Source organism: Thermobia domestica, chromosome 9, assembly GCF_964235325.1.
Source record: "Thermobia domestica chromosome 9, izTheDome1.hap1.1, whole genome shotgun sequence".
In the NCBI taxonomy this organism is placed as follows: domain Eukaryota; kingdom Metazoa; phylum Arthropoda; class Insecta; order Zygentoma; family Lepismatidae; genus Thermobia; species Thermobia domestica.
The window spans coordinates 168,005,972-168,150,150 of record NC_137462.1 but is presented as its reverse complement, the minus strand read 5'-3'; the positions used below and the strand labels follow the sequence as shown (position 1 = coordinate 168,150,150).

Here is a 144,179-nt window from a genome sequence, read left to right as displayed (position 1 = left end):
TATAAGCTCCCACTGGCATAAAACCCGTGTCTCCCCTCATACAATCAAGTGTTGTTCCCTCTAAAACATATAAACAAGTACACATTGATTCAAAAATATGTCTGCTAAGAGAACTGATTCCCTCCCTATGTCCACATTTCAAATGCATAAAAATAATAAATATTCTTACATTAATGATGAACTAATCACAGGAACAAAAAATATATCACCAGCAAGGTTTCATACAAAAACAATCACAACAAGTAATATCACACAAATGATATCAATCAGCCAAGAATCACCAACTCAAAACAGAGATCAAATCCGAACGGAATACTTGTTCAATAATAAAATGTTCGTTTCTCTTCCTATCAATTTTATAAACCCATCTTCCCGCCAAAACAAGTTTGGGCAACTCAGTTCACCCCTCCGTCCCTTCCGTTGCAACATGGGATCCGTCAAGGGTATCTTTCTTTTTCCAGCGGTGTTAACCAATAAAAGAAAAAATGTTTTTAAGTTTCGTTTCAATACAATCTTTACAAAACCTCGAGGAAAACAAATTCATGTAACAACCTAACTGTTACGTAAAAGGGGGAGAATACATAAAGCTTTTCAAAGTTCAATGTCAACTTTGGTTTTTATTTTCTTTTTTTCTGTAAGGGAGTAAAAAATTTCTTGAAGGACATTCACATTCCTAGAATGCAATCTTCAGAAAGCTCTCTAAAAGTAGACAATAATCCCTAACAGTTTCTTTTTTTTAACAGTAACTAAATTGCACAATTGTGTTCCAAAACTCTTTTTTTGAGGGGGACTCTGGTATCTATGTGAAGGTCACACTCTCTAATTAAATCTGATGGTTGTATCTAACGGTGAATCCTAATTTTTTCACGGCTCCTTTCGGGTGAAGGACAATATCTCCTCATAAATACCAACACAGAATCACAAGTGTATCCTACAACAAAGATGGGTAAATCTTCAAAGAATTCGTATATAGCCAATAATAAAGCTCTACTTGGCCTTGCATCAAGTCGTAGACTGCTTCAGGCTTCATTTCTGAGAATTCAAGTGTCAAGGATTTTTCCAACATCGTTTCACATATTGGCAATAATAAATGATGAAAGAACATACCAAAACACATCAATAAAGTTTTATTTTTTCAAGATAACCTTCAGTCAAATTGTATTTTCTACGAATTTTAACTTTCACAGCCATAAATTGTCATTGAACACATATTTTCAACGCAATAAATAACATTAAATACACTCATAAATGGCGGACATAGCTCTAATTAACCAATAAACACCATTAACTCGACGCCAAATGTCTAAAAAAACTGGAAAAACTACTACGATACCTACGTCCATTCACTACTGAGGTCGAGGTTTAAGTCGCGGTCGCTACCTCGTTGCCTAGGTCGCGATGGATGAAGGTCGCACATAGCGATGAGGTCACACCCTCGCTGTAAGTTCTCAGTTTGAGGAGAAACATTACTGTGACGCGTATGAAAATTATTGCATAAAAATCACTGCAAAACGACATTTTGATATTGAAAGGACCAAATAGTTTATAAATAGGGATGGTCGCGAGACGAGACATGAGAAATGCTAAAGTCTTGTCTCTTGTTTCGCAAAAATATTTGAATCTCATATCTTATCCATCTCTATCAGTAACACAAATTTCAGTATTCAATAACACGAAAGACTTAGGTTTTTTCAATTTTCTATGAAGAAATGCCCTCTTTCAGCACTCAGGCGAGAAATCATTTCCCAGTAATTTTTTTTTAAAAAAAAAAGAAAAGCGGGTATGTCTTCAAGTTTCGAGATGGAGGGGGTATTAACTTCAGCAAATGAAGTTCCGTCACTGCAATTCCATTATTCGACGTTTCCTTTTTATAGGTACATGCCTATCTTTAGAGATATTTCTTTACCTTATATCAGAAACGAATTTAGAAGAAACACTTTTTTATTAATCTCGGAATTGGGAGGTGAGCGTGGAGTTTTTAAGCGTAGATACGATAAACAGTAGCTTCTTTTTTCGTTTAGAAATTCCATAATTTACGTTCTTCAGCCCAAAAGCCCCCTACCTGTAACCGCCACTGCCTTATATAATAATAAGCTACAGTATAATTCTCAAATAAATATGAATAACTTATCTGACATTCCCATTTCAGTTGGTATTTTCTTCCATTCTCTATTTTTGGCGAAAGAAACGATACGTAAAGCTTCCCTTTAATACACAAGATACACCTTTTTTCTGTTCTCATCAATATAAACTTCATCCTGAAAGTTTCACTGATGTTTCTCCACTTTATTGCTTCTTGTTTCTATTACCCTCCTCACTAAAATTTACTACTAATTCTCGATCCAGATTTCGTTCCTCATTTGCTTGTTATATTATTATATCCGCAACCAGCACACTGACTACTAATTTTTTGTAACGATTTATACAATAATAATATGTAACATGTCTTCCTTACAGCACCTAAGAACAGTAACTAAGATGCAAATGCAAATATAAGGATCATTTATAGAAAGGTGAAAGGACCGTTACTAACTGTAAGATACGTGGTAGACACACCTGAAATATGTAAACAAATCCTTATCTCTGGTTGGTCGAACGCCTGTCCACGTTATTTAAAGGGAGCTTCTAGAAATATTTATATTTTTTATTAATTCCATACAAGTTGGTTTTCCTTACGGCTTTCCAACAACTATTTGCTTCCAATAACTATTTTCTTAGTTTTAATCGTACAGAAAATCTTACAGTTAGACATGATACAGAAAATTATTGACAGGGACATGTTTCCCCGTCCCCCTCTCTATTGACGCCCGTGCACACATATAATAGCGATAACTGGAAATGCTATTGTCATCCATTACTTTGCATTTTTCTCCCGGAAACGACTTACATTTTGGTGACTGTTTTTATTAGTCGAAATGCTTATGGTAATGATAGCAACGTTGCACAACATTTTTGCGCAATTTCCAATTTTGTTGCCTGCTCATTAAGGCTTTATCTATCAACAGATAAGGGCAGTGAAAGTTTGCGCAATTTCAGTGCACCCCTGCATACAAGATCACCGCTGTCGGCCGAGTCGTCACTGAGGCTGATCTATATGGTGTAATATGACACCAGATTTCTATGAACATCCACTGGATTTGTTCAACGTCCACTATTTCAGGGTTGTCATTTGCGAGCCTGGTACATGTTGATAGTTCTTGCAAAGGTTTCCTTCGGTGGGATTTTCAGAACCTATGCGTTGGAGAAGCATTTTGCGGCCATCAGTGACAGCGACCACATTTGCTTTATCATGCAATAATTGAGGTACGTTGATGTGTGAAGGTGTGTCTGGTATGCATAGTATTCTAAATATCCTTTCTTTTTCGTGCTACATCCGACACATTTAGTGTGAACTCTTCTTATTAATTTTGAAAGTAGTACAATGGACACACTAAAAAGGACGTTTCCTGAAAAAAAAAGAAAGAAAGAATTAACTAAATCAGATACAAATAATTGTTTCGGCAATGTTTGAAAAACTGCCTACAAGAAATCGTTTGGAACGATGTATACTCGATTGCTTACACAAACAGGAGTAAATGCTCGAGGGAAAATGAGAGAACTGTAGACGCGTCGCGATTTTATTGTGTAAGTCATATGCAACAGTTCCCTCAAAACAGCTAATAACATAGGCCCTTATGCAGAGTCGTTCTGACGCATGATTAGTGCCATACTAAAGAGTTCCACTAACATGTGTTTCCTGTAGTCGTCTTTAGTATGACGCTAATCATACGTCAAAACGGCTCTGCGTAAGGCCCATACTATTTCAAATTAAACAGCAAAACGAGGGCGCCTAATCTGTGCACATTATCCAATGTAGTGACAGACATTTAATGGATACTTATATCTCTCGAATTACTGATTTATATATATATATATATATATATATATATATATATATATATATATATATATATATATATATATATATATAGCTGAATTGATGGTTTTATCAGGTATCGAGTTTAAAGCACAGAAAGGATTTGCGTCATGTTCCAAAACTCTGGGGCCTGATTACCGAGGCAAGAACCCAATTTGACCACCACTGTGCTCAGGAGACCCGGAATTTTCCAACCCCATCACCAAGCCCGGAATTTTCCAACCTGCATCTAACAGCTCCATACTTAAAAAAGAAATAGAAGGGACCTGAGCAAAGAATTTCGGAACCCCACTTACCGCTGTGCACAGAGGACTCAGATCTTTCCAACGCCACCACGTGCATTCAACAACTGCATGTTTAATAGGCGAATAGAAGGGTTCAGAACCCAAAACTTTTGGACCCTATTTCTGGGGTCAGAGCCCGGGTCCGTTTTCTGATATTACCGATGTGCTAAAGGAACCCGGACATTTCCAACACTACTACTCGAGCCAAACAATTCCATGTTTATTAAGCGAATAGAAGGAACCCGAACCCAAAACTTCAGGACTCCACTTCTGAGGCCTTGGGGCCAAGGGTCTGATTTCTGATATCACCGCTGAGTAACCCAATTTCAGAACATCTCATCAACTTTTTTGGAATGTATTTTGTTTTTAATTATTTACGATTTGTTAATGCCTATCTTCAGCTAATTTATTCCATTTATTGTGTTCAGGTATTTAATCTAAGAACTTATTCTGCTGATTTAGAGATTAAGATAGTTAAAAAAAGAGATTTCCCGAAAATTTTGTAAAGTGAACAAGAGACGTTTTAGAATTGAGCAACTCAATTATTATTTGTAGTCGTCGTGAAACAATTTTCATGAATAAAGGTGGTTTTATTCAATACTTCGTCATCAAATAAATAACACTATCGTAAACATCATCTTTTAACAAAACAAAATAAAATATACCATAAACAGCACAAAACATTATAGCAGTTCTGCCAGTATGTTGCATGATGATCCTCCAGAAAAAAATAAATAAAATAAAATAAAGTCATTTATTTGAATATCTAATTTTGAAAACGAAATAATTCAAAACAAAATACAATATGGATTCAGTCAGTTTAATTTAATTCATAAATAGAGAAGTATTTTAAGGCTAGCCCTATATAAAATTGACTAGTTCCGTTAGTTCTGACACAAGAATGGTTTTGAGCTTGGTAAGCTCCTGAAACGGGGAATAACGATTGTTTAAGGATACTTTCACATATACGAACTTGTTTAAAAGTTATGCATAGTTAAATCTTAAAATAAATTGAGAAAACATAATAATTTCACTTTAACGTACCATATTTGAAGACAGCTATAGTGTATGACAAGTGGAAGTAATAAATAATATTTTTCTTTAGTATACTCTCTGTGAAATAAAGTAGAACGAAGTTTATATCGTAAAATGTCAAGAAGATACGACGTTTGAAAATTTAAAAGAATCAATTCTCTCGGCAGCATGTTGAGTGGTACATTTCTGTTTTCCCAAGTGGGACCTTTAGGGACTTCGTGTATGTTGTTTCGGACAACATTGTGAATATCTGCACCAATTTTCGGCTTGCTATTGTATAATTCCGGTTGAAAACTAATGAACCCAGCTAGTTACAAACTAAATGATTTCTACTGAAAGCTTACGTGCTCTAAGTCTGTGTGTTACGCAAAATGACGAAATTCTGAGTCATATTTTTCACTAATGGATTATGTATGAATGATTTCATTATTTCGAATAAAGGATTATTTCGACAATAGAATACGACTATACGATATAAAACATGTTTACGTATATATTTTTTTCAGTATGATCTTATCTGTGCCTTACATGAAAGAATTCTGTTGCATGCATGATCTTGTTTTCAAAAAGGACTGTAAAACATTTTTTTTTTAATTATAGATTTAAGCTGGAAAACCCGAGTTTCAAACATATCTACGGTTCAACGAAGTAAATATTCGGGGTTAAATATAAACTACCTATAATTAATTATGTATGCCACTTATAACTTGTAATATACAGTATATTCCACTTAGTTGCTGAATTCTATAGCTAATAATCGTTGGTTGCTGTTCGTCATTTGAAAAGATTACATTTTTATTGTAACAAACGACTGAGTTCTTTTTATTGTTTCGCCTGTATTATTGTGCAACACCAATACTTGTTTTCATTTAATAATTTACCAGAAGTGAATGTGAAACTTAAATTAGTTTCTATGGAAATGGATTGTATGTACAATGTGTTTTCTGATTTGAAATTTGTAATTTCAACACTTGATATGAAGGATAATAATAATAACTGTAAATTATGGACTACGTGTTTCGAGAAAGTAGATCCATTGAGCTTGTTCAAAATAATGAAGCATTTTCTTGCTATACCAGCCATTAATGCATTTAGTATAAGGAAATCTTCATGGTCAACTGACACAAACAGAATGTCAACAAAACTTGTGGTTCAGATTAAAACGACCTGTCAAGATCATCGCAAAATGGTTCTGGAAAATACGAATTTTCTTACGCAGCGAAGAGCACAAAAATTTTTGTCTTATTTAGTTCGGTACAGTATATGTTTAGCTTGAAATAATGATACTGTTAGTAAAGATTATAGTTACGAGCAGTAATAGTGGTTATGACTGTTAGAAGCTTGTGACAATACCATAAACTTGTTCAAATCTTTCGTTTCAAACTTGTGCTCCAATAACAAAAATGTCGGGTTTTCCAGACTTGCCTTCAGTTCAATCTAGCACCTTGCTTTGATTACTTTATTGGTTTTAGAGTTTTTTAGAGTTTAGCGTTTATATCGATATTAACATAAATGTTATATCTACTACGAACTGAACCAAAGAACTCTAGGTTCGAAACTTCATCCAGGAAACCAATTAGACGCCACACATGCGAGTGAAGACAAAGTTAGGGATGTAAAGAATTTGATACAAGAAAGGGTCTCGCGTGGAACACAATGGACTACTACAAGGACTGTCTTACAGTTTGTAACCTGAATGCAGATGACAATATTGATTTCTATATTGAACAGGATTAACGTATGAAAGTGCGAAGAATGATGTTTATTAAACACCTGAAAGAACTTATATTACAAAATCTATTTTAGAATATTGTGTTACGGAGCTTCATGTAAAGGAAATTTTCTTAATAATTCTCATTTAAATATATACGTTAATTTGCCACACAAGAAAAATGCTAACCACATTAAACAACTTTTTTTTTTTTTTTTTTTTTTATGCGTTCCATACATTTTGTAACTTTGTTTTTGAAGAATTAAAGTTTTTGTGAAGTCATAGTTCAATACTTCTCTTTAGTGTCAAAACATACTAAATCCTCAAATATGGTTTGAAAACATGCTAAACGCCAAGTTTGTTGCCAAAACATGCTATGCACCAACTAAACCGTTTCATTACCCTAACTTCTATATCTTTGACAGGTTTAAAATTTTGCCAGCATAATTCTCTTTCTACAGTCTGTAAGTGGTTTTTTGATTCATTGCGATTGAGGTTCAATGTAAAAAGATATAGTATTTTGCCCTTTCTGAAAAATTCTACCAAACGGATTTAACACGTTTTGGCAATACACTTCTCATATTTGCATGCATATTTTGCCGTTTTTTAGTGCATACCGATCCGAAGTCTAATGATTAAGTATAGGATCAATCCTTTTTTTGATACGACTTATTTACATTTATGCATTTTTTAATTTTGGGAGGGATACATTGACATTCCTTAAATTTGGGCATTGTAATAAAACAAAGTTTGGTAAATGTATAGAACTCGTATATATGTTTGTAAATTTGATTGGTATAGTGAAATCAGGTAATACCTTGATTCAGGTAATCTCGTGATAATGTTTGTGAGCTTTGGTACGAGAAGAAACAAGCAAGGCTAGCTGTCAGTCTTATTTTTTTTCGGCAGATGCCACAAGGTTATAGGAAGTCGTGAACGTATTGGCGGCAGAGTGGAGCAACCCTTGGCATCCGGGTGAAGTGTTTTTCGAAAGGTCCGTAAAAAAGTTTTTTTTATAGGTGTTTTGCAAGATATTGAAAACATTGCCTGCAGAAACCTCAGATACATTGCAGAGAGTGGAAACGTGGCTTAGCAACTCATAGGTAAGTAAAAATGTTTGTTATTGGCTGTTAGCGCTTGATTGTATGTTGATCCCTTATTTTCGGTGACCAATTTCTAAATTTCAGTCACATATATTGCCTCTAACCTCGAAACTGAAAACGAAATATCAGCTTCTTAAAATGTTTAGAGGGCAGTAAACTGATTATATGATACAGATACGCATAATGCGTGATAATAATTTTGTTCGCAATTGTAGTAAATGGTCATACGAATGTAGTTTTCCTTTAAATAGTCATGTAATTTCAGATGAATGTGTCAGGAAAATAATGATCAGCTTCCAGGAACTTCCGGAGAACGTAAGAAACCAGTGGCAAAGCTAGTGTCCAAAGAGGTGAAAAGAAATAATGACTGCTTGCGTGGAACATGTGGTGGAAGTTACAGTAATGATGCGAAAAAGAGAAATGCAGCAAAATGGATCCCGCGTAATTTTTGAGATATCTGGTCCCATTGCAAATGTGTAAAAGTGAGTGACACTACACTTGTGTCTATGTGTAAGCTATACAACAAGGACAGCGATTCTGAGTAGAAGTTTCAATAAGTTTCAGGTAAACTAGTGATGTCACAGGATTACCAATATACTATCACGGGTTTACGTGACACCATGAGATTGAATGAATTTCACTTAGTTGTATACAAAGTTTGATGTACACTTAACTTTTCTTATAAGTTTCATTAAATCATGTTTCATGGATTCCAGAATGTTCAACTGTATTTCTGATTCATAAAATAGACAGTATCTTACATTACTTCCGGTCAATAAACAACTTTGTAAATTTATCACGAGTTTACCTGATATCACCATAAAGTCAAAAAATTCAAAATTTGCAGGTATTTGATCTATTAAATCCTCTTCGATGAAGCTATAGTGTATTATATGCTTAATAGATGAGTTCAGGGGTCAATTCTCTTTCATAGGACATAGGAGTATTGATTCTTCCCATTTAAATTTGACATTCAGAGGCTAGGGATGACCACATTTTTTTTTTTCGAAAAATGAATTTTTCGAAAACGAAATATTTTTCGAAAAAACGAAGAACGCAAATTTTTTCGAGAAACGAAAAACGAAAACTGCCGAGAAATGGAAAACAGATAATTTTCGTAAAACAAACTGAATTCATTTTATTTGTTAGTATTTCCAAACTATAGTATACTATGCATATGTATAGGAAGTCTTATAGAACGGCTATGTTCATCTGTCTGTCTATCCATCCGTTCGTCTGTCGGCTGGCATCAGAGCAAGAGCACTGTTGCCAACTCGCCAGTGTGAAATGTCGCTAGTTTAGTACTGTAAAGTCGCATAGAATTCGCTAAACGCCTCCTGCCAAGTCGCTAAAAAAAGTCGCTATATAATTTTACAAAGGAATTAAAATAGTTTAAATATTTTTCATGTATAATGGAAGACTCGAGTATTTTTTTTCTTTAAAAAAATGACCATCTTGACAAAACCACTACACTATGCGCTTTCAAGAATACAAAATTAATAAATATAGTACTTGAAATTTTGGATCACTTTTCCCCATTTCTTCTTATAGATTACGATTATATTTTTTGGAGGGGTTGGGAAATTCATGTTGCTTTCGTATTGGAACAATTCACCGAACTCACCCCACGAAATTTCTGTATAATTTATATTAAGAACAATTGCAGTTAAATTAATATATAAATCACACGCACTACACTGAACTAGAAAAGCACAACGTTCTCCAACGTCACTGTCACTGTACGCATTGTGCAATGGAAGAGGTTATCAGCTATTACGCAATTAGTTAGATATGGGAAATTGCCGGATTTCCGAACCGCAGTGAAGAAGGGCATAATCCTCATAGCAGCGATGAATCCAACGAAGTAAGTCGCTCATAGCAGTAATGCAACCGAGTGTGTAAAAGTAATTATTAGTATCAGAAACTGCAAAATTTTGAAAACTTTAATATAAATATAGAACAAAATATTTGAATTTCTAAATCTCGCTAGATTTGTCGCTAGGCGCTAAATAAAAATTTTTGTCGTTAGACACTTCCAAAAGTCGTTAGTTCTAGCGACAAAATCGCTAAATTGGCAACACTGAGCAAGAGCGGTAAGAAATAGCGAGAAGGATATATAGTTTTGCAACACGAATAGATTCATCTAATCCATTTGACTTTTATTTAATCCAGAAGTGGTAGAGATCTATCGCTTTCTGCTACGTTCTTGATCACCATAGAACACAAACGGTAATATTTCCATAACCAATTCAGTGTCCCAAGAATATATTCAATGTTCGCCCTTATTACACTTGCAGCTTAAGCTATGCATAAGTGTCGGAAGTCTTTATAATGGCTTTGTCCGTCTGTCTGTCGACAGGTGTCAGAGCAAAAACAAAAACAGATATTGAGAAGTCGTTTCTTGTGGTCGATTTAGAGCCCCTAAAATAGGTTCGATCTCCTCCATTAACCCTCCATTCAAACCGTAAGTGGTTCAAATACCCTTTTTTGGTTTCAATTTTTATCTCTATAGAACGAAAAGAGTAATAGATAGCGAGAAGCGATTTATTGCAAACAATTTAGCGTCTGAAGACAACATATAACTATCCACAACATTCAATCAAAACCAGAAATTGTTTATATTTACTATTATTTCCGGTTTCAATACTGAATTGCGAGATATCGAGATGTAGATTTTTGCAATCGATTCAGCTACCAAGAAATAGGTCTATCTTTTTCATTAATCCTCTATTCAGATCGGAAGTTGTTTAAAATAATCATTTTCGGTTTCAACATTGATCGATATAAAACAAAAATAGTAATAGATGACCACAAGTGTTTTTTTTTTTTCAATCGAATCGATACAGCGTCTTAAGAGTATATAAGCTATATATAATCTCAACCCCCAATACTTTTTGAAGCCGAAAGTGGCTGAATTTACGAGTATATTGGTTTCAATACTGATTTTTATAAAGCAAAAACTTGGAGAAATCGTGATGCGGTTTTTCGCGATCGACTAAGCGTTCTAAGAATGGGCTCTACCTTCTCCCTTGATCTCTATTCACACCAGAAGTGGTTCAAATTAACGATTACAAGTTTCAACATTTATCGCCACAGAACAAAATTGGTAACAGATAGCGACAAGTGGTTTACCTACAATCGAGTCGGGTCTCAAGAGGAAATACCATTACAATCCGCAACACTCCGCAAGGACAGAAATGGTTGAAGTTTATTACTATTTTTGATTTTATGGGTAATACTAATTTTCATAGAGCAAAATCGGTAAGAGGTATCGAGTTACATTTTTTACAAAATCAATCCAGCATCCCAAGAATAGATTCCACCTTAACACTTTATTTGAACCGAAAGTGTTCAAATTAACCATTTCCGTTTTTAACACTTGTCGCGATAAAACAAAAATTGAGGCCTATTCCGGAAGAAGGGCACATAGGCCTATGTGCACTTTTTCCGGAAATCATTGAAAACGAACCGCCATGTTATACTGTAGATGGTGTGAAAATTTCATCTCAATATCTTTATTTTTGGCAGACTGGCGATATTGTTTTTGTAAGCCTTTGCACTACTGTTTTGGCGCACAGCTGACTTCAGACCCTAGCAGCGGTAACTTCTTTCTTATTTGACTGTTTAAAAAAGAACCTCAGCAAGTTTCAGAACTAAGAACAGTAGTATTGTTGTCAGATGCTACAGGTGGACAAAACAGAAACACTACAATAAGAAAATGTTGTTCTTCGTTGGCTAAAGTTCATGAAGTGGAAACAATTTTTTTTTATATCCTGTGCGTGGACACTCGTTTAGCCAGTGCGACCACAACTTCGGGTTTATTCTAAACAAAATAAAAAACTGGAGCGAATCGGATCTGCTAAGCCATAGTTAGAAGCCATCTTTATCTGTCGACAGAATCCATCTCCTTTTGAACTGACAATGGATAAAGATTTGATTCAGGATTGGGACTCAGCTCTTGATCCTTTCTTTCGTTCCAACCCATCATCAAAAACTTCAAACTACACCATTATGTAATATGTAATGAAAAAGTACACTGTATCAGGCGTTCTGCTGTGTTTTATTACGTACATGCAACATGCCAATATCTTCTTATCTTTCAAAAACTAATATCGAAGAATTGAATGATATTGACCCTAAGCCTGCCCCTTTGTTGGAGTGAGTGAACAGAAATAGAAAGATGTTCGGTCTTTATTGAAGTTCTTGTCAGCTGAAGACAACAACTGGATTTAATATATATTGAATGAGTATAAACAGGACTAAATCATAATACATCTATTGCCATGGGTAATAGCTTATATTTGCTTTATTTAGAATAAACACATTATTGTGATGCATTAATAGTGTGCTATTTCTTCAACCAACAAGGATTTTCGGAAAAAGGGCACATAACATTTTATAAAATATGCTTATAAATATTTAAAATAGAATATTTTTTCATTTAATACAAGCTATTTATTAGGCAAACAGATCATTTATATTAAGAAAGCCTGTAACAGGTATTTGCAAGCTTATGTTATTGTTATATATTCTAATAAAATTTTTAAGGCTCTTTTTCTCCATTCACGAAAACGGTCTATGTGCCCTTCTTCCGGAATAGGCCTCAATTGTAATAGATAGCGACAAGCAATTTTCTGGAATCAATTCAGGGTTTTAAGAGAACATACCGTCATAACCTGCTTCACTCTTTTGTAATCGGAAATGCTTGAAATTTACTACTACTTTCCGTTCCAGTACTTATATTCATAGAGCAAAAACTATAAAAGATATCGAGGGTTTTTTCTGAAATCGATTTAGCGCCCTAAGAATAGATTTCATCTCCTCCCTTAACCCTCTATTCAAGCCGGAAGTGGTTCAAATTAACCATTCTTGCTTTCAATCTTTATTGCCATAGAACAAAAACGATAAGTGATAGCTAATAATGGCTTTTTGATACGGATTTAGCATCCGAGGAACAAATTCTATCTTTGATCTTATTAATCTATTCCAACCATAAGTTTTAGTTGTGCTACTTGTTGTACCCCAGAGTTTGGACCTCTTAAAAGTAGCTCTAAGTAGCAGTATTAGAACTCAACGCCACCCCCCATCAGAAGTCCGTCTTGGATCCGCCCCTGATCACAACTCCCAGTTTCAGTATTGATCACCATACAGCAAAAATAATAAGAGATAACGATATATGTTAGTATATATATCCAGGATTCGAAGATTGTTATCTTGTACGCTATCCCCCTATGTAAACCGAAAATAGTGAGAAACTACCATTTCCGGTTTCATAGTAAAGAAAAAACGATAGCCGGAAGCAGTTTTTGATATAGATTCTGTGCCACAATGGTAGTTTCCATCTCTAAGTTTAATGCAACCGAAAGTGATAAATACTTACTATATCTCTGGTTACAATATTTTTTTCTCATAGAACGAGAGAAGTACTAGGAAGCGTCAAACTTTTTTTTAAAATATATAATTTCATAATTCCAAGAAGAGATTTCAAGCCCTGCCCACTGGTCTAGTGGCTAGCGCGTATTTCTTTGATGCACAGAGTCCCTAGTGGGAAAACATTGAACGTGTTATGGTGGTTCGGATTCCTCTTTAAAATGTAGGTTCACGTCTTGTAAGTCTCGCTCGATACTGAAAAGGGACGCTGAACTTCAACAAATAACCAAATAAAAATATTTCATCTTAGTAGTATTCTTCTACTGAAGTTAGTAGCAGTAAAAACTAATACGAAAACGAAGACCCACCTCTTTAAAATTTGAATTCTCGTTTGATGAGATTGTTATAGTCAGATACTTAGTTTTTTGTCCTACCGTATATAAAACATCTTTAGAACAAATAGACAATTCAATAGTATTTTGTTAGTATTAAATTGCCTATTTTTGAAAGCAATCAAATTGTTTTTGATACTGACTTAGTTATAGAAAATAAGAGGAATGAATGGGGTATCTTAATGAGAAGTCTTTAAAATCAATTGTTAAAAGTATCACGATCGGTTTATACAGGATCCTTCTATTTGGTAATTTGTTACTTTTTTTTTTTTTTTTTTTTTTTTACATTATAAAATATATTGGGTTAACTGCTGTATCGCCGGACCAATTTTAGGACATTTACCGGGTCAATTGGAGAATTTATTTAAGTTTATGAGGAAGAGGAAGAGTAAGTTTATGAGGAAAGTCAGGTAAGGGGAATAGTGATTTATTTGCTGGTTGTTTTTGATGATGTAAGTGGCACTGTATGTGGAGGCGGATGGACTATTTCGCGGAGAGGTACACTTGTTTTACTATACGGATCCATAAATTGTAAAATGTACAGAAAAATTTGGGCAAATCTTTAATTTGCCCATTTCATGTCGAGAACAGAACCCAACCAACCCCTGCGGGGCTTCTAAGCCGTTCATACTACTACTACTACTACTACTACTACTACTACCAAGGATGTTATAAAATAGAGGATCTGCCCTTACGCATCTTCATCCTATGAAGTGAGTGAAGCCGAAAAACAATTGAACATCGTCTGAGCTGGTACGTCTGATTGGCTACTCTCGTTTCCGCCATGACTGTTGGCTCGAAACATTGCGATCTTAGTGGCGCGGAGTGGGCAGAGTAGGTGTGGCGAAGCTGTGACGTATGGCTTCACGATTTTGTTGTATGGGCAGATCCTCTATTTTATAACATCCTTGACTACTACCCCTACTCCTCCTCCTACTACTACTACTGCTACTCCTACTCCTACTACTACTTATAGTATGGATCCATATAGTAAAATTGCGCACCTAACAACATAATCTAACGTAACTTAATGTAATCCAACCAAATATAACCGAATGCAGTATATTTTACTCCAGTTTTTCGATTTTCAAATTGGTCCGGCGATACAGTAGTAATGCCAAATTATTGATAACACTTTAATAATCACTATTAGTAAATAATTACTTTTTAATATTCTGTAAAACATAAATTTTACATTGTTTACCTTTGTGAATTATTATTTCTAATTTATATCTCTCAAGAACCAAGAACCAAAGGTCTGTGCATCACAATATTTCGTGCTGAGCTCGCACGCGTACCAGACTCGTTAAAGTCGATAACCATATCAACTTTGGCCAATATCGGACGAGTTTGACGCGTTTTAATGAAATTTCTTGATTTTACTAAGTTCAAGTCCAAATTTTCTGGGCAGTATTAAAAAAAGTACTGCTACCAGCTAGTCAGAGCATCAATGCAACTGTGTACTGTCAGCAGTTGAGCCGTGTTCAAGAAAAAACTCACGACTCTGGAGGCAGCACTTTTGAATCGCAAAGGGATCCTCCTGTTACAGGATAACGCTAAGCCCCACGTGGCTAGGATGACCCGGGACACCATTCTACACTTTGGATGGGAAACAGTATTGCATCTGCCATACTCCCCGGACATTGCGTCGTCCGATTATCACCTGTTCCATTCTTTGGACAATCAGCTTAGAGAACGCCAGTTCAAATCCCTAGTAGACATGCAAAATGCACTTGATACCTTCTTCGCTTCACGACCCACCAAGTTCTACCGCAATGGAATACATGGCCTTCCAAAACGTTTGCAGAAGGTTGATGCTGATGGAGACTATTTTTGATCTTCCAGGTATGTCTTAGGTTACATACCGATGTTTGAAGGTGTTGGGTGAAAAAGCGAGAGATCTTTCTTGGTTACCTTTATAGTTACTAAGCTCGTCAAGATCTACCACCTTGCCAAGTTTGGTAAAAACTGGATGTGTTCCATCTTTCGCGCTTTAATGAAATTTCTTGATTTCACTGATTCCAAACCTAACATTGATAGCTAATAACTCAGGAACAAAAAGTCTGTACACCATAATATTTTATACTGAGCTTCCATGCATACAAAGCTTGTCAATATTTACGATCCTACCAACTTTCGTCAAGATCATTTGAGTCTAATCAAATGCGTCTTAGCAAAATTTCTTGATATCACTAATTTAAAACACAAATTTGATTGCAATAACTCTGGAACCAAAGTCCCAAACATCATAATATTTAACGTGTGTACTAAATACATCGCAGTCCATAACCATAATAATTTTGGTCGTGATTGGATGAGCTTCGTCAATAGTAGGCATTATACACTATCCTTTCAATAAATCCAAATCCAAGGGGGGACGGTAGCTCAGTGTTAGATTTGATCCCAGGTCAAGTAAGTTCGTGGCAGACAACATCGTGTCCGTGTGTTTTCCTGGGGTACTCCCATTTCCTCCCATATTATCATTCCACGAATTCCGAAAACTTTTCGAGAAACGAAAAATCATCGAAGAACAAAAAACGAATTTTTTTCGCTAAAACGAAAAACGAAAAATCTTTCGAAAAATGAAAAACGAATTTTTTTTCGAAAAACGAAAACGAACGAAAAATTTTTCAAAAAACGAAAAAAGAATTTTTTTTCGAAAAAACGATAAACGAAAATTCTTTCGAAAAATGAAAAAAATTGAGAAAAGAAAAATTTTTCGAAAAAAACAAAAAACGATTTTTTTCGAAAATGGTAAAAACGAAAAATGAAATTTCCGAAAATCGAAAAAAAGATTTTTCGAAAAAGGCCATCCCTATCAGAGGCGAGGAGTACATCGGCTCGCCTCTGAAATTTCGGAATTGTTATATATACAGGGTGATTCAATAAGAATGTACCAGGCCTATATCGCAACTAATACTGCCCGTAGAGTCTTCAAACAAAATATTGCATTACCAAATCGTATGTGTAGAATGCAATAAAAATAGTAGCGAGACCAATGGCGTCTCGTGAAGACCTTCAACGGGGGGCAACTTCAAAATTTGAAATGGAAAGTGGTATAACTGTTGGAACCGTTCGAAAGGACATTAAATGTCACGCAACTTTTAGAGGACAAACTTTGTCATATCCTTTCCCATTTAGCCGCTAGAGACGTTGTTGCAGATGTATCTGACTACCCTAGCAGGCCTTTATCTCAGCTAATAATTCAATAGAGCCGTCAAACAAACAATTGAACTACCAAATCGTAAGTGTAGAATGCAATAAAAATAGTAGCGACATCAGTGGCGTATCGTGAATATCTCCAACGGGGGTCATCTGCAAAATTTGACATGGGAACAGGGGCTGGTTGTGCCTCCATTGAAACAAGCGCACAATGGAGAAACGTCGAGAGGAAACACGTTGGCATATTTCTTCCTCGTTGGCAGCAACACGGTCACATTACTAGGTGAAAGTCAAATGGTGCGAGGGTGTCCCCAGTCACACCAGGCGAATGACGGGAGGGTATGTGCAAACCATGCCCTGGCAAACAACCGCCGACGCCTTTGCAGGATTAACTCGAGGCCTGAGCCAAGAGTAGCCCAGACCCACAATGACGTGGACGCGCGATGTATCTTGTACAATATGAAATATCTCCCAAATCCGGGAGCATGTGTTGTGTGCTTGTTTGTCGTTATTTCGACAGCACACTCATTTATCGTTGTCAGTGATTGTGTGGTGGTACTCTTGTAGATCCTAGCTAACACGTACATGACCTTGCTCAAGATTTAGTCTATGCGGCTTCGAACAGGCGATTGCTGCTATGTCAGATAGAGGTCAGAAGGAGCGATGCTGTAGCCAAAACAGGTAACACAAGCGTGTAGAGTCCGAGAGTGATTAACCTCTGTAGTGAGTTACAGTGGTCAATGTACTGAATAAGGTGTCGTGCATTGAGTTCTACTACCCCTATGCATTACAAGCTCGTAACGGAACGAATACTAAACTTCCACAAGTAGTGAAACCTCTTTGATTGTGTTGATGTTTGAGTGATTGTAGTAGGAAGTGTCGGTAGTAAATAACATTCATGCGGTATACGAATTTGGAGGCATTCCAAATGCTCATGATTTTAGGGGAATGCCGGTAAAATTATAGGGTTGCAGCTCGATTATACGCTGAACGCTATCCACAGCGACAAGCTATTTCGCACAATCTGCTGCGGAGATTGGCAACATGATTGCGGCAGACAGGCAACATGCGTGGACGCAATGGTGTTCGGAGAAGAGTCGTACAAAATGAAGACGTTACCATTGATGTACTTGCCGCTATTGCAGTAAATCCTCATATATCTTCGCGGCAGATCGCACGAGATCGTGGTATCAGTCAAGGTAGTGTCCTGCGTATTCTGTGGAAATCACATTTTCACCGTACCACCTCTCTCTCTCTCTGCATCAAGAACTAACTGATGCGGACTGTAATTTACGGCTTCTGTTCTGCAACTGGGTGGTCAATCGCGTAAGAGAACATCCGAATTTCATTCACTTCATTTTATGGACTGATGAAGCGACATTCTGCAGTGATGGCAACGTGAATCTCCACAATGCACATTACTGGGCAGCGGAGAACCCTCACTAGATGAGAGAGGTAAATCGGCAACACCGATGGCGCATTAATGTGTGGGGTGGCATTGTAGGGACTCAGGTCATTGGGCCATGGTTTTTTGCTGGTCATTTAACAGGTGCAATGTTTCATGATTTCTTGCGACACGGTCTACAGCCGCTATTGGAAAACGTACCGCTCCATATACGTCAGACGCTGTGGTTTCAATTAGATGGCTGTCCAGCCCATAATGCTGCCGTGTGTAGGGAAGAGCTAAATGTTATATTTCCGCAACGCTGGATCGGAAGAGGTTCCAATCCACAGTTTCCTCCGCGGTCGCCCGACCTTACTTGTATGGACTATTTTGTCTGGGGTCGAATTAAGGATCTTGTGTATGTCAACCGACCAACTACAATTCGCAACATGCAAGACCGCATTACAACTGCATTCCGGACCAGTTGGAAGCTGTTGCTCACAATTACGTACAGCGAATAAATCGCTGTATTGCTGTTCGGAGGCATCACTTTGAACATTTGTGAGAGCCAGGGGGCGTCGACTACACTCCGCAGAAGGTAAGCTGATTTTTTAGCTTTTTACTCATCTTTCTTCAATGGCTTCAGCTTTCTGTCCCCATGTTTTGTTTCATGCTTTGGCAACAGCACATTCGGTTCATATTTCTTCGTTCAACAAATAGTTTCTTCTTCCGTTTTGTTATAGCATCGTCCATTGCCCCTCATCATAGTTCTCCTCATCCACTGCGCTGTCGCAGCTATACGGAAATCACTCTCTTCAACTATTGCGTATGTCATTGGTTTCCTATTTAGAGCTTCATTCAACAGCAGCAAATTTACCTCTGCTTACTGTTACAGTATGTACCCTCCCCCTGTCGTGGTCTCTTGCTGACGCCATTATCACCACTTACAAGGTGTGATTCCGCGTATGTACAATTGTACGTCCCGTTCGTTTCAGACCAGTACTTACTCTTCCCTTTGGTTCCGCATGCAGAAACCCTCGCATCATCTGACTTTGACCTCGTAATGCGATCGTGTTGCTGCCACAGAGAAATAAATATACCAACGTGTTTCCTCTTGACGTTTCTCTATTGTGCGCTTGTTTCAATGGAGGCACAACCAGCCCCTGTTCCCATGTCAAATTTTGCAGATGACCCCCGTTGGAGATATTCACGATACGCCACTGATGTCGCTACTATTTTATTGCATTCTACACTTACGATTTGGTAGTTCAATTGTTTGTTTGACGGCTCTATGTGAATTATTAGCTGAGATAAAGGCCTGCTAGGGTAGTCAGATACGTCTGCAACAACGCCTCTAACGGCTAAATGGGAAAGGATGTGACAAAGTTTGTCCTCTAAAAGTTGCGTGACATTTAATGTCCTTTCGAATGGTTCCAACAGTTATACCACTTTCCATTTCAAATTTTGAAGTTGCCCCCCGTTGAAGGTCTTCACGAGACGCCACTGTTCTCGCTACTATTTTTATTGCATTCTATACATACGATTTGTTAGTGCAATTTTTTGTTTGAAGGCTCTACGTGCAGTATTAGCTGCGATATAGGCCTGGTACGTTCTTATTGAATCAGCCTGTATATGTATTAGTAAATGTTCTCTAGAACCACTTTCCTAAAAGATAATTATGTTCCTAATAGCTTGATCAGCTTCATATTGTAGAATTTACAAGAGGATTGCACCAATGAGAAGAATACCCGAGCAATTTTTACTAGGAGGGTCATTTTGTTCCTTGATGTACACCCATTATGTAGATTGTTGTTCCTAGGGACAATATCAAATTTAATGATAATCGATTGTTTTCAACAACTAATTTATTTCTTAGTAAACGAAAGTTAAAAATTCTATTCAGAAATTATAGTCTGCTTCCTCTTTCTCATTAGAATTGGAACTTTTGCACCGTAAAGTAACTTTAACAACAAAGGACGCAATACTTATATTCATGAAATCACTATAACAAATAGTGTTCATAACATTCAAAGTATTGACCCCTCGTGCATGAAGGCGAATGTTCCTTGGAACGACTATCGTCCAAATCTATAGTAAAAATTATTTTTTTAAAAAAAATCCACAATAAATTAAAATTGGCAACCTATAGGAACAGTAGATAGACGTCTTAAACATACTGCAGCGTTTTCTTGTCACTTCACATTTATATGCAGCAAGAAAAATAGTTCCAAATGTCGAAACTAAAAATTACTTTTATACACGAAAAAACGTAAAGACCTTCTAGTTAATTTGTCAAAACGACTCTGCATAAGGCCCAATGTGTCCTGGTTCATCTTGTCCCTACAATGAACAACTTCCTCATTTCCAATATTGAAGTGTGTCCCTTGACCCTGGGTAAAATGTCACTCGTTGGTCCCAGACTAAATGATACACATCCACCCAAATTGTGGTAAGCTCAAACGTAACATGTGCTATCAACCCAAACCCATGGCTAACTATACTACTACCAAAAACTTTCGGATGCTCCTCAAGAGATCCAAAATTGTACCACTCTCAAATAAGAGATTCTTTCAAATTAAACAGGTGCCCCGGATTCTCCCAAAATTGGACTTTGCAAAATTAATATTAAACACATTGCTGTGCACCTTAAACTGCGGTGTACTTTCCCAAATAATAGGTATCCCCGTTGAAGTTTAAGATGAGTTATGAACCATTCCCTATCATGTGACCCCTTCCCTAAAATTAAATATGTAGACAGGGCCAATGCTCACTCAAATTCACGCAATAAATTATGAATAATTTCAGGTCAAGGTTATTTCCAAAGAATGAGGGGGTCACCTCAAACTGTTAAAACAAGACTCCCTCAAAGAGCAAAAGAAATTATTGTAATTGAACCACTGATTGGAAAAAGGGAATAAGTACAATTTTTTGCGATTTTAACCTGAGATAGCAGATGTGTTCCTTTAAGATAGTTATATCGTTGAGTAGAAAATAGGAATGTTTGGGCAACTCTATATGACCAATGTAGAAGACAAAATATCTCGCTGATTAGAAAAAGGGAATAACTACGTTTCTTATTTCCTTCTTCCAGTACTATAGGATACCACCACAACTGTGAGACTGTGTGTATGTAGACAACTATTAGAGCCCTCTGCTGACGTTAGGATACTTCGCCTTGTCTTCGCATTGCACAATCTATAGAGAAATATTTGCCCCAATTAGTTACAGATTTACGTGTTTTCAGTGATACAAGTGGTGATCATACAATACCAAATCTGCAATCATACAATGACATTAATGCTTTTCAGTCCTATCGTGTCATAACGGTTTACCACTGTACAGCAATATATGCCTGTCATAGGTCACAGTTTTTTCGATGTGACTGAAATTTTGTTATATGCAAACGAGAACTCAAACGACACAATCGCATTTATTTACCAGCACAGTAAAACCACATGATTACGAATGCAAGAAATATTGATACTCCATTTCAGGTTTACGAAGTTGTCAATGAAGAAGTCTTAGATTTCAAAACATTGGTGGCAAACGTTTTAAAAGAAATCTTGAGGTAGCATTGTGGAAAAAACAGTGAAATTCCAAGTAAGTAAATAAAGACACTGTTTACAAAGCAGAATCTCCAGGTTATGTGCAAGCTCATTAGTTTATCAATGAACTAAGAACTGATATTTTTCGATTACTCAAAAGTAATGTGACAAACGTTCTACTGCCAACGTCAAAGGCATACGATTGGCCAATCAAGAAAAAGATAAGCGATTCTTCACAAATCATCATATGCATACCTGACCAATACAAAAAAATTTATAGGATGATTTGTTCATGGAAAACCACTGACCAAGAAACTGTAGAAGACGAAGATGCAGACGGATAGGAGCCTATGTAAAGTCATTCCATTTTGACAACGTATTTTGCTAGGTATTTTTTCAGCTGTCGATTGTATTACTTTTCTTGCTGTACGAATAACATGTGCTTTACAAAAAACAAAAAAAGAAAAAAAAAGAAAAGAAAAGAAAGAACGGTGACAATAAAAGTGTTAGAAGCCAAACATGCGTGATAGTTTGGATACATATATCCAAGATTAACATACAACATTGTATTCAGCATGTATATTTTCATAGCTTTCTGCCATAAACTGCACATTATATACCCTAAAAATAGATACAATTGCGTCCAACTCTAAATGATTGGAAAAAGGGAATATTTTTTCCATTTTAAAGCTTATCTAACCAATTGCAGTGCTGCAATATAAGATTTTTCTTCTTGTCTTAGTGTTTGTTAGTTCTTTTGCTACAAGTAATCAATTATACACTTTTTGCAATAAATACAAACAACGCCTCGGCAAGGTTTTTTAGTGTTTTTGAAAACTTAGGTCTGATGCACTTATTCCCTTTTTCCAATCAGTGATTCAATTAAGGAGGCACCTTTAGACTATTCTCAAGGGCTCTCAAAGTAGAAGATCCTCCATAGATCATTCCCAAAATTATATACAAATTGTACCCTCGTCAAAGATAACTATGTAGAAATTTAACACCTTGGGCTAAGATGTCCCTACGAAAGAAAATGATGTTAACCTGTCAAATTTTGTCTCCGCTCAAAAAAAAAAAAAAATGTTCGGAATGCACACCTATTCTTCAATTTGATTTTCAATTTTTGCCTATAAAGAATTCCACAAAATGCCAAATTTCCAAGGTATCCAAATGTTTCCAGAGCCAATCTTTTTTTTTCTCTCTCTCTCTGACTCATGTTCCTCAACATGTGCCCGTACTACTATGCAGTGTTTCTTTCAGAAGAAAATGTTTCGGGAGGGCACATCTCCAACTGCTGTATTTATTATTTTATTATAGACATATTATTTTTGGTTTGCTCTGAGGGGAACTCTCAGAGATCCCGGTGGGCAGTGCCTCCAAAAATATGTTTGGAAGAAACACTGCTACCATGGACAGACAGTTGGACATATAAATGCCTGTTGAGTCGAATGGTAGAATCTCGCTATGGTCGCTTCAATAACAAGAGTAATAAAGCAATGAGCTCCTCACAGGGAGGATTGCGCTATCAGTTATGTTGACATAAAGTTACTCAATTTCTGTTTGTTGTACGTCAAAGTAAAATTATTGTAAGTGAACAAATAAAATGCAATGCATCAGTTGTAAAACTTCAATGTTATACTTCTAAACCGTCATAATAGTTTCTTTCTTTCTTTCTTTCTTTTTCTTTTTGTTTTATTTATTTATTTATTTATTTGTCAGCTGCAGATAAACTTACTCACGTTGACACGGCCTTACTCTTTGAACAGACTTATATTCTGTCCTATTTCTTGAGCTGTCAATTGTAATAAATGACAGTCAAATCGTGATCCCTAGGAACAGTCTTCACTTGTAAACCTTCTTTTTCTCGATTACGTTTATCTTTTACGTATGTCTCTATAATAAAGAAAACAGATGTTTCCTTTTCAGAATAGGAAGTTATAAATTTAAGACCTTACATAATAAGCAATTGCAGTGTGTTTCACTCTACATTAATCATCATGTTGTGAGTATTCCCATAATCATTAATATTTGCTATATACGTATTATTGTTGTCATTTAACCGAATTTGCAATTGAATCTATTATTATTATTATTATTATTATTATTATTATTATTATTATTATTATTATTATTATTATTATTATTATTATTATCTTTGGCACTTGGAGTCTTGTCCAGTGATATTCGGCTGTTGCAATATAAATAAATTTGAAGCTTGGTAACCTTTACGGCTAAACGGGTTCGATTTCTGGTGGTGTTGTCTCGGGTACAAACAGGCCCGTATCCACGGGGGGCAAGAGGGGGCCGGGCCCCCCCTAAATTTTGGCTGGCCCCCATAAAATTTCACGGTAGGCTTGCAAATGAACTATAATATGGTGATGAAGTATAATACGATTGGGTCGGCCCCCCTAACTTCTACCGGCCCCCCCCCTAAATTTTTGGGCTGGCTACGGGCCTGGGTACAAACCCAAATACTAGTTTGAATTTTTACTTTTCTCTCTTACGTAGCGTCACCCACGAGATGAGACGAGACCAGAAATAAGTTTTTTTCGGCTCGTCTCCTAATTTTTGAAGAAGTTTAATCTAATCTTGATTCCCGAAGAATTATTTTTTGTCTTGATCCCCCCAAAAATCTTTTCTCGTCCCGTTTTGTAAATTTATGTACAAAAGTTACGTCCTATTTTTTTTCTTGTTTAATTTCATCTTGAAGTTATCAGAATCCTCTCACGTCACGCCAAGTACACGAAGAATAGGATATAACAACATTTATGCATACTTATTATTGGAGTATAGCGTACTGTGTAACAACTTTATCTTATGTGTATCTTTAATGTTGATATATGCTTTTTCGTTGTATTTACAATCACTTTATCAAATTACACTTTTATACTGTGAATCATGTAACTAACTAAGTCTATGGCCTATGGAACCCGGAGGTTCAATGCCGCGTTCAGAAAAAGCTCTCCACTGACTTCTATCCTTAGCTAACTGCGTCCAGTTTCTACTTTGTATTCCAATCTCTGTGAGATCCATCTTAATATTGTCCTCCCATCTGCGCCTAGATTTTCCTAATGGTCGTTTTCCGGTTGGTCTCCCAGTCAAGACTTTGAAAGCATTTCTACTTTCTTCCATTCTAGCTACATGACCTGCCCACCTAAGCCTCCTAGACTTGATGACCCTAACAATGTTGGGTAAACCGTATAAATTATCGAGTTCCTTGTTATGAAGTTTCTGCCATTTCCCATTCCCGTTCCTCTTGAATCCGAATATTCGTCTCAGGATCTTGCTCTCAAATACTTTCAGTCTATGTTCTTCCCTCAGAGTAAGTGACCATGTTTCGCAGCCATACAGAACAACAGGCATGATTATCGTTTTGTATATTTTAAGCTTCAAATTCCTCGACAGAATTCGCGATGACAAAAGATTTTGAACCGAATAGTAACACGAATTCCCTGCTTTTAGTCGTCATTTAATTTCTCTGTGAATATTATTTTCCTCTGTTAATATTGATCCTAGATATTTGAAACTATCCACTTTATCAAAAGTATTATTTAATATTTTAACGCATTCATAATTTGCCGTATTACGGTCCCCTGTCGTTGTTCCATGTGTTAAGTTTTCTTTGCATTTACTTCTAAACCCTTGTCCCTGCAAGCGTTTAATAAGACCTCTGCATTTCTTTCTATTGTTCTCCTATCATTCCCTATTAAATTTACATCATCAGCATATGCCATAACCTGGTGAATACCGTTCAACTCTAGGCCCTGGTTGCTATCTTTGATTTTCCTTATAGCGTATTCCAGAACGAAGTTAAATAATGGCGACAGCACGTCTCCTTGTTTCAGGCCATTTTCAACGTGAAAGCTCGTGGACAAAAATTTCCCTACCCGGACTTTACTTTGGGATTCATTTAAACATATCTTAATTAATCTAATTAGCTTTCTCGGTATTCCAAGTTCTGTAAGAACGTTGTATAATGTTTCTCTCCTAACCGAGTCGTAAGCCTTTCTAAAATAAATAAATAGTTAATGTACCGGGGTATTGTATTCCCACTTTTTTTCGAGTATTTGGCGAATGGTAAATATTTGGTCGATAGTTGATCGATTTCGTGTAAATCCACACTGATAATCTCCAATAATTTCATCTGCGTATGGGATCAGTCTTGCTAATAGAATGTTTGAAAGGATTTTATAGGATGTTGACAGAAGAGAAATGCCGTAATAGAAAAAAAAATATGTTTGAGGTTTGAGACTTGGGAGAACTAGTGTTAGCCACGAGAGTTGGTGAATTTCTCTTCTCGTTGTGATTCTTATTTCGAAAACGAGTGTTTCTCGTCTTATCTCGTCTCAAAGTTAAAAATATACGTCTTTATGAACACTATTCTTCCCGATGAACCACTACTAAATACATCCTTTTGGTTACAAGTACGCTTAAATTACATGAGATTGATACAGAAGTCAAAATTGTAAATATGTCTAAAAAGCATATTTCTGAAATCGTTTTTCCCAATTGAAATAAATAGTTTGACAAGGTAAGTAGAGTTTCTACATTTCGCCCCTTTCCAAGCCTATACCTATATAAATCTATTCATTTCGTGAAGCAAAACAAACAGATGTTTATACAAACAAGAGATATTCATGCATACAACACGCGGTAATTAAACGACATTTACGTAGTACAACAAAATTACTCCAAATAGCAAAAAAATGTTTATTTAAATTGCACGAGACTTTATAATATGTTACCATCACATTATGAAGAGATAAATTTTAATACCCAAAACAAAATTCGTACTCTGCTACTTTCTAAAGCATATTATTCAGTTCAGGAATCTGCAAATGATAACGATGTATGAATATGATGTAATGATGTAACAAATTTAACATGTGATGTTTGTTTATAATTTTGTACTACAAATGGTGTAATAAGTTGTAATTACAATTTGCATTTATATACATATGACAACTGTAGAACTTATAGGAGATATTCTCCATATTGTTAGTCAAAACAGGCAAAATAAATAAATAAATAAATAAATACACACAAGACGCGCTTTGTTCAACTCTTTCGTAGGTCACTTTTTCCCAGAAGTGGTAGGACGATGCCTTTTCAAGTTTACGTTTATGAGTCGTCTAAGTTATTGGATTTAAGGTTAGTTTACAGTATGATCATAGATCCTGGGGAGGGGACGACCTCCCATAGTACGCTTCCCGCTAGGATCTGGATATTTTTACTAGAATATCTCACAACTGAACACATGTACTCGAACATTCTTCTCCTTTTCCCCAAAGTTATTCTGAAATCGACACAGATGATTTGCAGAAATACAATTTCTTTGTAAACAGGTAGACTGCTGGGACAAGGAAAAGTGGATTTTGAGCCATTCTTACACAAATGAAACATCTTGAAGGCTGTATCATAAAACATGTATAGATTTGTTGTTTCTCCATCGTCGTTAATTCATATAGAATGTTATTTCAGAATGCATAATAAAAATTGAATTTAGAAGAATAAAATACAGTCAAAATGAAGATGAAATTAAATCTTTCCAGTTTAACGTCGCACGATTATATCCGTTAGGCTAAGGGAAACGGATGATTAAGGCAAGTGAATGATGATGGAATAATTAGTGGAATAAGGATATAGGAGGAAACGGGAGTAGCCTAAGAAAACTCACGGAGTCCTCCAGAAACTTGGGTGAGGATCGAACCAGGGACCCCACGCACCAGGGCTCTATCTTTGAACTACTGTGCCCGAAAAATATAGTCAGCTGATGTGGTGCTGATTGTTGTTTTTACATTCTACATTGTTTTACGTTCATTGCCAATATAAAGTATTTGAGTGCAGTGTTGAGGGAAGAAAAACAAAAAAAAAAAAAAAAAAATCCAAAATACAAATGGAAAGAAAAGTTGGAAACCATCATTGACAGACTTACATAGTACGTAGATACACAACAAATTCGAAACGAAAAGAAATCAGTGTCCGAGTGCTATTACTATTCATTCCTCTAATGCGAAAGACTCATGGTTGCACTGGAAATAACGTTTGCCAGTGAAACAAATAAGAATATACTTCATCTCCTCTAGTGGGAAGAATTCTTCCCATTGCCAATAAAAGGGTTAAAAAAAGGGAAAAAAAACATAAAGAAACTGAAAGCACATTTCTGTACGTATATGCAATACACAAGTTATTTTGGCAACGTATTAAGTTAACATTTTTAATTATACATTTAATTACTTGATCATTTTGATTAATGTGTATTTCATGGACTTCATAAGACAACTAAATGTGAAATACTGGTAGTAGCAACCAAATACAGGACGTACAACTTTCATACAGGACGGAAAAAAATAGATTGTAAAAACAAGACTTCTGGCAACCCTACATACGAATGTAAAAGGAATATTTATTCAAAATAACCCTAATCAGAGTTAATGATAATATAAAAAACATTATTTCGTCTTAACGTCAGTGAAGAAAATAAATCGAAATATTTGGGGGAAAACATTATTATTTGCAGCATCAAATGTAATTCATTGTTGTTCCTCCACTACGTCAATGTACTTTTTCGTGCTATTATCGTTTTGGTGTAGAATCTTTGCAACATTGCAACTACACATAAATTATAGACTTACTTGAGCGCATGGTCTTCTACAGAGTATTCGACACTTGATTCAACGTGAATGTGCTTTATTTTAAGATTTCAAGCTAAAATTTCCACCGCGCTGCTTCTATCTCGTCTCCGTCATGAGTGGCGTGGATGCGTCCATCTAGCGTCATTTGTTTCCCAGTATAGTTCGAATTACGAATTTTCCACACAAAGTTCGTAGCATTATGCGGTGCAACGTCACAGAATGAACGTTCAACAGCATTTTTTAAATTCAACACAGTATGAATAACGTGAGATGTAGGAAAAATCTTACTGACACTTCTGAAAATGTGACAGTATTTGTTAAATGGTGCTGAATTGGGTAGAATTGTACCATTTTTTAAAACAAAATGGGCTGAAAATGCCAGCGTGGTACCAACGGGCTGATCAATGATAAAAGGACTGAATTTGGTAAATTGTACCAAGTGTGGCAACACTGCTAAGGAAACACTAGTACATACCAATTACTAAAGATCAGCACTCTGGCAATACGTTTTAGTGGGAGCTAATCAATTTAATTCCATACATTTATTGTTATTTATTATCATTAACAGTAACGGAAAGAACTCTACCTCCAAAAATTAAGCTCTGATACTCGCAAATTAAGCTGCCATAAGCCCACCCTATGAATAATGAATGCCGAGAATGTTTCAGAATAAAGTATAGAACATTTAAATAAAATGTGTAACTGAAAATTTCAAACCTGGATAAATATACACGAACTATTTAATGTATATAATATAATTAATGGTTTTACCTTTCTTTTGTTTCCAATCGAAGTTGATCCAATGCGAAGAAGCCAAGTCAACTAACTCTATCATTGTTGTTTGCTAGGCATAATGGAAGTTGTTTTCAGTTGAATCGGATCTACAATGTAGCCTATTCTCATTGTTGGAAATTAAAAAACCACGAGAAAGAACTATAAAATTTATCGGAAAAAGCGCTAAATTAGAAAACAAATTTACATGCATAGCCAGACGCTCAAAGAAGAGAGCTTGAGCCGGATAATAATTTAAAAGGATAAACCTTGTGAAAAATATTTCTTTAAGTAATTTATTTAAAGTACACTCTTTTAAAAATATTTGTCTTTGTTATAAACGTGAAAACACAAATAACCGTAAATCAAAGGTGTGAAAGCTAAAGTTATAGGTTAGAGCTCGGTCGTTCTTAAGCCTCAGCACCATAATCACTAACCAGTATAATAAAGCCTTCCCTTCTTGCCTCATTCTTATGGATTTAGAAAAGGCTTTTGATAAAGTTTGGCATTACGGCTTAATCAAAAAATTACAATCATTCAAGTTTCCACTTTGCTATTTGAGGATAGTATATTCTTTCCTTACAAATCGCATTGCTTATGTTACAGTCGGCAATGCTCTATCTTGGCCTATCTTTCCGCTTACTGGGGTTCCTCAAGGTTCTGCTCCCAGCCCTTTATTGTATATCCTATACGCTTCTGATATCCCTGCAGTTTCACGCAATGTTTTTACTTTTCAATACGCAGACGACACAGCTTTTCTTGCTCTTGGTAAAACTATCCAACAACTTAATATTCTTTTACAAAGAACTCTCGATAATTACATCAAGTGGTGCAAGCGATGGCATTTAACCATTAATACTAGGGATGCACGCGAGACGAGACGAGACGAGAAATGGAAAAGTCTCGTCTCGTCTCGCAGCCTCAAATGTTGGTCTCGTCTCGAGTCTCGTCTCGTCTCGCAAATCTGAAGTCTCGTCTCGCGTCTCGCATAAAATTTTGAGTCTCGTCTCGCGTCTCGCGCGAGACTTTCTCGCATGGTCTCGCAGTCTCGCATACATTCTGGTCAAAATTTTGCAATGTGTTATTCTATGGCTGTTAATGAATGATGATGTGATATTCTGTCCGAAGGCAGGTATTTGACCTAAAAGTCCCATGGCAAGCTGGATCCTTGGTGGTTTGCCATTGCTTTCCATGGGATGAATGTTCATAACATCCTAAGGAGACGGAACCTAAAGTTCAACATGGTATCCGAACTTGTGTCCCCTCCGCTCCAAATTAAAAGAAAAGTTGTGCTGGAATTTGATTCCTGGACCATTAATTTTCGTCAAATTAACCCTTTCCGGTACCCGGCTTTTTGGGCTAGTTTTTAGACTTTCAGTCAAGCAGCTACTGCATCGTCACTATTTATCCTAGGATCATGATTCATACCTCATTCTCTTCAGAATAAAGCTGGCTTTCAAATGGTACCACTTGCATGCTCATACCATATACCAGAAGCGGGAAAATTATGTCAAAGGGAAAATTACGGAGGGAATTTTTTTCTCGCACTTTGGGCTCCTCTAAAGTGGTCCTGTGTGAACGTACCCATCTAAAAAAAAATGTGATAAATAGTACTTGGTATACTAAATGTGTGTGCCAAATTTCAAGTTTCTATCTTGAATAGTAAGGGCGGAATAAATTTTATCAGGAATTCCCACCATGCCCCAAATTACCGTAAAACACCATGATCTCAGGTAAAAAATTTCCTGAGACACCCCTAATTACCCTAGGGTCATGTTTTGCCCATCATTCTCTTCAGCTTAGAACTGCCTTTCAGGCGGTATGACTCACATGTCTCCATCATGTATCTAAGGCTGGAAAATACCGAAAAAAGGGATTTTTTGGGTCTAAATATCCTTTTTTTCAACTTTTAGCCCCTCTGGACCCCATGTTTTAACGCAGAGATCTCAAAAAATCTGATAAATACTACTAGGTAGGCTGAATGTTTATGCACAATTCCAATTTTCCAGGTGCAAAAGTAAGCTCGCCAAAAAAAATATATATATACCGACAATGTCCCATATTCTCGTATACAGAGGGAAATTTTTAAACATTCCCTGAGACATCCCTAATTACCCTAGGATCATGGTTTCCACATCATTCTCTTCAGAATAGAACTGCCTTTCAGGCGGTAACATTCACTTGTCTCCATCATGTATCTAAGGCGAGAAAATCCCGTGAAAGGGATGTTTTGGTAAAAAATTTCCCTTTTTCAACGTTTAGCCCCTTTGTACGCCCATGTTTTAACACAGAAGTACGAAAAAATCTCGTAAATACTCCTCGGTGGACTGAATGTTTGTGCACAATTTCAATCTTCTAGGTGCAAAAATAAGCCCGCAAAAAATAATACCCAAAATGTCCAAAATTCCCCTATACAGAAGTATATTTTCATAAAAATTCCCTGACAATTCCCTAATTACCCTAGGGTCATGTGTCGCACATCATTCTCTTCAGAATAGAACTGCCTTTCAGGCGGCCATTCACTTGTCTCCATCATGTATCTAAGGCGGGAAAATGAGGAAAAACGGGATTTTTGGGTAAAAATATCCCTTTTTTCAACTTTTTGACCCTCTGGATCCCCCCCTGTTTTAACGCAGAAATCTGAAAAAAATCTGGTAAATACTACTCGGTGGACTGAATGTTTGTGCAAAATTTCAATCTTCTACGTGTAAAAATAAGCCCGCCAAAAAATAATGAACATAGACCGGCCCCGCAATATTAAAAGAAAATATATATTTTAGAATTATGACGTCATCACCTCCTATGTCTCGACGCAGGAAGGTGTGAAACCATACGTAAGGTCTTCTACAATGCCTCTGGACTTGAAAAAAAAACGGACGAAAAAACTCAAATAGGCAGTGATTTATTTGTGGATTTTGTAGAAGGGGGGGAATATTTATGAAAGGTTGTGTTCCGTATAACAGAACAACTATAAAGTCAGGTTGGGACAACGTTATTTTTAAACCTATCTACTTTGAAATTATGGTATTAGTTTCATAGTCAGTTCCCAAGTTCATATTTTTTTCATTAAAAAAAAAACAATTTTATGATAAATATTGGTAGGGACGTTAGATAAAATTTGGTTAGGTAGATGAGATCACATTCGTTACTTGCCTTGCTACTTTTCGTCCTACTGCTGAGGACAAGTGTGCAGCATCCAGCAAAAGCCCTATAGTTACATTGCAACCTGCATAACTTGTCATAACAAGTGTCACACTCCTACGTAAAACTGTTTTGTTATGACAAGTAATTCTTTAGTCCATTCTTATTAGGTATTTGAAGACGAAATTCATCGCCCGAACAATAAATACTATAAAAGTTAAGAGTCTACATTTTGCAGAACACTGATAGGTGCACATACACTTGAATCTAATTTTATTAAATAGAAGGGGAAAGACGGTACTAAATGTAATTCTTCATACCACAAATAAGTTTTAGTACTAGTAGAATTAATAGTACTGTCACACCGTACCTCACTTTAGAATAGTGAAGCAATAGGAGATTGGTTTAAATCGGATACCGTCTTTTTCCCAGTTGATTTGTTGGTAGCAGCATGATGTCCACTTTTTATTCAGCTGATGACATACTTTTCTGCATTGAAAGAAGTCTCGTAATGTCTTGTAGATTCGAGGATTTTTACAGATAAACGGTTTTTAGCGTCAGTGTGCTGTAAGTTTAAACTGGAAAAGCCTCTCCCACAGTACGCAGAAGAAACTAGAAGAATAATGAATTCATGTTAAGATTTTGTAGATTTGGTCCAATATTAGGAAGTTCTTTCGGAATGCTGCAGAATTTTGGCTGTATTGTCGAAGGAAGATTTTATTTTATTATTATCTTTTTTAATTTCCATTACTTCTTTGTCGCCGTATAACATTCTTGCAGACAATTCTTCTGGTCACTTGGATTGTAGCAAAACCTCTACCCCACTGAACGTTTCGTTAGGAAAGCAAGACCGTATGTTATCTCCTAGACTCTGACAGAATTGCAATCTTATTTGCTGGTACTAAAACTGAAGTTTTAAGAGAACTGTCTGAGGGTTTTGCAAGTGGGACTCCACAAAACTGAAACTGAAGTTGTAATTCTACCATGAACATGCCACCCTTTTCTTGCAATGCTTCCAGTACACGTACAGTTGTTTCGATTTTGCTTATTGCCTATACAATACAAGGGATGCTGACCTTTCTTGTAGAAACAGGCTAAGGACATCTAGAGATTCCAGCACATCTCGGATCATGGACATTTCATAAACAAAATTCCACTTAGTGAAATTTTGCAGGCCCGAAAATATTGCACGCTGCTCAAAGCTTCTCTGCAAATTTGTAGAAGCTTCTCGAAAGTGTTCCACTAGCGCAGGGTAAGACTTCCACAATTCTTCTACAGAACGGTAAGAAGAGCCTAACCACCGTATATCAAAAACTGTAGTATTATTATAGAAGAGAATATCTAGTTCTTCTTATACAGGGTGCGGCAGAACCAACTAAGCAGTTTTAAGGAGCAATAAAAAGTAAATCTGGATATATAGAAAAAAAATGTTTTTATTTTCTAAATTAGTACAATATACCATTTTACATTTATTTAGTTTTGAAAATAATGTCCTCAAGATGGCGGCCGTTAGCATCAATACATTGTTGTAGACGATCCCTGAAGTTTCGAGCAGCTCTTGCACACATATCGCGGGGTATGGCATTCACTTCGTCAATAATCCGCTGTTTTAATTCTGGTAGGGTGTGAGGGCGGCTTTCGAAAACCTTTCCTTCAGATATCCCCAAAGAAAGTAGGCACAAATGCTCAAATCTGGTGACCGCGCAGGCCACTCGACATCACTCCTCAAAGAGACGAGGCGTCCCGGAAACATTTCTCTCAAAACATCAAGTGCAATTCGAGCTGTGTGAGCAGTAGCCCCATCCTGTTAGAACCACAAGTCCCCAGTTCATGTTCTTCAACAATCTCCTCCATTCTGGGTTGCAGAAAATTTTTCAACATTGAAACATAACGTGTGGAATTCACTGGCACGGACACTCCTTCCTCCTCAAAAAAGTAAGGGCCTACCATGCCAAACTGTGATATGGCACACCACACTGTCACTTTAGGAGAATGTTGCGGTCTTTCATGAATAATTCGGAGGTTACTTTCAGGCCAGTAGCAAAAGTTTTGCTTATTCACGCACCCACTAAGATGAAAATGTGCCTCGTCACTACTGAAGAAAGCTGCATTCGGAGGGATCTGAGCAAGCTTTTGCTCACACAGATTTTGACGGTTGGCGTAGTCTGCTGGGCGTAATTCTTGAGCAATCATTATTTTGTAAGGATGGGACTTCAAATCGCATTGCAGGATCCTTCTAAACTGCGGTCTGAAATCCCCAATGCAACAGCATGTCGTCGAGCAGAACGTTGCGGCGATTGTTGAACTGCTGTTCTCGCCCGCTGCACATTTTCTGTCGTTCTGATGGATCTGCGTCGGCCATGTGTATTTATTCTTACTGTGCTACCAGTTTCCTCCAACTGCCGAACCCAGGACCGTATTGTGTTTGCATTAGGAACGGCATTGTTGCGTGGAATGTTGAACTGTCGCCGAAAAGCTCGTTGTGTAGCGATCACAGATCTGTTGTTTTCATAATAAGTGCGAACGGCAAAACCACGATGTGCACCGGTCCAGACCATATTAGCTACTGAAATGGGGTCAACGACTGAACAAAGTCAGACCACGTGCAACTGCCTACCCACACCACAGCTCTCGCGGTAATCGATAGAAACTGCTTAGTCGGCTCTGCCGCACCCTGTATTAATTCAATTTCTCGTGTTCTACGGGGACATTGAGTAAACACCATGTAATCGCTTTACAAAGTTTTGAAAATGAGCCATATCTGAAACCGTATTAACAACGTTGTGAACAACCAGTTCCTCATCTTCTGACTCATGTAGTAAAACACGAGTAAATTGGTGTCTAATTCTCGCTGCAGTAAAGAGACAGCATTATTTATTTCGCTTAGCATGTTACTTGCGCTCACAGACAAACTGCCATAAGTCTTTCCCGTAATATCATTTTGAAAAGATTCATATGTTCACATAATCACGGAATCACAAACCTCTCTGCCTGTTATTACCTCTAACTCAAATAATCCTAAAGTTATATTGATACATACTTGATTAACTACAGTACGAATATACACAACTTGTCCGAGGTCCATTAAATTTATTTCTTGCAATTTAATAAGATGTGGGAGCACCGTAAACGATAGATGATTTTGGACAATAACGTAGGCAGTCCTAAATATTGTAGCTGTTTTTTTACCATGAATTTCATTCACAATTTTTGCACCTGTCTTCTGCATTTGTCATTGAAACCTATATTTCTTCCCTATCCCTTTGTTTACATATTGACATGTGAACATTTCTTGTGAGCAATAGACTTTTCGTGGTCAAATATTTTATAAAAACGTTTCTTTGATGCATTTGCAATAATATCGTTGCACAATACACTTCATACATTTATTCTTGTTTCTGTATGAATACCGAAATGAAATGAAATCTTCAAGTTTTCGAGTTTTTGATCACATATAGAAGGAAACAAGCCACTGGAGCTAGTAATAACTTCCACGCGCTTGTAGGTTATTATTGACACTAGGTCCCGAATCATTTTCATATTTCTGATGAGATGTCTGTAATGTGATTTCGGACGTTGCACTATCATCAGACGAAAGCCTCTTGCTTTTTGTGTCGGAATTACTTGCCTCATCGTCACGAGCTTTTCTTTTGTTAAAATATGGTGTAATATCCATTTCCTTTTGTTCTTCTTAACGTGCTTGTCAACGAAGAAGATACCAATTCACAACTGCTATGACTGCTCACTGATTACTGAGAACGGTTTTTTTTTTTAATTTTTAATTTTTTTATTATTTTTTTATTACTGTGCCACTCAGATTAAGAATGATAAGTAGGATGCCAGTTAAAAGATTTTTTTCTTCAGGAAGTAATTCTATAAACAAGACCAACACAGCTCGCGACAATAAACATACTGAAAAAAGAAATTGTACCTTAAAACAGATTGTATAGCCTAAGAAAGGGGGAAAATATCTTCCCAGGCTGGGAAGACTAAATTAAATCTAGAGACAGGGAAGTCAAAATTTAGAAGGGGGAAATTTCCAGGCTTTCCTGGCTACAAATAAATCCCTGCAAATAGGAGAGTTATTACGCAATGTACCATGAAACACCCCGTATGGTACAGATTGTACCATGGGATCCCCAAAGGGTTAATAGCATAATTTACAGCAAAACCAGCATAAATTGTTGCTGGATCCAACATTGTTTTCCAGCTTAGAGGTCTCCAGCAATATTTGGCTCTTCTAAAATATCGTCGCCACTATCAACACTTACACGTTTTGGTCGTTTCCTTGAAGGGTGATTTTCCATTATAAAGATGTTTTTATACCACCAAAAGCGCTTGTAGACAACAAAAGAACTCCTCACAACACAATACGACCCAATTCTTTTGGTTCGTTCGCGCTTGTAGCAATGTTGCATTATCGCATTTTATCAACTTTCGCTTTCAACTTATATAGTGTTGCCAGATCTAGAAAATAAAATTACTGACAGATATAGGGCCATTCCTACCATCTCGCATCAAACCTATAGGGCCATCCTACCAAACCAGTGTTTGAATTAAACTTCCGAACTAGAGGGGGATGTTTTTGATAAATATATAGAAAGAAAATACTTATTCCATGTAAAAATATCATGTTATTTCTGCGAGCCGGACCCGGGATAAACTTTGACGAGAGGGGACTTCCCCGCCATCCAAGGTGACCAGAACTTTTACTTTCAAAAACGGGACGCATATAAATCGGCGATGGGGGGTGGGGTGACTTCCACATTACATTTTGGGACTCAGCAGTGTTTTCAATTTATAAAATACACAAGTAAGAATGATAACAGAGCGTTTCTAACTTAAGTACTACCCAACAATACTTTTAACTACTTCAACACTCAGAATTCCCACTAATTCCCATTTGAAACACAGAACACTCAATTCTCATTTGAATATTCAGAAGTTCTAGGCACGGCTGAACCTTCCCAATGTGTGTTGGCACGGAAGAGTGTAGAATTAGCATTGACCATTTATATTTTGAATAATAACTACGGGACACCTGGGTCATGTTTGCTTAAAAACAGGACATTTAGGCGTCCTGTTTGAGAATCAAAAAAATGGGACAACAGTTAAAAATAAGGGACTGTCCCGTCTAAAACGGGACGTCTGGTTACCTTGCCGCCATCCCCCCAACATAAATCGCTAGTAGTAATGTGAAAAAGACAGAAACAACAGAAATATCACATTTTGCAGCAATAGGGAGTCTTAATCGCTTTTCAGACCAAAAAACAGAAGTTCATGTATTCGTGCGCGCCCGCGTGTATGTGTTTGCGTCGCAAAATAAAGTCCTAAATCCATGTTGTTGTAATAAATTTCCAATTTACAAAGCTTTTCTTTTTTAATGATGTTTAGAAACTAAAGAAGGCTTTAATTCTGAAAATCAACCTTGAATAATAATAAATCTCATAAAATGTCTATTGCCCCAATCACTTTTTTGTTCCTGGAGGCATTAACGCTCAACTTAGAATATTCAATAAATGTAAAATCACTAAATATATAATTACATGTAATTCATAAATGTTGCGAGACTGCGAGAAGTCTCGCGAGACTTCTCGTGCGAGACTTAACTGAGTCTCGTCTCGCGTCTCGTCTCGCATGGTTTAGTCTCGTCTCGAGTCTCGCATAAAATTTTCAGTCTCGTCTCGTGTCTCGTCTCGCAAATGCGAGACGAGACGCGAGACGAGACGAGACTTCTCGCGTCTCGCGTGCATCCCTAATTAATACAGAAAAGACTCAAGCAATCATATTCTTGCCTCCAAACAGACGTTCCCGAGTTTACAGAAATCCGAATCTTTTGCAAGTAACTGTTGATGGATACCGTGTACGCCCTACCCCTACTGCTACTTACCTAGGCGTGGTTTTCGACTCAAAACTCACTTGGAATGCTCACCTGAAAAAGCTAACAGCTAAGGCTAACATGCGGTTAAATCTATTGCGCCGTCTCACAGGCACAACTTGGGGTCTAAAAGCTGAAGTGATACTTCACACCTATAAGGCATTCCTCCGACCCATCCTCACTTTTGGACACACCGCCTGGAGCAATGCTTCTGCGTCATATTACGAAAAACTCTGTATCTTGGAGCGACATGCTATTCGGCTGGCTTATCGTATTAAGCTTCCTTACCCTACATGGCTGACATATGAGTATATCGATTTTTCAAAAATCACGAAACACCTTGCAGAACTACGACTAAAGCAGGGGTGCCCACAAGGGGGGGCTATGACGCAAACTGCGTCATTGAAATATTTGGGGGGGTTAAAAATCTATATAAATATGTTTGAGAGGGTGTAAAAATTAATCGAAAAGATTTTTTTTTCATGGAAGAACACCTACGGATAGGCAATTGAGGGGGGTGCGTCATGGACATGAGGGGGGGTGGGCACCACTGACTAAAGTATATCACTTCACGTATACAAACAGGTCATCCGCTATTCTTGGACATCCTGCAGACTGATGCTCTTACTGACGCTACATTTCGGTACAAACATTCACCGTTAAACATCTTAGTATCTCTGTTTGTTCAAAATACACATCTGACTGCTGACGAACGGGAAATACATGACATTTACTTCATTAATGATCATCTTCCTCATATTTTTCCATATTAGGACTGAAATCTTCACTATTAACAAGGGCTTCCCCCTGTCCTCATCAGTCCCGAGTCGCCCCGGGACAGAAGATTTAACACTGCATCTGTCTTGCTAATTTAACTATGTCTGTGTTGTGCTTGCACTTCATCTCATACCTTATCATCATTGCTCTAAGTTCTATTACATTTGTGATACATTTTGTTTTTCTATCATATTTATACTTTAGCACCTCGTATATATATATTTGCACATATGTGTTCTACTTTTGATTTATTATTATTTATCAGTAACACCTAGTTTAGTATGCTCACTTTTTCATCATGTTTATAAAACTGCACTTTGACCATCTCACAGTGTTCAATAATCAATGTAAATCTAAATGCATCTATGCCAAAGAGAGGGTGTAACCCTCTAATGGCTGGGAGTAGGAGTATCACCTTGCCCAAATCAGTTAATAATTGATGAATAAAGATTATCCAGTTCACTTATAACCCTATTCCCTTACCCCTAAAAAAAAAAAATCGTTCTTAATTGCCTGGCAACATGCTTCTAATAGCCATCTTCAAACACTCGAAAGTGTGCAAACGAGAGCCGGTCGCATCATCACTGGTCACAACAGATATACACGCAACAGCCAAATTCTGGAAGATTTAGAGCTGCCTCCTGTTAGAGAAGTTCTACGGCATCTCCATCGTAAGTTCTGGCATACTTTACCAAGACATGTTAATCCAGCTATAGCCATCATCGGCACCGAATGCGCTCTACGGATTGTTCATCGCACGCCACGCATTTAATATCTTTCCATAGCTCGTAATAACATTATCAGCTACTCTGCGACAGTTGCAGATGTAGACTACCAGACATAATAAAACAATAGTAATACCCAACTAGCCACCTGCACATCTATATATATTCTTTATGCCATCTTATTCATGGAGTCAGGGGCTTCGGCCCGATACTCTTCACAAAACTTCACCATTACCGTGACCGTGACCGCGTGTTCTTAATTGGTACTGTAGCATTTTAATAGATAGATCATATCATATTCTACGAGTTATACATTCCAACACCACATAGTTGTATACAGGGGTTGTACATCTCTCAGGCGTTTGATTCGTGGCCAAATGATAATGAAAAACTACGGAAAACCACTTATCCAGTCTGAGATGAATCTTTATTGTTTGGAGTGTTTTGTCCAATGGACAGTGTGTGTATCACTGACATTATAATTAATTGTGTGTGTAATGTATTTGCTTATTACGTATTACATGTAAGAAGAAAGAAAACACTGATCATACATGAATTGTAAACTCCAATCGGAAGTAGGTTCAAATCTTGCAAACAGTGAGATATATTGAAAAAAATAATCGAAAAAATCTCTCCTTTATGGTACCCCTCGCCGATTTTTGTCAAGACGTCTTTCACTTCTGTCGGTAAAGATACATATACAGATGTTGTGAGAAACGACAAGGAGATTTATGCTCATATGTGCATGATGCGCTGTATGGAGATCGCAGGTTCAGATAGTCATTACTAAAAATACTATATCTAAGGATTTATTTGTATACGTTACAAGATTCTGTTTCTAAATACAGTATTTCTCCCATCAAATGACGTGACATAATATTTTCTTTCTTTTTTCCTTTTTTTCCCCATTTTGTTTGGATTTCAGTATTTATTATCTGGTTATATACAAAAACAGTAAAACATGTGTGGACGATGGTTGAATCGAGTGATGATTTCTGATTTTCCTCAAGTGAGATTTTCAAAACACAGAGGTAAAAATAGAATGTCAAAATACTGTTACCAGGATGTATGGATTTAACTGATGTATGCTTCAGGGAAAAAATTTCCGCCTGGGCCACCACTTGAAATCATCACTGGTTGAATTAATTTTGGGGAAGGCCAAAAATAAAACATTCTGCCTTGGAAATGCAATGCGTGTTTATAACTTTGAAGTTCTTTATACAGTAGTTAATTATAATAAATGTACTATACAAGGAAGTATCAAAAAGTTCGTGCAATTACCTAGAAATCCACTCTGGAGAAATCTGACACCATGATAGTATTAGTCCTTCTGTGCGTAGTTACCGTGCCTAGCGACACATTTTTGCCGACAGTTCTTCACTTTCTGTAAGTCCGTTTCGTAAAAGTCTGTAACTAAAGTTCAATCTCAGAAATGACGTAATTCCTATTTGCAAGATGACGTCCTCTGAGTGGACGCTTCATTTCAGGGAAGAGAAAGAAGTCAGTTGGTTCTCGGTTCGATGAGTAGGGGCAGTGTTTCATATCCTTATTCCACTCCCTTCATCATGGATGCATGGGCGGAATGAGTCGATGCATTGTCTGCCAACGGTAGCGCCACTTTTGTGACCAATTTACGACGTTTCTTCTTCAGTTCCTCTCGTAACTTAGTCAGGAGATGGTAATAATGAGCATTAATAATAGTTTGCCCCTGTGGCATGTAATATGTCATGATGACCCCTTCACAGTCCTAGAAAACGGAAATCATCACATTGGTGGCAGACGTTTGCACTTGTACATTTTTAGGGGTAGGGAGGATGGGTGTTTCAATTGTTTGCTCATTTCTTTTGTTTCTGGGTCATAAAGATAAACCCAAGTTTCATCCATTGTCACTAGTCTGCCGAAAAAGCCTTGATCATCCACCTCACAGTGATGCAACATTTATCTTGGGGCGCGCGGCGTCCTCGCGATTTCTCCTCTAGAAAGGTGTAAGCAGTTGTGGCATCCACGACTGACATTTTCTGAAGATGCAACTGATTGTCTATGATATTTCAAGCTGACAATTAACTCATACCTATTGCACAGATAACACTTTCAATGGTTATCGTCCTGTCTTCCATTATGATCTCAACTTTCTCCGGCAAGGCAACATCATCAGTGAAAGATGATCTTCCAGATCCGGAGGCGGTGATCATGTATCCACTTTGGAATTACCATTCCCACTTGGATACCATCTCATACATGGGTCTTCATCCCCATAGACTTCTTTCATCGCTTCGTAGATCTGTTTTGCTGATTTCTCCTAAAGATGGAGGAACTTAATAACGCTCCGTGCCTCAACCTTGGCAATCATCGCACCTTCAGTGATTTATCTGCAAAGAAAAAAAAAGGAAAAGAAAAGAAGGAGTTGTAACGAGTCCATAAGTGCTGTCGATGGTCTACAATTACGTTAAATTCATGTGAATTTGTCTTCTTGTGTTTCTGTAGTAAAATATTTGTCTGTTGATAATCTATTTAATATTTTTTAAAAAAGAAAATATACTTCCGATATGTCATGCTTATTTGCAAAGGAGTCATGCAAACATTGACTGCGTTCAGAAGAAGCTGTGCATGATTCGTTAAAATATTAGTTCGTTACAGTTCGGTGATAAGGAAAAGCAAATCTTAAAAGCCACTCTCCTACGAAATTTTGGATATACTTGCAGTTCAAATGGAAACGAGTTTTCGTGATCTGTTCTCTTTCGAATCTGTGGAACTACTTCACTGTGAACAGTTTCAGGATTAGAATAGTGATTTTATTAGGAAGAAGCAAGATAATCTTTTTAAACTGTATTCCACTTTCGACGCTAATCTGCTGTTGAATGAACTGAGAATCATCTTTTACGATGAAAATCAGTATCTTTGACGTATTAATTTAGTTCAATACATCTCATAAGACGGCCTGTAAGAAGTGTACCTAGAATATATTCGCTTCTTAAATGTGTGCTTAAGTATTCCAGTTACTACAACACCATGTGAGATAAGCTCACGGGTGCCCCGTAAAAATTAAAACATTCCGGAGAAATATGAGTAACGACAGACTTAGTGTGTTAGCTTCAATCGCTACAGAAGTGAACTCTTGAAGGATATTAGCCAAAGATACAGCTCTTAAGAAGAAAGTAACAGACATATTTCATGAGAAGAAAAACACATTCCGAAGTAATTTACAAATGATATAAGTAATGCAGGTATTATTATTATTATTATTATTATTAATGGTAATAATAATAATAATAATAATAATAATAATAATAATAATATTGGGCCTACCCTCTTGAAATTGTCACCCTTCGCCGCTGGCTGAGACACGATGAACAGTATGTTCTTCAGGTAAGTGTACAACAGGATGAACGGGCAAACAGACGGAAGATGTCGAAAAATAATTTTTTCTTTATCTATGGGCCATGAAACGTGTAAATCCGTTAAAATCTTGAATTCGATTTTTTTCATGATCACCAAACTTTCCTCTATCCTTTCGTGGTTCGAAAGTGTAAATGGAAAATGTTGCAAAATATAAAACAGTTTTTTTTTTTAAATATATATCTTTCTTTTAATCCAACTCAAGGAAGTTTTGTCTTTCGACCTGAAACGTTAATTATTTGTTTATTCTTGCCATCTTGTTGATGTGGTATATGAAAAGGGAAAACAAAAATGAGAAATATTTTCATCCAAAACATGTTTGAAACGAATGATGTACAAAGAAACAAATTATTACCTTCATTTATCTCTAGCATAGTTTCATCTTACAAGCTGTAACAAAATTTAATTTTTAACAAAATACAAAGGAGACAAGGAGCGAATAAGTATATCTTGTGATCTGAAACAGAAAAGGAAAAAAGAAAAATAAATGAAAGAAAGAAAATATATGAATTCACTTTTGTCAGATTTTTGTGGACCACAAAATAATTGTAGTCAGACAGATATTTATTTATTTATTTTTTTAAATAATTGTGAACTTCTTCATTTGGTAATGGCTTACGACTTGTAGTTTTGAACATCTTGATATTCAATTCATGTACTAAAATCGATCTCTCAGCAGCTACCTTCTAATTGTTATCTCTCAATATGAGAAAATGTAAAAATGATTTAAAAAAAGAAATTTTGTGATGAGATGAATTTATATTTACCTTGAAGTCCTTTTCTTTTTTCTGAAAGTGTCCATTACAAAAGAAAAAAAGAAAAGAATGATGAGGAAATTGAGTTGCTGTGATGATTTTGTTTTTACTTCTATTTTTTTCTTTTAGAAGTTATAGACAACCGTAAAACAATGTTTTCTAATAATCGGAAAGTTTTCGACGCTTTTTTTTACGAGCGCTTACCTTTGGTGTGTGCTGCTCCTGGTTCGATCCCCGGCCAAGTAAGTTTATAGTGGACACCATAATCATGGGACGTTAAACTGAAAGATTACATTTCGTTTCATTTTCGACGTTCCTTACAGCAGTTTTTAGTTCTCTAACCCTTTCGCAATCCCATGGTACAATTTGTACCATACGGGTGTTCCATGGTACATTGCGTTATAACTCTCCTATTTGAGCTTTTTCGTCCGGTTTATTTTTATTTTTATTTTTATTTTTATTTTTTTATTTTATTTATTTATTTATTTATTTATTGTTTTTCAAGTCCAGAGGCATTGTAGAAGACCTGAAGTATGGTTTCACACCTTCCTGCGTTGAGACATAGGAGGTGATGACGTCATAATTCTAAAATATATATTTTCTTTTAATATTTTGGGGCCGGTCTATGTTCATTATTTTTTGGGGGGCTTATTTTTGCACGTAGAAGATTGGAATTTTGCACAAACATTCAGTCCACCGAGTAGTATTTACCAGATTTCTTTTTCAGATTTCTGCGTTAAAACAGGAAGGGGGGATCCAGAGGGGCAAAAAGTTGAAAAAAGGGATATTTTTACCAAAAAATCCCTTTCTTCGCGATTTTCCCGACTTAGATACATGATGGTGACATGTGAATGGTACCGCCTGAAAGGCAGTTCTATTCTGAAGAGAATTATGTGCGAAACATGACCCTAGGGTAATTAGGAAAGTGTCAGGGATTTCTTTTCAAAATATACTTCTGTATAGGGGAATTTTGGACATTTTCGGTATTATTTTTTGCGGGCTTATTTTTGCACCTAAAAGATTGAAATTGTGCACAAACATTCAGTCTACCGAGGAGTATTTAACAGATTTTTTTGTACTTCTGTGTTAAAACAGGGGGGTACAGAGGAGCTAAAAGTTGAAAAAGGGAAATTTTTACAAAAAAATCCCTTTCACGGGATTTTCCCGCCTTACATACATGATGAAGACAAGTGAATGGTACCGCCTGAAAGGCAGTTCTATTCTGAAGAGAATGGCGTGCAAACCATGATTCTAGGGTAATTAGGAATGTCTCAGGGAATGTTTAAAAATTTCCCTCTGTATACGGGAATATGGGACATTGTTGGTATATATTTTTTTGGCGGGCTTACTTTTGCACCTGGAAAATTGGAATTGTGCATAAACATTCAGCCCACGTAGTAGTATTTATCAGATTTTTCAGATCTCTACGTTAAAACAGGGGGGTTCAGAGGGGCTAAAAGTTGAAAAAGGATATTTAGACCCAAAAATCTCTTTTTTCGGGATTTTCCCGCCTTAGATACATGATGGAGACACGTGAGTCATACCGCCTGAAAGGCAGTTCTATTCTGAAGAGAATGATGGGCGAAACATGACCCTAGGGTAATTAGGGATGTCTCAGGAAATTTTTTACCTGAGATCATGGTATTTTACGGTAATTTGGGGCATTTTGGGGATTCTTGATAAAATTTCTCCCGCCCTTAGTATTCAAGATAGATACTTGAAATTTGGCACACACATTCAGTATTCCAAGTGCTATTTATCAGATTTTTTTGAGATCTCTACGTTTACACAGGGCCGTTCCAGAGGGGCCCAAAATGTGAAAAAAATTCCCTCGAAATTTTCCCTTTGACATCACTTTTCCCTCTCCTGGTATATGGTATGGGCATGCAAGTAGTACCATTTGAAAGCCAGCTCCATTCTGAAGAGAATGAGGTATGAACCATGATCCTAGGATAAATAGTGACGATGCAGTAGCTGCTTGACTGAAAGTCTAAAAAATATCCCAAAAACCCCGGATCCGGAAAGGGCTAATTACGTTGTGATCTGTATTTGCCATTTTAGGCTGCCATCTTGGATATTGCCATAAACAGTTAAGATGTACTTTTCTTTCAATATCTTCTCAAGGAATTGAGCTAGAAACCGTTTTTTTTTTTAAATCAAATTAAAGCTAATGAAGAGATAATCAAGGAAACATAGAAAACCATTTATGTAATTCACTCTCATTTAAATAGGGGGACTGAAATTCTGAAAATGTTGTTGCATATATTTATTATAGTAAAGAACTCTTGTAAATTTAGCCGTTTCCAACATGTTAACACTGGCAAATACAAATAAAATGGAAAGGAAAGTCAACAGTAAAGATTTGAAATGTTTATTGAAATATAAGTTACAAAGTCCGTGTAACTATTCAGTTTGATTATGGTAATAAAAAAGAACATTGTTAAAAAGTTCTAACATATTAAAAACTCTATCATTAAAACATATTTTTCCCCTGACTTAAGCAAATACAAGAGCAGTAGTTTTACATAAAATGTTATACAATATACTGTACATGCAAAAATGTATTGTATATTTAGCAGCACAACAAAGATAAAATATTAACCTTATTAATAAAAGGAAAGAAACAGTAATCAATATAAAGCAAGACATTTTTACTACCTTCATTAGGATAGAGGTCATAATTTTTGGAACATCTTTCTAATTCTAGTTAATACTCTTTCTGACTACGTCATCATCATCATCATCTCCATCAGATACTTCATTTTTAGTGATACAATTTTAACATCATATGCCTTGGCATTCTTTGCACGCTACAGAACATTCTACACCATGTTTACGACATGAACATAGTGTCGACGAATAGTCAGTTCTACAAATACAACGAATAACAGAAAGAATGGTGTCTGGTGCTGGATGTCTGTGAGACCCCGGAAGATATTGAGCACTTTGTATTCGCCAGCCCCAGTCTTTCGGTGCGAAAACTGAGCTTCCAAACCATTCTTGTACTTGGAAATAGACTCTGGGACTGTGAAACTTCGCTGAAGCAGATGTTGGTGGTAGTGATTGTGGCTGTACGGAAAATATATTTCTTTCAAATTTTAGAGGAAAATCGCTTATATCGAACTTTGTTTGATGAATCTGAGATAGTGCCACCATAAACAGCTACTAGACTTCTCTCTCTGCAGCTGCTGAAGTTATACTTCGCACATTAGATGTGGTGCTGTTGAAAATTTTAGCGTAACATATTAAAGTGCTGCCAAAATGTCTTGAGCCGTGGCAAAAATGTGAACTAAAGCTCACCCTAGAAACACCCACGCGTTGAGCCAATAAGGGTTCAGCTGTTGCTAAGCGAGAGAGCCTCAGCGAAAGGGAGTGGAATTCCTTCAGCCGATAGCAGCGCTCGGAACGGAAGGTTAGGTGTCAAGTCAATGTGGTACATTTATAGCTCAATATGCTGTTTCAACAGCTTTATTGTATTGCCTTTCCGGACGTTGAACAGTTGCGACAGTGTAACAACCTAACAAAGCATGGAAATAAATGGGGGACTCGGACATAAATCTTCTCCAAGGGTTATTTTTATTGTTTTGATATCCCATACCTGATGTTTATGCGTGTTGGACTTCGGATCTGGTTGTACAAACACAGTATGGTTATTAACATTGAGATGGTAACAAAGAAGCACCAAGATATCTGTGTCATCTGCGATAACAGTAACATTACGTTGTGTAGCTGCTTCTACAGCGGATTTCACAATTAGAACATCGGTATTTGGAGTGGAGGATGTCGTAAAATACTACTTCAAGTTTATTATCAAGTAAATGCAAAAATGTTTTTTACTACCTTGGTTTGCTAAAAAGTTTTCTTTCTTCAGTTGGAGTTTGGTTTTTGGCTTAAGATAAATATCAAGTAACCCACGTCCTTTAAATCTTCTCATATGAGCCGCATCTTTCGTTGATGGTTTTCCAGAATGTTCATCGAACAGTACAATTGCTTGCTTTTATAACGTCACTAAACATACTGAATGTAAGAATTACAAATGTCAGAAAAGGTATCCCCTCAACCAGAATATGCTCTCTACGAGCTCCAGCAAGTGCTTTACCAGTAAGCATACGCAGTACAGCGCTATTGGCAAAAATTACCTCGAGCTTCTTCTGAATTCCAGAATTTGCCATTAAATGTCCAATGTAGCCTAGGAAACTCATTTCAATAAGAAGCCCATCTAATAAATGTACTATATCTTTCAATTGGCTTTCTTTTGGTTCACTCCGTATAATCTTCAAAGCTTTCCACCAGAGAGGTTGGTCAAATGTCATTATCGGTGTTGATTTGTTACAAGTAGCTTCAGAAACAAGGAATGTTGAAAAGATGCAAGTCATGTCAGTTCGGTGCATGTCCACCATTGGCAGGAAAAATATTGAGTATCTTCTAGGGTGGTCTCATTTATGAAGCATGTGCATGATGCAGACCATCCAGGTCTGGGACATTTTAGAAATGGTGAACATGTCCAGAGTACATCAGGAAGAAGCTTTATATTGTTTTCGTGTACACTAATATCCGTAAGCTCTTGAAAAAACAAGTAATGCTTTGTTTTCGGTGGTTTGTACACGATTATTGAGATTCTTCCTTTATATATGATATCTTTGAAACGCTCTTTTTGAGAACTGTTTGGGGTGACGTCACTGCTGGTGTGGAAGTTACTGTGACAATCATTTCCATTCCATGAAATGTGCTATGCCCATTAAGAGTCGGTTTATTGTGATCGATATTATCAGCAACGTATTGTAAGAAATAGCCTGGAAGGATAGAGACACCAGACTGAGTAACCGTTGCACTTCTCTCATATTTTTTGATCTTATCATAAGAAGAACAAAACTCATGTCGGTGTAGGGAGTCATGAAGAATTTGAGCCAAAATGATGCTGTTCTGTACTCCAAGTTCAATCTGTAATGGTATTGTATTTACTCTTTGTCTTATGGCTGGCATAATTGCTTGTCTGATCGAAGCTACCTTTCGAATTCTTTTCTCAGAAATTCTCTCAGTGTTTCTGGAAGGTATTCGAGACACTTATCAAGAGATAACATTTCTTCTGTTAATGGATATGCCGTAACATTTATTGGAGTTGATCGTTTGTCATTTCTTATTAGCTTTCAGCTATGACAATAACCCTAATTTTTTTATGAAACTGTTTTATCTTCTTTTGGGGTATTATAATGGTCTTGAAGGATGGAATTTGCAGTTCTTCTGAATGTTACATTTGCTTTCCCAGCAGATCTGTAATAATGATTTCTTCATAATGATCCATAACGAGCTGCTTCATGTATTTCTCTAAATATGGTTGTTCTTCAGATTGTTCTTGTTCCAGATACTTTTTCATTATTTTGACCAGATCAGACAGTAATTTGTTCATAATCATTTTCTCTTATATATTGCATAACGTTCAAAAATGCTTTCTTTCTTACTTCTCGGGAAAGTCTTTCAGTCTTCTTGTGTTCCTGACAAGATTCTTGTCTTTCATTCGTACAACACTGAGGCATGAGATTCCCATTCTGAAAATTAACGCTACACTACTGATGATATACTGCATCGGTAGCGGTAAATCTTCTGCCAATGCCAACCTACAGTAACAGTACGGCTAACGTATGGCTTCAATGATCGTTACTTTCCTTACATACAGCTAAAGTGCTCTGGTGAAACTCATACGTTCGAACTGAAAAAAACTTTTTTCGATTTCCCTTTGCAATTTATCCTTGCTTCTTGCTCACATAATAAACAATGAGTTCTGAAATGGAAGGAAGGCTCCTGAGATCTCCGCTTTACAGGGGAACATGACGATTCTTTTATATTATTGTTGTGTTTTGACGATGAAATGTACTTTGAGTTACACCACACTTTCCTACAACTAATATGCATACTTTGTCAGTTATGCACAGATATCTTGGCTTTCCCTTTCTTCATTAGCTTTGTTAACACCATCACTTCCTTTTTTTCTTCAAAACTACAATATTATCACTTAACAATGTTTTCCCACATAATCGTTCTCCGAGTCCCCTATAATATAACAGCTATATACCTTCGACAAATCATGAAAAAATATCTTAAGTTTAAGTGTACGTATTACGCCAAGTTTCGGATTACAACAGTTGATTAAATTTTGTGGGGCACACAATCTGTTCACATGTGTAAATATGATACACAATAACAATGACACAAGACATTTGTAAAGATTGTTGTTCTATATTCACTTCTGTTCACCATTATACATATAAATATTTATGTTCAAAATCAAAATATAGAAATAGGTTACTCCAGAAATACCGTAGTTTTGGTAAATTTTGTCAATTTGAGTAGTTAAATGAACTTTATTTTTTACAAAGCGTATTCAAAAGATGTAAATATTAATTCTGCACTCAGTTTTCTCTATTTTGACACTATATTTGTAAAAAATTGACCTTGTGAAAGCTGAGTTATAATAAGTTTTGTGTTGAAACACAGTTCCTTGCCAATATCCAAGATGGCGGCCAAAAATGGTGGAGTTTGCCTGGTCAGATTTTGGTAGACTTTTGATATGTTATTCAGGGAACTTGACAGAAACTGAAACAGCAAAAATAATTTCTGTTGCAATTTGTTCTAGGTGATATGGTATTTTGACTGGGCTACTTCTTGCACTAAGTATCCCATTTTGACTAACTTACCCACTAAATCCAAGATGGCAGAGTGAACGGTTCAGCATAAAATGTTCTGCGTTCTTTCATGACAGAGATCAAGTCTCTGAAGCTTGTTGAACTTGCCTTTGACGTGAATTCATTCTTCAACGTCACGACAATGTTCGTTCTAAAGTCAGTAAAATTAAATGGGATAAACAAGTTAGAGAAACTGAAAGTTTTTTTTTTCGGTGTGAGGGTAGTATGCGAAACGGAAAGTATCAGTGGAAAACGTTAAAGTGATTCACAGTACCGTTACATAAAGTCCAAGAAAATCAATCAGAAGTGCAAGTTTAGTGCTCAGCATTCCTCCGTCTACTGTCCATGACATTGTGCACAGAAGGTTGCGTCTACGGGCGTACAAGATCAATTACATCAACGAATTAATTCTGATGAAAAATCTAAAAGACAGAATTTTTCAGGCAAAATGTTAACCGAAATTGACAGCAGTAATACTTTTCTGGACAAGGTATGCTTTTCTGATATCGCTAAATTCCACACGCGTGGCCAAGTTAACAAACAGAATTACCGTATTTGGTGAAGTGAAGATCCTCATGAGTTTCGTGCAATTATGAGAGACTCTCCAAAAACTAATATATGGTGTGGGTTAATGAAACATAAGATAATAGGCCCGTTCTCCTTTGCTGAAGAAACAGTGAGAGGAACGAATTATTTAGACATGCTTCAACATTACACTATACCTCAAACACCTCCAGAGCCCATTTTCCAGTCAGTTGGAGCCCCGGCACATTTTGCTATCGTTGTACGAGAATTTCACAGAGAACATTTTCCTAGATGAATATGAAGAGGATCTGTACAAATTGCTTGGCCTCCGCTCTCGCCAGACCTGTTTCCACTAGACTTTTTCTTCTGGCGTTTTATCAAGGGCCAAGTCTACAGTATCCCTGTCGGTAAGTTGAAAGATCATAACAGTGTGATCCTAAAATGTTAGTGAATATCTAGATGGAACTGCAATATCGGTTCAACATCTGCCGTGCCAGTGATTGTTGGGGGGCTTATATTGAGGTTGTGTGAAGTGCTGGTGCTGGGACGAAACAAATGCATGTCTTTTTTATTTTTACCAAAATGCACATTTTGGTAATGAAATTGTGTTTCTGTGAAAAATTATGTTCTTTCGTAATGTTAAAGGTTAAGCCGGACACTGTATACTAAACTGGAATTTGCTATGTAACCTCAGGAGTACAAGTGTAATTTTTCTTTTTCTTTTTTTGAGCACTTGAGCGCCGTTCTTGCTCTTCACGTATTTGTACATTAATGCAATTTACAAATACATATAGTGTATTCTTTAATCAGATCTTGAACTATAATTTTCTTCTCAAATTATTGGCTGTTTTGTAGAAACGTTTCGACTGCTCTTTGGACCCAAACTAAGCACTTCTACTCTCATCTTGTATCTCATTATCTTGTACTTTTGTATCTTATTTTGAGGTGAGACGTAATATATGATAGTGTTTTAATGTTGTTTAAAAACACCTTAAAACTGGAAATGCAGCCCAAGAAGATATAGATATATGAGAATGTTACATGAACTAATATGCAAACGAAACGAGGAACAGCATTTTAAGTGAAAATCGCGTAAGGAATATGGATCAGTCGTACGATTGGTCTGATCCTCAGTCAACATCATATCCTTTTCTTTTCTCTCAGGAGGTCCTACTTCAGCTCTCTTGCGCTGTTCACATCTCTGTTTCAATTATACTACCTTTATTTACACAATGATGGATTTATTTTCAGTTTAACATCCCTGTTTTGCTCTTTACGATCGTTATTAATAAATTAGGCTAACAGTTTAAGGAAAGAAAAGTTAATGTTGAAATATATTTTTAATATCACTCATTCAAATATTAAGAAGTGTACCTTCAATTTCTTTAATTATTTTAACTTTTATTACAGGCTTTTAATACCGTTTTTGTGTATCCTTGTGTCTGCATCTTGTAGTTCAACTGAAGATAATGACATCGATGTTGATGTGGATGAAGAATTATTAAACAAGATAGGAACAAAGGACATCAGAGAAGCATTAGATGTAAGTTAATGTCATAGTAAAAAGAAAACAGTAGCATTCATTTACGCAAATAGCTGAGACCTATTAGAATTCGATACTCGAAAATTTGATTTTTTCGCTTCGGCCTAATATACAGTAATAATCCGCAGATAATTAATCTAATTTTTACATTGTGTCCATTCTGCTCGTTAACACGTTCTGTCCATTAGCGTGTTTAAACTAATCATGAAAGAAAGAGAATAGCGGCCTATGGTTTACTCCTCGTTGGACGTATTCCGCTACTTTCAACATTAACGTACAGGCTGGTGGGTGAGTGCTTGCATAGTGCTTCTGTACCGGCTCTTATATTGGCTTTAGTGGTTAGGAAAGATACCATTTCATTAGTCAACAAAAGGACACAAATACGCCTTGCATCGTTTGATTTGCAGGTCCCCCAGCTCAACTCTGCCCGAGTCCACCATACAATAATACCGTTTTGTTATTGCATACCGGACCCGCGCACAGATACACCTAGAAGCACTCACAAAGTTTACCTGCTACAATCATCACTTCGGACCTGTCAGACTCAGAGTACGCGAAATAGAACGCGTTCGTGTTACACAGTGTAACGGTACAATATTAAGCTGTGTCAATGATTTTGAAACTACGCATCAAATTATACGTTTATACTGACCTTTTGATCACATTCACATTTGATGTATTTTGTTTTCATGCCTACGGAAACTCACAGAAACACAAAGAAATCTTTCTTAATTGAGCATATATATCAATCAAATTTTACTACATATTTATAACAATTATTTTTTATACTAATCGTATGAATTTAAGTTTATTTATGGCCCTGTTAACGCTTGCGGTTGCGTTCACGCACTATTCGTATAGGGAAAAACCCTTTCCCCCATAGCACTTATCTGATTTGTGATTATCCATATTTGTCCAGTTTTCTTCAGGAAGAAGACACAACACTTTAGGCAATCATCTTTGAGATTTGATGATTACCCAATATCCTCTTTTACTGTTTTCAATTTACTTAAAACGAATACTTAAGAATTTCATTCTTTGACGCACTAACAATTTTGATGCATCGACTTGAATGGATATACTCCTCTTCTCATCAGTGTCCATGCCAGAATGAATTCACTGTTGCCAGTTTCTTCCAACCGGGGTTCTCCCAGCTACCAACGCAACGCAATGGATAACGTAATACAGTAAAACCTGCCTTCAACGGACCCTTTATTAAACGGAAAACTGTCTTAAACGGAAATATTTCACGGTCCCATGAATTTTGGAGAACAAAACGTGTAAAACTCCCTTCATTAAGCGGAAACTGTGTTACGCGGACAACGGAAAGAAAAATAAACATTTAACGGAAAATTCTGAGTTTCGGACTACAGCGTTTAGATGGTTTAGACATTCTGTGAGACATATACATTACACTGTCTGCGATAAAATGTTCGTTCTTTTGTTAAATATTTTTGGACAGTGTTGACCTTCCCCAACCGCTACTCATATTCACCCCCCACAAATTGTCCTTAATCCCCGCAACTTGATCAAGAATCATACGGAATGTCGGAGAGAAGAAAACGAGATAGAGGAAGAAGAGGAATACGATACCGAGTTCCAAGAAGAGTGTAGAATAAATACATATCAAGATTTTCTCAGAAGTTGAAAGGAACTGCAAGAATTTGCCTTACGAAAAAATGATTCTGATTCACTTAGTATAGTTTCTCAGGCTAAAGTGTATGCGGAAAGTCGAGCAGCCAAGCAGCAATGTACACAGAAAACCCTGCTTGGCTATTAGAAAAATAAAGAAAACGTCTGCATACCATATTTTGTATTCATTTTAATTTTTTTGTGTATTTATTCGTAGAAGAAAGAAGTACTGTAATCGAACAATGTACGTACAGCAATATATTTTCTCAGTATGCCCCTTTATAAGCATGTAGGGCCCTATTTAAAAAAAGAAAAAAAGAAAAAGAAAAAGAAAGGAAAGATCAACCTCCACTAAGCGGAAACCTGACTTTAACGGAAATTTTTGCAAGTCTCGCTCGATTCCGCTAAAGACAGGTTTCACTGTAGTAAAAAATAGCCATGAGACACTGCGGTTAAGAATGCATTGGGAGGGAATTTACTCTTTGCGTTACATTCCATAACCATAATTGGAGAAGTGAAAGCGTGCACACATATATACACTTTTCACTGTTTGCGAAGAGAAATTTCTCAGAACTGCCTTTATACGATATTCACTTAAAAAGTTAAAAAAAATTCTTAACTAACATTGGATGAGTTATGCTTTAGTGTTATAAGAGTTGTAAATCCCTTAAATGAACAGCATCTGAATGTCTCTAGATACTTAAATGGCTGGCAAGTGAATGTGTTAAGGTAATAAATCGAACTTAATATTTAAGATGTCACGAACTACAGTGATCTGATAGATTGGAGAAACTGTAAACAGTCGCCTCCTCCAGTGCTCGAAACTATCTTATCACTTATGCATGACAAATCTGCTCATGAGTTTGACTTCTTATATTTTCCATGCCATACTCAGGAAGTCGAAAGGTACCAAACTTGCTACGGAGTTTGCAGGAAAAGTGTGTGGACAAGAAAATAGACATAGCTACATTAGAGCTAATTTACTCTCAAGGCTCACAATGCTAAAATTTGATTTTTAAATCTGAATTTAAGACAATATCCTTGACTAAATCAACACAATTTAGCACACCCTAATTGGTAGAAGAGTTGAGTAGGATGTGGGTGGAACTCGAATTGCAGCCATCTCCTCGTGATCAGTTCTGGGCCACTTCATGGAAAAGAAAGAAAGAAAGAAAACGTTGACAAATCGGCGAAGAGCTTCAAAATTATTATGAAAATAAAATATATAAAATTACTCACATTAACGAATTATTAACAAACATGCCCTCACACAACTCAAATAAAGTACTTAGACGCTATAGAAATGATAAAAAATTAATATGTATCTTTCTTGCATAAAGATAAATATTCGTATTTTTTGGGGTCATTTAAAAAAAAAATTAGGCCATTTGCGCGAACTGAAGATCCAAAGTGTGATTATTTTCGTTATTGTCCCATTGATTAGCACGCAAATACGCAACTTTTGAGCTCTTTTAGAATTCAACACTCAAAAGTTTAATTTTTCTGTAATCTTTAAAAAAAAAAAAAAAAAAAAAAAAAAAATAGGTCGTTTGCGTGAACTGAAGATTCGAAGTGTGATACTTTGCGTTATTTTCCCATTAATTAGCATACAAATACGCAACTTTTGAGTCCTTTTAGAATTCGATACTCTGAAATCTGACTCTTTCGCGTAAAGGTAAATTTGGTGTTTTTGGGTCATTTTTTCAAACTTTGGGACGTTTGCGCGAACTGAAAATCCAAAGTGTAATTTTTTTCGTTATTTTTCCATTGATTAGTATGAAAATACGCAACTTTTTAGCCCTATTAGAATTCGATACTCGAAAATTTGATTTTTTCGCTCCACCCTACTGTATGATTAAAGTGACTGAACTCAGGAATAGTAGACGATGTGTTAAATATACCTTTTAACTATACTTTTACGTTGTAAGGCAGTGTAACCCAGTGTTGGGTAAGTTACTTGTAAAACTGTAACGCGTTACAAGTTACTTTACTTTCTCTTAAAATGTAACGCGTTAGTAACGCGTTACTTGCCCCAAAAAAGTAACTGTTACTTTTAGGTACGAAACTTTAAATATGTGAAAAAAATATAACTTCAATTTTCGTACTACTATTACTACCACTATTATTATTATTATTATTATTATTATTATTATTATTATTATTATTATTATTATTATTATTATTATTATTATTATTATTATTATTATTATTACTGCACTTCTGAATCGCTGTATGTAAATGCAAGGACAATTTTTTACTTGTTATATGAACATTTTCATATAATGTATAATTGATAAAATGCCCTACTGCGTTACTCGCAGGGATGGGCACGAGCGAGTTCGAGCGAGTTTTCTTTGAAACTCGATTCGACTAGAAACATATATCTTTGAGCTTGACCCGAGAACTCGGCTCGAAAAATTTCCTCCAACTCGAATTGGGGTCGAGTTTCGAGTCGAGTCCAGCCTAATCCGGTTGTAGTTTCGAGTACTCTCTTCAAGTATATTAGACAATATTATTATTATCAATGACACTACTACTACTACAACTTATTATTATTATTATTATTATTATTATTATTATTATTATTATTATTATTATTATTATTATTATTATTATTATTATTATTATTATTATTATTATTAATTATAACAACACTGTACATAAACATGAAAGATAGGCGGTTTGTATTTGAATACTAATAAACTAGTTGATTGCCAACCTTGGTAGTCGTGAAGTCTAGGAATCAAGGACATTGTTCACGAGCTTCTGAATTTGGGTTGAGGATCTAGGTTGAGTATTCGGGCTCGAACCAAACACTGTTAAAAGTTATAGGGCACTGGCCAAATATCTTCAAAACTGCTCGGTCCGGGTTTAGAATTGTCAACGACTCGAGCAGCTCGGCTCATAGTTCAATCGCTATCTACGCGAACCGAGAAGTGAGCCAACAGCTCACCCAACAGACTCGACTTGAGTCCTCGGCTCAGTGAGCCGAACCGAGCAGATGACTCATCCCATCCAAGCCAGCTCGAGTTGATGGTTCACCCCAAGCCTGCTCGAGCCATCTTCTCAGTTGAGCCAAGCGGAGCTGAGCTTGTTATAAAAAAAAAAAATCTCTTGTTGTCTCGCTATCGAGACGAGACGAGATGCGTGCAGTGAGCAACACTAAAAGTATTCCATATTACTGCTTAGCATACATTTCTTATGGCTTTCGCTTTCCAGTGTAATCAGGCCATGATTTCAAGACGAGTTAAAACGAACGACCCATTTATCAAACTTGACTGGACTTGAAACTCGACGCGAAAAACTGAATCGGCTCGGAACTCGACTCGAGAATATCACCTTTGACTTGACTCGAAACTCGACTTGAATTCGAGTCGAGTCGAGTTTTAGTTTGAATCATCCTTATGCGTTAGAAAAAATGATTGCTTATTATTATTCTGCTAAACTAATTATATAATAATAACAATGTTGTTATGTAAAATTAAAAATACAGAATACAGAGAAACATTACACTACAACTAATAAAATGAGAACACTTGAACTGGGGGTGAATCAAAACTTGCCAGTAACTCTAAAATTGATATATGCTTTTTAAAGCCAGTTTCAAACTCTATAATCAACGGGACTCTAGGATAAGCAAACTGATCTGAAAGAACTCCAATATTACATACCATCAGCACAGGGCGTGCCGTGGAAAATCAGCGCCCGGGGCGAGAGTATACGACGGCGCCTTCAGTGCATATATTCCAAGCAATTTTTCCTATCTATTTTCCTTTTTTCTCCCGAAATTTTCGCCCCCTTACTTCGGCGCCCGAGGCCGTCGTCCAGCTCGCTCCTCCCCCACGGCACGGCCCTGCATCAGCAAACTATTTTCTAGTAATAAAGTAGGCCTGCTCATCAGAACAGATTATTCATATTAACCCCTTAATATATATCGTTAATTATAGCACCCTAGTTGTTGATATTTTCCGCCGGAGCATTTCAGACACTTTACTTTTAAATTCTGTCCACCATCATCCTCATCTTTTAAGAAAAAAATATTCTTTCAAATTTTCGAATGGTAAAATATTTTCGTTCTCCATTTTTATAAAAACAACACCAATCAAAGTAAAATAGACTACCGGTATAATTGCACTCCTAGTTCACTCACTGAATGTATTGATTTGGGGCTGCAAAATCTACGACAAAATCTTGCAGGTGCTTGCAATCAGTACACGTGATTTCCCTGAGGCTGTCCTCATCTTCCAAAAACAGCAAGTGGCACTACGAACTTATCTGTTCCTCTGTGTATCGGTGACTATCGGTCACTGACACACGTAGTTCATGCTCGATTGTTTCATTCTGAGAAATTCACTTATAGGAAAGAGACATTGTTTCCGAAAAAAAATATACATATATTGTAGTTACTCATCCGAAATGTAACGCGAAAAAAGTAACGCAAACTAGGTACGTTACTTAAAAATTTGTAACGCGTTACCGTTACAGTTACTTTGGAAAAAATGTAACGCGTTACTAGGAAACGTTACTTAAAAAGTAACGCGTTACAAGTAACGCGTTACTTGCGTTACGTTACTTCCCAAGACTGGTGTAACCTCTCAAATAAGCAATGAACTCTATAGCCTGTGGAAGTTATAAGTTCAATGCTATCTATCTATTAAAATGCTACATAGCAATTAAAAGCGCCTGAGCTCCAACCTATAACTTTGCCTTTCAAATCTTTCATTTACGGTTATGTGTGATTTCACGTTTAATAGAGAGTATTGGCACTTTAAATAGTCTAAATTAGTTAACTATATCTTTTTCATAAAGTTTATGATATAAAATTATTGTTCAAAGCCTTTGTATTTTAATAAGCCTTCTCTAAAATCAATGCATGTGAATTGTGCTTCTATCTTCCGAGTTCTTTTAAACTATGTTTATATGTTTGTGGTCAATTCTTTCGACAATGAGATCTCGGAAACTACAGGCTCTAGAAAGATGACGTTTTTCCTGATCGAATGGAAATTTTGCGTAGATTGTCCAGTTCTAATTGAATATTTAAAAAAAAACATGGTCATTATTTCTTTATTACATTTTTTAGGGTACACTGGAAGCATCGAAATTAAAAAAAAAAAAAACTAAAGCATCATATCCTATGCGTTATACATTCCAACACCACAATGTTGTATATTAAGGTTGTATATGTCTCAGGCGTTTGTTCCATGGCCAAATAATAGTGAAAAAGGAAGGATAACCATTTCTCGAGTCTAAGATAAATATTTTTTGAGTGTTTTGCCCAATGAACACCATATATAACTGACATTATAATTAATTGTATATGTAATGTATTTGCTTCTTACATACTGCATGCAAGAAGAAAGAAAACACTGGTCATACATGAATTAGAAACTCCAACCGGAAGTAGACTCAAATCTTGCAAACGGTGCGAGATATTGAGAAAAAATAATCGAAAAAATTTCCCCTTTATGCTACCCCTTGCCGATTTTTTTTTTTTTTAAATCAAGACGTCTTTCACTTGTGTCTGTAAAGCGACATGTACATATTTTGTGAGGAATGAGAAGGAGATTTATGCTCATATGCGAATGATGCGCTGTGTAGAGAGCACAGATTCAGCTAGTACTTACAAAAGGTCTTCACTGCCTTCTCAGGTTAGCCAACTAGATTAAGTTTCTACTTTATATTCCCATTTCTGTTAGATAAATTTTAATATTGTCCTCTGATCTGCGTCTAGATCTTCCTAATGCTCTATTTCCGAATTGGTTTCCAATTAAATTTTTCTATTTCCTGTAACCCAAGTTGATTTCTCTATACTGATAAGCCAAACAATGGTAACTTTCCAAAGTATAATTATCATTTTGCTTTAATAGTCAGGGAAACTACGGTACTTGTCAAACCTAGTTTAAGTATAATGAAAGTTTTTTTTTAAAACACAATTTAACTTTGGCTTTTCAGCTACTTAATTTCACTTTCCGGAATATACATCCTTACAGTTTTATCAAATTATCCCATGTACACTCATGTCCACAAATGATTGTCGCATACCTACAACTGTCTTCTTTGAATATAATTTGATAATGATTTTGCGGAGTATTTTTAACACTGATACTATGTGTATGATCGAGAAATGTATATTTGTGGTAAATGGCATAGGAAAAGAATTATAAACACGAAAATTAGAATGAGTAAAACAAAATGTTGCTAAATGGACAAGAAAGTTTTATTTTGGTTTTATTGTTCTTATTTACTGCTCTTTTGACATGAAATTTGCCACATTCGTGTCTTTGCCAATTATACACATACTGATATTATAAGAAATACAGGGCGAATTCGTTATCAAATTATAATCCTACAACAACATATTTATAGATGTGCGACAATAATTTTGAACATGAGTGTACGTATACGTTTGCAACGTGCAAAATGTTCATACAATAAAATCAATACGACAGGGGAAAATCCTAAACAATATTAAAGTGGTATAAGTATGACCTAATGCATTTTCTGGTTATTTAATACGAAAATCATCCTACAGCTAAAAACAAAATGAAATTAAGAGCTTCTTTTGAAAGCTTAAATTTTTGATAGCATTGTTTGAAATTACTGGAGTGAACTTGAGGAATAAGCTGAGTTTAAATTTAACCAGATATTATCTTACTAAATACGCGTGTATGGTAGTAGAAAATGATATATAGGCCAAACACGTACAGATAATTACAAAAAATACTTTTCTTTTAGGACTATAGTGAATTACGAAAAGATTCTTATTAGGGTTGTCGCATATATGTTTCTAAAAATTTTGCAAAGAGAATGCTAAATGTCAGATTGATGTAATATCATATAGCATGCTCTCTCAAGGCTAGAGGGACGAGATTGCATATCCACGAGTAACGAAGTACGAAGGTGAAATTATAAAGTTCAAATTTTCTCCGAAAATGATTTCCTGACGAAGTAAACGTTAAAATTATCCTTTGAAATGAAGTTATGTCTCAAGATATTAAGACATGCTCTTTATAAATGATTTCGATAGACACTCAAATATATCAACTTCAGAAGCTTTCCCTAATATCTTTTAAGAATGTTCCATAAGATAATTGTGGCGATTCCTTCATGCGAGGAAATATATACTTGTTGATTACTTGTTGTTTGCCACGGTATTGTTTGCTACGACCCGATTTTGGTGTTGTTTTTCACGGTATTGTTTTTTTTATTTATCTTATATCATAATCATGAAGATTTATAGAAAATCGACTCAAACTGAAGGTTGCCAAATGCCCATATTATAACAATCAGATCTATTATATTTATAAACAAAATACAATACAAATGGTCTCAAACACAGTTACTGCTTCTATTCCGTAACCATAATTTTCAATATTCATTAGACATTTATCTCAAATGGTATTTTAGGAGTGTTTCAGTTTATTCTCAAAATTTAAATTATATCTGAATGTTTCATTTGGGCCCTGCTTCGATCCCAGCTCGCTCCAAGTAGATTTCATGATGGACAAACACCGTGTATGTGGGTTTTCTCGGGGTTCTTCCGTTTCCTCTCAGTTTATTCATTGCCTTCATTTCTCATCATCACCGTCTTATATAGCCTAGCCGATATAAGTGTGGGACGTAAAACTGAAAGATTCATTTCATTTTCTAATGAGCAATACGCAAAGCCCACTTCGCGCGAGGTGGAATCTAACCGAAGACTCCAAGCGCCAGAGGTGAATGCTTTACCACTGAGCCACATTTGCTCCTACATACTTAATAGTTCAGACGCTCGCAAATAGGAAAAATTACAAAATGTAAACTGTAACACTTCTTTCTTACATCAACTATAGGCTGGTGGGCAACATGGAAATTTTAAAACTTCTCTCCCTTGGGAGAACTGTCTTATACTTTGATACGGCCTCTTCGTAAATGTTAATTTACGAAGCTCGAACTTGATATCACATAGCCCTTCTGGTATTTCTAACCCTTTTATATCTCGGAGCAGGCTTTCTATAGAGTTAATATAGTACAGAGTACAATTTATGCAATCAGAAGTATGAAATAAAGTGATGATCACAACTTCACATCATTATTTGGTTCTTAATCCTAGGTGGCTCCTATAAGAATGCATAATGCTCTATAGTGGACCAACATCACGTGCATGAGTTTTCCTAGGATTCTTCTGTTTCCTCTCACTTTCTTCAATATGCAATTTTTCATTCATTCTCATCATCATATCCTTTAGCTGAAACGACATAATCGTGGGACGTAAAACAAAATTTCATTTATTTTTCTTAAATATATAAAATCCACTTCTTTAGTCGCGTAGCATAACAAAACAGAGTATTATGTAACAGGAGGTGATATTAAGTACTCCAATTATATACTCCAATTATATCATATATATATTATATTATATATCAATTACATCAATGAGAAAATGCAGCAATTACATGAATTTATTAAGCTATTGTGATATTAATGGTGTTTTATGTTCAGTTGTTTGTAGCTTAATGCTCTCTTTTAGGAACGAGCTTAATGAAACCTCTCTCGTCCCAAAGATGAGATCACTTACCACTTGATTCATTGGATCACAAACAGAGGTGCCTGGCAATCCTTCCTTTTTATCCAGGTGTGTGTGTGAATCTCCACGATAATGAAATCTGATAAGATCAGAATGCAAATACTGCGACAAAATCGTGGCAAACAACACTAAAATCGAGTCGTAGCAAACAACAACATGGCAAACAACATGCCACCGTTGACTTAGCTCTGATCGTAGGTTAGAACACATAGTTAATAAGTATACATCATAGATTTCATATATGTTCGAAGAATATTTTGTAGTGCTTAAAACATTTGATGCACTTCTATAAGTGTAGGATGTGTATTTAATTATGTGTATTTATGTGCAATATTGTTATTAATGTTTTGGTTTCTTATTTATTTCACGAAGCATGCAAAAAGGGAGACACCAGATATTGTTGCTAAATCTAAAAGAAGAAATAAATCTACACAAGAATCTCAACAAATTGAAAAGGAACATCAGATATTCATGAATGCAGTTAATTATTTGTCACAGAAGTAAGTATTATTTCCACTTTATTCATAATGTAGAAGACACTTCATTTATAATGTGAGAAAACTTTATTATAACATTGAGAGCTTGGTGTTAATCATTACTTGGTGTCATAACTTTATTTCTTTCGAAGATTAAGATAAAGCTAATTTAAATACTATAATACTGTATTAATAGGACTCCGAAAGTAAACATGAGATAATCAGATTATGGATATGATATATGAAAATCAGATACCATATAGATAAAATAATCATATACAATAGCTCTGCTTATTTTTGAGAATATATTCTGAACATTGGCTATGAAAAAGCTCTTACTATTGCGTCAGATAATTATTTGTTTATTATTTTATCGTAAAATTATTATCTACATGTAGTTGTTCCACAATTTTAATAAATTTCGATACACTGGAAATTCAGAAAACAATGAAAGCACACAGAATGAGTAAACTCTGTTTTATGTAGTGATTTGTGATATACAGGGTGTTTCAAAACAACATCGAAAACGTTTGAGAGATGATTCCTGACACCAAGATAAGAGAAGAAGTATAGACCAACCTGGGTGCACAAATGTTTCCTTTTGGAGTTATAGGCTGCCGAAAACATGAAAAAATGAAATTTAATGGTCCATAGCTCTAAAACTATGGGACCTACCGCAGTCGGGTTGAGACTTCACTTAGGAATTAATATGTGCGCTATCCAAAAATATATGTTCCAGAATCCGAAGGTACTCACGCAACAATCTTTATAGAGAGAGTTTCGCTATGGATAGAGAGATCTGCGCGGTTATAAAATATCGCATGCGCAGCATCTCTATACGCATACGCAGATAACTAGGTAGCAAATATATAGAACTTACATATTTTATAATAGTCATGATTTCGAATATATTTTTAAACACATTTTAAATAGCTACCTCTTGTAGTTTTCTGAGTCAAACGAAACAATATATTATATCAGTTTCCTCGTGGTCAAATACCAACTACGCTAAATAAATATGCAATATGAAACGTGCAGTTACAAATTAGAAATTATTGAACGATCAATGTACTTACCCAAGGTCTTCAAATGCAGATATCGAACCAAAATAATGCCAGGTAGGTGATATCCACTCTACTATCGTATACATGACCAAGACTTTTCCATATTATTGATTTCAGTTTATTTTCTTGCAGAATAGTACTTACTCCCTTCTTTACTTTGGTAGTAATTGTAGTAGCTGAGGTAGCCATCATCCCGAACTGACAATAGCATTAGCAATTGCACTAAATGTTTTTTATTATTTTTTTAAGTGAAGAAACTAACAACGCGATACAATTTGCATGCTTTCAAGACCACGCTTTTACTGAAACTAGAAGTGACAATAACTTCGAATACAAGGAGATCTATACCTTTAATTCCGGGAAGAGGCAATAAAGGAAGTTTAGAATTTACTGCTTTTCTTTGCAGCCCCCACTCATTGTAGGGCACACTTAGGATCGGAGAAACAACGCATTGGTTGCTCTTTCTTTCTTTATCAGAGGCCCAGGACATACATACACACACTAAGAGAGATGGAGATAGAGATAGAGAAACAACTGATGTTATAAAACTCCAATCCTTCGGGATATTCATTGACCGTGGCACCTCACCGAAGAGGGAAATCTGCGGGGTCGAAAATGTGCATTCGGTGTCTGCTGTACTTCAAAGAAAAGAGTAAAGCATTTTTTTAAAGAGAAAAAGGGAAAGATGGGTGTTTTTTCAAGATTTTAACTCCTGAAGAATGATGTGATATGTTTACTATTTCGGTGACCTAAGTGCTTCTCCAGTTTGTCACAAAAGCAAAGATATTTCTGCTGATCGTTTTTCAGTATATGGAAGGGGATGTAGTGTGTTAAATTAGGGTTTTGGTTTCTGAGTCTTAGGCTGGAAAAACTTTATTTGAACACATTTCTTCATCTTTAAGGCTAATGGTCTGAACATTTTCAGCTTGCGGCAATTCTTATTTTACAGTAAATAGCGGACAGTTATCCTTCCGCTAGTTTCAATCTATCAATTTTCATTGTCCAATGCATAATATTGATAACCATGAAAAACCTGGCTACATTTCAATTAAGACAAATTAATTATGTAAATATTAACATATTTTGGTATTTCAAGAAACAGTAGAGATTGCAGTTATACTAAAACTTATGTTCAAAGTATGGATCATTGTGTTAATGTTGAATGACAAAGATTATAATGTGCATGTCTGTGTAACCTTATTCACCGTACTGAAAACAACTACTATTCTTTTCAGACATAACGTTCCCTTCGAAGCAGCAAAGAATAGGACTTTGAGGCAGATGATGGTTCAACCAAACGGCTTTCCTGATGGAGTTGGAATGTTCCAAATTTTCCCTCAATGTACACCTCCAGTTATGCAATGCAATGCCAATTCAAAGTTTCGAACTCCAGATGGAACATGCAATAACTTACAAAATCCACTTCTTGGTGCGTCCAATAGGCCGTTTGCGAGATTGGTTCCTCCTGCGTATGCAGATGGTAAAGATTTCAAGATATTAACCTTATATGATATTAAGTAAGAGTAAGAGTAAGAGTATTATATATCTATTATCTGTGAAGTTTTTTCTTTAAAAAAGCAAATATTAATAGATGAATGAACACAACAGATATTTTACTTGATTTTTATCGATAACAGTTTCATGATCATATTAAAGTTGTATTTTATTCTCGAGAACTTCAAAAGGGTTTCGATTCGCTGATATGCATTTTTCACCTTTTTTTTGTTTTTGTTTTAAAATAAATTGGTGTATCTCAATGGATTTTTCCTGCAGATTCCGAATATGACCTTCAAAGTTGTGTATTACGTCAGGTTTTTTCACAAATTACAAAAATCACGCTTTTTAATGACATTGATATATATATATATATATATATATATATATATATATATATATATATATATATATATATATATATATATATATATATATATACGTTTATAACGTGTTAAAATATGCTCTAGAGGGATTGTGTTGAAATTCGGTGACCATGAAAGAAACGTACGAAAATCTTAATTTTTTCTGGACATGGTGCAGAGTAGTTTGTGTGCGGGTATTTCAAGGTGATTGGAATATTTCTCGGCCAACAAGCAGGGTACACAAAATACCCTTGCATTTTGTGTGAATGGGACTCCAGAACAAGAACTGAACATTGGGTTCGGAAGCAGTGACCAGCCAGATACACCTTTATAACTGGAGAAAAGAACATTGTTTCAGTTCCACTGGTTGTTCCCTCGAAAATTCTGTTACCACCGTTACATATGAAGCTAGTTTAATGAAGCAATTCGTGACAGCTTTAAGAAGTGACAGTAAATGCTTTCAGTACCTTGGTATTAAGTTTGCATCAATCATGTCTGAAACAATCAAAGCTGGCATTGTTACAGGACCTCAAATAATAATAATAAAAAAATTGGTGGCGGACAAAACATTAAAGAAAACTATGAATGAGACCGAATTACAAGCATGGACTGTCTTTAGAAATGTGGTATATAACATTTCAGGGAACACGAAGGCTGTAAATTACATCGTTCTAGTCTATGAAATGTTGAATCTTATAAACTGCAGCTTGGCTGCAATATGAGCGTGAAAGTGCACTTTCTTCATGCTCATCTAAATTACTTTCCTAACAACCTCGGTGAATAACATGACTAGCATTTCCATCAGGACACCAAAATAATGGAAAAGAGATACCAGGGAAGGTGCACTGTCCATATGCATCATGTGCATATCCGACTATTGTTGGATGTTAAAAAGAGACTGTAATACGGAAGAACACCGAAGAAAATCCAAAAAGAGGAAGTTTCAAGTGGAGACCAGCGGTAAATGTTAAGTATGTATGCTTTGAAATACGTATTTATGGCCTTACACAATCATTCCGTCCATCTAGAATGCTATTGAACATGTTACAAACGTTGCCATATATCAAAATCATTTTTAAAAAATACACTTTTTCAATTTTCATATTTTCGTGATTTGTGGAAAAATCTAACGTAATACAACATTTTGAAGTTCATTTTCGGAATCTGCGAACAAAATCCTTCCGATACACCTCTTCACTTCAAAACAACAAAACCTTGCTTATTAGTATTATTAATATCACAGCTCTCAACTCAGGTCCATTATAATGATCAACTACACTATTCTTGTTAATCACTGAATTCAAAGTAAGAAACGAATTTTCATTTACGACTTTTACTCACGGTCCAAATGAAATATACCCTTGAGTCGCCATTTGGCCATCACTGCTGTAAATTACAATATACGTTAGTAATTAACACAACTGCAAGGTATTCCTTTCATATTTGGTCTTCGTGAAGGATCTGCAATGTAACACACACACTGCAATGTAACATCTTTTTATGTTGGTAGTCGCGTGATGTGCAAGTATAATGTGTGTTGAGCTCCACCGTCTGTGACCAGAGCCAACATGAGCCAACTCGTATCTCTATGAGTGATTAATTAAGGGGAGGGGAGAGATTGTGACATACACAATTCTTCATTATTTTAGAGTACTGGGTCGGTTCGGAAACGAACACACTATTCTATTAGCTACAAGCTAATTCCCAGAACCATCAGTCACACAACACCAGGATATGTATTCTCTATGCCCATCTCTTGTGTTTCTCTCTGAGGTAGAATATGAACTGTGGGGAACTTCCTTCTAGGATCCTGGGAAGAATATTACTCATAACTAGAACTCACTCGCTTTTTCTCATTCACTGAACAAGGTTTAGATGGGGAAATATTATCGTTCCTGCACTGACTTGACGCCCAATTTCTAACGATAACAATTTTATTACAACAAATCCAAATAAAGAAAATACATGGGTTTACAGAACTGAGTGCAATAATCTATAGATAGTTGTTTAACTTAATACTAATTTACAATGATCAAGTCAATTTTATTTCTTCCGATTTAGTCAAGTACTTTGCCTCGAGTCTTAAAACTACATGCATTACTTGTCCGAGTATAATTTGGAACTCAAATCCGAAACCTACTTGTTGTTTTTCCTTTTTCAAAGGAATAAAAAAATTACAATTGAGAATACTGATTTAGTGCAAATATCAAAGTCCGAATGTGGTATATGTTCAGGATGATAACTAGAAGAGCGAGGAAGAATCTAAGTACTCGCCGATGTCTGCGTAAACCATTTCCCGGCAGAACAGAAGCCTCCATCCCGGGCGTAGTAAGTAGGTTGCTCCGTTCGGATGAGAGACGATCATCGGCTTGTGGTACAGTTAAATTTTCCAACTATCTATCGCTCAGAAACTAAGTTCGTGGAGACATTTGATGAAACCGCGTTGTCAGACAAAGTTAAACAACCATACTTTATAATGCGCTAAGTGCGAAAAAATCGAATTCCTGCGTAGCTCACTCGCGTGACCTACGCAAAACGAACATTGATCGAAGAACAGTGGGGACTGAGCAATTCTGCTTTTACCGACTTTTCATTAAATACGTTATTGCACAATTTATATCAATTTATATCCAGGGATTCCTTCCTGTCTCCACGTGTTACCATTCAAAACCCTGGGATGAGGCGAAGCCCTCCTTCCAGGAACGCTCACTATTTACGTGGTGAGCTCAAGATTTCTGATGTAAGCAGAAATCTTCTTGTGTCAAGAATTATAGATTTGCTCTTTTTCTTACCAAATATGGATTCCTGTTGGCGGAAACATTCGTAGTATCATTCTTTCTTTTTTAAACTTTGTTACCAACGGATTGTTTTCTTCAACCAGAATCCATCGTCCATTATCATTCTTTCCAACTTTTCTAATTAGAGAAATGACCAGTAGGTAAAAGTTAAAAATAATTATCACAATGCTAATGGGAAATTGTAACTTTACTAGGTTAGTTTTTATTATTATGCCTTATGCTCCAGGAGATACAACATGTACGCCTGCTCTTCTACACGGAACCGTCACCGTTTGTGGCCTTTTTCGAAGTCGGAGATCGAAACCCTAATCTTTTTCCGACGACATGGCCCGTATCACATCGATACGTTACATGTTATACACATGACTATCATATACAGTGCCGCTTATCTACTGGTTTCTAGAGACATCTCACACCGAACGCCCAACATATCTCTAACCACAAGAGAAGCATTGTTTATGTAACCAGCATACATACACGTATTTCCCGAACATAGTTAATGGCTTACTTGTTGCTTATTACAAACAAAACAAATGACTTAAATTAATATTTTAAATATGCACAGTTTCTCACTTCCATTGCATGGAACGAACAACGCCAAGTAATTTTCTCAAAATCACATCTTTGTTAATAATCTGTCTTTTCCCTTATTTTCCATCATTAATTACTTTTCATCTCTCATTACGGAAGGTAAGAAATCATTTCCGCATCGCTCGCCACGAAATTGTTACAGAAAGTGAAGACACACATACTAATAATAACCGTTCTATGTTATTTCATTCCTTTGGATTACTAACTAGTCTGCATTATTCTTCCCGTCTGGCCTTTATGATTTTTTTTCTAAAACGCTGTCTAAAATTCTACCCATCATACAAGCAACTTATGCTGTTATCCCGTAACGGAACGAGGGATGGTTCCCAGAGGAAAATCCTGGCAATTGTAACAAATTTTTCATTAAATTAGAAAGGACTATAATATTTTCGAAATTTTATTCTACTTTTCTAATAAAACCCCGTAGCCCCAAGTAATCGTTTGTTTGTTTTGTGATAGTCAACATATTAATAACTAATATTAAGTAGCAAATGGCATCATAGTTATTATTTTTAAATAATTCACATCTAGTTGTAATATTTCAGGTGTTGACTCGCCGCGAGGAGGATTAGTGTTCCTTCCAGTGAACCTTCCAAATCCCAGAGACATTAGCCGTCTTGTTCACTTTGATACGGATAGACCCGATCCTCGTTATACAAACATGGTTATGCAATTTGGACAATTCCTGGATCATGATCTGACCCTTACTCCTGAAGAAAGTAAGTACAAATATCCTTAGCAACAAAACTATTAACATAGATTAGGGATTCTTAATCTTTTCCACTGACCTAAAGCATATTAATAATTAATATCACCATAAGTTATACGTACCACAGGTTGAGAAACCCCGACATAGACAATATATTTTAGTTCAATCACTCTTACTCTATACTTCGTTAGGAAACTTTCCATATTACATTATAAAATTGTATATTTTGTAGCGTTTAACCATAGGACATTTAGATTGTGCAATGAAACAATTTTCCCTCTAGACTATTTTCTTAACGCTCAATTACTTGAGCTGGGTAGAGCTTGAAGCTTTTCTTTTTATCCTACTGGACAGAAGCGGAACTCAAGGAAATGGGTATGTTTCTGCAGTGCTATTTCCTCTAAGTTATTATCATCAGAAAACAAATAGTTTGTGCGTCCAAATGGCTTCAGAAAATAGCGAAATAATGCACAACATCTAGCCAAAAATGGCTAAACGCCTGAATTCTACGTCTCTTTTTAGCCATCTTGAAACTTTTTGGTCCTTTATAGTTTAATTCGAATATATCCCTGTCTCCTACTTTGTTACTTGTACTTGTTAATCTTGTTTCTCAGCAGCACATTTTTAAAAAGAAGTTTTTCGTTTATTTTTTTGTTTAGTTTCGTACTCTACCAGAAAATCTGTCCTCTTCTTCAAATTGTGCACGTTGATGCATGAGGTTTTTCACCAAATATTGTTGAAACTGCATATACTGTTTGTATTGGAGACATTCAGTTTCAGTTTAGTTTAAAGTTTACATTATAGATTTTCAAATTCTCAATTTATATGCTAGAGGCTCGGAGGAAGACAGTGGTAAGCGATATTTTTGAACTTCCGAGTAACTGGAAAAGAAAGATCAGCACTCAAATGCAATCTAATGCAATGACTCATACCAAGCAACAGTAGCGTACGCAGGAATTTATTTCGGGGAGGTCCAAACACAATATGAGGGTATTTTATATTAAAATTCCTAAAATTACCCCTAAAATTAGGCTAAATTTACGCAAAAGTCGAAATTTCAGTGGGAAGCGGTCAGTAGCCTCAGGACCCACCCCCTGCGTACGTCCCTGCCAAGCAAGCTTCCCCTACCATGCTTCTGCACGTACATTTCCGAACTGTGGTCCGATCTCTACCAATTACACTTAATAACTCAATTGCACCGGAAGTGAAGAGAGAGAGAGAGAGAGAGAGAGAAAGAAAGAAAGAAAGAAAGAAAGAAAGAAAGAAAGGAAAGTCGGGAATATAGAATGCCAGTGTCTACTGGGCGATATGTTGAGAAAGTGTCCTCTACTACAGCTGCCACGAGCAGTGTAAGCTCGTATGAAAGTTTGGTCTGGCTGCTTGTGTAATTATGCCATAGTGAGAACGCAGGTTACAAATACTAATATGGGAGAGAGCGAGTGTAGTGGAATACTTATAGTGAGCTCGACTAGAGGTAGACCTAAATCTTCTGCAGTAGTGACAAATTTGTTACCTTTCAGGAACAATCTGAAGTTGACAGAATTATCGTTGAGGGAGAAGCGTATCTCCATATCCGAACAGTGAGATGTTCCGTGTTCAACAAGATGAAGAACCCGATAACCATCACGAAAGTGATGTTGAAAAGGCAAAATGATGGTGTTCAGTGTATCTAATTCTCTGGGAATTTTCCGAGGACAATTTAGGTGAAGAATGAATGCGATGTCTCTCATGTAACACGCGATGCCATAGTTAGTGTGCTGAAGCATACAGATTGGATTTCATGTAAGATTACTTCTCGTAGTTTTCCATACAGCATGATATACTTGTGCTTGTTCTTCTTAAAACTTCCTATATTTTTGCGGGAATTGCTTGCAAGTAAGTTATCAAGTAAGTTATCATGTGTTTTACAAGCTCAATTGTTACATTTACATGGTGTCCACAGAAAATTCCATCTCAATTTCCCTGACTTTCCCTGATTTTCCCTGACTGCATTTCCAATTTTTCCTTGACTTTTTCTGGCCTCCACCATCCCCATAGCCAGCCAACTCTCACCTTATTTACTGTCGTATTATTACATTTTATTACACATTATGCACACAAGATTACAAAGATACAGAAAGATTTTTTAACGTACATTTACAAGTTTACAAAATGTATTATATTAGCACATGTTGACATAAAACTGAAAAATATCATGGTTTAAAATAAAAAATAATAATGATAATAATAATAATAAAGCGTCTTCTGTACAATATGGAGAATGTGTTCACATGAAAATTTCTCACTTATGATTGCACAACTATCCATCAAAGTGGGGAATAAAAGAGTTTATATTTTTAATAAGTGTTCCATATTACAAACTGCCTTTCTTCTTTTCCAGCTCATCGATTCTTGCTTGAAGAGCACTTTCTTCTGATTTCAAGTTATTCTGCAACTTTCGTCTTTTGTCATTTAAATCTTTTAGCTCTTGATTAATCCTTCTCTTTTCTACAACTTTCTTTTCTTCTTCGCGCTGTACACTTTTCTGTTTGTCCAGATAATCTTGGTACCTTCGTCTGGAACATTTTACAGACTGTAGTAAGCTCCTGGTGATGGATATATTACCTACACCCCCAGCACTGCTGATAGCATCATGCACAAGTCTTTGAGACACCAGAGAGTGTTCTACAAGATTTTCTACAAGTAGTGATTTGTTGATGGAGAAACCACTTTCAACCGGTGAATTGCCATGTGACATTATCAAGCAAATTTTCACTACATTCAAAAGGCTAGCAAACTTGACATCATCCTTTAGCATCTTGTAGTAAAACTCATCTAATCCTACAGAATCGTCGTGTCTTGCAGTAAACTCGCAAAAGTATGATTTCAAGGAACCTTGTGCTTCAACACACAATACACTGAACTGTTTCTTTGCCTGTTCAGCCACATCTGACGAAATCCTGTTTGCACTGTGAAGGTCTTCAAGAACAATCTGCGCTCTCTTTCTTGCTAGAGATGGCTGCTCCAAAATAATACTTGGGGCAAAACAAGTGACACCACGCACAAACCTGTACTTCAGCGGGCTTCTTTCACGCAACTTCTGAACTAAACCTATGATTAATTTGCGAAACTCAAGTTTGAATTCTGCTTTTTCCTTGTCTGTACATACGGTTTCTCTTAATACTTTCCTCGTAGCAAAACCAATGTCAATCATTGCTGAAGGAAGAAGGTTCTCATTTGAAAGTTCCAAAGACATCAGTTTTTGAGCAGAGTCAGCTTGCTGCAATATTTCTGGTTTCACACATCGAGCCAATAAAATATGCATTAAGTCCAAAAGTGCTGTGTGCAAGAAAGGCATTAGTGGCTTTGGAGACTGAAATCTTCGAAGAAAAGTTTCACATTCTGCTGAAACAACTCTATAACCAGCCAACTTACTCTTCAACAGAGGGTCTTTCATCTATTCCTTTAAAGAAGATTGTTGCCGACAACTAGGTAGTGTAGAATCTTGTATGAATTTCTTCACATTGTGATAAATTTTCACAGCCCTTTCCAAGCAATCCACATTCTCAAGCCATCTGATAGAACAGAACTTTTTTGGGAAATCGGTGGATCCTGTAATGGTAGTATATTCCGCCCGGCGAGCTGGGCTGTTATTAAAAAGGTAATACATATCCCTAAGAGTCTCATCTAAATGCCACTGTGATGCCTTTAGCCCATTTTTCATGCTACCATGCAAAGCATGTAGTCCACAAACACCAGTGTCTATCAAACTTTTTCCATCGGGATTTCGTTGGCACATTTCACTCTTTAGTTTTTCCCTGAAGAGGAGATTTACGTTTGGTCCATCCATGGAAACCTGCAGTAAATTGTCTAATGAAAGACCTATTCCCTCTCTGAATCTCTCCAAAAGATCATCGGCTCTTGCCCGTCCCAAAAATACACTATTTAGATATGATGTAGAAACTTTTTGTTGATTTACATCCCAGAATCTTACGACTAGGTCCATCTGGCCTCTCGGAACTACTTTATTCAGAGATTCGTCGAAATATATGACATAATCTGAAGCCTGTTTAACTCTATCCATAACACAATCTTTAAAATATGGAGCCAAGCCATGATTTACTAGATAAGAGGCTTTTGCCTTCCCAAGGGTAAATTTGGAAGCAATAGAGCTGTCAGGAAACATCAACTGGAAAGTTTGGCTAATGTTCTGGCAAGCATTCAAGGATATTTTCTTTGCAACCAACTCCAAAGTCCATATTATTTCTGCCTTCATAACTTCTTCGGTCTGTATGTATGAATGTAAACCACGCTCTTTATTTTTGCTATTGATTTCACCACTTCCTTCACTTGATTCTGGCTGATCATCTTTATGCTTACACAAAGTTTGATCAGATTCCTGGCTACAGTCACTTGTACCTGATGACTGACCTGTTGAACTGGAAGGCACAAACACACTGACAGCAGGTTGCATGAGTTTAGCTTTCAAGTTCTTAAGATGTTGAGGTCCTTTAGCATGAGAGGACACTGCTCTTCGTCCCATGTTACTAAGCTTGAATGATTTTGAACATACTTTGCAAAACGCACATCCACTATTTCCATGTACACGTCCAATCCAACATGAAAATTCCGGGTACAACTTTTCATCAAGCCATTGATCATTAAAAGAAGTTGACTTATTAGCCATTATGATGACTCATAAGGTCAGATTATTGAGTTGACATCCCACTTAAACCTGCAAAAAGAGAAAGTGATATTAATTTCTGAAGCAATGCAAAGAAAGGCATCTAAAATATTTTTGGAAGTGAAATTAGAAATTACGTACAATGATATACTTACCAGACAAAAGGTACTGATAGTAAACTGTTACCACAATTTGATTACCATCACTAATATATGTACGAGCTTTCAAGAACTAACTCACTGTTCACATCATCGTCCGTGCTGCCTCACCCATCCTATTCTCCCATCTAAGCCTGATGATGAGAACAGTGAGTTAGTTCTCGAAAGCTCGTACATATATTAGTGATGGTAATCAAATTGGGGTAACAGTTTACTATCAGCACCTGTTATCTCGTAAGTATATCAATGTTAGTAACTACAAAGCGGTCCAACTTTTGCGGTTTAGAAATTATGTAGATAGGTAGATACAATAGAATATTATGCTCTGAAGCACAGAAAAAAATATAAATGTATTGTAAGAAAAGGTCACCCTTCACCTCCAAGGGCAACCGGAAACAAGATTTAGATTAATACAAAATAAGAGTATCTTTTTACTTTTTAAACTTAGTAGACCTGCTGTATCCTTAAAAAAATAATAATAAAATAAATATGGACTGATCACTTAGCCACTGATCGCAAAATCGAGTTTTTCTTGGCATTGTAAACTAATGATCTATACAAGAAAAATTTAAATACAATTAAATTAGCAAATATGTATAGCTCATAAAGGCATATGCATATTCTAGTCCCTCAGAAAAAATCCTAAGACACAATTAGCATATTGCTAATATGTAGCAATTTAAATCATCATTGGGACTGCACTTGAAAAATAAAGGAAATAAAGGACATATATATTTGTCCTATAATAATTGTCACAAATTTCCAAAATATAGGAAAACAGGACAAGTGGGAGCCCTGTTTATATAAAAAACACTGTGTTCAAAGGAATAGTTAACTGATAAGGACTTTGGACTGACAGCTAGGCCAAGTTTGTTTACGGGAAGCAAGCGCTCACGGAATAAGCAAGCCCATTATGCCTGCATCATTGACTCACAATCACATGTTCACGGATGTAGTTTATGGTGCAAGTCTTTTGAATCATCCTGTTGCTTTTCATCATTGGGTACAGGCCATGCGAAACAATCTATTAAGTATCTAGACAAGCCCTCAGTTTTGGTATGTTTCATTATTGGGCTCAGGTCGTGCGAAACATTTCAACTGATATTAACAACTGAATTTTTTTCGCTTAGCCTACCAAAGAGCCTGAAATATTGACTTGGTATTCCTATAGTACAGGTGTTAGAAAAAGATGAAAATAAAGTATGTATGAAACCAAGAAGAGATTCAAAATACTCTACTGTCAAGTAAAAAGCAAACAAACAAAACAAAACAAACAAAAAAAAACGGAAGAAAAAAAGGAGCCGCTAGGAAGGCGGGAAAGTACCTTCTGATAAGCATCAGAAGGTGAATACAAAAATACTTGTACATTTCCATCAACATATGGTGTTTGTCCCTCCAGGAATCAACTGCAAAACATACAAGAAATCTTTCTAATTGTAATGTTTGTAATTGATCGTACAATTTCTTGTGCATTTTCCCTGACTTTCCCTGACTTGGCAAGCTTTTCTTGTGATTTCCCTGACTTTCCCTGACTAAAATCCATTTCCCTGACTATCCCTGATTTTCCCTGACTTTCCAGAATGTGGACACCATGATTTACTATCTTTTTATGTATTTTTCTTTTCGTTTGTTCCTCTGCCTTTTGTATATTCATATATATTACTTAAATTCAACAAACATATCAGCAGACATCACGTACTTTTTCTATCAGGTCGATTTTCTATTTTAGCATTCATAAACATAAAAGACTATAGTAATGTCTCACATGCCGTTGTGTATAAACAATTCTACACGCCAGTGTTTACAAACACCACCACGTGGTTTAGCAAGAGGATTCCATACACCAGATGGATCTACTATCACCTGCAGACGACGGGCTTCTGGCCCTTCCCATGGAGCAGACGATAAGAATGGAGCAGCAGCGCCACCGCCGCCCGAGGACCTCTATAAATTGGCTGCACGACGGCAATTCTATACCAGTTCACTGGTGTCCCTCCTATTGTTTGCTTCGGAACATTAGGAGTAACCTAACCCCAGGCCTCTAGTCTGCTTCGGGACTACGCCTTTCCTTTCTCCTGGCCTAGCCTGCCTCGGGGTTTTGTCGGGAATCCCAACCTCAGCCGCTTAGCCTGCTTCTGGATTGTGTGGTCACCTAATCAACCCAATGCTTGGTTCGGAGCTTTGGGCCCCTAACTCCACTCTGCCTATCCTGCTTCGGGGCTTTGCAGAGATCCTGTCTGCGACCTTACGGTCAAAGACTCCTATAACTAACCTTGTAAATTTGGAGAGAATATTTGTATAGTATTTTGTGAAAATACTTTTTATATTGGAACTTTTATAATAAAAGCCGGTAGTGGGAGTCGATTCCGGACACTCTTTTTATTAACACTCTACCTATAACCTATATGGGACAAAGTTTTACGTGGTCGAGGCTTCGACCGGCTCAGTTTTGATCTGAATACTCCCCTACCAGACAGAATCTTTATTAATCTGGAAGTGAATTCTTTTTTCATAGGTAAATGATTTTCTTATTTGTGAAATTAGTGATTCGAACTTTACTTTATTTTAGTGCATGCCTCATACTAGATCAGGAAAAACGCTTTTCCGGAGGACGGTGCAATCATGGATCAGAATTTTCGCCCTTCTTTTAATATACCACACTTCACAGGACACGTTACAGAGAACCCCGATAGATTTTTTTATGATATTTGATCATCTTGCGTTATTGCATTCTTGGAATGCAGAGAAAGAAAAAGACCTATTACCTATGTACCTACAGGACATGGCCCTAGATTTAGTGTTACAGTTAAAAACTCAGAACCAATTCGATTCACTTAATTATGAACATTAAAAGCTAAATTAGTCGACTTGAGTAGACCAAAATTACCTGCCTATAGGGCTGAGTGTGAAATTTTTCAGGTTCAACAGGGCTAAAATGAACCAATTAGTGCATATTTCTTAAGGAAATTGCGAGTTATCCGACAAGTTCTGCTTCAGGCTACCGAGGAACAGAAAATAAATTATTTATCATTAGGATTTCAAAAAAAAAAAAAAAAAACTTTTTACAAAAAATCGTGTTAGAAACATTCACAACAGTTCAAGATATTCAGACACACTTACATAACCTGGAAAAGGCGCACTACCTAATGAAAAAAAAAAACATGATTATGTAGAGCTACAACAAGCAATCTATTCGCTTTGCGATCAAAATTCATCAGTCAGCAGTTTAAATTCATCGGCAGTTGCTAGCGCTTCCTTCCCAGCACAACATCAATAACTAACTTATCCGTTATGTAATTCGACACCTAATTGGAATCATTACCAACAACCTACCCCAGTATTTCCTGTACGTTCAGCACCACAGCTACAGGTTGCATCACAAAATCAATTACCTTCAAATCCTCTCTTCCAAGTTGGTAATCCGTAACCCCCTCCCGACTCCCCTGCGTCTAGCACATCTAGTACTTCTAGCGCCAATAATTCATTAGACTTTAGTAAATTAGCTAATCAAATGGCCGAATTCTCTCTCCTAGTAGCCCAAAATGTTATTAAAAATTCACAATTTAGACGGGGCGGCCGTAACAACCATCACAGAAATGGAAAGAAAAACAATTCTAAAAATAATAATAAAAATAATATTACTCCTAGATCAGAGACAGTCACAGTTTGCGGTACGTGCCATAAAAAAGGTCATCACCACGTGGTTTAGCAATAGAATTCCATTCAACAGATGGATATACTATCACCTGCAGACGACGGGCTTCTGGCCCTTCCCATGGAGCAGACGATAAGAACAGAGCAGCAGCGCTACCGCCACCCGAGGACCTCTATAAATTGGCTGGACGACGGCAATTTTATACCAGTTCACTAGTGCCCCTCCTATTGATTGCTTTCGAACATTAGGAGTAATCTAATTGCAGGCCTCTGGTCAGCTTCGGTACTACGCCTTTCCTTTCTCCTGGCCTAGCCTGCTTCGGGGTTTTGTTGGGAATCCCAACCTCAGCCGCTTAGCCTGCTTCGGGGCTCTGTGGCCACCTAATCAACCCACTGCTTGCTTCGGAGCTTTGGGCCCCTCATAATATATAATGATCTTTATTCCTTAAGCGATACTTGGAAACCAAATTTGATTTAACTCCACTCTGCCTATCCTGCTTCGGGGCTTTGCAGAGATCCTGTCTGCGACCTTATGGCCAAAGACTACCTATAACTAACCTTGTAAATTTGGAGAGAATATTTGTATAGTATTTTGTAAAAATACTTTTTATAGTGGAACTTTTATAATAAAAGCCGGTAGTAGGAGTGGATTCCGGACACTCTTTTTATTAACGCTCTACCTATAACCTATATGGGACAAAGTTTTACACTATAATGTCAACAATTATTTGTAACAGATGGAGGATAATGTGGAATAGTATTCCACATTACCCTATACTTTTGCATGACCAATTATGACATTTAAAAAAAATGCTTGTCAAAATCAGAGAATGTAAGCTTCTGAACTATTTCCTTCTTAAAGCTCAAACTTCACAGCATATTTTGGCATAGTACTAAATATTGTAGGTTAATCAATGTATTTTGTATCACTGAAAAAAAATAGCATTTCATCTTATCTGACTTCTCCCTCTCTTTCTCGATATATACATACATATATATATATATATATATATATATATATATATATATATATATATATATATAAATGGGATTTTAATTAATGTTGAGGTATCTGTTATGTGCACAGCATTAATTCTAGAAGCTGAATAACGGTGCGAGAGTTTGACAACAAGTTCCCTATACTGTAGATCCGATTACATGTGAAGAAGTCTATGGGTATTACCATACTTTTGGGAAAGAAAGATACTCGTTACTTGTTGAATAACGTCGAGAAAGAGAAATAGTCATAAGATTTGAGAAAATTTGAATTAATAAGACTTGTGATATTTAGTACTTCAGACTCTACTTTTACCCTAGTTCTTCTTACGTTTACCCTAGTTTTATCTTATTTTCCAAATATATTGATTTAAATGAATTAGAAAATAAGATGTTTTGGTGTACTCTTCTTTACTACCATCGAGAGTAGCAGGAGAAAAGGATCAGACTTGAATGTAATTTTTTCATACTATCATTATAAATCGTGATTTAAACGCACATTTATAAATATTCTTATTCCAGATCAACAGTGCTGCAACGTCCAAAACGCAACATGTTTTCCGATTGCACTCCCGAATCAAGATCCATTTTTCAGCACCCGATCAAACCCACAGTTTTGTCTTGATTTTACACGATCAACCCCGTTTTGCCCGCAATTAAGACGTAAGTATTCTTTTTTCTCATAACAAATAACATTAATATTTAGATAATTTAGAAACGTTTATAAAAGAGAAAGTTATATATTTGAAATAATCTCTGACATGTAGAATTGTTTTCATTACAGTAGATAGAGATACAGAAAGTTTTAATACTAACAAGGAACGAACATGAACCTGCCATTGGGACATCCAAATCAAACCTAGTCCATTCGATAAACATAACAAAAAATGTTCACGCACAAAAAGATTAGGTGCCATGGACAACGGATTAAGTGCCTGGGGCCCCTTTAACCCTGTTAGTATAAAGAAAATCGTAGATCGCAGTGAAATAGCTATTGCATCAATACTGTACATTGGAAAGTCATGGTTTCTAGCTCGTTCCCTTCAGCATGAAACAAGCTTGCAGAGGTGCTATGTATTGTGGCCCATAACGTACTTCAACAGAGAAAATTAGGACAATGTCGGAAAAAATTCCCTCCAGAAATCCTTGGCATCAACTTTGGATCCCTCTGAAGTGGCCGTGGGTAGAAGCACACAATTCAAATGTATCTCCAAAAATACTATATGGGATAAAAAATTTGTACCAATTTTTGTATTGATAGACAGAATAGTTATGACGGGAAAGCGTGTATTGCTATCTATTCCATCATGAAGTATCTTTGTGGATTGAAAGACACCAAAAATAAATGTAAGATAGTCGATAACAAATGGCACCACTTCTGCTAATGTATCACAAAATTCATACATTCACACAACTCTTTCATGAAAGATTACAGAAAATATAATACGCTGTTCGTTACTCGGTATAAATGTCAAATATACCGCGAAAAGTTTTGCTCATAGCAAAAACCGAAAATTAATTCAAATTGTCCAAAGTTCCAACTGTTTTGCCAGTCTCGATCCTGGAAAATTGTGAGAGAAATCGGTATGATCATTAATGTTGGTATGATTATATATAATAACAATGATATTATCATTTTTCATGAATTATGGAATTTCAATAGCTTGACACTTTTTCAATATGTTGACACTTTCAGTTGATTGCAAATATCGCTAGTCTCTCCAGATTATTAACATCTTCTACTTCCTCGTTGATCGCAATTGTCGCTACAACATATAAAACACTCTGAATAACCCGTGCTGTCAAGGAACATATATTGAAAATACATTAGCTTCATCGGAGAATACATGTAAATAACTTCCATTAATTATTTCAAACAAAATAACTTCTAGAACAAATATTTTAAGAAGGACCAAGACAATTACTATTTCTTCTCATCTAGGGGTTCGCGAGCAGATGAATGCTCTAACATCCTACATAGATGGATCCCAGATATATGGAAGTACTGCAGAGAAGGCAAGGCAGCTGCGAGCTTTACGTGGAGGTGAGTAAATTTTAAGCAATGATAGAAACAGCTAATTTATTATGAGACACAGTACGTTTCGATAATTACAAGTACAGTACGTACTTTTATTCCTACGGCATTATTTATTTCACTCTTTGTCAATAACAGGTTCAATAACGCTTTGGATAGTTGAATATTATTGGGACTCTACACTAAGCTTCCCATCAATAAAAGAATAAAATAAATAAATAAACACGAACATTTATAGTATGTCATTATACTAATGAGAAGCAACGGAAAGTTTTCTTTTTTTAACTTTGAGATTTTGTTACTATATTCTTCATCTATTTCAATTTCAATCAACAGGAGTAATTCTTACGATTTCCCCCTTTTAGTTGACAATCCCACGTTTATGCTCCTAGGCTAAGTTAAACTGTAATGATGATAATGATTGAAATGTTGGAATGATGAAAATGGGAAGAAACGAGAAAATACCCAGAGACCCACTCACACGTTGTTTGTCCAATACAAAGCCCATTTTGTTATAACTGAAATTATTTTCTTACCACAATGTTTGTAAATAGTGAAACTTTGAAGTTGGCAGAAATTTGTTTTACTAGCGTAGCCTGAACTGATTTCAACCGTAAATAAACACTCAGTAATATGGCAGAAACCACCCTGGCTCAAAAGGTCCAAAGTGCATCCAATATAATATGTGATACACTTAGTAATTTACTTCAACGACGCTGGATGTATTAAGCCATTTGAAGCAGACTCATGAGGTTATGCAACCTCATTACCGAGAGCAAAGTTAACAACTGTTCATTTAGAAATTTTAGGATTTCGAAGTCCAGTGAGTAGCAGGCCTTGGCGAGCGATCCAGATCTGATGCAACTAAAAGTCACAGAAGATAGTCTGAGTGTTTATGACTAGATTTGATCCCACAGAAACAAAGTCTAGACAAGAGTCTAACGAAAAAGAGAGTCAACTTTTCCTCTGATCAATTTCAACTAAATTTTATAGAATTTGTTTCCCTCCCATGATTGATTGACTGATTAGGGAGAACCTCAGGAACTTGACTATTCTTCCCCGTCATGATAAATAATACTGACTAAATGACCATGCACTATGGACTGACAAAATGTAAAAACGAAGTTTCAAAACACAAAAATAATTTAAAACAAAAACTATGCGCAATAAAAATTAAACAACGAAACAAATGTATAAGAAATGAACAGTGTATTTAGTTGGTTGAATTGAGGCTTAACGCACCTTTCAGCGTGGAGCGTGGACGTAGACCTGCAGCTTTCAAATTGGACGTGGACTTACAGCTTTCAGATTGGTCGTGGACCTACAGCTTAATGTGGAATCCGAACCACATGAGCTCTTATCAAGAATCGAAGTCGAGGCTCTCGCGACCGAGACGTGTAAGCAAACCATAGAGCCACGAGGGAGCTAAACGAATATAAAGCTACCACAATAAGGATATAAACATTAAAATGAGATAGAAAAATATGAAACAATTACTAATGTTTTCTCCCAGAGAGAAAAATACAAAGGTAAAGAAACTCACTGAACGTTATTGAGGCCATTAGCACGAACAAAATCAAGAACACGAGCAACATAAACTAGATAATCTTATAATGTACGGCGAAGAATACCGAGCAATCTTAGATGTTTTCTGAGATCCGAGGATTCAGGACATTCAATAACAATGTGCCGAATACTTAGAGGGATAATACGATATATTTCTCATGTTTCCTTCAATCCTCTGTATGCCGTGACATTAAACTAATGATACTGTAGATTGTAAAAAGCGAGTGGAAGTTTCCTTTTTTAGCTTCGTGGTTGTAATTGGTATACCCTTCGTCTATTTCATTCCAAACAACACGAATAATTCTTAAGATTCCAGAAAGTACATATCTTTTTCGTGAAAATTACCTAGGGAAGTTACTGTGACATGTCCTTTTACAAGTTAGCGTAACTTCATCCTCTTCCAGACTTGTAGCCAGAAATATCACTTCCTTTGCCACTTTTAAAGGTTATTGCCTTCCTTGCTACCTCAATTTTGTCCGTTTACTCTTAAATTCCTCGAGATGCTGGATCCTTTGGATCTTCTCTTGGTTACGTCCCTGATTCCCTTACTTTTGAGTGATCTCAAACGAAAGCAATAAGCTCATTGGGAAGTCTGAAACAAAGTATTCAAAATCGGATAATTTGTACGGAAGTTATAGTTAACATTATATATGACGAAATGAACTCACCTTCTTCCCCTTGACTAATATTAACTTCAAATAACAACAGTAAATCTCTAACCTCAAACAATATGTACATTATGTACATTATGTAATTAGAGAGTTTATACAAACTTTTCGAGGGCTAAATTCAGTTGCTCATTATTAACGATTTCAATTGCTAGTAGTGGAGATGTTTAGAAAGCTTCAGAGAAAATATACGCCACATTCCATCAATATTATTTTTTTTAAGTGGAAGTTATTATTGGACATTTTCTTTAAGTTGGAATATATGTTCACCTAATCATTTTTGACTGCTCTCAACTCCAAGCGGAAGGAATTGCGTGAACATTCTTTAAAGCACCATGAGTAGGTTTTGCGAGGTTCTCCCGTTTCCTCTAATTTTCTTCATCTATTTCATTATCACCGTCTTCCTTAATCTCGGTGCATTATGCTATGAAGTTGAACTAAGAAAAAGTCTCCAAATATGACTAAGACGATTTTGTTGAATTTTTATTAATATCTCTAATATATGGCTGGCATAAGTCCATTTTTATGAAAAATTCCTCAAGCAGCAGTTTACTTTTGGGAGTGATTTTATTCGAACAAAGTTTCCTGAAAATTCATTATAATTTTATTCGTACTTCTTAAATAAATAATTTAGTAGTAACTGCAGTATAACATGATTTAGTTTCAGAAATTGCAGCAAGAAAGTCTAGAGAGGTGACCCGCAACCTTTTATTTTTAATGAGGGGTTTATATACCAAGTTTTATCTTCTTGAAATATGCTATTTTTGGTATGAATTGTTAACACTCTCCCCTCCTCTTAGGATATTCATATTGTTGGAAGTAAAATTATAAAAAATACGCGTTCAGTGTAGGTATTAACTATGTTCAAAATTTAAACGGTTGAAATATTTTGTCGTAATGATGAGACAAACAACGGAATTTCGTTTTTATAATCATTACTCTATGCATATAGATTAACATTTAATTACTCAAAGCACGTAGCAGTCTTTCATCAACAATGGTAATCATTTTGTAAAATAAATTGTAGAAACCAGAGTAAACAAAGGTTTCAAATACATATATGTTCTTCTTTAACTTCTAGGATTACTAAAGACGCACAATCGCTTCCCGAACTTCCTTCCATCTGAACAACAGGTTTCAGGACGACAAGGCGATTTGGCAGCAGGAGATACAAGAGTTACAGAAACACCCGGATTAACAGTTTTGCACACCAGTAAGTTTTATTTGATGCGTTATTTTCTATTTAAAAACTCAAATAAATGAAAAGGAAGTACTCTTGCGCAATCAATTAATTAGCAGATCTATCTGGTACATGGTGTGAAACTCATAGATTGATCTGATCGATTAACAGAGGTAAAGTATGAAGATAAAAATGGGAAAATATTAAAATCAAAAGTCAAAAACATGAAAATAAACACTGATATTTAATTATATAATTTCTAAAAGATGTACACTGCCACTCTAAGGTTTTTGGTTGCCCCAGATTTGAGTCAGCAACTATTGTGGACCTAATATTTGGCGCGTGAATTTTGCTGTCGTGTGTCAGGAGTACTCGTGTCTAAAGCATAAAATTTGGCGACAATTGAATCAGGAACTGAGAGGTACTGTATATGATACGTTTAATTACAGATCTTGAAATGGATACACAAAAAGACAATTAGCAATAGATATCGCATAATATAACAAAAGTGTGGAACATGAAGTAAGATATTAGTTATGTTTGCAATATATATTATAGGAGATCACTGCAGAGATAGAATTTCCAAGGAAAATAAAGTTTTGTAGTTGTTTATAAGTTGTTGATATGCCAATGTTTTAAAAACCAAAAATAGCATGCCTTGAAACATGTCTATGGTTGTTTCGTTATGCACAATTTCTGTTCGTTAGAGTAGCACCAATTGACCCCGTATGTCTATATCAAACAAAAGTAATATGTTATCTCTTATTGCACACTTTTATTTATAAATGCAATACCTATTACAATTTGTTCTTTTGTGTTTCTATTTTAAGATCTATAGTTAGATATATCCTGCAATATCTTCCTGACCCTGATACAATTGTCGCCAAATTTTATGCTTTAGACACAAGGACCTCTGACACATGGCGAAAAAAAAATATCGTGTCAGGATAATAGGTCAGCACCAGATCCTCATTCAAATCCGGGGTGTTCGAAAATTTTTGAGCAATAGTGTATATAGGATGATCATCTTACATTATGTCATGCGAAATATAAACCTTTTTAAAAATATATCAGTCGCAGGTTTACATTATTGTATCTAATGACGGCATGTATTAATAGCGCTGTTATAGGGATAAAGATAGAGCTTAATTACTGCGATATTCAGTAGCACAAAGATACATATATTACATTTCAAGAAAGTAAATCCACGTTAAGCGGGTTTGCATATTCAGAATCCTAACTATGAAAACATTTAAAATCGAATGTGATTTATTCGAAAAATACTTTTATACATTGCAGGAGCTGTAGCGTCTAAATATTCCTAGCAAACTCATATTTCCAAGTGTGGAGCAGAATACTACTGTACATAAAAGTCAAAAGGTCTGGGAAGGATATGAAATGATCGAGCAGTTTGGGTCTATAGTTCGTCAATCAAATGTTTATGTGTTCAAACCCAATATGAAGTAATTTTTTCAAAGTGTGTTCATTTCATCCTGAGACTAAGAACATTTCTGTGAATAACTCTTTGGCAACTCACTCCTCTTTCAAATTAGATTACTGTAGAACGGAACATTATATGAATTGCAAATCTCAAATCCATAGCTGAAATCAAAATAATAAGTATGCTTATTATTGCATTATTATCCTCTGCTTTGTAACGAAAAACTATTTATAAGCAGTGTAGTTTTCAGACGATTTTCCCCGGGTGGGTTGTCAATGTGCGGGGCGAGAGCATACTACTAAAACACTGATAGTCCATATTGACCACGAACGAAGATATAACCCCGAAGGAGGAAATTTCTTAGCTCGAAAGGGCTCTAGATTCACCCTCAGATCACTTTCTGAAATCATAGCTGTTTAAAAGGTATTCTTAACAAATAGAATAATATATTTGTGTCTTGCTCTACATTTTGAAATGGCAAAATCATAACTTATAGAGAATTATAATAAAAGCATAAAGAATTATAATACTAATTACCTAAAAATTATCCTTTATATTACCGATTTCTAGTCGGATTAAAACTCAAATATTTTCTTGGATTGCACTTTAAAGTAAGTTCTCTCTATATAATCCCTACTGAAAAGGCATGTTTAGCTCCAATTAATTCATGAATATTTTTTTACAAACAGATTTTCATTTTACTATTTTTACTATTCAATATTGAATACAACTCATTTCCAAAATAAAAATATCGCAAATGTATATTTGACGAGTGCATATTAGGAAATAAATTATCATTCTTAGTGCTTACTTAAATGCTGGATCGCTTTGTTTTCAAGTTCGTACTTTAACTATTATTATTATTATTATTATTATTATTATTATTATTATTATTATTATTATTATTATTATTATTATTATAGTCGTATTCTTAACATAGAATTTCGGTTTTTCGGGATTGAACTCGTATGACAAATCAAGAAGCTACTCAAATAACCCTGTGTATAGAAATGACCTCAAAACACGTATAAACGATTGTGAATCGAAGGTTCGTGGTTCGTGATAGACTGTGAAATTTGTAACTTGATGTTGATCACCTAAATTGTAATAGTGCTCATTCGGAAATTATAGTTGCACAAACGAAATTTTTTCTTGCAAATTCAGGATAAATAAATGTCTATAGGTTAGAATAATTCCTTAGCGTGAATATTGAATCTTTTTTAATACTTCTGGTTCTAGTTTGGCGTCACGTTGGAACCCCTTTTTAAAATAGCTATAATTTTCTAATTACAATTGAACAGATGAAACTTATTGCTGTCCAGTCTAGTACAAAAGAGATTCTAAATTAAGATTATTAGTTTGCTCATCTTGATTTTTCTTCGAACAATGGTAGTTTTAACGTAATCTTAGAAGCATCGTTCTAAAATAACTATAATTTTGTAGTTATAATTTCAGAAATATTTTTGTTTGTTGCTGCAGAACCCTGAGCGACTTACTAAGGATATTTATTTTCAGTTTTTAAACCCGTAGTTCTAGGTTGATAAAATATGTCGTTTGAAGCAGCTCTAGTAGTTCTGACAAATCATGATTCCTGGCAAATAAGCTAATTTAGTTGTATAGATGTACAAATATTGGCCCAATAGAATTTTGTCCAGTTATTGTGTAAACTAGCAAGTGTGTTGTTGGTTAAATTTTTGAATAAAAATAGTTGCAGAAGACAGCTTAATAAGCTTACCAATATCTTAATCTGAAATTTGCATAGGCAAGTGATCCTAAAAATAACTATTTATTGATTTTGTAACTTTTTTCTAGTCTGGATGAGAGAACACAATAGAATAGCTACCGCAATAGCTAACTTGAGACCAGGATTAAGTGACGAAGCAATATATCAAAGAGCGAGGTAATTTTATTTTTAATTAGAGGTAGTAAGCATAATTGCCTTTCCCCTCGAATTAAACTTCCAGTGCTTAATTGAATACTTCATTAGTTTTATATTAAGTACGGTACTGTAAAAGAAATAAATTAATAGAGGCTATATTCTCATCTTTTAAAGATCATATTTTCATACCTCTGTATTGGACCGAGGTGCTGCTGAAAAGTTCGTAACCCAACCCAGAAGTAACCGGCGGATGTTAAATATATTCTACATACTCTCCCTATAGTTCAATACACTTGTATTGTGCTCCAATCTTGGCAGACCAATTAATAAAATTCTGAAACTTTTCCTCACATTACTGTTCGTAGCACTAATCACTCCCTTATTATATCAAAAATGGCGTTCTTTCAAGCGTGTTTTAATTTAGGGAATAAGTAATAGCCCGAAGGAACTAGATCTGGAAGATGAGGAGGACGATCTAGACATTTTTGAAACCCTAGATCATGCAATATGTTATGTTGGCAATGCTTGATGGACAGGATCATTGTTCTGAAAAAACAAAATTATTTTTTCCAATTTTCCGCGGCGTTGCACTTTCAATTTGTGATTTACTTTTCTGTGCAATACTCTGCATTAAATGCCTGACCATTGGGCAGGTAGCCTACGAGTACGACTCCGTCCTTATCTCAGATGTAAACACTTTCCCAGCCGACTTCTGTCTCTTGAACTTCTTGGACAGAGGAGAACCAGAGTGTTACCATTCCGCTGACTGTTGTTTCATTTCATGATCGTAGTGGTACAACAATGTTTCGTCCATGATTACTATCCGTGACAGAAGTTAGTCGGCATGGCAGTCAAAATAGGAAATTACTTCCCTTGATGCCTTTATTCTTTCACTCTTTTTTTCAGCTGCTGTCAGATTTTCGGAAATTCATTTTGCCGAGAGCTTGTTCATTCTCAAGTCATTATGAATTATGCTACCAATGCGTTTCCGAGAAATGCCCATAATCTTTGCCACTCATCTTGCTGAGATTATGCGATGTTTAATGTTATGAAACCTATCCACGGTTTCAGGAAGTTACAGTTTTGGTCCTTTTGCGAATGCAACATCATCTGTCGAGAAGTCGCTACGTTTAAACTGTGTTACACACTTCTTTATCATTGCATATGACGGAAAAGAGTCCCATATCATTTATCTAATATCCTCATGAATATGCTTCGGTGACTTTCTTTAGTGGGCCAAAAATTTGAAGAGAGTTCTCATGCCTATTTTCGTGAAATTTGCTGGATAGACACATATGATCACTTCAGGGGCCTGGAAAACATGATAAGAATTTCGTTATTTATGAACATTTATTTGTATCGTGGCGGACATAAGTCTTTGACCAGGTAATGGCGACTGCTTTGAAACAAACGCGGAGCATGAGAATTAAATCTGTCATATCTGTAGTTTCGTGTGAAGAAGAAACAAACTTGTGAGCCAAAGGTTTAAGAACAACACATGTTATTAATATAAACTTTGCCGAAGATTATTAACTTATATAATCATAAAAGCAATACGAAAGGCTTTTTGAAAAGGAGAAAAATTACATACAACTTTGCAAGCGGAGGCAAAGAAACCTAACGCAACCACACTAAAGACGAATCATTTGCAGCGTAGTGATCGTGGTTCAGTGGTCAGGCGCTTAGCCAGTAATCTGGAGGTTCTTGGATCGAATCCCTCTTGCCATTTTTTACTTTAGGAATTTTGATGGCGATGACAGACATTTTATTATATTCAGGTATTTGAATGCTCTTATGTTTCAATATTTGAACTATCAAATCATCAGAAATAATAATAATAATAATAATAATAATAATAATAATAATAATAATAATAATAATAATAATAATAATAATAATAATAATAATAATAATAGTAATAATAATAATAATAATAATATATTATTATTATTATTATTATTATTATTATTATTATTATTATTATTATTATTATTATCTCGTAGAAGATTAAAAATTAGAAACTTATTATTGCTCAGGTCATATCATTACAAGCAGAAACTTCACATTTGCCAAAAAAAATATTTCGGCTTTGTTTAATGTTTCTCATGAGCAGAGGAATTCATCATCTCGATTCTAAAACAAAACGAACACACTCATGATGAGAATTAACATTTTACATTCGAAACGGGACAAGACTAATTCAAATTATCGTCTCGCTTTGGAGATGAGAATCGAAACGAGGAGAAAAGCATGGTAAATATTTCTCGTCTTATCTCGATTCTCGAAATAGTGTATGCCACTCGTTAAGTAACAATTGCTCTGTAGACTGAATTTTACATTTTTTTTTTTGTTACTTTGTATTTCAGAGCTCACTGAATTATGGTCTGTGTATATATTTTTGTAGCAAAGTCTTTATAATTACATCTGCATATTCTACAAGTTAGTTTATTATACCTTACTGTTCAATGACATTCAATTATTTTTATTACACTTATTTTCCTTAAGATGTACAGTAGAATACTTTCAACATGAAACTTTGGTGGAAAGCTTTCGTTTAGATTTTGGGTAGCTGCAGAGGCGTGTCTTGAAGGTACGGAACCCCTTCCCCGAAATCCCTACGTTTAAGTAAATTTTGCCAAATTTTAGGGCACCTTTAAAACTTTTAACAGCATTATTATTATTATTATTATTATTATTATTATTATTATTATTATTATTATTATTATTATTATTAATAATAATAATAATAATAATAATAATAATAATAATATTGCTGAAGTATTGTTAAGTTAATGGTTAACCCTGTTCCACACAGCTCCCGCCTAGTGGGCATTGTGCTGAACAAACACCATGTGTGTAGGTTTTCTCCAGGTTCCGCTTCCTCCCACTTCCTTTATTCCAATATTTCTTTCATTCTCATCATCGAAGTGTTTTGTAGCTTAGCCGACATAACCATTACTTAAATACAAATTTTCTTATGGCTCTTGTGAGTTCTGTAGCCCTACTTTCTACATGAAATTTGCCTGGAAACTTTCCGTTTAACATTTAGTTAGTTGTAGGGACGTATGCAGAGGATATGTGCTGATGGTCCTGACACTTCTCTCCAATCCCGACTATTTTGTAACTTTTGCCTAACGCTAGGGGCGATTTTACAGATTTTAATTCAATTTGTCATAAGGGAATTTGTCTTCTATATTATTATTATTATTATTATTATTATTATTATTATTATTATTATTATTATTATTATTATTATTATTATTATTATTATTATTATTATTATAAAACTGAATATTTTGGATCTCAATATTCCAATGCAAATAACCATACTGAAGTTAAGAAAAATGAAAAGAATTTTTTGGACCCATTATAAGGATGAATTACCTTATAAAAGATACTTTGGAAGGAAAAGAACGTGTCAGGTACTTGACAATATCAAAATCGAACCTTCGGATACCTTAAGAGAAACCAGTTAGGATTTGTCTTCATCGCGGTGCATACTAACGACCTTTCTTTGGGTAAAATACATTGGATTATGTATGCGTTAGATTGATATTTTAACAAAATGTACACACAAATATAAAAAAGAATAGTTCCTATTTAACAATTTTGGTTGAACGAATATATGGAACGTGTTGAAAATGGTGAACGAAAATATTATTATTATTTCTAGTAAGAGTGGAAGAACTTAATAACAATTCCACAATGACGTTACAGACAAATTTATGACTCATACTAGGCTTTAAGGATGATCCTTTGGATTCATGAATTCTTTGCGAAACACGCTAAGTTTTCAGACAGTATGAATTGAGATTGTAGACTGTGACGTCATATTGTTAGTTTTTGACTCTGTGAAGGAAGTCGTTTCAACTCTAACTTGTAAGACCGAGAGAAATTGACTATTTTTCATGTTATAATACATCAGAAATATCAACATTGTAAATTATAATTTTTTTCTGAATTTCCGCGGACGCAATCGAATCGTAGATCACTAACTCACGAAACGAATGCTCAAGCCACTGCCCTAAGACTGCTTTTTTAAGTAAGAGTCAAGAAACACATATGTAGCAAATTGCAAACGTTTACGATTCCAATATTTTATTAACGATGAAACACTGATTTTGGTCATGATAAAATACTATAATCCAGAGAATTCAAGTTTAAATTTAAAAAGAAGACCGAAAGTTTCTTCGTAGCTTATCTATTATATTCGGTTATTCTCGTTTTACAGTTAGTTCCAGTAACCTTGAACGACAGGGACACGAACACAGATACATCGAGGACAGGCTCTCCCATCGATAATCGAAACTGAGATCCCACGTACTAAACTATCTGATGGGTGGGGTACCTGGTTCGTTCCCAAGGCAAGTAGCTTCAGACGGACATCATACTCGTGGGTTTTCTCAGGACACTCCCACTTTCTCATTCCACCAATTTGTCCATCATAAATCACTTGCTTTAATCATAGTCTTCTTCAACCTAACAGGCATATTCGTGGGATGTTAAACGTAAAGATTACATTTTCAAGCTTTTCAGCCAAACCAATCCGAATCGAAAAACAGTTGTATTTTCTATTGCTTATTAACGTGTTTTCACAAAAATTATATAGAGAAAAATATATGTAATCGTAATTCCATTCAAAGGTGAAACAGCAGTCTCTTAATACCTTTACCTGAAACGAATCATTACATATCATTTGGAACTTTCCAAAATATGTACGGATATTCTGAAAAGTGCCAATCAGAGTTGGAGAGGGTCAGTGGGTTAAATGGGTCGAGTATTCTGAGTGTCAGTGGGTCATGAGTCAACCTACAGGGACGAACCACCCATCGTGACCCACCTACAGTGACCAACCACCCACCGTGACCTACTGCAACTCACTACCCATGACCCACTGCGACCTACCACTCACCATGATCCACTGCGACCCACCACCGACAGATCCACTCTCCTCACTGCATTGTAGACAGCATCTTCTGAACAGCATATTTCTTTTAACACTCGACCCTAGCCATAGAAACTGAAAACACGTTTCTATTTGGTTGCAGTTTGCGATTGTCCAAACCAGGCCCGCAACCAGAGGGAGCTATGGGTCTGGCCGCCCTAAACTTATCTTGGCCTCGCCAGACCTCAACACAAAAAACACAATTTAGATATGTGTAAGAGAATTTTTAAACACTTGTCCCCCTTAACGTATTCATGGCCCCTCCAACCCTCTGTGGCTGATTGCGGGCCTGATCCAAACCTTATGGTGTATGTATTGTGTATTATAGTTGTAATAGAAGAAAACTGTCACTTTTTTGGAATTGAAGAAGCAGTTGAGGTTAAATTTATATCATGGCAGTCAAGGAGGAACAAAACATGCCCTTCGGGTCTTCTAACACGTTCCTACTAGTACTTCTCTTACTACTACTGCGGCTACTAGTACTACTACTGCTGTTACTTATACAGTGGAATCATATAGCAAAATTTCACACGTAACGTAAGTAAATCACTTTTTTGAGTATTGTTTTTTTATAAAAATAAAAAATCCTTTGCCGGATTTGAACCCACGCCAAAAACAATAACAATTACTAGCGCATTGCGCTAGTACGCTCGGCCACGAAGACCGCTAGCAACAGACATTTGATTTCTGCTGTATTTATAGATGCTACGTGGCGAGAAACTGATAACTCCAACTAATCAGAACCGCGTATTTAGCTCCTATGAGCAGGGGCGAGCGTGCTTTAAAAATATGCTTCTGAACACTGGTGAATTTGTCTACGTTTCACTTTAAAGTCCTTCATTTCCATTTTCATTTGTTTATGTTTACTTACCTGTGATGAGTATCTCTAACAAGGAGAAAGCTTACTTTGGTAAATGAACTTCGATGCCACTTTTTGCAAGGTGATAGTACACATTTTTATCACACAAGTTTATCAAGTGACGGCGTGGTAGAATCAGTATCATGTGTGAGTCACGTGCCATGGGTCCCGGGTTCGATTTCCGCTGGAGTCAACTTTTTCGTTTTTTGCTTGAACCAATAAAGTAGCCACTTGTAGCTACAAGAAAAATGTTAATTCACCATATGTTTATAATGAATTAAAAGAATAGAAATATTCAAATTAGTTGTAAAATCTTTCAATGTTCCACTTAACTAGCAACAAAATGTAATCTATTTCGTAAATATATTGATATCACGAGTTATATTATGGTTACCACAGTCATTGTATAAAAAATGTTCTTGATGCTTCGTGTCTACATCTTTTAACAGTGTGAGAGTTACAAGAGGGATGAGTAGGAAATCCCCTTTTGGTAATACTGGATGTTATTATAACCAAAGGAGATTTCCCCTTTATTCCCCTTGTAATAAGCGGCGAAAATCTGTTACCAACATTGGGGAAGGACGGGTAAGACCGTGCCCGTATTTTTTAAAGTGATGTTCAAAATATTTATGAAGTTGAAAAACAGTACTGTGGAGGAACATGGGAGCAGAGTTGCCTTCAAAATTGGGAGGCGGGAAGATTTGAGGCTTATTCTGGGGCATATTAGTTTCATCTCATCCTTTGTAGCAATCGGACACAAATCATCACATTTCTCCCAAAACACACATTTCAAATCGGATTATTAGGTGGACAGTTGCTCAGTTTCAAGATTGGAGGGAACATGTCCCACTCATCGCCCTGTGCAATTTGCGCCAGTATTTGTAATACACACAATGTCAACAGATATAGACACGAAGCGTCAAGAACAGTTTTACACAACGAACGTGGTAACCATAATATAACTCGTGATATCAATATATTTACGAAATAGATTACATTTCGTTGGTAGATAACATGGAACATTGAAAGATTTTACAACTGATTTAACTCATTATAAACATATGGTGAATTAACGTTATATTTGTAGCTACAAGTGGCTACTTTATTGCAAAAAAACAAAAAAGTTGACTCCACCGGAATAGAACCCGGGACGTTTGGCACGTGAGTGACAGATGCTACTGATTCTGCCACGCCGTCACTTGATAAATTTGCGCAACGTGCGACATGTGCGGTGAGTCCGAAACTTTAAGACCCTTTTTCTCTGCTATATTAGGTCATTCCGCTCTCCCAGTTTGTAATATGAACACTTAAAATGTGCACTATCACCTTGCAAAATGGCCCCGAAATTCTGCTTTCTCCTTGTAAGTGGGGGTAATGTACATGGGGGCAATCTCGCATTCAGTGTTCATTCAAGCTTGACGTAAATGTTTAACAAGTCATGTCAAGTTAATAGCCAATGAACGGTCAGTGATGTTATGACGCTTTGCAATGGGTCTAAAACATCGCTTGCAAGTACAACAAAAGGCAAGCAGATTGTATGAAAGCATGCGTTTCAAATGCAAGCGTAGAAAGCCAAAAGTCAAGTACGCGCCAACTGGCCGAAAGCTTTCTTGCTACTAAGGGTGAACCATTAAATTAACAACTCTTCAGTAATAATAATAATAATAATAATAATAATAATAATAATAATAATAATAATAATAATAATGGTATTGAAAGTTTTAAAGTTGACCTAAAATTTGGCAAAACTTACTTAAACGTAGGGATTTCGGGGAAGGGGTTCCGTAAATTCAAGACACACATCTGCAACTACCGAAATTTAAACGAAAGCTTTCCACTAAAGTTTCATGTTGAAATTATTCTACTGTACGTCTTAAGGAAAATAAGTGTAATAAAAATAACTGAATATCATTGAACAATAAGGCATATAATAAACTAACTTGTAGAATATGCAGATGTAATTATAAAGACTTTGCTACAAAAATATATACACAGACCATAATTCAGTGAGCTCTGAAATACAAAGTAACCAAATAAAATATAAAATTCAGTCCACAGAGAAATTGTTACTTAAAAAATGGCATACAGTATTTCGAGAATCGAGATAAGACGAGAAATGTTTATGATACTTTTCGTCTCGTCTCGATTCTCATCTCCAAAGCGAGACGATAATTTGAGTTTGCCTTGTCCCGTCTCGAATGTAAAATGTTAATTTTCATTAAGATTTTGTTTTTGTTTTAGAATCGAGATGATAAATTCCTCTTCTCATGGGAAACATTAAACAAAACCGAAATATTTTTGCCAAATGTCACGTTTCTGCTTGTAGAGGTATGACCTGAGCGATAATAAGTTTCTAATTTTTATTCTTCTACGAGATAGTTATTATTAATATTGCTATTATTATTCCTGAAGATTTGATAGTTCAAATATTGAAACATCCGCGTATTCAAATATCAGAATATAATGAAACGTGTGTCATTGCCGATCAATCGTCATCAAAATTTCTAAAGTGAAAAAATTACCCGACGTGGATTCGATCCAAGAACCTCCAGAATACTGGCCAAGCGCCTTGACCAGTGAACCACGATCACTACGCTGTAAATGATTCATCTCTAGTCTGGTTACGTTAGGTTTATTTGCCTCCGCTTGCAAAGTTGTATGTTATTTTTCTTCGTTTGAAAAATTCTTTGGTATCTGCCATGAGCATTACATGTGGTGCTCACCTTATTTCTCTGTGGGTCCATGAAGACTATATATGATGCTCATGTTTGATATCACAAATTACTAACCTATCCAGGTTCTTGAGCATCATATATGATACTCTGTCACACATTACTGAGAAACCATGAGCATCACATACGGTGCTCGCCTCTCATTAGTACATTTTCGGGAGAAACAAAATATCGCGACAAAAATGTAATATAACTATCCATAATTGAGCCAAAGAAGAAATTTATGGCCTCCTGGTACCAGTACCCTCAAATCACCTTGGCAGTCAACCTGTTAATAATCTTCGGCAAAGTTTATATTAATAACATGAGTTGTTCTTAAACCTTCGGTTTACAAGTTTGTTTCTCCACACGAAAGTACAAATATGACAGATTTAATTCTCGTACTCTGCATTTGTTTCAAAGCATATGTATTCTTTCTATATATATATTCTTTAAAACTGTACAATAGCATCCTTCCATCAGTATTCCTCTTGGGTTCGACTACGAATTTTTCAGCAGTCCCTCGTAATACTTATTTTGGAAATACTAATCTTAAACAGCCAAAAAAGATTCGCATTTCCTTTGTTGGATGGGTTTTCTTATGTATTAAACTTACAGGGTTTTTACAAAGAAGTACGTGGTCTTATTACTTTCAATATGACTGTCCCTACCCCGTGGTTTCCATAAAGCCATGGAGACACAATGAAATACTTCCCTTGTAAAAGTCTTCCTTTTTTGATGTACAAGGAGATCAACCAAAGGAAGAACATTCTACAAAGGAAGGAGAGGCCTATCTCCCTCCCGAAGGACAGTTCGCATGAGTCATTGATTCCGGAGGTGCACGTGGTATCTCAGCAGTAATCTGAGGTTGGCTGGATAGGGTTCCTTCCTGGTTTCCAGAGAGCTCCTGGATTTGGGTTGGCTTCTGGCTGTTTGTGGTCAAACCTTAGAATGCTGTATTTTGCAGTGTTGCAAATCCTTTTGGCATCCCAAAAGGCATGTATATTTTTTCTCTGGCCTTTCATACCGACACTGGTAACGGCTACAGGTAACGGGACACTTGATAGGAAACAGCAACAAGATGGTTGGAAAGCTCAATCTGCAAGAACCATTCCTATCACCCAAGGTAAGTTTAGGCAGAGAAACGTGGATTCCGACTTCCTTCGTCAGACTACAAAGACAATTTAAATGGCGAACACTTCAAATTATTAGGCGTGGTCGGTATATCAAAGTCCTGTGAGGTTCTTCAGCTTCACGATCTCAGCCCAAACATTCGAAGCAGGCGAATTATGTATAATGAATTGACGCCAAATCATTCACAGATGAGAGTGGATGTGTATAAGAAAGTTCAAAAATAATTCCTTTAATCTAGTTTTTATTGAAAAGAGTAATAACGTGAGACATAAAGTGGACATTTATCCAGAATCCTAATGCCCATAAGGATGACTAAACAATGGTTTGGTGCCAGATCGTGTCGGTAAACATGGCCCCTTCGGACAAATTATGCTTTGTGTTTGGTGGAATTATTAGGGGATGATTCATTACGAGTTCGTGCTGTACTTAAAACACTAAGAACAGATGCATATCATCATGTGCCGGTTAACTGAGTACGGTCCTTTCTTTAGCAAAACAATGCAACAACTTATAACTGCAGAACGACCTGAATTATGCTTCAGAATTTTGCGGAAGTTGTACTGATGCCACACAACATATATTCCGACCTCGACCTCTGATTATTTGTTCTTATCCGTGACACATGTGTGTTAACGATTTCCTCAACATCCAAGGGACGGTGAATAGTGCAGTGAAGTTCTTACTCTCTAAGGATAAGAGGTTATTACAACGTGGAAAGTACTAGCCGAAACGTGCCGATATGGTCGGGTCTAATCTGAATGCTACGTAACTAAACGGTTACTGTAAGTTAATGTCCGAAATATAGCAAAACTTTTGACTCTTATTTGAATAGTTTAAAACTATTCATACTAAAAAAACACTTTTGTAGTTGAAGAAACAAATGAAAAACTTCAAAGTGGGCTAAAATTTAGGAACAACTGTCCAATTATTCTAAAAAAATTGCAATAATAAAAGAAGCGATTTGAAAAGTGATGACAGATATTAGTGCCAAGTTTAAACGAGGGAAAGAGGTAATGTAAAGGTTTATTGTTCATAAGACCTTAAATGCATATATCCTAAGCTGTATAAGTCCTAAAAATATAAAGACCAAGTCCTAAATTTTCGGTCTTCTTTAGTCTTAGGACTTACGCACTTGTGTATTTTAGAACATGTGCAATTTAGAATTAATTCAGTGTAGGACTTACGCAGTTTAGAATTTGTGTACGTCGTCGTTTTTAAAGGCTTTTTTTTTTTTTTTTTTGCACTTTATGACTCGTGCACTTTACATCCACGTGTATTAGTTCCAAAATTCGCCATCACATGGAACTGTGACAATGCAAAATGTTACGAAATCCAATTGCTTCTAAACATATTCGACCGGGTGACTTCAATCACCCAATTCTGAATGTTGTCTTGATTAAAACATGCTATTCTTATATTAATTATAAATATATTTAAAATATTTTGGCGTTTCTCATTAGTTTCAGTTAAGTTGCTTTTCTAGCCCTCTGATATTTTAGTGTGTTATATCCTTGTGTGTGTAAGTTATATCCTTTAGTGTAAGTTTATTCATCATCTGATTTCAGGAAATATTCTATTAGAGGGTCACTCCCTCTCTGATAGGTTTTAGTACATTTTGGTTATAAAACATGGAGGTTTTCGCTACTATACGTACTACTTCTACAATATTCTTGGCATTGATGTGATGATAATCATGCAAAAGAGTTTTAGGACACATATAGTTTAGAATTTGTGCATCTACTTGATTTTTTTTAAAAGGATTTCTGTACTTTAATACATGTAAGGTTCAATATAGTTTAGGACCTGTGCACTTTAAGACTTGTACATTTTGGGGCTACTGTTGCTTCCGCTTGTAAAAGTGATGGTACCACTGACAGCAGACTCGAAAACCGTCAATCTGACACGAACTTAAACACTTTTGGAACTTAGTCCATTAGTACATTGGCTGTAGTGATAGGTATTAATCATCATATTGTACTTTTCATTCTTTCATCAATTTCAATAGGTTTGATCCATTCTTAACAGGAAGCGCTGAGAGAATTAGGACAACGGAATGAAACGTTCTAGGTATTATTTGGCAGAAGTTTTCATGACCTACTCAGAACTAATCTTAATTTCAGCTCGTTCGACTCCATTCCAAAGGTAGACCTATATTGAACTTTTTAGTTTGTTTATTGTTATATTTCTTCGAAACTAAGCCGTTTTAGCAACGCTAACTACTACAAAATATATAATGAAGAATACACCATTAAATGATAAGTTTAGTGAAAAAAATAACTCGCTTTCGATATTAATATTTGTGAATTAAGTTATAAAGCGAAAGTTTTGCTGGTGTGATCTAAAGTGGAAAACATCAATTTATATCCAGCTGTTGTTGGTTTGCCTTATACACTAAATAATGCGCATTCTTCGCAACATATGATCCAATAGTTAGATTTCCTTAAAAAATATGCCTTGGTTTCGAAGAAATATAGAAAATGAAACAAAGCAAGAGACTGTATATAACCTTGAAATGGAGTCGAACGGAGTGAAATGGAAAATAGCTCTGAATAAGAAATAAAAAGTTTCCTCAGTTCAGATCTAGGAACTTTCATTCCATTGTCCTAATTCTTCCTGCTATTTCTGGTTAGTATGTTGTAGCTCTTTCGTGTATTTTCACACTGGTTACCTCAGTGTCAAAGATACCAAATTCTTCCTTGGTTCATGACACATACCAATAAATTAACCTGTCTTTCACGCAAAGAAAACATTTTACCCTACTTATTTTCAAACCTATGTCACAGCTCTACTCTCCACTTCATCCCACCCTCTAACTCCTAGTATCTCCATCCTGTAGGGATAGGATTAGAAATGTGCAGAAAACAAACTCGGCGAAGTGCCTTTTATTTCGCGACTTAAGAAGTACCTTCTGATCTGACCATGGAAAGTTTGAATATAATCATCGATTGACTTACGGTAAAGGAGAGTGCACAAGCATAGACAAGAAAATAAGCAGGAAAAAGAAATCCAAACTTAGATCCAGTAGTCCAAGAGACTCAATTTAAAAGATCCCGGCGGGAGCTCATGTGGTTCGGATTCCACGTTAATCAGTAGGTCCACGTCTCATATAGCCTCGCTGCTGAACGGGACGTTAAACTCAAAATCAACTCAACTCAACTCAATTTAAAAGATAAATAGTCACTTTTATTTAATAAATACTCGGCAACAATAGCAGAAACAAATGATTAACAAACATGTATACAGTAAGATTAATTTTCTATCTGATAATTCTGCATTTCATCTACTCGTACTTCTCACACATAAGCGAAGCGGATCAGAATATACTGATTACTATAATAAGACATAATGCCATGTGCAAAAGCTGATGTCAGTGCCAATTACTTGCGATTCAATAGAACATTGATTGATTCCTTCTCCGTGCAAACGATCAAAACGGATTTCCATAGCTCGTATAGGAAGATGCTTGTCTGTAAGTATTCTTTGTCTATGAATTAACTCGTATTGCTCCTGTGTAGATTATATATTTCTCATATTTCCCATTAGGTTCAAATAATTTTCTCTCTAATTCTCCTAAAATTTCAATCACGCACATTGCATCATATCTCTCTTTTTATTCTTGAAATGAAATCTTTGAGTTTTACCTCCAACGGTTATGCCGGCTAGGCTAAAGAAGACGGTGATGATGAGAAATGAATGAAATGGTGGAATGAAGAAAGTGGCAGAAAATGGGAGAACTTCGAGGAAACTCACGCACACGTTGTTTGTCCACCACGAAGTTCACCTGGCGCGAACTGGGACCGAACCAGGGACCCCATGCACTGAGCCACCGCAGCTCCCTCTTTTCCTTCTTTCTGGACAACCTTTCATTTTAACAATTTTGACACTGTCTTCCGTCCCAAATTATTAGTTATATGTTCGTCAGTGTTGAACCATGCAACTCTTGCTGAGAACTTTTAGGACAGTTCCGCATTCGTTTGAAATTTTAGAGCACTTTTCTTTGAGATTTTCATTTCGCTCTTCCTTGTAATGTATGGGTATTTTCCTTTGCAAAATCAATGACAAGTATATTATAAACCGTGCGTGTTTAAGCGAACTCATCTGATCTGGATTAAACTTGACATGGGGTAGACCTTGAACTGTTATAGAAGCTTGTAACATATTACAGTGTGAGTCCTTTGGCTCCTAAGCTACACGTAAAACAAAAACTAACCTAAGGACAAGGTTTTACCACTATGTGTAAGTTTTACTAGTTTAATGTAAATAATTTTCCTTCACAGTACTACAGGAAATAAAGTAATTTATTTACTTTTTCTTTTCTTTTTTTTTTTTTTAGGAGAGTGGTAATTGGAGAGCTTCAGAACATTGTTTACGACGAATTTCTTCCAATTGTGCTAGGAGATTCGATTATGACCCAATTTAACCTTGCATTGGGTAGTTCTTATAGTACATATAATCCCACCATTGATCCAACTATCGTAAACTCCTTTGCAACAGCAGCATTCAGGTAACTAAAATCATATTATGATGTTCAGTCCAGTGGCGGCTTTAGCGGGTAGGCACGAGCTAACCCAAAAATGTTGAAAAATATGTAAACGCTAAAAGATACAAGAAAGAGTAAATATATTTTCCACAATTTATATTAATGGTAAATAATTATTTAACAAATAGTATCAACCACTACTGTAAAAGTAATTTATTACTGCTATTAATCAACCAAATGTGTATATGTGTCCATAAGCGAGAGAGCGAGCCTACCCAAAATTAAAATCCTAAAGCCGCCCCTGGTTCAGTGTATTTCTTTAACAACATATCATTGCATTCAGAATAAATCTGAATATTCGATTTGAAAATAAGTATAACATTTATCGATACTGTTGGATGGATTGCTACAACTTTGCTTCAAGCAAATAGTCTTTCACTTACACGAAGAAAAATAATATAAATCTTGTATTACGGGGGAATACACAAACACTGCTTATTATTGACATCATTGACAACAAAGTTAAATCAAATTAATCATTTTCTCTTTCATGAAAGATGTCTTATGAAACAACAATAAGAAAAGTGAATGTCTATGTTTGATTTTTGGTGAAACAGCGCAGATAGTTTGAAATATCACAGTCTTCTTGCCTACAAAACGTTCCCTACAAAATAATTCATAATAAAACTGTACGAAGTGTTCTAGGAAGATGCTGGCCGTCTTGCTGCATTTAACTCCGACATTCACGTAGTCCATGCTTTTTCCATTTTTTTTCAATCACAAGTTAAAAAGGAACCCCTTTTCTTTCGAAGAGCTTTAATTTTGACGTTGGCTGACCTAGATTATCTTTTTTCCCCTGGAGTTGAACGCTTTACCAATTTTTCATAGTGATATATTTCTATTACATTGCCACCCACCCAACCAGGTACATTCTAGGAACGTGCCATTTAAGTTCCATATGTACCGTTTACGTACCTGGTACTTGAAAAATGTACATTTCATATGCATAGCACGTGTCGCTAGGTACGTGCCTTTCGAGGAATTTCTGACACTTGAAAGGTACTTTTACATGCTTCACTGGAATGTGAGGAATGTGAATGGCACATACCCCATGTACCATGGCATGGTTGTGCGTAAGTTGCTTCGTATTGCGACTAGGGTTGCCAAGTTAGCCACTTTGTGACGAGATCTGGCCATTTTGAGAACGTCGTTAGTCACATAATTTCCAAAGAGCCAATAGTGGCTTTTTAGCCATATGCTTTTCACTTCTATAGCCACTTTCTGAGTTTAGCCACATTGTAATATATTGTGTGTGTCATTTTGCAATTTTCTGCAGTGTTTTCTTTCTTCTTGCATGCAGTATGTAATAAGCAAATACATTACATACAAAATTAATATATTGTCAGTTATATATGGTGCTTATTGGGAAAAACACTCCCCACAAAAGTTCATCTTAGACTGGAGAAATGGTTATCCTTCCTTTTCCATTATTATTTGGCTATGAAACAAATGCCGGAGACATATACAACCGCTATATACAACAGTGTGGTGTTGGAATGTGTAATGATTAGGATGTGATGTTTTATTTTATTTTTTTGAAAGTTCAACACTTCCAATGTACCCGTAAAAATGTACTAAAGAAATAGTGCCCATGTTTTTTAAATATTCAATTAGAACTGGACAATCTACATGAAATTTGCAATCGATCAGTGAAAACGTCATCTTTCTAGAGCCTGTAGGTTCTGAGATCTCATTGTCGAGAAACATATATGTGTATTTTAAAAGAGCTCCAAAGATGGCAGCACAATTCATTTGCATGTATTTCGGAGAAGGCTTACTAAAGGCAAAGGCCTTTGAACAATAATTTAAAAGGATAAACTTTGTGAAAAATATTTATTTCAGTAATTTATTTAAACTACACTCTTTTAAAAATATTTGTCTTTGTTATAAACGTGAAATCACAAATAACCGTAAATCAAAGGTTTGAATGCTAAGATTATAGGTTAGAGCTCGGTCGCTCGTAAATGTTACTGTAGTATTTTAATAGATAGTTACATTGTCACACAGATGCCGGAGGAGGGCATATATTTTCAGAGTTAGTTGCTTGGCCTTTTTTAAAAGTACAAGCTTCTAAATTCGAACGTAAAAATGAAGCGTTAAGGTTTTAGTATTTAAGTACTCGCACCCCCAGTTGCATAGCACTGCCCTAAGGAACATTACTGACATGCCTAGTACATTCCTGGCACATGCCAATGCCAAGTAAATGTGTCAAGTACATACACGGTACGTGATATACACATAATAGATACATTCCTCGGTATGTGTCATGCACGTACTTTTGGGCGGAAGTAACCTTATTCCTTACATGTGTATTTCACATGATTGCTCTATTCACGTACCTATCATGTACATTCCAATGTACCTCGAGGAACATTCTTTACACATGATCAGTATGTACTTGTGTTGGGTGGGCAATACCATGATTAAGATTCATCCTTTCAGTACTCTATATGATGCCATGCGAAAAATCTGTAATTCAGTCGATTCGTTGTGTAATGTTTAATAAAAATTTAATTAATTTAACGCAAACCTTAATACGAAGTATCGGTACAAAAATTTAAGATCTGGCGTCCTTTAGAATTCAATTTAATGTTTATCTCTATTCAATTCTCAAATTATACCCAAAATTATTAGTATTTCTATACTAAAAGTAGCTAATGATTCCTCATTTTTACTGACAATTGTTTTGCGTACAAGTCTTAGTTCCTAGACAACCACGATCCTTATGATAATATAATTCAACGAAACAAAACGAAGGTTCCTTTGTTACTGAAAATTGATGTTTCCGTAAGGGTCTACACCATTTAATATCCGAACATTTAAATACATTTACGATGTCTACATGAATGCTATCTTTATTCTACTTTTATTATGATTTTAACTTGTACAGTAACCCATTCACCATTGATCGAAACACGACGTGCACGAGGTATAACGTCTTCCTTAAAATTATTAATGTTATTAATGGATTTAGTTATATTTACCATAAAAAGTGTGAATAATCATTATATACATATATTGAATCATTTTCTTTTACAAATGGCGCATAAAATTTTAATGAAAAATACTATTTATTTTGAGTTTTAAAATTTGTCTTATTCTTTCACTTAATTACAGATTCGGGCACAGTCTTATTAATGGTTTAGTGCAATTATTTCTATCAGGACAACAGGTTGGCACATATAGGATAAGAGACACCTTTCTTGATCCAACAATCCTACTTCAGAACAGAGCTATTGACGCTGTTTTGGAAGGACTTGCAATACAAAATATCCAAACTTTCGACAACTCCGTGACAGGTGACGTAACTAACTTCCTTTTTAGAGACAAACAGAATGACTTTGGTAGTGACCTTGTAGCAAGGAATATCCAGGTAAGGAAAAATCAAGTCCTGTTTATGTTTTGTACGGTTCTTGGTAAGAATATCCAAGCTCCTAATGAACTGTTAAGAGTACAGAAATCTACTTGAGTAGTTTCACTTCTTCTAGCTGTTCTGAACTAAACACAAATACAAAAAGTTACAAGACCGTCAGTTCTTCCACTTAGGAAACTTTACCAATAATAAATAGGTATGTTCCGCCCAAAAAGTATAGTAGCAACAAATATCGTTGCTGGTTCACTTTCTCTATAATTAATATTATAAAATTAAAACACAAACATTTTAAGAAATGGAAACGAGGCCATAAAAAATTAGACTATCACTTATCTAAGTTTAATAGGCTTCGTAAGGAAGTTAAAAAGGACATAGCAACCGCTTATGACGATTTTGTTAGGACAGCGTAGAATGACATAATGACAAACCCTGGTAGTTTCTGGAATTTTATTGAAAGTAAAACGTAACATCTTTCCAATCAGTCAATTCAACATAATGGGAGTGAGGTTTACGGTAATGATGAAGTTGCTAATCTCTTCGCATCTCATTTTCAATCAACTTACAAGCAAACTCGGGCTAAATATAATGTTGAAGAAGTCGTACATCTAGATTTAAAGTATGAGTTACTGGATATGTTTGTTCTTTATACTGTGAGTATGGAAGAGGTTGAAAAGGCCATTAAGAAGTTGAAACCAAGAAAGTCCCATGGTCCTGATCTCATCCCGCCTTATTTAATCAAAGGTTGTAGTGAGATTCTAAAAACACCACTCCATATTATCATCAATTTGTCAATTGTAACTATACATTCCCAGACAGCTGGAAAGTAGCAACTATATGCCCAATTCCAAAATAAGGATCCAAAAGCGATATAAATACTTATAGACTAATATCTATCTTATCCTAATTTGCTAAAGTATATGAAAATATTTTGTATAAAAGGATAATAAATAATTTTCATCTTGCCATTTCAACACATCAACACGGGTTTCTAAAGAGTAGGTCCACTACAAAAAACTTGGACATATTGACTGATCTTATAGCCTCTACGCTTGATAAAGGCGGTCGAATATATGTGACGTATATATACAGATTTAAGTTAAGCATTTGACACTGTGAATCATGTTATACTATTAAGTAAGCTTCACTCCTTCAACTTTCACAAGTCATCATTACAACTAATAGCCTTATATTTGAACAATCGCAAACAAGCTGTGTTTTACAAAATTTTCTCTCAGAGGCGAAGCTGGTAAATTCTGGAGGTCCCCAAGGATCAATTCTAGGTCCCGTATTGTTCCTATTATTTATTAATGATTTACTACAGTCTGTTAAGAAATGCGATAAATTATTGTTTGCTGACGATCTAAAGATCTATTTGCCAATAACATCTGAACAAGACTGCAAAAGGCTGCAGGATGATCTAAATAATATAAGTGAATGGTGCCAAGAAAATGGTCTTAAGTTAAATATAAAGAAATGTATGTATATGAAATTTACTAAACGAACAAATCCTCATACATTTCCATATTCGATAGAAGAAACTCTACTTAAGAAAATAGAACCAGTAAAAGATTTGGGTGTAACTATGATAGCTGCTTGTCATTTAAAACTCATGTAAGAGGTATAACTAATGAAGCATACAGAAACTTAAGCTTGGTAGTAAGAATAAGTAGAGACTTCAATACGATGCATGTGTTCAAGACACTTTACACATCTTTCGTGCGGTCGAAATTAGAACATGCCAGCCAAATATAGAACCCGAATCGTGTTACCTAAATGAAACAGATCGAGATGATACAGACTAAATGCTTATAAATTTGATTCAGCTGCTACCTTAGTAACAAATTTTCATTTTGAAACCCTTGAGCAAAGAAAAAACATTCTTGATGTACAGTATTATTTTTATTCAAAATAATTAATAATGAGATAAATTGTTAGGAACTAACGAATAAGATTAAACTTCAGGTTCCTACATTAAGAAAGAGACTAGAAAACACAGATTTCTTTTTTATGTCAGAAAGCTAGGACGAATATACTAATGAGCTCTCCTATGTGGCAAATATGTGCTTATTATAGTAGGTACAGCAAGATAAATAAAAGTTTAGATATCTGTAGTGTCTGCAAACAATTTGCGAGCTAAATTGTTGATCCACTTTAGAACACTATACAGAATACTGTAATTGGACCTTAAAGGTCTGTTGTATCCTTAAATAAATAAATTGTAAATTATTTATGATTAGCCTATAAATACGGTGTCCGTATGTATAGTATGAAAACTATAGTGCAAAAACACAAACCAACCTGTGCTAGATGGCCACTGAAAAGCACGAATACTTTCTAACTGAGTGAGAGAGGGCGAAGCGGGGGCCCGAGCGTTAGCGAGAGGGTTGCGTCCGAAGAGAGCAGGCGCGTCAGCGAAGGTAGTGAAAACAAGTGGTTTTTGGCAATGATACGACTTTGAATAGCACTTGTCATGGTGTCATGCTAGTAGCTCCATTTGTGAACATAAGTTACAGCTTCTGTAAACTGTGCAGAAATACACCGGTGGTGGAAAATAGTATCACCGGTCATCTTTTATATGCACTCACTCAGATAAATGTTTCACTGAAGGAGTCCAGGAGAACGTAAAAAATACAAAATATACAGGAGAAATGGAAGATGCGAGTATCACACTATAACCAAATATAAGCTAATGAAACAAAACTAACCTAATATTAATAGAAAAAATATATACCCCTATACTAAAATAATCTAACATAACATAACCTAACCGTATCTAACTTGAACTAACCTAAACTAATGTAAACAGAAACTACCGAAATTGTAACATTTCTTAGAAAAACTAGCTGGACTCCTTCTGCTAAACATTGTCCCTCACTTATTTCAGCCGTAGTAAAACATTTATAATGATTTTACACTAGTAAACGTACACTTGTTATGTTAAAATATAGGTGTATTACTTTGTATTTAATTATATTTCTTGCAGAAATTTGTTCTTTATAAATATATCTTTTCATGCAAAGAATTGAATTTTACCTATAAACGTTCTAGAATGTGGTGCGCCAAGAGCATACCAGCACCCTTCTGATTTTTATGATTTTATTTATTTATTATTTTTTTTTAGAGGTATCCAATTTAACAACATAGCACCTGTTATTAATATTAGTAGGTTGTGCAGTGTAGTTAGCATAGGAATTCTTCAATCTTGTACTTTTATTAAATAGAACTATTTCATAATATTGAAGAACGTCACTCGGTCAGACAGGAACACTCCTCACGTGTATGGCACAAATCGGTAGGATTTCCTACGAGATATAACATTTTTCCGAAGATAAATCCTGAGATATTTCCTAGGATTTATCTCGTAGTGTATAGCAGCCCTTATGGGACTTCAACATGATACCTCCGAATTTGCTCAGCTTACGGCCTGGTATCTGCTAGAGATTGTTTATATATTTTAAAAGTAGAAATTATCCCTTTCTTCTCGTCAACAGCGGAATATCGTGAAATTGTGGCGGAATATCTAGAAGCGCTGTGGCATGTGCCCATTTGTTTTGAACAAAGAGTTTATATACCAAGTTTTATATCTCTAATCTTTTGGGATTTTGAGATATGACCATCTTTTTATAACAATTGGAACCTCGCTCTTTTCTGTTCCTTTTTCTAGGAGAAACATCTAAGCTCCGCACCTCCTTTCTTCCCTTCTAGGATAAACATCAAAAGAACGCTTAAACGCATTCAATTATTTTAAATGGGAAGTCTATATACAATTTTATGTCCCTACCCTTCAGAGTTTTGGGAATTATGGACATTTTGCTATAATAACTGTCACCACTATTTCCTTCCTTTCCTCGTTGAATTAAAAACAAAAAGCTTTCTTAGTGGTACCTTGCGTTACAAATGCTATGCACTGTGTCAAAATATTTGCTCTGGGGGTCAAAATGTTTGCTCATATATATGACCAGGGGAAAAGCGACCATAGTCACAAAACCGAAAGTTTGCAGGAGAAATTTTTTAAAGTTTGAAGACTTACAGCATTACACAGATTTACAATATCTTTAGCCGTTTCTACAGAGGACTGTGTTCAGTTTTCACTTGTGCTATTAGAACGCAGACAGACTATTTCATTCGACTGCGAAAGTGCAAAAATCTCGTATCTCCACTTTTGATGGAATTTTAGATTTTGATTGCATTCAATTGCGCAGATCTGTATCTACGTGAGTGCAAAAGCCCGTAAACGAAAACCCAATAAAACGTGAAAAGCTAACTTTTTAAAACCTCGTATCGTATTTCTTGTAGTAAAAGCAGAACGGTTTTATTACTCTCCTGAAAAGCTTGGTTTTGATGAGTTACGAGGTTTTGCATTTTCGCCATCGAGTTTTGTGACTATGATCGTTTTCCCCCTGTACCCTTCAAACTGGAATTTTGTACGAATGTGTTCCTCCTTACTTAGGAGTGATATTTCTGAAAACACAAAAATACAAATTCCCTTTTTTAAAAGAAAATAAGAGTTCTTATGCCGATTTTCACACCTCCAAGTTAAGTAATTCCTAACGTCTTGTGTGAAGAAAGAGAAACTTCACTATTTAAAAAACGATCTCAGTTCTCCTGAGAGAAATTTTTGAAAACGCTAAAACACATATTTCTTATTCTTAATTTAGAGTTATCATCTCCAACTTAACCGAATTCTCACATTCAGCACTTCTCTGAATAAACAAAGGAAGATATGAATATTACAGACATGGACTCATAGGAGCAGAATTTATGATAAAGCTGAAACATGCATTCCTTTAGTTTTAATTAAGAGTGTAATTTTATATACTGAATTTCACATCTACAACTTAACGGAATCCTCATACTGAACATTTTCTGAATAAATTAAAGGGAAATCTGTATATTGTAGAAATGATCCCTTTTCCCCCCATAGTTTATGCAAAACGCCGAAACACATATTCTCTTATTTTAATTGTTTCTGTACCGTATTTCATACCTCCAACTAAAGCAAGTCTTCACTTTGAGTACATTGTGAATAAAAAGAATGGAAAATTTCACAAAAGTGACTCTTTGCCTTCCCCTTAGCAACTTAATTTTTCAAATCTTTGTATCTATATGCTTTCCCTTAGTTACACGGAATTCCACATCTCCAGCTTAAGCAAATTCCTATATTTCAGTACTTCAAGGGAAAATTTGAATATCATAGAAATGTCCCACCCTTTTCCTCCCCTTAAGAGCTAAGACTTCGAAAATGTTGAAACACGTATTCTCTTATTTTAGTCTCTCCTATCTAATTTCAATGATTTGTGAGATAGATTATTTTGGGGGAGGTTTTAAAATTCCATTTTAAATTTTTAATCCTCTTATACCTTCTTTAGGATAAATATTTTCAAAAATCCTTCCGTGTTCCTTATTTCGTGACAAAATGAATTTTGTGTCCAAACTTGACGTTCATGTGACCTGAGCCATGATGAGTCACTTCTACTCCTTTATATAATAGTAAATATAGAAAATGAGTCTTAAATGTATTCTACTTGGTCGTATGTGGTCATAGAAACAGTATGATATGTATATGGTAAAATAAATCTATAAATTACATAATTCTCTCTCTCCAAGCCAATTGATATGGTGTCTTTACAATATCTGTACCACCACTATCTTCGTGGAGTGAGTCCACTTCTAGTCATCTTTTCAAAATCTTAAATACAACATTTAAGTTTAGGCGTGATACATCTTCTGATATGTTGAAACAGTACGAGCGATGCAAAGGATAACTACGAAATATTAAGTGTAAAAACTCTTTAAAATGTAGCATGAATAATTACACTTGATTTTGTGGCTATCTTCTCTCCGCCAAATTTCTTGGAACCAGAGTTGCCAGAACGAAAAATATTGGCATACTTTATACGTTCCACGAAAATATCAATAATTGGAATCCAGTTATTATCCAGTTTTTCAGTGTCTAGATTAAAAACACGTAATTTTAGTTCTTATGAAAGCCCTATTTTCACTGTTCATCACATTACTGTTAGATTTTCTTATGTCGTTAACTGTATTACCTTTTAAATGTTGTGGAAGACCTTAGCGAGGTTGCCCACTGAAAGCTAACATTCACCTGTACTTATTCATACTCTCAATTTTATATCTTTTAACATTCCAGAAGATAAGTTACAGCTAAACTTGAGGAAATTGAACAAACGGATAGTGACTAGTGGGTACATTTTTTTGGTGTTGAGTGAATATTTTCAGTGACATACAGGAAGTACGTATGTACCAAGAAACTAACACTTTATTAATTCTCGGTTTTTAATTATTATCTTGCTACAAGTTATTATTTACAACATATTTCAGAGAGGACGTGATCATGGAATACCAGGGTATAACACATTTCGAACCCTGTGTGGACTAGCTCCTATCCAAAGTATGGCAAATAGGCCTCAAGAAATATCTTCCAACCTCTGGCTTCGTTTACAACGGTTATACAAGTAATATATATATTTGTTTTATTATTATTTTACTAGTTCGTATACATATAGGAGAGCTTTTACATATGGAATATCGCTACCTACATATAAGTACTTTAGTTTATAAAAAATAAGAAAGATCATGTTAAAAAATATTGTTTAAATCTATGAAAAATATTTTATAAAAGCATTTACTACAAACCTTCATTAGCAATTATGATATGTATTTCTGAGATACAGAATATTAGATGTTTTATTAGAGTTAACAGTGCAGGATATTACAAACACAGTTCTACTATGGAAAATATATAAATATTATCACAAAGGATATAATTTAAATAATAACAGCGCAAGAAAATTATACGAAAAAGAATTAACTTCCAAACAGTTCCGAGTAAGATGGACTTTTGTGAAGACATTTTCATGTTCTTGGCATATTCTGAAAAGTATCCTTGATTTGAGTCATGGGGTTTTGCTTTTAGGGGAGAAAATAGGGGAATTCTAGTTTTTTGCACTTAGCTCGAAAATTATCAATTTTTCGAAGAAAATAATTATGAGAAAAATTGTACCTTGCAAAATTCTACACAAAAAGACCCCCAGCCCTTTTATTATTTCTCGTAGAATCATAGCTTTAAAGATACTGACTGAATTATGTCTGAACAGATCTAGAGTGAGTTTTTCAACTCGAGACTACAAAATATTTGTATCTGGAAGAAAATAAGCATCGAGTTGATAGAAAAAGATATAAAACGTTAATATTTTGGAGGAGAAAATTTACCTGCACTGGAAAAAAATTCTATAGTTTAAATTACTAAATAGCAATGTAAAATAATTTACCCTTTATTTTGTAAATTGATATACACTTCCGTAAATTAAATTACAAAATTTGCTGCTTTTTTAAACAAATTTACAGCAAATTTATAAGAAAATATGATATTTTTATTGATAAAATTGTAATTTTACACCATTTCATATTAGTAATTTTACTTTATAGGTGTAAATTGATTTACATAGAGGCGTGGCAAATAAATTGCCACTTTTTTGTTTGTAAATTCCATTTTTTATTACAGATTTGCATTTTGCGGGGAAAAATAAGTCGATTTTCTTCGAAACATTTTCGATGACGCTGTAATCAGTGAAATATAGTTTTACTATGGTTTTTTCAATTGGGAACCTCCTAGCTTAGGAAAATTAAGAAGAAAAAAGAGCAAACCTTCGAAAGAAATCGCTGTGAAAACATAAATAACTGAGTAGAATAAATAATGATGAAGTGTTACTCCCACCAAGTCCCGAACCCGGGTCAGCACTTGTTTGCTATACTTGGGCCTTAAGGTCATTGAGACTATCACCAATCAGCTTAAAGACTCCGAAACTATCGATTCAACACTCATCTCGATCATTTTTGACATTTTATTTTCACCCTTCTCATTTTTCGTACAGATGGGGTTGAACTTGGTCTTAAACGGCATTGGGAGTGTTTTTGCTTCCCTCAGTGATTCCAAAAACTGTAGATTCGACACTAATATAGGGTGTTCTTGATTATTTTCACGTCACAGCTTTTCCACTCTTCTTGATGCTAAGGGTACTTTACCCACACATTTTTTTAGGGGGGTTTGAAAGTCATATGCGTATGTTCACTTGCTTTTAAGTTTAAAAGCATCTTTCATCTTTCTGACATAAAGAGGTCATGAGATACTCTATTTTTCCATAAAACTAGAACCACCTCTTACTCTTTGAAACCTGTCTTCCTCCCGTAAAGTACATGCCGAAAAAATCTAAATAGCTTACGGTCTATTCCAAACTGTGGTCTTTTCGACACAGTTACTTAGAAGTATGTCAAACAGACGACGTGAATTTGTACGAGTATACAGGACAAATAAAGATACATGTATTTAATACATAAGATACATTAGGGTACGTATCAAAAAAATTAGGGTACGCATACTCTTCTCCTTCTCACATTAGGGTACGCATCAAAAGAATCGAATAGTCTCTTTCAGTCAACGGTCTCTTCGATAAAAGTTACTTAGAAGTATGTCGAACAAACGCTGTGGATTTTTGTGTACGGGAAGAAAAAAACGAACGTTAATTTTAAAAAAAACAAACATTCAATTTTATATATAAGGTTAAAGTTGAGTGTGCTATTTCTATTCAGACACAATTCAGTCTATATTTTTGGAAATAATTTTACATTGTTTCTTATAATTATTTTCTTCGAAAAATTGATAATTTTCGAGACACTTGCAAAAAACTAGAATTAACTACCTTTCACCCTCTAAAACCAAAAGCCCGCGGCTCAAATTAAGGGTACTTTTCAAGATACGCTAAAGAAAATTAATAAGTTATAAAGATTTCCATAAAAATCCAGTTTGTCCGATTTTTTTTTTTTAAAGTTAAAATCTAATTTTACTGGGCTATAACTCCTAAAATATAATTTGGAATTATTACAATTTCTTTTATTTTTTTCAGTTCTCCAAATAACATCGACTTATTTGTAGCGGGTCTAAGTGAAACACCTGTAGCTGGAGGCCTCGTAGGACCAACATTTAACTGCATCATCCGAGAACAATTTTTCCGCCTGAAATTCGGTGATAGATATTTCTTTACTCATGGCAGCACTGCAGGTTCATTTCAGCCACAACAACTCGTTGCCCTTAGAAACCGTGGGTTGAGCGACGTCATTTGTGATAATAGCAATGTACCACAACTACAATACAACGTGTTCGTGACCGCAGGATTTTCGTAAGTACTTGTTTGAATTTCAGTTTCGGTTGATGATTATGTATCAATCTCACGGGGCACATAAGGGCATAAGCCAAATAACAAAATCAGAGAGTTTTATGCCTCATCAAGCAGGTAACAAAAATTTGTCAGAAACTCGCTGGATTGTGACTGAATCTAAATAAATATTAAGAAGAAAACTAATACTTATGAAGTAGAGCTAAAAATACAAATAATTAAATTTTATCCAGCATCAACCTTGTATGAATGTAAAAATATCAGTACTTTCCACCTAATCTGCTTATTTAAGTACGCCACAAGTTTTGTTCGTGGACAAAACACGAAACATGCCTTCACCATAGTGTGTATGGCTAAGATATCACAGTTCTGAGTTCAAGTCTCGTGGTTGTTGATACTGAAGAAAGTCACTAAGAAACACGACACACTAACTAAAATCACACGTTGGAAATTCTCTCTTCTCATCCTATCAAAATTCATGTATTCTGTCTTATATTGGATAATAACCTTCGGCTAGCTATTGACTTCGCTCTCAGAACCACGCATTTGTTCAGCCTACGGTCTCTTACTTCTCATATATCTCACACGTCTCTAATCTTAAGAGATTTCGAGATATAACCATTTTATTACAATTGCAACCCCATCCTTTTCCTTCCCTTCTAAGGAAACACGTCTTTAATTAATATGTCTCTACCCTTAAGATACTTTGAGATATGGTCATCTTATTTTGACAATTGCAACCCCTACTCTATCCCCCTAGCCCCGTTCTAGGGTAAGGAACTAGAAACGCTGAAACACGTGTTTAATTATTTTAAGTAAAAGGTCTAAATACCAAAGTTCATATCTCTAACCTGAACGGATTTCAGGATATAGCCATCCGATTATAACAGTTGTGAGCCTACTCTTTTTCTTGCCTTCTAAGGCAAATATCAAAAATGGTGAAGCACGTGTCTAATTATTTTAAATGAGAAGTTCAAATGCTGAACTTCATGTCTCTAACCTTAAGAGATTCCGAGATGTGGACATTTTAAGATAAAAATTGCGGCCCCTATTTTCTCCTTCGCCTTAGTTTTTCCAAAAGAAAGAATGACATGAAATGAAAAAAAAATCTTCCTTAGGAGAACCTTACATTACAAATTCTATGCCCTGTCCAAATTTCAAGTTTCTAACTTGAGTGGTTTGATCTAGGCTATGATCAATCAGTTAATCAGGACTTTCTTTATATATAGGCCTATATATAGAAATATCCAAGAGGATAGTCCCATTTCCTGAGAAGCTGCATTGAAAGTTGACTACTAATCTATGATGAGATTACTTAAATCCCAATGTCCCCATGGGCTTGTGCATTGTTCTATGAACTGATCAGTCATTGATTGCTGACCGCGTGCTTCAATCATTTGTCCTCGTGATCGTGTGTCTGAAGTCCAACATCGATAGATAGGTGTTATCGGATACCTAGAAATAAATAAATAAAATAAAATAAAATAAAGATATAAGATCAACAATAAATTTCCTGTGAGATACAAAAGCTGCGCAAGCCGTTTATACCATTGTATTTATTTTGATTGGTGTAACTATGATGTTTGCTATGGGGGATGGCCCCTTACTTCTAAAAATTAGTCATACTTCTGAGTTCCAGCCTTTGATATTCTATTATGTCTAGCTCTCTTCTAGTTATGCCTATGTCTATGTGAGCTTTTAAGTTTAAAGGCTTACTTCCTTTATTTTAAAAGGCAAATATAAGGTTAGATATTTTGTCTGATGGTCAAACAATGAGACATCCGAGTACTTTTAATTCTCTTCGATAAAATAAATGCTTAATAAATTTAACATTCATTGTTCATTTACAGTTTTAATACTAAATTTGTTTGTATTTATAGATACATCCCTAATAACATTCTAAACATTTAATAGTCTTACTTAAACCTTCAAGGCTAAGTTTGTAGACTTGCACAAGTTTGCATTTACATGTCTGTAGACCTAAACAATTCTATAGCAAATTTGCTAGTTTCTCGATTGCAAGTTTGTTTCAAACTTGACAATAATACATAATATAAGGTTAGCCTTAAAATTCCTTGAAATTGACACATTTGTCAAGCATGACTTAAAATTTACATTTGGCAAAGCCATACATAGAGAGAATCTCTAAGACTAAATCTAACACGTAAGCATTCTTGCATAACCTTTGTTCTTACATCTGGCCTAGAAACACACAGGTTTATACATCAAAGCTATCTGGACTTCAAGCATGACCTGAAATTGACATTTCGCAAAATCATGCGTACATAGGAATTATAAGATTAAGTCTGCCAAGGAAAATAAAGGCCAAAATTAGACTTAACTGTAGACGTGCTTATTTACTAGAATGGTATGAATGTTAACATCACATTTTCTAATTGCGCTTTTTGCAATGTTCAAAACGACGTACGAGAAACCATCTCTCTTGAAAAGGTTCGGTCTTATTTCAAAACTATCTATCAAATGGTAATCTTCCCTATCTATTTGAAACCTTTATTTCAATCCAAATATCCGACAAACAGCTGTGAGAAGCAGGGACCGGTTCTTTTAAACATAACTGCAGAACTGCTGGCAAAAGTAAATGCATGTGGCGTTATACATTGTTCTTCCGATCATATCTCACTTTATTTTAAATATGTATACATTTCCCGATCTTTTAGTAAACCGTTAATAAGTCCATAGACAGAGGACCATTAGTTTGTAATCGTTTCTTTTCATTCTTTCAGCAAATCAGATTCAATTCAGAATATTTATTTTTGCAACTCCTTGTCTTTCTGTCTCCAATAATTATCAAGAATGTTTTACGGTTATATTATGTTACGGTGTTATATGTAGTTACCATTACCGTGTTATTGTTAAAGTTAAGACTATGTAGTAAAACTATTGAAAGTTGCATTTATTGTATACTCCTATGTTTACAATCGCAAGTTATCTTTATCTCAAGTTTATTCATAATGCATACTGATCACTTAAATGCCTACATCTCAATACTATTTGAATTGACTACCATTCAGGAATAGAAATGTTTATGCTCAATTGGTTATTTATGGTTAATGTAAACGTATATAATTTTATTGTATTGTGACTATTTTATGGTTATTATGGAATTTATAAAAAACTTTATTTTTTCAATTTGCAGAAATCCAGTGCTTGACTGCGCCAATCATAACAAATTGGATTTAAGACTGTTCCTGGATTAAACATCATTCTGAAGCATAATTTCATTTAAAATGAAATTAAACAAATAGTTAACTGGATTTTTATTTAAAAATCAAAATAAAACCCATATATGAATAATTCATAAAAATGAAGTCATACTTCACATTTTGCGCTACTTGTGGTGGAGAACTTCACATTAAACACAAAATGTGAAGAGCTCCTTTGTGGTTAAGCGGCTAGCGTACATTTTTTTTTGGGAGTGGGATACCCGAGTTTGATTCCCGGCGGGAGCTCGTGTGATTCGGATTCCACGTTAATCAGTAGGTTTCATCTCATATAGCCTCGCTGCTGAAAGCGACGTTAAACTTAAAATAAACTCAACAAAATGTGAAGTTCTTCATCACAAGAAATGTAACTGATTACGTCATAAATGTTTCTGCATAGATAGTCATCAAATTATATATTTAAAAAAAAAAAAGAACTCAGCAAAAAAAAAAAAGCATTAAAACACTTTGAAGTGTAGCACAGTGATTGTGTTATTAAAGATAAAAAAAATATTTTAATTATTTCTTGTTAAAGAATTTGTTTCATTTTTAGTACTTTTCAATCTAGAGCATGTTTCTAGATTCAGACTTCTGCTCGTCCGCGAAAACCAATTCTCAGTCGATTTGCTCACGTAAGCAGCGAGAAGTTATTATCAGCAAACCAGCAATGTAACGTCAGTGTTTCCACTTCTATATTTATGACATCATATCGAGTAGTTTTAGTGGAGCAGACTGCTTACATAAAATGTAAGTCACCAATCCCAAATTCATTCAACACCTCTTGGAAGGATTTGTATTTTTTCGTAGAAGACAAAAATAGTGTTAGATTTTAATATATGGAAAAAATATTAACGGGTTGCTCAAAGAAGTTTAACGTCAAACGACATTATTCAACTTACTATACCAATGAGAATTATAAGTTTCCAGAAGAGCAGAGCCAACAGTGACGACGCCAGAGGGGGCAAGGGGACGAGCGTCCCCCTGGAGGCTACTCCTGCTCCCCTGACTGCTCCCCAGACTCCTAAAATCTTAAAACATTCTACATATGGTATTTTATAGGTCAGTATCATAATTAATCTCATTATCAAATTGTACTATCCATGCATTTACAATGTGGCAGATAAGTGCTTTCGGCTTTGAGCGTTTGGGCATACGCATATATTTCTGTGTTCTAATTTAGCGCCTTTTCTGGAAAATCTTAGTTATACTTCATTCTTATGCTTTTAAATTAACACTGAGAATAGGCAACATTCTAGATCCAATTCAGCAAAAAAAAAAAAAAAAAAAAACTTTCATTGTGCCTAGCAAACAGCAATAGTAGAGTTGGTCGACTTGTTTTCTTCACATTAGATCAACTTCAATTAGAAACAAAAGAAAGATGAAACCATTAATTATATAGGCCTGCATTAAATAACTTCTTTGTATTTATCCAGGTTTGAAGTTTTCAGTTACACATTTTGTTTTATTTAAAGGTTCTATACTTCCTTTGTGAAACATTATTTTAGGGGTTTAATATTCATAGGATGATCCTATAACAGCTTAATTTACGATAACCAGAGCTTAATTTTGGAGGAGATAAAGAGTGTGTTCCTTACTGCAAAGGATAATAATAATAAATTTATGGAATTAAATTGATTACCTCCCAATAGAATGTATTGTCAGATCTGTATCTTAAGTTAGTAATTGGTATGTGCTAATACTCCCTTAGTTATTTTGCTTCAAAGCACCAACTTGACGTTTACCATATTGAGTAGAAATGTACGAGGATTGCTAAAAACTTGTAGCCCAACCCAGAAGGAGTGCACGTTGAATGATGAAATTTTAGTTATTCTATATATCCCCTCCTGAGGTTCAATACATTTTCTTCTAGAGTGATCCAGTTTTTGAGGACCAGTTAAAGAAATCTGGGGCCATCCTCGCACTACTGTTCTGAATACTACTCTCATCAGATCTAAAATGGCGTCCTTTCAAGTGTTATTTTAGTTTCGGTAATAAGTAATAGTTAGACAAATCTAAATCTGGGGAATAAGGAAGATGATCTAGACATTGAAATATGTGTTTGCAGTGCTTGATGGACAGGTGCATTCCTTTCATTTTCCACAGTGTTGCACTTTCAATTTTTCTTTCAGTTTTGTAAGTAATGCATAGATTCTGCATTAAATGTCTGACCCTTGGAAGGTAATCTATGAGTATGACTTCATTCTTATCCGAGAAGAATGTTGCAAACACTTTCTCAGTCTACTTCTGTCTCTTGATTTTCTTGGGGCGAGAAGAAAATGAGTGTTACTACTCCATTGACTGTTGTTTCGTTTCAGGATTGTAGTGGTACAGTCTATTTCGTCCATGGTTTTAATTCGTGACAGAAATCGATCGGCATTCCGGTCAAAATAGTAGAAGGCTTCCCTTGATCCCGTCACTCTTTCACTCTTTTGATCTCTTAACAATTTTTGGAACCTATTATTCCGAGAACTTGTGCATGCTACCGATACATTCCAGAGAAATGCCCACAATCTCTGACACACGATTTGTTGAAATTCTGCAATTTTCAACTATAATATCACAAATTGCATCCATGATTTCGGGGACAATCACTACTTTTGGTCATTCTGGATGTAAAGCATTATCTGTTGAGAAATCGCCAGGTTGAAACTAAGTCACTCACTTCTTGACCACTGTATATATTGCGAAGAGTCTCGTAGTGTTTCACAGATTTTCTCATGAATTTTCTCCGATGACTTTCCTTGGTGGAACAAAAAAATAGCTGTGATTTCGATGTTCCTGAAATTCGCTTTTTGGGCACACATAATCACTTCAAAGGCCTGACAAATACAATAAAAATTTCGTTGTCAATATGAAAATTTGTATTTACACATACAGAGATACGCTTTTGAAAACTGTACAATTTCATCGTTCTACCTACACTCTTTCTGGGCTGAGCTACGAGTTTATAAATATATATGTATATATATAAACGAATGTGTTACTTGTAGTATACGTAAGTCATTGAATTTAGGTTAGGCTATCAAAAGTTGCATTGAAAAAATTTCATGTGCAGGCGTTACTTTGTTAGTTACAAATTTTACTTGAAATAAGTTTAATTTATAATTATATAATATGACAAGAACAAGAAATACATCTTGTACCGTAATGTAAATCAAACATAATAAAACTATCATTTTTGGTATGAAAAAAGCCGCCCCCAAAAATGTATCTGCCCCTCCTTTGGATATAAAACTCGGCCTCATGAAGATATTTGTTAAAGCTTGGATAAGGATGGGTCTTGTTTCTCATATTTGAGGAATTGTTTCCAAAGTTGTCGGAGGCCAAGTTGAAAGAAGGTGTTTTATAGGGCCACAGATCAGAAGGGTTCTGCACGATTATATTTTCCTGCAGAAATTAACTCTGCTGAGTGTGCTACACGGCGATCCTTCAAATGTGTAATGGAAGGTTTCTTAAGGAACGAGAAAGCTGTTAATTGCAAGCAACTCATAAGTTACCTGGTACGAAACTATGACTTTCTAGGATGCAGGGTGTCGCTGAAATTACATTTCATTCAGTCGACTTCGACTACTTCCCTCACAACTTAGGAACAGTAAGCGATGAAAAAGGGGAACTTTTCCACCAACAGATTTTACAAATGGAGGAACGGTATTAATGGAAACGAGATCCTGCTATGATGGGGGACTATTGTTGGCTTCTTCTGAGAGAGACCAAACAAGAGTACAAGAGACGGTCCATGTTTACCCAAAGGAAAAGTTTCAAGTACATGTCACAGTAAAAGCTTGCACACATATCACCAAAATATCTGTGTTTGGTGTGTCATTCAGGGGGATCCATGTATAGATATCCTCCGGATGGCACCCGAATGATAGATTTGCTTGTACTACTGCTGCATTTTTTGTGTTTACTGGTGTTTCATGAAAGTTCTTATTTTCATAGCATTTTGAACACAATGTAAATACCGACAAACAGACAACGTAAACACAATGTAAATACCGACAAAATACAGACAACCACGGCAGTGCAAATTCTTTTCAACAGCGGTGTGTATTTCTATAGTCTCCTTCTCTGTGTGTGTGTTTTCTTTAACACTCTCATATTCTTTGTTATTTCTATTATTTTTCAACCTGTACCATACTATGCCTTCACTCTGTACAAACCTGCATATTCTATCGGAATATATACTATGTTAGAATGTATGTCATTTTATTTTTAAACACCCTGTAGCAAAAAAAAAAAAATATGACGTGATGGAACATTTTTGACTATATTGACGGGCTCGGGAGGTCGATATTACCTAAGATCACCCATCAATGTAACTTCTACAAAACAAAAGTTAAAATTTGTTGGATAGTGTAATAATAATAACATTCTCACCAATTTATATTTAATTCCAGCAAGACTTCCTCATATCCTTCTACTGCAATGTTTTGTGTTTGTAAGTGGACACTATAGAATTGTCGAGCTAAATTGTAAAGAGTATTACAAGTAGTAATTTAATCATTTTAGAGTTTATTTATTGATAGTACCTTACTCTTCCTTTACTTGCTCTTCACACCTCCCTAGGAGAAAGCTGTGTACCCCAGCTTCAGAACAACTGTTTTCCACAGAGGCATTCTGACAGTCTGTTAGAAATTTGCATTGTGACTCATATCAGTAAACTGCATCTTTCTATTTCTACTGCGCATGCACTAACGAATTTCCATGAAAGATCGTAAATAATTCTGATAATTTATATGTAATATAACGAATATGCAATATATGAACGAATATGTAATAGAATGTATGTCAATAACATATATCATTCTTCAAAGTAACGAATACCGCTAACATACAAAAATCCAATAAACCTATTACATCAGGTAATATAATGTTAGGAGAATACAGACAATTAAACTTCAGACAATACAAAATACATTTAATTCTGAAACAAGCGGTGCTACTCGGAACACGTCTGTTACGATCGCAAGTTGTCGCTGTGGTGAAGTGGTCTAAGTCGTTTATTTGTTGATCGTAAAGCATTATTAAAGGTTAGTTTGAATCCCACCAAAGTACTTTTTGTATTTTACCTGTTCTCGAAGTCTTTGTTTCTGTTTCTAACAGATTCGATTCAATAGAATTTCGAAGAGACCAAAATAAGTATATCTATAGAAAGCATACGTAGCATTTGATTTCATTTAACTCATTTATTGACTACGCCTAACAATTTGTGATATAGATACGACTATGATTTATTATTATTATTATTATTATTATTATTATTATTATTATTATTATTATTATTATTATTATTATTATTAGTTAAAGTACGAACTTGGAAACAAAGCGATCCAACATTTAAGTAAACTAAATAATAACATTTTTGCTAATATTCACTAGACCATGTAACGTTCCTATTTAGATACGAGGTCGTTACTCGATACGGGCCTCCCACTTGTGAAGACCCGCCACATTCGAGAATCAATATATATATACATATATATAATTTATGTGTGGTTGCCAGTAATTCTAAGGGACACAATATGTTTAGCTTAAATATGGATACCATATAACGTTCCTAGAAATTAGGTCAATAGCAAAAACCATAAACAGGTCAAGGTTTTAATATTACCTTCATTAAATAATAAGTTAATGATTTAGTAATCTCATCTTTATAACAAAAATCAATCGACTTGACAAATTTCCTTACAAGTCATTAAACTCACTGCTAATAATTGGACACATTAAATCAAATGCAAGTGAATTTAACATTAGTCTCAATAAATCTCAACTTAATCATGTACCACAACGACCTGAAATGAATTGAATAATTGTACCGAATTCTCAAACATATATATGAAATATAGGAAGTTATAAGTATGGTTAATACAAAATGTCTATATCCCATTTAATCACACAATTAAGTCTCCATTAGAACATATATGAATCCGATTTAAACTTATGAAAATTATTAAATAACTCACCAAAATATTAAGTAAATAACAGCCCACACTTTAAAATATTGAATTGAATTCACTTGTTATATACACTCAACTCTTTAATAAAATAATTCACCAATTTGCGATAGATAGAGCTTACTATTACAAGGCTTTATCGAGTACATTTCCAGCACGCATATTTGCGGATCCCAAACGTTTCAGCATATCCGCTGATCTGATTGATCGATAGAGATGCGATATCACAAGACATGATCTACATATAGCACAAAATAAACGAAAATTGTTGTTGGCTCTGGTAGCCGAGTGGTATAGTCTGTGTTTGCTTGTTGAAGTGTATAGACGTGTTTTCGCTCTGTGCAACAAGCCTTGGCGCTGTTTAACTTCAGCGTTGCCTTACTTATCAATCATCCTTGCTATTATTATTTTTTTTTTGTCTGTTATTGTGACTGAATTGGTATTGAATGAATCATGTCGTTAAAAAGGGTAAATACCTTAAAATATGATTTTGGAAATGTTTCCCAACGACCAAGTACATTGAATTTGCACCAGTGGCTTAGTGATAATTTCAAGTTCTCTGTTGATGATGTCCTAAGCATAGAAATAGATGTTTATCGTAAGTTGTTGTATGTAAAACTTCGTACGGAAGACCTATGTGAAAATGTTTTGCGTACTTCTGGTGGAACTGTGTATTATACTGATACAGATGGCAAACATGCAATTCCAGTTTCATGGGCTGATGTTCAAATTATTACTGTTAAGTTGTTATGTACTCCAATGGAACTTGCAGATTTAGAAATTAGGAAAGTTCTTGGTGAATACGGTGTTATATCTAATATTTCTGATGAATTGTATTCTGTAGATCATGTGTATCCAATAAGAACGGGACGTAAGCTAATACGCATGGAATAACTCTTCTCAATTGCGATTACAAGTTGCTTGCTCGTTGTTTGAACAATAGACTCCTACCATATATTGATATTCTTGCTGGACCATTTCAGTATGCACGAGGAGGTGAAAAGAAAATTTACTATGTGCTACAAACTGTACGTGATGTTATTGCAAATTACCAGTCTCAAAATACTAGTCATGCTTTGCTAGCCTTAGATTTCAACCAGGCATTTGATCGTGTAAATCACAATTATTTGTGGTCTTTGTTGCAACACATGGGAGTCGAAGATTTATTTATTCGTTGGATTCGAGTTTTGTATGATGCAGCACAATCGAAACTAAAAGTCAATGGGTTTCTGACAACTCCTATTGCTATAAAACGTAGTGACAGGCAAGGCTGTCCATTAAGTATGACTCTATTTATAATTTCTATATGCCCTTTACTATACAACATCAATCAACGTATACAAGGTCTTCGTATCTGTAATGTTCCTATCAAAGTGTGTAGTTTTGCTGATGACGTAAATGTGTTTTTGAGAGACCCACAGGATTTAGAACTTGTTGAAGACTGTGTTCAAAAATATTCTGAATATTCAGGTGCACTTCTTAATCGAGTAAAGACTAAACTCATGCCCTTAGGAAATGGTTCTACAAATTCATATGACCATTTTCAGAAAGTAGTGCCGGTTATGAAAATATTGGGCATTTATTTTTCCCGCAACTTACATGACAGCATATCAAAAAATTATGAAGATGTTTTTCTGAGGGTGAGATCTGTTTTACATCAACACCAATATCGTCAACTTTCGTTGATATCTCGTGCATATTTTGTGAATACATATGCCTTTTCCAAGTTGTGGTATATCTGTCAAATTTTGCCAATGCCTAAACCTTATATTCACAAATTTACAAGTATAGGTAACTGGTTTATGTGGGCAGGTATGATTTTTCGAGTACGCTATCCAGCTACATGTTTGCCATATCATGAAGGAGGATTGAACTTGATACATGTTGAAAGTAAAATGAAAGCTTTATTTTACCACAGAGGATTCCAAAACATTCAAGGCATTGGAGATCAACTCAGCACTACATTACTTTCATCTCTCGTCGCTACCAATGATAAAACATTACCAGTGTCTTTGCCTCTCATTCCTCCCGAATTTTGGTATTTTACAGAGGTTCTATGTACTTATTTTTATTTGTCTGCCAGTGGCGCCCAAAATCTTCCTCAACGTGTGAAACTTCTTTATACTCTGCTTTTACAACAACAAAATAGCCGCTGTCATCACATAATCTTCACATTACCAAATGAGAATTGGAAACAGATCTGGAGGAACATTTCCTTCAATTTTATATCAACTTCAGCTCGTTCGTTATAATACAGGGTTGTTAATAACATCATAGACACTAAGGCAAAACGACATCATCTCCAGATTACTGACGACAATCGATGTGATATCTGTGGAAAAGTGGATACGTTGGAACATCGTTTCACGCTTTGCAACAGATCAACACCAGTTTGGAAAATCTATTGTGAAATGATTCAATACCTGTGTAAAATCAGCTGCGACTGTGTTACTGTCCAAATGCTCCTGTTACCTGATTTCAAGTATTTTTCAAAACAGAAACATCATTCTGTCATTTGGCTGAGTGCGAACACAATTGAATTTATTCTGTCTCCTTGTTCTCCTGAAGCACGTCACACATACAAGGACTTCCTGTGTTTACGATATGGTAAATTCCCTCCGCCAAGAAAGAAAATATTATTTGCTAATTATCTGAATTATCTCTTCTATGGTCAATCTTTATAATTTTTATATTACACATTCTGTACTGACAATGTAGTTATAACTGTCAATTATGTAACTTTATTATTGTAATTCGACAATAATGTAAATAATAAGTGAATAATAATAATAATAAAGTGAAAAAAAGTGGTCTAGCGTAACATGCTAATAACAAAAATGTTTTTGGCGAGGGTTCGAATCCTGCCTACGGGCAGTTTTTTTACTACTTTTAAAAATGTTTATAACACTTCTTTCGTTAAAATAACATGAAAAATAATAGTCAAAAAGTGATTTAACGATCATTGTTTTAAAATTTTCATTAAACTTCTTTCATTAAAATAAGTTTGCCCTTGTACTATATAGATCCACAGCAAATGTAGTAGTAGTAGTAGTACGTTTGCCCTTGTACTATATAGATCCACAGCTAATGTAGTAGTAGTTGTAGTAGTAGTAGTAGTAGTAGTAGTAGTAGTAGTAGTAGGAACGGGTTAGAAGCCCCGCAGGGGTTGTTTGGATTATGTTCTCGACATCAAATTGGCAAGAATGCTGAAACGTTTGGGATCGGCAAAAATGCTTCCAGCACAATCTAATATGCATAACTCAAGTGATGGATGAAATCACAGCAGTCGCCACTAGAGGCGCTGTATTCAAAAAGTTGACAAACGAAACTATTTTATCGAAGATTGAAAATAGAATGAATTTAGATAATAATAATAACTGTTACAACTTTATTTATTTATTTATTTATTTATTTATTTATTTTTTATTTTTTATTTTATTTATTTATTTTTATTTATTTATTTATTTTTTTTTGCGAAAGTAACAGAGTGACATGTTACAACCAATGTATATTTGCGAGATTTTGATTTGGGAAACGAAATGTATACAACATTGAATAGTAAAAATATAACGATAAAAATATATTAGTAAATTAATTACAGTTAAACATGCCATCCAGTAAGGATTATATAGAGAGGATTGACTTTAAAGTACAATCCGAAAAATATTCGAGTTTTAATCTGACTAGAAATCGAGAACTTACACGATAATATTTACTTAATTAGTATTATAATTTTTTATGCTTTGATTATAATTCTCTACCAGTTATGATTTTGACATTTCAAAATATAGAACGAGAATCAAACGTAATATTCTATTTGTTAAGAAAATCTTTCAAAAAGTTATGATTTCAGGGGGAATTTGAGACCCTCTCGAGCTAAGAAATTTTCCCCTTCAGGACTATATCTTCTATCGTGCTCAATTTAGATTAAAGTGTTTTAGCAGTACACCCTACCCCCGTATATTGACAATTCTCGGGGAGAATCTTCTGAAACCACCACTGTTAGTGATTAGCGCAAGGGTCTTGGTCTTGCAGTTTTTGCAAGAGTCTTGCATAGAAGACCAAGACCAAGACCAGGAATCCTGATGCAAGTCCAAGAACAAGACCTAGGGGTGCAAGACCAAGACCAAGACTCTTGCGCAAGAGTCTTGCACAAGTACCGGCACTACTTGATTGTTTTTTATAGAATGTAAAAAAGAAGGGGATGGATTTCTTGGCTTTAATAAAAATGCTACTGGAGTGAATGTGTTTCCAGTAGTTTATGCAATCCGTAAGAGTCGATCTGCCCCTGTAGCATAGTCGTTTTCTGACTTGGTTGTTCGAGTTTTCTGTAGATATTCCTCATTTTCAAGACACAAAGGTGCCATCTTGCGCCATTTGAGCTTTTGGTGGACAAACACCGTGTGCGTGGATTTTCTCGGCGTTTTCCGTTTACTCTTACTTTCTTCGTTCCACTATTTCAGTCATTTCTCATCATCACTGTCTCCTTTAGCCTTGGTGCATAATCGTGGGACGTCATTTCATTTCACAGCATATTAGTGGTGTTCTTCTTCCAAAACTAAAGAGAAATGTAGTATTGAACATCCGTACACCATAGCTGCCGACTACATGGTTATGGCCTTGGCTCCGAAACTCAAGCATCCGTTGGAAATTTTTAATGTGTGCTCATAAAATTAATATCGAAGTAAAGTTTTCACGACATTGACAAAAACTTAGTACATGTGACCGCAAGTTTGATTTCATGGGCGGATGCTTATACGTTCAATAATTGTTTATCAATATAACTTTTAGTCTCCTTAGATATACGGCACATCGAGGATTGAGTGATAAAACATATTACAACAATAAATCTATATTATAATTTATAAAATTGAAAATGACTATATTTGTGACTCCTAATCTCTTGAACCACCCGACCGATCTCGATCAAATTTTCAACATAGATACCATTTGGACCTGGGAGTGTTTTAAAAATTTCACTTTGACGGTAAAACAGGGGAAGTCAGAAGGGAGAGTTATAAAATAATAAATAAAACTTAATACCTCTTGAACCAAACGACCAATCTCGATCAAATTTTTAACATAGATGAGGTTCATGCCTTGAATGTTACTTCTCAGTTCACTTTGACGGAGCAATGTAGGGGAGGAGGAGGAGGGGAATATGTACAAAAATCAATATAAATAAAAATAAAAGTGACAAAGTTTGTGACTTAATAACTCTTGAACCACTCAACCGATCTCAATCAAATTTTTAACATTGTGGTGTTCCCTTTTATAGTGGGACACAGCGTTATCGTATTACTTTAATGGTGCACCACTGAACACACTAATCAAATTTTATATTTCATACTTTGTATCACGATATTAGAACTTGGTATCGATAAAACAGATATTCATTAAATTTATATCTGAAAAGATAATTAACTGAAAAGATTCATTGGTATTAACATTTAACAGCGAATAGAAAAATGAATATTATATCCTCATTTCCTGAGAGTTTATGTGTCTCTTTCAGTCTATGCTGTATGAGGACAGACAAGATAAAAAAAAACATAGATCAAGTTATATTTCTACGCACAGTTTCATTATTATACGAAGAATAAGGGTCCACTTCCATTGAGAGTCTCTGCACTGGAAAGGACGTTGGACAGTTTATGGACGATTAAAACACACTGGAACACTGGATCCTAACAATTTATGATGAGATTTAAGTCCAAGGAAAACTGAACAGATCCTGGTAGTAGTAGTCAATAGGATGACGTAATAGTGCTCAAATAAGGCACAGAAGTGCTCGACATCACAAATAAAATATGATCTCACTTTGTCTCCTTATAAAGTTCAGGAGAGCCCTGCCCATAGTCTCGGACAGGTAACTAGCTCATGTGAGACATGTTTCTTAATATTCAGATCTTCACTACTAAAGATCAGGGTATAAGTGCGATGCACTACGTAAATGTTAACTTAAAGGTGTTGCAATGTAACTTCAAGAATATACGTGGCCATTATAGCCTACAGTTTTGAAGAATGAACAAACATGAGAATTTCACTTCAAAATAATGGTGTGTGTGAGACGGTGAACTTTATATCTCAGTTTTTAACGTTTGTATAAGACACTCATGACGAAATAGTTGTAGTATAATCACTACTTGAAGAATATAACCTAACACACACCGGAATCACGGTATATAACTTCTGTTATATACAAGTCAACGGAAGTCCTAGCAGCCGACGAGCTGACTCTTCCGGGTTCTAAACACAACTAACTCTTGGTTTGTTACTTTTTCCCTGCATAGTTCTGTTTCTTCCTGAAAACCAAGAGACTCGCTCTTCTCGGAATTGTTGCTGGAAATGTTTGTAGCCGGAGGCTAACTTCTGGGTGGTCTGTGCAGACACAAGGGCCAGAAACAGCAAAACTGCACAGCTCTTCACAACACACACGTGATAGGTGCTGCCCTCAATGCACCTAACGCAAGTTTCGAAAGTTTTTGAACAAACAGTTGTCCAAGGCAGCAACCCACGTAAACAAACACATATTTTGTTAATAATCACTATTTACAACATAGAAAATCATAATCAGACATACATAAAGATACTAAAAGTAAAACAGAACATAATTACACATAGATATACAGATGACACTCAATAATTATAGTGTAGGGATTCATTTTTCCATGGCATACCCATAATCTTCTGCTATTTTCGGCTGCCATCTCTGCCAGAAGGAGAGAGAAGGAAAATGTTTTGATGCTAGTAAATTTTGAAACAAACCAAAGATCTAAATGTCTTGGACGAAAGGAATCACGATTAAAAATCAAAATATGAATTATAACGTACTTTCCAAGAACTTGTGAGCGTAATACGATAGTATTAGTAAAATATATCTGAACATAGTCAAAATAAAATACATAATTTCAAACAAGCAATGCATCTCGGGAAAAGTAGAAAAAGAGTCGCTGGCTGACGACCAACCGTCTCTTGTTACTGACGCATCATGCTCGAGAGGTGAGACATTCTTTTGAAAAGTGTGAAAAGCACACGTATAGAAATTCAAAATCCAGCATATCGATGCTAAAAATTTTATGATATTTTAAACAAAGAGTAGAGTGTATTGCTCGCTCAATGTTTCCAGCTAGGGTCTCTTTACAGAGGAAGTTTCCTGCCTACTTCCTATACCATTATTCTTTTCCTATCCATGGTTACCCTAGACATTTCTTCTTACTCAGAGTAGCAAACAATTGTCAACAGACTTTCAGTGCAGAACGCTGTCGCCAGAAAAAAAAAACTCTGTACTTGCTCTCTCGGTATATCAAGAAATCCAAGACTTCGTCATACGAAGTCACTGATATTATATATTTTCTTCCTATATTCTTATATGTAGAATATTCACATACGATGATACATGTGGCTATTTACATACTACTTCCCGTTAATGAGATGCATGTGAATACATAATGACAGTAATAAACCTACGATAAATGTACCTATACAAGAATAAAATAAATAGCAAAAGAATATTAATACTACCATATTTCGCTCTGTGGAGTGTAGCAAATATTATACGTTAAATATTAAACAGTATGTAAAATTAAGCTAATTAAAAAGCAATTAATTTATTCACAAAATTAACATATTGATATGGAAATGTGCACTCATCTGCATTTTGATATGCAGATGAAGCAGAGGACACTCGGCTTCACACAACATGTAGTCCTATGAAGTTCGAGACTGGAAAGTTTTTTAGAGTTTCACTTTGATGGTAGAACCTAGGGGAGGAGGAGGGGAAGGGTATATATATATATATATATTAACAACCTTCCACCGTCGTGCCTATATAGCATGGGGATGAAATATAAAATGACGGTCGAAGATCGCTGCTACTCACCATCTAGAATGAGTAGGTACAGGATGACGGAAAGAAACCACATTAATTGACTTTGAACTAAAACTTTGTATTTTCATTAAGCTTGTGTACTATTGTGATTGATCGTCGACTGAATATAATCGCAAGATCACATATCGTTAAGCAGCTAGGAAGTTAACCACGATGAACTCAAACATAGCTGAGATACACGTACCTTTATACAGCTGATGACTGGAACTGCTATCGATGTTCTGGACGATCTCTGTATTGCTGCCAATAGTCTAGAATGGTTGACTATTGTGTACCATTATCTACTATAATGGTCTGCTGAACTATTAGATCTCCTGATCTAATACTGGACTTAGAATCACAGAGAAGTGACTACTGTGACATGAGCAACTATGTTACTGCTCGACGTACGATGATCTCTTAGACTCAACTCTGAGACAAATGCTCGAAGATTGCTCTCTAGAGACTGATCCTTGAGACTCATCCCAATCTCTAAAAACTATAAGGTTTTATACGAAGATTCCAGACATCTTGGAATTCATTCTCGTCGACTTTCTGTATATCTCAGCTATTGGTAAAACGTTGGTTTCACCCGAATTACATCGTGATCAAATTCTCAGACTTACAAATTTCTGCGAACTCAACGATTATATCACAGTCAAAGTGTGTCAATGTTACAATGCGACAATCTGATGACAATTCAAAACATTACAAATACAAATTACAATATCTTACAAATTGACGACCAAGCGTCTAGCCGTAGAACATTCATTACATACACACAACATTGATGTCAACACATAAACACACACACGTGTTTACGTTACGTGATAACACTTAGTTTCTTAACATTCAATTTTATTAAATATACTTTCCTTTACCAAAATAATATCTTTTTGAATAAAATCAATGACATGCCTCAACATGCCCCTCCTTTAAAATAAGAGAACTCCGTTCTCGACTCAATTTCTTCCTTGAAATTGACCGAAAACTAATTACATATATTACATAAAATAATCATATATATTCAACCATCACCCTGTATATATCTCTATATTCATTTTTTACATTCGAAAGAAATCATCAAAACATTATTTATTTACAATCATTGTTTTCGTTTTAAAAAAAATACTTTTCAAGAGTCCTCATCAGAGTATGAGCTCCTGCCATCTATTGAGTTACATATATAACTACTTGAAGTTGTGTTGCATTTCCTGTGCTCGGAATTGCTCATATATATACTTTTCCGTTCTCATTCTTGAAAACTTTCCACTGAAGTTAGTCGCAAAGTTCAACTCAGTGTTTATTGACTCTGCATAGTTTCCACTAATATCAGTGACCATATCACTGATGCTTTCCATAAAATTAATGCACTTCATTATACACTAGATTTGTTGTTGTAAACCACTAATACACTAACGAACAACGTCTCCTATCGCTGCATGATTTTAAACACAAAAATAAAATTTAAAAATATTATTCACTTCACTTATGGTAAGTTTGCTCTCTATAGAGTTAGCAACTCTTGATGCACTTCCTTCCGCAAAATGTTAAGTCAGCAAACGTTTTTGACGCTGAACTTGAACCAACTTCCACGTCTCATCCTGTTTGCCGCGTTGCTTCGATGGATAAAGTTAACTTTGAATACGTGCTCCGCATTGTTCGTGAAAATTTCGGCAAAATGTTCACAGGACCAAAATGTCGCAAGGACGCATGTACAGTTTCTCGTGTTTCAAGTTTGTGACTAAACGTTGATCCGTTTTTTCTGCTTCAAAACCGGATAATTCGTGATTTGTGTTACATCCCTCTTTGGTTTTGGTGCAGTGCATACCAACAATGTTTAAGTTACCTTGTGGTTCCTTTTTACACTCAAGATAGTGATCTGCTTTGTTATGGTGAAAATAGCGATGATTCGAATCCCGAAACGGAATAATTTTAGTGTTAAGAATATATTTTATTAGGTTATGGTTAAGTTCGGTTTAGATTTAAGTTATTTAGTATGTTAAGAGTTTGTATTATAATCGTTCACCACTCAAAGACGAGATATGGTTCGGATCTCGAATGACTAAAGGCAATTGACTCAAGTAGAATAAGTAATACGTTAACCCTCACCACCCACCCTCACTTCGTAAATTAAAGTTGAATTAAGTATTAAGTTAAATGAATGAAAGAACTGTGTTGACTAGAGCACAGAAAGCGAGTAAGGGAATAAATATTGATGTGAATTTATTTGGTGTGAGGACACCAGAAAGACAAAATACTGCTTGTAGTCACGATAAAGTCGCGAGTCCTAAAATTGTTTTGAGTAAAGAACCAGTTTTTAATTTCCCAAGTAGTCCGGTGACGAAATCTGTATCGGAAGACTTTCCTTCAATCATAACATTTGATCCGAAATTAGTAACTAGTGAAAATAAGAATTTTAATATGGCGTCTAACATTACGTTTTACGCAGATATTAATAAATTGCCTAAATTCGATCTCAAGAACGATAATGACATCGTGTCGTTTTTCGATGAATTCGACGATGCTTGTCAAATGGCAGGCATCGCCGAAAGCAAACGAAAGGAGTTACTGCCCAATATTTTCAAAGGAGTAGGGAGGCAATGGATAAAGTTGTTCCTGAAACGGAGAAACATGGCAGAAATACAGTATAAACAATTGCAGTCTGAAATAGTAGACGAGTTTACGAAATCTAATGTAACTATAGACATTGAAGATAGAATTAAGGAGCGGTTACAGCGTGAAGACGAAGCTGTAATTAATTACGTTTATGACATGCTCGTTCTTTGTGAACGACTAGATTCAAAAATGAATGATATCAAGAAGATAGGTATTATAGTTGGAGGTCTACATCCATACTATATGGAAAAGGTAGGAACGCGTGAATATTCTAGCTTAGACAAATTCGTGGAGGATTTGCAAAAGATAGAAAAGAATAAGTGTAAAATAGCAAAGCGTGTGAAAAAGGAATCTGGCAAAGTTACAATTAAAGATCTTGTAAAGAAAATTAGAGAGCAGGTAGAAGATGAGGAGAGCGGATCTGATTCAGATCATGTGGTTGTGAGAAAACATAAAGAAGAAAGTAAGATTAAACAGGAACCTCCGAGTGTTACACAAATCGCGGAATTAGAAAAGAAAATAGACAAATTACAGTTAGCATTGTCGGCAAAAACACAAGACGACGAGAAACATGAGAATAACGCGAGAAAACAAGGGAAAAATCAGTATTATAGGAATAATAAGCAGAATAGAGGTGGTTATCGAAATAATTACCGTGGAAATGGAAATAGAAATAAGAATTGGCACAGTAATAGTGATAGGAATCAAAACAACAATAGAGGTAATAACCGTTATTACAGTAAGCGTGGTAATCGAGGAAATTTTTGGAGAAACAATAGAGGACGTGGTCAGCAAGGAAACTGGCAAGGGAATTGTCAGAATTCGTGTTGTCACCAGTCTTATAATTTCGAAAACCCGAATCAGCAGAGATTTGTGCAAGTGGTACCGGCACAAGTAAATGGTACTACTTATTATCAAACACCAGGATCGAGTACTTTAAACGGAACACATCTGTAAATGGGAGAGGCGCATTTACAGGCAATCGAAATGTCCGAATAAGAGAAATAATTGCCTCAGTGAATTTAGACAACAACATGGTATATTTACCATTAGAAATAGATGATAGAGAGATCAAAGCGTTACTCGATAGTGGGTCGCAAATTTCAATTATAAACGAGAAATTAGTGCCACCGAGTGCAAAAATAATCCCACAACAAACTAAGATCAAAGGGATCACGCAGAACACGCTGGTAATTAACAAATTAGCCATAATTAAGTTCAAAATTTTAAATCAAACGTTTCATCAGGCTTTTAGAATAATAAAAGACTTCCCATATCAAATGTTGATTGGGAATGACTTTTTGCAAACACAAAATTGTAGAATTGATTATGGAGCTAGTAAAATTATTGTTCAAAGATTTGGGAAACCAATTAAACATTGTCGAAACGATCAGGAAACCAGAACAGTTTCTGATAATGTTGCAATTAGCATTAAATCAAGTTTAAAGCCAAAATGGGTTCTTGGTCATAGGGTGAAGTTGTTACCAAGAACTAGGACAACTGTCGAGGTTAACCTAGTTAATTCTTGGGAGAACAATGAATTTCTATTAGAGCCAGATAAGCTATTAGAGTTTCAATATAACATATTTGTACCTAGAGTAATTTTGTCGAATGAAAATAAGTGTTTAGAAGTTATCAATCCGTCAAATAAGACGATCATGTTGACAAAAAATTTAAAAATGGGAGATGCAGAAGCATGCATGAATGAATCGGAATTAAGAAAAGAAGGATTATCAGAAGATGAAATTGAAGAGGTGTTAGAGGCGAGAAAAAACTATGATAAATCACGGTTAAAATTTGGCAAGAATACTAAACCAGAAATCAAAAAGAAATTAGAGAAATTGTGCTACGATTACGCAGATGTTTTTGCGTGGCGAGAAAACGAATTAGGAAGAGTCAAGGGAGTAGAACACAAGATAGAGTTGGAAACGGAAGTTCCGTTTCGACGTCAACAGTATCCAATACCGATAGCCATGAAGGATAAAGTTAAAGAACAGATAAACATTTTACTCGAACAAAACATCATCGAGGAAAGTAATAGCTCGTATAACTCACCTATGTTGTTCGTAAAGAAGCCAAACGGATCGATTAGGGCCTGTTTGGACTGTAGAATGCTGAATCGGCATGTACGGTTCCATTCCGTGGCGTTGCCGCCTATCCATCAAATTCTTACAAGTATGGGTGGTCACAAATACTTTAGTGTATTGGACATTAAGAGTGCCTATCATACGGTATCAATTTCTAAGGATTCTAGGAAGTATACTGCATTCAATATCCCAGGCGTAGGAGCGTATCAATACTCTAAGCTCCCGATGGGTTACATTCAGTCGCCCGCTATATATACAAAAATCATGGCAATGACATTAGCTAACGTTCATCCGGAGGCGGTGTCATTTTACATGGATGATATATTTATATATTTAAATAATCAGGAGAAAATGGTATCTGTGTTACACTCAGTTTTTCAAAGGTTGAGGAAATATGGGTTAAAGTTATCAGTAGAGAAATGTCACTTCATGGAAGAGAAGGTAATGGCTTTAGGTCACATTGTGAGCGAAGCTGGTTACGAAATCAGTCCTAAAGTGATTCAAGCAATAAAAGCTTGTAAGCCACCTACAAGCGCGAAAGAGTTGAAATCATTCCTTGGTTTGACTAATTATGTGAGGAAATTTTGTAAAAACTACGCGGAAATGACATCTAATTTTCAACAATTATTAAGAAAAAACCATAAATTTGTGTGGACGGAAGAACACCAACTTAGTTTTGAAAAACTAAAAGAATCGTTGATGAGTGCACCTTTATTGGCACCTTTCCGTGAAGAGCTGGAAACTAGAGTGTATACGGATGCATCTATAAAATCAATAGGGGCTGTACTTTTAAGATTGGGAATGACATGCCTCAACATTATATATATATATATATATATATATATATATATATATATATATATATATATATATATACATATATATGTATATATATATATATATATATATATATATATATATATATATATATATATATATATATATATATTCATCCTCACGGCATTGTCAAGGCTCTATATTTGTATTTTACATTTATTATTGCAACCGGGTGTTACTGACTTCCGTATACGGTAGCCCGATCATCACCCTTGTTCTTCGCGCGCACAGTCATTCGAAGAACTGAAAACGTACTCTGTACACAAACAGTTTATGGTTGTGAACTCGGAAAGCCTGGTACTTCTGCTTGTCAAGGTCAAAAAGTGGGAGAAAAAAGGATGTGTAGAATGTAAAGAGGGTGCAACAGTGACTGATGCTTGTAAGGGAACATATTCATTTGTAGTTCGTGCACATTCCGCCTGTAGCGCTACTGTGGCACGACGTATATTGTAACTGTATAACTCTTGTACACCGCTAGTAGGTCTATTCGCGTTAGTGACGACCGAAACTATGCTGTCAGCTCTGACTGCGATAAGGCACTGCCGTGTTGCTTTTCCTTCTCTTTATTCCCCCTTTTCCATTTGTGAGACGCCAAACATGTTGTTTTTGCTTGTTGCACGCGCTGAACGGGTTTCGGCGAGCGAAGTATTTAAGAAGTTGACTACATATTCTTGTTTGCGATAGTTTTAAATTGGTTAACTGTTGAAAAATATACGAAAATAAAGCTGTACTTGTTAAGGTATATTATTCGAGGACGTAGCTACTGACAGTGTTGATTACAGATTTTCTCGAGGAAGAATTTAATTACAGTAGAGATGAAAAGGAGACGTCTATTTAGACAGCCCCCCCCCCTTATCACACTCAATCGGAAATGGTCTCAATCGTTTGCACACAAATGTGCAGGCGAAATTTTCGTTTGTACACAATTAAGGGCGCCGTCAGAACGAAAACAAAGTGGGGGCTGTCTAAATGGTAGCCCCCCAACAACATGCCCTATTCAAGCACAAATTGTCGCAATCATTTGTACATCGTTTCTACAGAAATGTGAAGGCGAAATTTTCGTTTGTACACAATTAGGGGCGCCGTCAGAACGAAAACAATGTGGGGGCTGTCTAAATGGTAGCCCCCCACCAACAAGTCCTATTCAAGCACAAATTGTCGCAATCATTTGTACATCGTTTCTACACAAATGTGAAGGCGAAATTTTCGTTTGATCACAATCAGGGGCGCCGTCAGAACGAAACCAAAGTGGGGGCTGTCCAAATGGTAGCCCCTCCCACCATGTCCAGTTGAATCACAAATTGTCGCAATCGTGTGTACTTCGTTTGTACAGAAATGTGCAGGCGAAATTTTCGTTTGTACATATTAGGAGCGCCGCCAGAACAGAAAAAATGGGGGCTGTCTAAGTGGTAGCCCCCGACCATGTCCTATTCAATCACAAATTGTCGCAATAGTTTGTACTTCGTTTGTACAGAAATGTGCAGGCGAAATGTATGTTCGCACTCAATTAGGGGCGCCGCCAGAACGAAAAAAATTGGGGGCTGTCTAAGTGGTAGCCCCCGACCATGTCCTATTCAATCACAAATTGTCGCAATAGTTTGTACTTCGTTTGTACAGAAATGTGCACGCGAAATTTTCGTTTGTACATAATTAAGGGCGCCGCCAGAACGAAAACAAAGTGGGGCTGTTTAAGTGATAGCCCCCCACCATGTCCAATTCAATCACAAGTTGTCGCATTCGTTTGTGCATCGTTTGTACAGAAATGTGCAGGCGAAATGTTTGTTTGAACAAACTTAGGGGCGCCGCCAGAACGAAAACAAAGTGGGGAGCTGTCTGAGTGGTAGCTCCCCACACGATGTCCAATTGAATCACAAAGTATCGCAATCGTTTGTACATTGTTTGTACAGAAATGTGCAGGCCACATTTTCGTTTGTACACTATTAGGGGCGCCGCCTGGGCGAAAACAAAGTGGGGGGCTTTCTAAGTGATAGCCCAATCACCATGTTCAATTCAATCACAAATTGTCGCAATCGTTTGTACATCGTTTGTACAGAAATATGCAGGCAAAATTTTCGTTTGTATACAATTAGGGGCGAGCTCAGAACGAAAACAAAGGGGGGGCTGTCTAAGTGGTAGCCCCCCACCATGTCCAATTCAATCACAAATTGTCACAATCGTTTCTATATCGTTTGTACAGAAATGTGCAGGCTAAATTATTGTTTGTACATAATTAAGGGCGCCGCCAGAACGAAAACAAAGTGGGGGCTGTTTAAGTGATAGCCCCCCACCATGTCCAATTCAGTCACAAATTGTCGCAATCGTTTCTACATCGTTTGTACAGAAATGTGAATGCAAAATTTTCGTTTGTACATAATTAGGGGCGCCGCCAGGGCGAAAACAAAGTGGGGGGCTTTCTAAGTGATAGCCCAATCACCATGTTCAATTCAATTACAAATTGTCGCAATCGTTTGTACAGAAATATGCAGGCAAAATTTTCGTTTGTACACAATTAGGGGCGACCTCAGAACGAAAACAAAGGGGGGGGTCTGTCTAAATGGTAGCCCTCCCACCATGTGCAATTGAATCACAAATTGTCGCAATCGTTTGAATATAGTTATAAAGAAATGTGCAGGCGAGATTTTCGTTTGTACACAATTAGGGGCGCCGCCAGAACGAAAACAAAGTGGGGGGCTGTCTAAATGTTAGCCCTCCCACCGTGTTCAATTCAACCACAAACTGTCGCACTTGTTTGTACGCCTTTGTACATAATGTGCAGCTGAAATTTTCGTTTGCACATAAATGTGGCCCCGCCAAAACGATAACAAACTATGGGCTCTCTAATTGATAGGCCTCCCACCATGTCGAATTAAAGCACAAACTGTCGCACTTGTTTGTTACGGTTTTGTACAGAAATTTGCAGGCGAAATTTTCGTTTGTACACAATTGTGGGCGCGCCAAAACGATAACAAAGTATAGGCTACCTAATTGGTAGCACCCCCTACGTCCCATTCAAAAGAAAATCATCTCAATTGTTTGCACATCGTTTGAGCAGTAATGCGCAGGCGAAATTTTTTTCTAAGCTATCAGATGCGTGGACAAAACGAAAAAAAAGGGGAGATGTCTAAGTGCTAGCCCCACCAGTTGTGTTCGATTGAACCACAAATTGTCGCGATCGTTTATACATCGTTTGTGCAGAAATGTGCAGGTAAAATTTTCGTTTGTATTAAATAATATACGGATGTGAGTATTTTTAATATCTGCGATCAACATTAACCGGTTTGGATAACGGTTGATGAGTTTGAAAATGGTTCCTATTGCACTAGTTGAAAAAAAATTCTTTTTCTCTGGCACACGGAAGAAAATGCCTGATTCTAATAGAACTTTTCACGTAGAATTCGAATCTGCAATCAGTTTTTCTCCATCACCCTCAGTTTTCCCGTGACAGAGGTGTTTTCGGAAAATTTCCTCTCAAATTTCTGTTCTTTTTCTTTTTTCTTTTTTTAAAACCATTTTCATACTTGTAGCTTGGGTACCTTTGGTATATAAACGCACAAATTATATTGTATGTTAGCCTGATTTATACTTAGTAAGCCCTCTAAGTTTCATAAGAATAGCATTATTCTATCTAGAGAAATAAACATATTTATATAAAAAATATGCTATGTGTACTGTTCATTTTACAATATTCATTAGTGCAGATAAAATCACATATAACTTCCACGAAAATTACAATATAAGCACGGTTTATATCTTATTGGATTTGAAATAAAACATATTTTCAATGATGTATACACCGTGTCACCATTTTATATCTACTTAATAAATAATACAAAAGAAGTGAGTGGTATCTTCTTAATAAATGGACACTTACTTACCTCAACTAATATGTTTTAGTTGTCGACTTTCTTCTGTGTTTGGTTTCTGGAACATCTCTTAAGTGTCCAACAGTAATCAGCTAGCATTTTTGAACTACACTGTCACTGGTACCTCTTCTCCATGGAGGAAATGTCCTGATGAAAATGTTCCCCCTTACTCATCACTAACAGCACCAAGCTTTTCAGGAAAGAAATGCAGGTGGGAGTCTAGAAAGTGAACTTTAAGGGACATGTTGCAACCCATTTCATTGAATGATTGCCGGAAATCACTCACAATTTCACGGTAATTTGGGGCTTTCTTGTTTCCTAAAAAAATCTCTGTTAAACATTTAAATGGACACCAAGCTGCTTTCTCAACCAGAGTTAAGAGATCCTCAAATTTTTGGTCACGAATCAAACATCTTATTTGGGGGTCTACAAAAATCCCTAGCGTCACTAACCCGAGGAATTTTTTCCTTGAGGTAACAAGATCCTGAATTACTTTTGTCCATTGTCCTAACAAAGTTTTTGAAGAGCCCCAACTTTATGTGAAGAGGAGGTAGAATTATCTAATCAGGGCTCACCAGTGAGGAATAAACAGCATTCTTCTGTCCAGGAGTTAATACATGCGTTGGCCATTCCTTCTTGATGTAATGTTCCGCTTTGTTCCTGCTGTCCCATTCGCAGAGGAAACAACAATATTTCGTATAACCAAGCTGCAAACCCATTAACAAAGAAATGACTTGTAAATCACAGCAAACGGTCCACTTGTATTTCTCATACTGAATTTTTTCTAACACTATTTCGATGTTTTCATAGGTTTCCTTCATATTAGTTGCATAAGCCAAAGGCACTGAAGGAAATTTGTTGCTATTGTGCAAAAGGACAGCCTTAAAACTAGTTTTCAAAGAGTCAATAAGCAATCTCCACTCTGTACTTATATGTGCATGTCCAAGTCTATCCATCACAGCACAGACATTATTACAATACACTAAATCATTTTCTTGAGAATAGTAGTTTTGAAACTCTGTATGAAGGTTTCGAAAAATACACACTTTAGTGTCACGATGGAGCAGATTCCAGCCTTAAGTTTAGAATCAAGAAGTTCTGTCTGTGTATTGGAGAGTTTTAAATCCCGTATGAGGTCATTTAGTTCACCCGGAGTTATCAGATGGGAATCCAATGTAGATGTGCTTCCTACATAAGTAGGATCATCATCTTCATTTGGAACTTCAATAGTTGCCTCAAGTACGTAATCCTCATTTACCGTAAGATGAGGAGGAGGTACCGGTACAGGTAATTCTGCACTGTGTGGAACTGGCCTAATTGCTGATGCAAATTAGGGTACTGTACTGTGTGGTTAGATTTACTGCTCATTTCTTTTATCTGTGTCATACAAAAGTAGCAGTCTGAAGAATGATCTTTTGGTTCCCTCCAGATCATCGGTACTGCGAAGTACATGTTTCGTCCACCATTTGCCCACCCAGTCAGACGTTTCACGCAAGTACAACAAATGTAGTGAGGAACCCAGTTCTTATCCTGGTCTCCTACACAGCAACCAAAATATAACTGATAACACTTCCTCACAAGTGGAGTAAAACATCGACGTTGTGATTTAAATATCAGCTCCCCACATACATAACAGAAATTGTCCGGTTTATTTACACACTTCCTCGACATCTTGTATCCTGTAAGGTATCACACACATACATACATACACACACACACACACACACACACACACACACACACACACACACACACACACACACACACACAGAGGAATCTACACTCCATCAAATTCCAACAAAATCCCTCTAGACATTCCCTCATACAAAAATGGTGACATGGTGTACACATCATTGAAAACGTTTTATTGGAAGTCCAATGAGGTATAAACCGTGGTATATTGTAATTTTCGTGGAAATTATATGTGTTGAAGACCGACCCGACCCCACCCGTGACCCAAATTGACTGACCCGACCCGACAACCCGACCCGAGCTGACCCGATTGGCCCGACCCAAAGTGACCCGAGTGAACCAACCCGAGGTGACTTAACCCGACAACCGACCCGAGTGACTTGAACTTACAATCTAACCAGTTTGAGAGAGCTAGAACTTTACAAAACTGCCACCAGAAAAAAAATGCTGACCAATTCTTATGCATAAACCATTGTTTCGGCTTTTTTTACTTGTAGTATAATTATCCTCCTCCTCCTCCTCAGTGTTCTCCCATTAATAAACAGGCCAGTTTCCGTGAATTAGGTAAGAAGCTTCCATTTTTGCGATTTCCCGCTAATATCTGCCTCGCAACCCAA

The 144,179-nt window shown here is 35.7% G+C and overlaps 2 protein-coding genes across 2 annotated transcripts; both read left to right on the top strand.

Annotated features, from left to right (window-relative positions):
* The first annotated feature begins 23,883 nt into the window (after nt 1–23,883).
* LOC145661081 (chorion peroxidase-like) lies at nt 23,884–107,052 on the top strand. The gene is made up of 12 exons (XM_081726523.1): nt 23,884–23,904; nt 52,596–52,728; nt 63,299–63,426; nt 65,702–65,946; nt 70,260–70,433; nt 80,417–80,557; nt 81,837–81,938; nt 85,245–85,376; nt 88,597–88,684; nt 102,646–102,816; nt 105,970–106,225; nt 106,708–107,052. The coding sequence occupies exons 1-12, from the start codon at nt 23,900–23,902 to the stop codon at nt 107,050–107,052; spliced, it is 1,920 nt and encodes a 639-aa protein (XP_081582649.1). The 5' UTR covers nt 23,884–23,899.
* Nucleotides 107,053–112,570: 5,518 nt separating this feature from the next.
* Nucleotides 112,571–118,845, top strand: LOC145694197 (peroxidase-like). Its single transcript, XM_081770311.1, has 3 exons — nt 112,571–112,701; nt 115,150–115,422; nt 118,577–118,845. Exons 1-3 carry the CDS (start codon nt 112,640–112,642, stop codon nt 118,635–118,637), a joined length of 396 nt encoding a protein of 131 aa, XP_081626437.1. The 5' UTR covers nt 112,571–112,639; the 3' UTR covers nt 118,638–118,845.
* Nucleotides 118,846–144,179: the final 25,334 nt, after the last annotated feature.

What these genes read in the sequence shown, in the direction of transcription:
- LOC145661081 (XM_081726523.1), top strand. An exon ending in TTTGCAACAGCAGCATTCAG is followed by an intron (nt 102,817 to 105,969) that starts GTAACTAAAATC and finishes ACTTAATTACAG; the next exon opens with ATTCGGGCACAGTCTTATTA. An exon ending in TTGTAGCAAGGAATATCCAG is followed by an intron (nt 106,226 to 106,707) that starts GTAAGGAAAAAT and finishes CTTTCCAATCAG; the next exon opens with TCAATTCAACATAATGGGAG.
- LOC145694197 (XM_081770311.1), top strand. Translation starts at nt 112,640, where the DNA reads ATGGCAAATAGGCCTCAAGAAATATCTTCCAACCTCTGGCTTCGTTTA. An exon ending in CGTTTACAACGGTTATACAA is followed by an intron (nt 112,702 to 115,149) that starts GTAATATATATA and finishes TATTTTTTTCAG; the next exon opens with TTCTCCAAATAACATCGACT. An exon ending in TTCGTGACCGCAGGATTTTC is followed by an intron (nt 115,423 to 118,576) that starts GTAAGTACTTGT and finishes TTCAATTTGCAG; the next exon opens with AAATCCAGTGCTTGACTGCG.